The sequence below is a fragment of the Dama dama genome, chromosome X (genome assembly GCF_033118175.1).
Source record: "Dama dama isolate Ldn47 chromosome X, ASM3311817v1, whole genome shotgun sequence".
Taxonomy (NCBI): domain Eukaryota; kingdom Metazoa; phylum Chordata; class Mammalia; order Artiodactyla; family Cervidae; genus Dama; species Dama dama.
Window position 1 is genome coordinate 60,597,854 of NC_083714.1, and position 144,179 is coordinate 60,742,032.

At 40.7% G+C, this 144,179-nt stretch overlaps 1 protein-coding gene and 3 pseudogenes across 1 annotated transcript; 3 read left to right on the plus strand and 1 right to left on the minus strand.

Annotated features, from left to right (window-relative positions):
* Positions 1–18,539: 18,539 nt before the first annotated feature.
* On the minus strand, positions 18,540–89,345 carry SYTL4 (synaptotagmin like 4). Its single transcript, XM_061136259.1, has 17 exons — positions 89,219–89,345; positions 53,065–53,236; positions 52,606–52,821; positions 51,983–52,092; positions 51,640–51,742; positions 42,065–42,166; positions 41,520–41,595; positions 40,764–40,854; positions 40,548–40,651; positions 36,069–36,161; positions 34,270–34,448; positions 33,879–33,981; positions 33,200–33,361; positions 26,577–26,685; positions 24,612–24,711; positions 23,372–23,580; positions 18,540–21,201 (listed from the first exon to the last, which is right to left on the minus strand). The coding sequence occupies exons 2-17, from the start codon at positions 53,172–53,174 to the stop codon at positions 21,053–21,055; spliced, it is 2,016 nt and encodes a 671-aa protein (XP_060992242.1). The 5' UTR covers positions 53,175–53,236; positions 89,219–89,345; the 3' UTR covers positions 18,540–21,052.
* Positions 89,346–108,452: 19,107 nt separating this feature from the next.
* On the plus strand, positions 108,453–109,877 carry LOC133053153 (endogenous retrovirus group PABLB member 1 Env polyprotein-like; annotated as a pseudogene).
* Positions 109,878–117,019: 7,142 nt separating this feature from the next.
* On the plus strand, positions 117,020–136,245 carry LOC133052683 (large ribosomal subunit protein uL13-like; annotated as a pseudogene).
* An 832-nt stretch (positions 136,246–137,077) lies between these two features.
* Positions 137,078–138,185, plus strand: LOC133051720 (small ribosomal subunit protein uS2-like; annotated as a pseudogene).
* The last annotated feature ends 5,994 nt before the right edge of the window (positions 138,186–144,179 follow it).

Genomic DNA, 144,179 nt, shown 5'->3' on the forward strand with positions numbered 1-144,179 from the left:
CTTTTCCCATTTTGGAATGGACTTTCTCAGGTAGCAGGTAACCTCATGAAACAAGCCTAAGGCTTTTATGCTGCTGGTGAGCATTGGCCAGTGGGAATGAGTTAACATTCCTCTACCTGTGTAAGAAGGATTATGGCCTGTCATAGATGACTTAATGAAAGGATATGAATTCCCATCTTCAGTTCCCTGATATGGCCTGTGCTTAAAGCCACTACTAATGGATAGATGTTGTCTATAGTCTACAAAGAGGTAAACAAGTCTGCTCCCTGCATTAGAGCCCCTCTACTGGGTGTTAACATTATGAATGTCATATCTTAGTGAAGGATAATACTAGTGAATGGTTCGAAGTCCTAGAATGGGCTAACATGTTTCCTTTGCTAAATATGTCATAGGATGGTCAACTACAATTTGCCTTCCCCATTGTGGATCAATAGTACACCTTTTCTCAGTTGCCTATGGGGTACATGAATAGCTCTGTGATTGTACATAGGATTTGCCATCTGGAACTAGGTGCCTGCTCTGTACCAGAAACTCCCATAGAAACTCGGCTTTGGCACTGTATTGATGTCATCCTCATCACTGGACCTGGCCGTGACTCTGTGTCACACACCATCACAACTGTTAGCAAACACCTCACTGAGGGGCTGGCAATTTCCCTTCATAAAGCACAAGAGGATGCCTGCTTTAAAATATGAGTACTTTCTGGGATTAGGGAGGTGTGGGCACCTGTGTCAATCAGAGTCAGTCAGGGTCATTAATATTTTGGAGCCCACACAACAGTTCAAGTGGTAAATGGGTTACAGTCTGCTAAAAGAGGGCTGCTTTGAGAACACTGGGTCCTGATGTGAGGGCAGCATAATGTATGTGTGTGCAAGACACCCTTATTATGTGTAAGGGTGTCTACATGTGTGAAGGAGTTTGTAACCATATTTGTATGTGTGATTGAATGTACATGTTCGTTTGCAAACAACTTAAGGAGGAATATGCTCATGTATGTAACTAAATTTATGAATGACAGTGTACATGGGGAATATTCGAGTGTGTGAATGAATGCATAACTATTTTAACTTGAGAACATTTGTATGAATTTGTCCATGTGTCAGTGTGTCTATGAATAGGAGTAAATCTGTAAGCATGTTCAACTGATTGAATGTGTAATTTGTGGATGTATGTGAGCGTATTTGTGTGTAAGAGTGAATTGAGCCTGTTCATATGTCAGTGTTAATGTGCTTTTGTGTGTTTCTGTGTGTTCATGTGTATGAGTGAATTTGCAAGCAAGTGCATGATGGTAGCATGTTTACCTCTGAGTGAATGTGTAACCATGTTGATTCGTGTGAGTTGTTAATGTGTACATCTATTTCTGAATCGATGCATGCATGTATGTGTGAATGGTAATCATATACATGTACATGACTGTTGCAGAGTGTATTTGTGAGTCTGTGATCAGGTTCACTGTGTGTATATGTGCACATGTTCCTGTGTGTCTGCAAATGACTGTGTGAATATATACATCAGATGATGTTCCTGTGCTCAAATGAAAATGTAAGCATATCATATATGTTCATGACTATGAATGAATGTATCCTTTGCATTTGTGCTTTTCTACATTTGTGTTTGAGTAAATGTACAAACAGGACTGTCAATATACACACAGACATAACTATGTGTGTATATTATTGAAATGAAAGTTTAAATGATTTTAGGAACACATGTGTGTGTTAGTGAATATACAAGCGTGCTTGTGTGTGTAGGTACATGGTAAACTATGTGTTCTTTTCTGTGAGTGAATGTGATTATGTTTGTGTATGACCTAAAGTGTGCTCCTTATGTGGAAGTGATAATGTCAGTGTGCCTATGTGCAACTGTGAGTGAATGTGTATTTGTGTGTTTGTTTGTGAGAGATTGAGTGAATATGATCTTGGCTAAATGTGAATGTGTGATCATGCCCATGTATGTACATAAGTGTTTTTGGGGTGTGTATGAATGTGTAAATGCACATGTATGTGTGTTTATGAGCATGCAGACTATGTGAGTATGTCAGAGTGTTCATGTTTGTGAACTTGTCATGCATGACTTACTTGTGTTAGCATGTGGTTTTTAAAATAAATGTGAGAACATGTCCATGTCAGTGTGTGTGAATGGATGTAGGGACTGAGTATGGGTGAGTGTATAATTTTTCTGTATGTAAGTCCATGAGAAAGTGCATGTTTATGTGGGATGTGAGTGAAAGTGGAGGTCTACAGCTGTTAGTGACATAATGGCTGAGCACATTTGTGTGTCTGAGAATGTTCATGTTTAAATAGTTTCATGTGTGAGTGAATGTCTGAGTATGCTTGTGTGTGTGAGCATGAACCTATGAAAATGAAAGTGTTTTGAGCATTTTAATCTGCTAGTGTTATAGTTTGTATTTGTGAATACATGAATTTGTGTGTTCATTCATATCTTAGTGTGTGAGCAAGTATATAAATGTGAGCATGTTCATGTGTATAAATTATGGCATGAGCAAGTTGGTGTGTGTGAAGGTATTAATGTATAATTATTTTTCCTTTGTGCAACTGAATGTGTAAGCAAGGTCATGTATGTGAGCATGATGTAAATTTTAAGTGAAGTTGTGAGTATATGTGGGCGTGCCTTTGTGCTTGAATTAATTTGTGAACAAGCTCATTTGACTGAATATATCAATATATTTCTTTGATCTTGCTTATCTGTTTAAGTTATCCTCTGTTCATGAGTGTCTGAGCAGGTTTATATGTGTGACTGAATATAATTAGGTACACTTATGTGAAATTTTCCTTTGTGTAACTAAATTTGAGGTTTTCCTGTGTTTGATCATGTTAAAATATGACTATGTTCATTAAGTGAATGTGTGAATATGCAGATGTATGAATGAACATCTAAGTATATGTGTGATTGTACTGAAATATGTGATCATGTGTACGTTCATGTATGTGACTATGTGATGGCATTCACGTGTGGATTAACTTATGAACACTCATGTGTGAATGAATATAGAAGCAGTTTTATGTGAGCACGTTCATGCCAGTTTAATGTCAACATCTTAGTTTGCATGACTGTGTGAGTATCCTGTGATTGGTCATGAATGTACATATGTGTGAAGGAATGTGTGTGCATACTTGCACATCTAATCATGTTAATGTGATCATGCTCATTTGTGTGAATGAATGTAAGAGTGTGCTCCTATGTGTGATTAAATGCATGAGTGTTTTCCTGGGGAGTGATTGTCTGTCTGTAGGTGTACGTTCATGTGCAAGTGAGAATGAATGCATGATTTACTGTGTCTTTGTGTGTAAGAGAATATCATAGTGTTCATGTATGTGAATACATGTGTGAGTGTGAATGTATGTGAATGTGTCTGTGTGCAAATGATTGTGAGAGTAGGTCACTGTGTCTGCCAGTGTGTAAGCATGTTCTTGTATGTGACTGAATTAATATACATGTACATGTGTGCATGTTCATTCATGTGAATATGTGAACTTGATGTCTGAGTGATTTACAAGTGTATATATGAGCATATTTGTTTCAGTGAATATACAAGTATGTCAGTGTGCAAGCTTATTCATGTGTGAGTGAATGTGAGTGTATTAGATCTTTCGTGTGAATGTACCAGCATGTTTGTCTATGAAAAATGTGCAAGTGTGTCCATACATGTGAGCATGCTGAAAGGGAAATGAAAAGCATGTCTTAGTGTATTCAGGAGTCAATGTGCAAGAATGTGTGTGTTCACTTAAAAAACTGGAAATAGAACTGCCATATGACCCAGCAATCCCACTGCTGGGCATACACACCGAGGAAACCAGAATTGAAAGAGACACATGTACCCCAGTGTTCATCGCGGCACTGTTTATAATAGCCAGGACATGGAAGCAACCTAGATGTCCATCAGCAGACGAATGGATAAGAAAGCTGTGGTACATATACACAATGGAATATTACTCAGCCATTAAAAAGAATACATTTGAATCAGTTCTAATGAGGTGGATGAAACTGGAGCCTATTATACAGATTGAAGTAAGCGAGAAAGAAAAACACCAAAACAGTATACTAACACATATATATGGAATTTAGAAAGATGGTAACGATAACCCTGTATGCGAGACAGCAAAAGAGACACAGATGTATAGAACAGTCTTTTGGACTCTGTGGGAGAGGGTGAGGGTGGGATGGTTTGGGAGAATGGCATTGAAATATGTGTATTATCATATGTGAAGTGAATCGCCAGTCCAGTTTCAATGCATGAGACAGGGTGCTCAGGGCTGGTGCACTGGGATGACCCTGAGGGATGGGATGGGGAGGGAGGTGGGAGGGGGGTTCAGGATGGAGAACACATGTGCACCCATGGCGAATTCATGTCAATGTATGGCAAAACCAATACAATATTGTAAAGTAATTAGCCTCCAATTAAAATAAATAAATTTATATTAAAAAAATAAAGACCAAGGATGGCACAGACACACTGGAAATGAAAGCAAAACCAAGTTTATTAGAAATCTGATATTTTTGGAGAGGCAGAAGAGTTCTGTGATGAGACAAGCACACTGGCACAATAGTGAGACCGACTAGTAGTAAAAGCCAAGGAAGTAAGAGTGTCATTGAGGAATCAAAGATAGCATGATAACAAAATGGAACTGCTAATACTGTACATTTTCCCTTTATTTTTCACTCATGGAGTTGACCAACCAGGACTGCCCACCTCTGAAATCTTAAATTCAAGAATCCCTGCTTTTCAATTACAGCTTACCCCCACTATACCTATCTACAACCTTATGAAGACCACAGTCTTATCATATGTGAAACGAATCACCAGTCCAGGTTTGATGCATGATACAGGGTACTCGGGGCTGGTGCACTGGGAAGACCCAGAGGGATGGGATGGGGAGGGAGGTGGGAGGGGGGTTCAGGATGGGGAACACATGTATACCCGTGGTAGATTCATGTCAGTGTATGACAAAACCAATACAATATTGTAAAGTAATTAGCCTCCAAAAAATAGATAAATAGATTTAAAAAATAAAATAAAATTTAAAAAAATGAAGTACTAATGGGCCATGGTGGATGTACAATAGAAGTTTTCTTACTGCTTTTGATACTAGTAATTGGTCATTTGATTGGAAATAAGTTACAAGTGGCAAATTATCTTTTAAAATAAATATAAATTTAAATTTTTAAAAAATGTGTGTGTTCATGTGAGACATATGAGTGTGTCTTATATGTGACTAACTTTGTGAACATATTCATGTGAATGAGAGAATATATGCATTTGTGGTAGCATATATGTGTCTACATGTGTGTGAGAATTGAAGATGTTTCTGTTAGTAAATGTGTGAAAATGTCTTCATATGAGCATAAACTTGTTTTAGTGAATTTGTAAGCATGTGTATGAGTTGCAGCTGGTGTGTGTGTGTGAGAGAACATAGAGATGTTTGTACATGAGTATGTAAATATGGGAGTAAGACTGGACATGTGATTTGTATAAATCATTAAACATAAGAGTATATATGTGACTGACTTTATAAATATTTAAATGTGTTGATTCTCATATTTTCTGTATTCTGTTTTCAAGCTTTCCAGATCATCTTTACTATCACTACTTTGAATTATTTTTCAGGTAGTTTGCTTATTTCCTCTCTGTTTACTTGGTCTTGATATTTTCTACCTTGGCTCTTCATTTTCACAATATTTCTCTGCCTTTTTTTTTTTTTTGTAACTTACTGTGTTTGATGCCTCCTTTTCCCAGACTATAGGGTCGTGTTCCTTCTTCCTTTTGGTTTATGCCCTCAGTGCATAAGTTTGGTCAAGTGGTTTCTGTAGGCTTTGTGACTGGAGTAACTTGTTCCTGCATTCTGGTGGGAAGAGGTAAATTTTTTTCTTTCTTGATGGGCAGGGTTATGTGAGGTGGTATGTTTTAGGGTGTTTGTGACAATCCTGTCTGCCGATGACTGAGTTTTGTTTTGTTTTGTTTTGTTTTTTTGTCTTACTCTTTGCTTTGGTGAGGCATCCTGCACTGGGTGCTGCCAGCAGTTGGGTGATGCCAGGTCCTATACACAGGTGGAGGCATTCATGGGAGTTCTCACAAATTAATACTCCCTGATGATAGGAGTTCTCTGGCAGTCTAGGGTCCTGGACTCAGTGCTCCCATTCTAAAGTCTCGGGTCTGATCTCTGGCCAGGGAACTGAGATTCCACAAGTAATTTGTTATGGCATTAAAGGGGGTTAAAATAAACACACAAAACAAAAATCAAAACATAACAAGAAACAAAGGTGAACCCAGACAAACAGTAAATACAAAATCAAATAAAAAATCAAATAGACTAACAACAAAAACAATGGTACACAAACACACACACACATACACACAAACTGAACCACAGGAGGCCAAAGAAAAGAAAGTACAAAAGAGTGGTCTGGCCAGCAAAGTAAACCAAAGGTGATACTGACCGATTAAAAACAAAACTAACTTAAACACAAACTGGAAAACAAAACTGAAACACAGTGCCAACTGGGGAGTAAAGCAAAAAACAAAACAAACAAACATGCTGAAAAAAAAAAGAAAAGGAAGAAAAGAAAACAAAAAATAAAAAAGCAGTTGTATGTGTGTGTGAGTTGCTCAGTCATGTCCAACTCTTTGCACATGGACTGTAGCCCACCAGTCTCCTCTGTCCATAGAATTCTCCAGGCAAGAAGAGTGTTGCCATTTCTTTCTCCACAGTATCTTTCTGATCCAGGGATTGAACCCCGGTCTCCTGCGTTGCAGGTAGATTCTTTACCATCTGAGCCACCAGGAAACCCCAAGCAGTTTTACAAAGTATATAAAATTAATTATATACACGACTGAGCAACTTTACTTCACTTCGTGTGTGTGTGTGTGTGTGTGTGTGTGTATAAAAGAGTAGACACTGAGCTATCAAGACAAACACTGGACTGAGATCTGGTCCAAATGCATAATTCTCTTGACTTAGTGAAATTGTTTTCCCAGATTTCTCACATGATGGTCACTTCTTTCCAGGATTCCTCTTACACCTGACACCTTAATATGATCCCCTTCTTTCTCTCCTGCCCACAAATGTACAACCACAGGAAATTCCTCTATGAACTAGTACTCAAGAAAAATTTCCAAAAGATGACTTCAAATCCAGAAGCAATAAGGGAAAACCATGGGAATACTTGATTTCATTAAAAATTGCATGGCAAAAACATCCCATAAGCAAATTAAACAGAAATTTACAAATTTGGAAAAACATACAACTAATTTCCCTGGCAAAGTTTATCGATTTGTAATAGAAATGTTTACTGTCGTTCAGTCCCTCAGTCGTGTCCAACTATTTGTGACCCCTAAGACTGCAGCATGCCATGTTTCCCTGTCCTTCACTATCTTCTGGAGGTTCTTCAAACTCATGTCCATTAGTTGGTGATGACATCTAACCATCTCATACTGTGTTGTCTCCTCCTCCTGCCTTCAATCTTTCCCAGCATCAAGGTCTTTTCCAATGAGTCAGCACTATGCATCAGGTGGCCAAAGTATTGGAGCTTCAGCTTCAGCATGAGTCCTTCCAATGAATAGTCAGGGTTGATTTCCTTTAGGACTGATTGGTTTGTTGTCCTTACTGTCCAAGGGACTCTTAAAAGTCTCCAGCACCACCATTTGAAAGCATCGATTCTTTGGCTCTCAGCCTTCTGTATGGTCCAACTTTCACATCCATACATGACTAATGGAAAAAGCATAGCTTTGACCATATGGACCTTTGTCAACAAAATGATGGCTCTGCTTTTTAATACACTGCTTAGGTTTGTCATAGCTTTTCTTCCAAGGAGCAAGCTACTTTTAATTTCATTGCTGCAGTCACCATCTGCAGTGATTTTGGAGTCCAAGAAAATAAAGCTTGTCACTGTTACCATTATCCCCATCTGTTTGCCATGCAGTAATAGGACAGGGAAGTCTGGAATGCTAAAGTCCACGGGGTCTCAGAGTCGCACATGACTGAGTGACTCAAATTAACTGAACACAGCTCAGATATGGAAGCACAGAGAGTTCAGGCAACTTGCCTAGTATGACACAGATCAGAAGTGGAAGCACAGAGAGATTATGAGGTGGCCTAAGATCACACAGCTCAGAAGTAGAAGCATAGAGAGGTTAGGCAACTTGCCTAAGATCACAGACCTCTGAAACGGAAGCACAGAGAAGTCAGGCAACTTGCCTATAACCACACAGCTCAAAAGTGGAAACACAGAGAGGTCAGGCACATTTACTAAGGACACACAGCTCATATATGGAAGTACAGTGAGGTCAGGCAACTTGCCAGTATCACACAGCTCAGAAGTGTAAACATAGAGAGGTTATACAACTTGTGGAAGATCACAGAGCTCAGAAGTGGAAGCACAGGGAGGTTAGGCAACTTGCTTAAGATCACACAGTTCAGACATGGAAGCTCAGAGTTTTCACACAACTTGCCTAAGATAAAACAACAAAGATGTGGAAGTTCAGAGAGGTCAGGCAGCTTGCCTAAGATCACAGTGCTCAGAAGTGGAACCACAGAGAGGTTATGCAACTTGCCTAAGATGACACAACTCAGATATGGAAGTATAGAAAAGTTCAGCAACTTACTACAATCACAGAGCTCAGAAGTGGAAGCAAAGAGATGTTAGGCAACTTGCCTAAGATCACACAGCTTAGATGTGGAAGCACAGAGAGTTTAGGTAACTTGCCTAACATCATGTAGTACAGAAGTTGAAGCACAGAGAGGTAAGGCAACTTACCTAAGGTCACACAGCTCAAAGATGGAAGCACAGAGATGTCAGGCAGTTTACCTAAGATCACACAGCTCATAAATGGAAGCACAGACAGAATACACAACTTGCCTAAGATCTCACAGCTCAGATGTGAAAGCACAGAGAGGTCATGAACCTTTGATAAGATACATAGATCAGAAGTGGAAGCACAGAGATGTTGCAAAATTTGCCTAAGATCACACAGGTCACATATGGAAGCAGAGAGAGGGTATGCAACTTGCCTAAGGTTACACAACTGATATATGGAAGCACAGACAGGTTATGAAACTTCCCTAAGTTCACACAACTCACATGTGGAAGCACCGAGAGGTTCGGCAACATGCTTAAGATCATACAGTTCAGATGTGGAAGAACAGAGAGGTTAGGCAACATGCCTAAGATCACATAGCTCAGATATGGGAGCACAGAGAGGTTAGGCAACTTGCCTAAAATCACACAGCTCAAATACAGGGGCAAAGAGAGGTCAGGCAGCTTGCCTAAGATCACACAGCTCATACATGGAAGCACCAATACATTAGGGAATTTGCCTAAGATCACACATCTCAGACAGGGAGGCACTGAGAGGTTAGGCAACTTGCCTAATATCTCACAGCTCAGAAGTGGAAGCACAGAGAGGTCAGGCAACTTGACAAAATCACACAGTTCACTAGTGGAAGCACAGAGAGAATGGGCAACTTGTGAAACGTCACACAGCTCAGATATGAAGGCACAGGGAGTTCAGGCAGATTGCTTAGTTCCCACAGTGCCGAAGTGTAAGCACAGAGGTTAGGCAACTTGCCTAAAATCACACAGCTCAGAGGTGGAAGCACAGAGAGGTCAGGCTACATGCCTAAGGTCAAACAGCTCAGAGGTTAAAGCAAAGAGATGTCAGGCACCTTGCCAAGGTCACACAGCTCAGAATTGGAAGTGCAGAGAGATTACCCAACTTGCCTAAGAACACAGAGCACAGAAGTGGAAACAGAAAATTTAGGCAACTTGCCTAAGATTACACAGCTCATTAGTGCAAGCACAGAAAAGCCAGGAAACTTACCAAAGATCACACCTCAGAAGTGGAAGCACAGAGTGGTTAGGCAAGTTACCTGAGATCACGCAGCTCAGATATGGAAGCAAAGACATCAGGCAACTTGCCTAAGATCAAAGAGCTTCTGTGGAAGCACAGAGAGTTTAGGCAACTTGCCTAAAATTACACAGTTCACAAGAGGAAGCTCAGAGATGTTAGGCAGCTTACCTAATCACACAGCTCAGAAGTGGAAGCACAGAGGTCAGACATCCTGACTAAGATACAGCTCACATACAGAAGCACAGAGAGTTTTGGCAACTTGCCTAAAATCACACAGCTCAAATATGGAAGCACAGGGAGGTCAGGCAGCTTGCCTAAGATCAGACATCTCATATATGGAAGCACTGAGAGCTTAGGCAACTTGCCTAAGATCTCACAGCTCAGATTTGGAGGCACAGAGAGGTCAGACTTCTTGACTAAGATCATACAGTTCAGAAGTGGAAGCACAGAGAGGTTAGGCAACTTGCTGAAGTCACACAGCTCTTATTGGAAGCAAAGATAGATCAGGGAACTTGCCTAAGATCACACAGGTCAGAAAGAGAAGCATGGAGATGTTAGGGAACTTGCCTAATGTCACAGAGCTTAGATATGGAAGAACAGAGAGGTCAGGCAATTTACCAAATATCACACAGCTCAAAAGTGGAAGCACAGAGATTTCAGGCAACTTTCTTAAGATCATACAGCCACAAAATGAAGGACACAGAAGTCAAGCAACTTGCCTAAGATCACACAGCTTGAAGTGGAAGCACAGAGAGATTGGCAACTAGCCTAAGATCTCACAGCTCAGAAGTTCAGGCACAGAGCGGATATGCGACATTCCTAAGATGGGCACAATCTCAGAAATGACAGAATGATCTCTGTTCACTTCCATGGCAATCCACTTGATATCATAGTAATCCAAGTCTATGCCGCAACCACTAATGCTGAAGAAGCTGAGATTGAACAGTTCTATGATAACCTACAAGACCTTCTAGAGCTAATAGAAAAAAAAACAAAAACGTGTTTCTTTCATCACAGCAGACTGGAAAGCAAAAGTAGGAAGTCAAGAGATACCTGGTGTAACAGGCAACTTTGGCCATGGAGTACAAAGTGAAGTAGGACAAAGCCCGACAGTTTTGTCAAGAGAATGCACTGGTCGTAGCAAACATCCTCTTCAAGGCCCCCAAAACCTGACTCTACACATAGACATCACCAGATGGTCAATACTGAAATCAGATTGATTATATTCTTTGTAGCTGAAGATGTAAGCTCTATACAGTCAAAAAAAAAAAGCCCAGGATGTGACTGTTGCTCAAATAATGAACTCCTTATTGCCAAATTCAGACTAAAGTTGAAGAAAGTAGGGGAAACCACTAAACCATTCAGGTATGGCCTAAATCAAATCCCTTATGATAATACACTGGAAGTGACCAATAGATTCCAGGGATTAGATCTGATAGAGTGCCTAAAGAACTATGGACAGAGGTTCATGACATTGTACAGGAGGCAGTCATCAAGACATCCCCCAAAAAAATGAAATGCAAAAAGGCAAAATGGTTGTCTGAGGAGGCCTTACAAATAGATAAGAAATGAAGAGAAGTTAAAGGCAAAGAGAAAAGGAAAGATATACCCATCTGAATGCAGAATTCCAAAGAGAGCTAAGAAAGCCTTCCTCAGTGATCAATGCAAAGAAATAGAGGAAACCAATAGAATGGGAAAGACTAGAGATCTATTCAGTAAAATTAGAGATACAAAGGGAATATTTCATGCAAAGATGGGCAAAATTACGGACAGAAATGGTATGGACCTAACAGAAGCAGAAGATATTAAGAAGAGATGGCAAGAATACACAGAAGAACGATATAAAAAAGATTTTAATGACCCAGATAACCATGATGGTGTGATCACTCACCTAGAGCCAGACATCCTGGAATGTGAAGTTAAGCAGGCCTTGGGAAGCATCACTACGAACAACGCCAGCGGAGGTAATGAAATTCAAGCTGAGCTATTTCAAATTCTGAAATCGATGCTGTTGAAGTGTTGTATTCAATACGCCAGCAAATTTGGAAAACCCAGCAGTGGCCACAGGACTGGAAAAGGTCAGTTTTCATTCCAATCCCAAAGAAAGGCAATGCCAAAGAATGTCCAGACTATCACACATTTGCACTCATCTCACACGCTAGCAAAGTAATGCTCAAAATTCTCCAAGCTAGGCTTCAACAGTATGTGAACTGAGAACTTCCAGATGTTCAAGCTGGACTTACAAAAGGCAGAGAAACCATTGCAAGATGAAATTGCCAACATCTGTTGGATCATAGAAAAAGCAAGAGGGTTCCAGAAAAACACCTACTTCTGTGTTAATGACTACACCAAAGCCTTTGACTGTGTGGATCACAACAAACTTTGGAACATTCTTAAAGAGATGGGGATACAACAGCACCTTACCTGCCACCTGAGAAATCTATATGCAGGCCAAGAAGCAACAGTTAGAACCGGACATGGAACAACAGACTGACACCAAATTGGGAGAGGAGTACAACAAGGCTGTGTATTGTCACCCTGCTTATTTAACTTATATGCAGAGTACATCATGTGAAATGCAAGGCTGGATGAAGCACAAGCTAGAATCAGGATTACTGGGAGAAATATCAATAACCTCAGATATGCAGATGACACCACCCTTATGGCAGAAAGTGAAGAAGAACTAAAGAGCCTCTTGATGAAAGTGAAACAGGAGAGTGAAAAAGTTGGCTTAAAACTCAACATTCACAAAACTAAGATCATGGCATCCAGTCCCATCACTTCATGGCAAATAGATGGGGAAACAATGGAAACCGTGACAGACTTTATTTTCTTGTGCTCCAAAGTCACTGCAGATGGTGCATGCATCCATGAAATTAAAACACGCTTGCTCTTTGGAAGAAAAACTATGACAAAGCTAGACAGCTTATTAAAGAGGAGATACATTACTTTGCTGACAAAGTTCCATCTAGTCAAAGCTATGGTTTTTCCAGTAGTCATGTTTGGATGTGAGAATTGGACCATGAGCACTGAAGAACTGATGCTTTTGAACTGTGGTGTTGGAGAATACTCTTGAGACTCCCTTGGACTGCAAGGAGATCCAGCCAGTCCATCCTAAAGGAAATCAGTCCTGAATATTCATTGGAAGGACTGATGCTGAAGCTGAAGCTCCAATACTTAGGCCACCTGATGGGAAGAACTGACTCATTGGAAAAGACCCTGATGCTGGGAAAGTTTGAAGGCAGGAGGAGAAAGGGATGACAAAGGATGAGATGGCTGGATGGCATCACTGACTCAGTGGACATGATTTGAGCAAGCTCCAGGAGATGATGATGGATAGGGAAGCCTGGTGTGCTGCAGCCCACAGGGTCTCAAAGAGTGGAACAGGACTGAGTGACTGAACTGAACTGAACAGAGCTCAGATATGGAGCACAGAGAGGTCAGGCAACTTGCCTTGGAACACACAGCTCAAAATGGAAGCAGAGAGGTCAGGCAACTTTCCGAACATCACACAGCTCAGAAGTGGAAGCCCACACAGCTGAGATATGGAAGCAGAAGTTAAGCATAGAGAAGTCAGGGAACTTGCCTAAGATGACACAGCTCAGATGTAGAAGTCCAGAGAGGTCAGGCAACATGCCTAAGATCACACAGCTCTTAAGTGGAAGCACAGAGAGGTTAGGCAACTTGCCTAAGATCACACAGTTTTTAAGTGGAAGTCCAGGTAGGTTACGAAACTTGCCAAAGATCACATAGCTCAGATGTGGAAGCACAGAGAGGTTAGACAACTTGCCTAAGATCACACAGCTCATATTGGGAACACAGAGATGCCTGACAACTTGCCTACGATCACATGGCTCACATATGGAAGCACAGAGAGGTAAAGCAAGATGCCTAAGATGAAACAGCTCAGATATGGATGCACAGAGAGGTTAGGCAAATTTCCTAAGATCACACAGTTCACATATGGAAGCACAGGGAGGTTAGGCAACTTGCCTAAGATTGCACAGCTCAGTTGTGGAAGCACAGATAGGTGAGGCAACTTTACTTAAATCACACAGCTCAGAAGTTAAGCAATGAGTGCTCAGGAAATTTGTCTATCATCACACAATGCAAAAGTGGAAGCACAGAGAGGTCAGGCAACTTGCCTAAGATCACACAAGTCAGATGTGGAAGCAGAGAGGTCAGACAACATGACTAAGACAACACAGTTCAAAAATGGAAGCACAGAGCGGATAAGCAGCTTGCCTAAAATCATACAGCTCAGAGGTGGAAGCACAGAGATGTTAGGCAACTTGCCTAAGGTCACTCAGCTGAGATGTGGAAGCACAGAGAGGTTAGGCAACTTGCCAAACATCACTGAGCTCACAAGTGGCACAGCCGGGATTTAAACCGAAATGGCCTAGCTCCAGAGCTAAACAGGACATTATACTGTTTCTGCTTCTCTACTTTTCATTTAAAGACAGCTGAAAACTCTAAGCAAGGAGAAGTTTTGTAATTCCACTCAGATGGAAAACTCAGAGTTTCCCCAGGAGGAAAGAGGGAAAAGAAAAGCTCTCAACCCAAGAAAACTCACTGTCTCAAGCGGAATGATGGAATGGAAATTGAATGTCCAGGACCTATCGGTGCAGTGGTGAGTCATAGAGAAGCTATTCCACTGGGTCGGTTAGTGAAAATCATTTTAAAAAATGAAAAACTAAAAGGCATTTTCTAGGTGGAATTGGACAAATAGGGAATGATCAAACTTGGAGCACAAAGGTCCCTTTTCCCTACAGGGAAATACAGGAGCTCTGAAAGGCAGGAAGCGAGTTATGGGCAGAAGGCAAAATATAGTGAGTCAATGTGGGAAATCTCTGGTCAGACAGGGTCTGTGGCTGCAAAGGCAAAGATTGCACATCAGGTTAAAATGAATGCCTTCCTTGTCTTTTTCACTCATGCTCCATGTGGCAAGCCAGGGCATGCCAGAGGGTCAAAGGCCTGAGTAAAAACGCAAGGAGGCCTATGGCCTCTCAAGCAGAGTTTTCCACCTGGGCCTGACTCTCTCTATAAATGCTCCTCTAGCTTAAAAAAATTCAGGAGCTTTTGTTTTGTTTCATTTTATTGCATCAGTCAGTCAGTTCAGTCACTCAGTTGTGTCCCACTCTTTGCGACCCCATGAATCGCAGCACGCCAGGCCTCCCTATCCATCACAAACTCCCGGAGTTTACTCAAACTCATGCCCATCGAGTCAGTGATGCCATCCAGCCATCGCATCCTCTGTCTTCCCCTTCTCCTCCTGCCCCCAATCCCTCCCAGCATCAGGGTCTTTTCCAATGAGTCAACTCTTCGCATGAGGTGGCCAAAGTATTGGAGTTTCAGCTTCAGCATCAGTCCTTCCAGTGAACACCCAGGACTGATCTCCTTTAGGATGGACTGGTTGGATCTCCTTGCAGTCCAAGGGACTCTCAAGAGTCTTCTCCAACACCACAGTTCAAAAGCATCAATTTTTCGGTGCTCAGCTTTCTTCACAGTCCAACTCTCACATCCATACCTGACCACTGGAAAAACCATAGCCTTGACCAGACGGACCTTTGTTGGCAAAGTAATGTCTCTGCTTTTTAATATGCTATCTAGGTTGGTCATAACTTTCCTTCCAAGGAGTAAGCGTCTTTTAATTTCATGGCTGCAGTCACCACCTGCAGTGATTTTGGAGCCCCCAAAAATAAAGTCTGACAGTTTCCACTGTCTCCCCATCTATTTTCCATGAGGTGATGGGACCAGATGCCATGATCTTAGTTCTCTGAATGTTAAGCTTTAACCCAACTTTTTCACTCTCCTCTTTCACTTTCATCAAGAGGCTCTTTAGTTCTTCACTTTCTGCCATAAGAGTGATGTCATCTGCATATCTGAGGTTACTGATATTTCTCCCAGCAATCTTGATTCCAGCTTGTGCTTCTTCCAGCCAAGTGTTTCTCATGATGTACTCTGCATATAAGTTAAATAAGCAGGGTGACAATATACAGCCTTGACGTACTCCTTTTCCTATTTGGAACCAGTCTGTTGCTCCATGTTCAGTTCTAACTGTTGCTTCCTGACCTGCATACAGGTTTCTCAAGAGGCAGGTCAGGTGGTCTGGTATTCCCATCTCTTTCAGAATTTTATTGCATAGTCAAGACAAATTAATCTTGCTTTCTTTCACTGAAATTTTACTGTTACTTCCTTTGGATTATTAGTCAGGAAATTCTAACTCACTAAAATAGGGGAAGGAAACACAGTGGAGTCAGATTGCCAGCCAGACCCAAAGGGGTTACTAGACCCAACCCTCTAGGGCCTACACACAAACACACACACACACATAAGCTATTCCATCAGTCTGCTGACTAGGTAACATCAAAGCATTTGGTTGTTCTGCCCTGTGAGCATAACTCCTTTCTTTGAGATATTTCAGAAGAACCATCCCTTCCTTCAAATCTTGGCCCCTGACATGCATATCATCTTCACAGGAGGCAGCATGTTCCAGCAGAGTCAGACCTTGCTTCACATCCCCACTCTAATGCCTGAGAGTGGGCTGACTTTCCTCACCTGTGCAAAGGGAAGTTTTCCTACTTCATAATGAGAGTCTTAATAGCCTCAGTAGGGAGGCCAGAAGAGCCTCCAGTAGGGAGGCCAAGTGGCAGAGCTTTTTTTGTTTTCTCTTCTAATATGTTGTCATGGTGACACCTGGTTCCACTTGAACTTAACTTTATCTCAAACCTTGAGATAACCAATGCACTTTTCTCATGGAAATGTTTTCCTTAAGCTATGTTAATGAACTATGTATTTGCTTGGAAATCTAGTCAAGCTATGGATTTTCTAGTAATCACGTATGGATGTGAGAGTTGAACCGTAAAGAAGGCTGGGCACCAATGAATTGATGCTTTTGAACTGTGGTGTTGGAGAAGACTCTTGAGAATCCCTTGGACTGCAAGGAGATCCAACCAGTCAATACTAAAGGAAATCAGTCCTGAATATTCATTGGAAGGACTGAAGCTGAAGTTCCAATACTTTGGCCACCTGACGTGAAGAATGGGCTCATTGGAAAAGACCCTGATGCTGGGAAAGTTTGAAGGCAGGAGGAGAAGGGAACAACAGAGGATGAGATGGCTGGATGGCATCACCGACTCGATGGACAGGAGTTTGAGCAAGCTCTGGGAGTTGGTGATGGACAGGGAAGACTGGCAGGCTGCAGTCCATGGGGATGCAAAGAGGCAGACACTACTGAGCGACTGAACTGAACTGCCTTTCTTCAAGATTCCTGTCAACTGTTTTATGGTCGTGGATGACTCACCTTGTGCCAATGCTATCTCAAAATGCACATTGTGGGTGAGGGGCCTGGTGCAACTCTCTCGGTTTTGCAGCTTGCTAATAGGTTTTTCCAGTGGTCATGTATGGATCTGAGAGTTGGACTGTGAAGAAAGCTGAGTGTGGAAAAATTGATGCTTTTGAACTCTGGTGTTGGGGAAGACTCTTGAGAGCCCCTTGGACTGCAAGGAGATCCAACCAGTCCATCCTAAAGGAGATCAGTCCTGGGTGTTCATTGGAAGGATTGATGCTGAAGCTGAAACTCCAATACTTTGGCCACCTCGTGCAAAGAGTTGACTCATTGGAAAAGACCCTAATGCTGGGAGGGATTGGGGGCAGGAGGATAAGGGGAGGACAGAGGATGAGATGGCTGGATGGCATCACCGACTCGATGGGCATGAGTTTGAGTAAACTCCAGGAGTTTGTGATGGATAGGGAGGCCTGGCGTGCTGCGATTCATGGGGTCGCAAAGAGTCGGACATGACTGAGCGACTGAACTGAACTGAATTGGATAGGTATATAACTCCTTGTTAAAAACTAGCAAGGGGGTGCTCTTTCTGTCCCCTTCTGATGTCTATGTCAGAAGCTTTCTCTCTTTTATACTTTAATAAAACTTTATTACACAAAAATCTCTGAGCAATCAAGCCTCATCACTGGCCCCAGATCGAATTCCTCTCTTCCAGAGGCCAAAAATCGTAGCGTGGTTCATGGCTCATAGCAGCAACCTTTCAATAAGGACTTGGAGAAATTAAGGAAATAACATATGCCTAGCAGAAAGCTTTGTACCCAAGAGGCATTCAATATATTTTCATGCCCTTTTGTATAAGAGATCAATAATCACTTGGGCTTTACCTGGAAACCAAGAGCATTATTTTTGAGATGGGTCACTAGGCATCTGGGTTATTTATCTCCCAAAACTAAATAGTGGAAGTAGGAGTAATAGAAAAGGCCCTCCCTCCTAGAGAAAGTAAAAGATCCAGAAAGAAACAGCAGAGGATGTCTTTCCTACCCTGTGTACTCTTCTCTCCTTCCTGAAGCTGCAGAGATGGGGTGGGGGAGTGGCTACAAATCTAAAGGAGGAGTTCTTTTGATACTTTAGAGAAAGACAAGCATTGGCACTTCTAAGGTGGGTTCTCATTCTCTCCTTATATACCAAACATACAGATCAATGCATCAGACCTCAGAGGAGGTATCAGGCAGTAATGAAGGGAGAGGGAAATTTTCTTTGAGTCAGCAAATGATGCTTAGGGAAGGGCATTTGTCACTTTGGTTCTTATCCTTCAAACCATGTGAAGAGCAACAACAAAGTCAGGACATCAGAGACAAAAGTGTCTAGAGAAATAAGGAATGCAAACACTTGACAAGGAAGAAAGTTTTATTGAAGCACACAGACATTTCGAGGGGGTGGGGGTGGAGAACAAAGGAGCAAGTGACAGTCCAGGATCCCAAGTTATGCTTTGCAGTACAATATTAATCCACACCAATACTATTTTGTTCACTTCATACATACAACAGAAACCACAGTATCCACCCTGAATCCCTCAGCCTCATAGGGCAGGCAGCTGGCAGCTGACTCTACTGAAAGGAACTTCTTCTCCGGTATAGACTCCCTTTACAGATGACTTTGGGAAGGTACAACTGTGAGAATTAAAAGGTCAGTTTGGGACAGTGGGTTTCAGAAAATGAATCTTAGGTCAATAGACCCTTCTTAGGAAGGTTTCAACCCACCATACCCAGGCTACATCTAGGTCAACTTTGGGAAACAAGAGAAAAAATATAGGAACTGAAACCACTTCAAGAAGGAGGTCAGAAAAGCTGTGTTCTCTGAACACACTCTCTTGGACACTAACAGCGCCCAGCCTAGAGAAAACACTGGACTGGTTTAGACCATAGCTGGCAATTCAGGCTGATACGACAGTTCAGTTCAGTTGATCAGTTGTGTCTGACTCTTTGCAACACCATGGACTGCAGCATGCCAGGCTTCCCTGTCCATCACTAACTCCTGGAGCTTGTGCAAACTCATGTACATCGAGTCGGTGATGCCATCCAGCCATCTCATCCTCTGTTGTCCTCTCCTCCTCCTTTCCCAGCATCAGGGTCTTTTCCGATGAGTCTGTTCTTCGCATCATGTGGCCAAAGTATTGGAACTTTAGCTTCAGCATCAGTCCTTCCAATGAATATTCAGGACTGATTTCCTTTAGGATGGACTGGTTGGATCTCCTTGCAGTCCAAGGGACTCTCAAGAGTCTCCTCCAACACCACAGTTCAAAAGCATCAATTCTTCAGTGCTCAGTTTTCTTTACAGTCCAACTCTCACATCCATACAGGACTACTGGGAAAGCCATAGCTTTGACTATATAGACCTTTGTCATCAAAGTAATGTTTCTGCTTCTTAATATGCTGTCTAGGTTGGTCATAACTTTTCTTCCAAAGAGCAAGCGTCTTTTAATTTCATGGCTGCAGTCACCATCTGCAGTGATTTTGGAGCCCCCCAAAATATAAAGTTTGTCACTGTTCCCATTGTTTCCCCATCTATTTCCCATGAAGTGATGGGACCAGCTGCCATGAGCTTAGTTTTCTGAATGTTGAGTTTTAAGCCAACTTTTTCACTCTCCTCTTTCACTTTTATCAAGAGGCTCTTTAGTTCTTCTTTGCTTTCTGCCATAAGGGTGGTGTCATCTGCATATCTGAGGTTATTTATATTTATCCTGCCAATCTTGATTCCAGCTTGTGCTTCATCCAGCCCAGCATTTCTCATGATGTACTCCGCATAAATGTTAAATAAGCAGGGTGACAATATACAGCCTTGACGTACTCCTTTCCCAATTTGGAACCAGTCTGTTGTTGCACGTCTACTTCTAACTGTTGCTTCTTGACTTGCATACAGATTTCTCAAGAGGCAGGTCAGGTGGTCTGGTATTCCCATCTCTTTAAGAATTTTCCAGTTTGTTGTGATCCACACAGTCAAAGTGTGTAGACTGTAACACACAGCGGACACAAATGCTATGAAAGATGTGGGAGCAATATGTGGTATATGGTATGTCTTTTCTTTCATTATGAGCTTTCTAATGACTGCTATATCAGTTTAAAATGCAAAGAATCAGCACGGGCTGAGAGATGCTCCATTGCTGGTCCTCTGGGACCACTGAGAAGCCTGTACTGGGCATGCCTGTGACCTAGTCCAAAGGCCATTATCTAATTAAAGTGCTCTTCTAAAGCGACTCTATTATAAGGGTCCTGCAGAGGTCTAGGGAAGGTGTTCAAAACTGGAAGCAACTTAGACATCTTCTTAGCATTTCCAGGAAAACTATTAGACCCAAGCAAGGTGGAAACTGCTCCAACAAGAGTTAAAAGCCAAGTTTCAGAAATGTGTCAAGGTAGAAATGGAGTGAAAAGCATAAAGTGGAGGAGAAAGAAGGGACCAAGTCACCTCTCTCCAATCTTCTTCTGTCTTTAGTAAACCACCCCTGCTTCCCAGAGCCTTGGCCTTAGACCAGGCACACCCTGAAACACAGACCAGTACAAGTGCCAAAGGCAGCCAGGGCTTCCTATGGAAGGAGGAACCAGGATAGCAAGACAGGCGATTAAAAAGTTGTTTTAAAAGATAAATTAATTAAATCTCATAAAGATAGAAGAATCATGGACTCTGGAAATATATAGTAGTTAATGCACAAATAAAAATATTTTTAAGAGACCCTTATTCTTGAGCCTCCTTTAAAAAGGGGAAGTCTACATGGCTCTAGTATAATGAGATCTGTAGAAATACACATTTATACACACACACAAAAAAATTGTAAATCTTCGCCCTTGGTTTCTTCGCTTCCTCTGACTTGCCCTGGACAGGAATGGACCTGCAGAGAAGGACAGGGCTCACAAGCCCAGCTTCTGCTTGGCCATTGAGGAACGGAGTTGCAGAGTCCCTTCGGCCCAAGACCCTGGGTACTGTCGCATCTTCTGCCACAGGCTCACTTCTTCCCCAGTCGAGTCCATCCAGTCCACCACTTCCCCGTTACTGATCCCTGAGGAAAAACACCAGAGGAGGCTGAACAGAGACCCCACTCCTCAGCCCACCGGAGAAATTGGGTTATGCATTAAGGGCAACATCCCATAAAAGACAGTGTGCTATGAAGATGGGCTAATGGGGACAGTGTTCTGGGAACAGCTCCCTGTTGACTCTGCACTGCCATATTTCTCTGCTCCTGAGATTCCATCAAGAGACTTCAAGTTGATAAAACAGGGCTCCAAATGGCACACAGTAGCTCGAGACCTCTTATTCTAAGGCTATTACAGCTAGGGTCATTCTGTTACTGCCAAGTTGACTTATGATGGAAAGGGAGAGGAGGGGAATGCAAGGAAGGGAGGAAGAAAGGAAGAAAGAGGGAGAGAGGAAGGAAGGAGGGAGGAAAGCAGACAGAGAGGGTGAGAGGGAGGCAGAAAGAAAGAGGGCTGAACACTTTTATTTTCTAGCTGTAGACTCCAGGCTTGAAGTTTGGATTATATGGGGCCTCTTGTACATTTATTCATTCAGGAAACATTTATCAAGTGGCTACTGTGTACTAAGTACTCTTCCAGACTCTGGAGGTACAGTGTGAACAACACAGAAAATGTTCTGCCTTCAGGCAACTTATGTTTGAATAGAGAAGATAGAAAATACAGAAGTAAACCAACAAGAGTGAGGTAAGCATCATAAAGCAAATAAACAGAGTGATTTGTAGTGCCTAGATCAGGGTCTCAGATGAAGTGGTCTTTGGGCCCCTCTGAGAAGTAGATATTTGAGTCAGGAGCTGAAGGACAGAAAGGAAGCAGCCCTTCCAGACAGATGGAACACTAATTGCAGAGGTTATAAAGTGGGGAGAAGCTTGGTATATTTGGAGAACAGAAAGCTAGTCACCATGTTTAGAGCACAGTGAGCAAGCAGTGTTACAGGACAGATAATAAATGAACAGAGGGTCCAGATCACACAGGGGCCTCGTGGCATGATGAGAACTTTGGGTTGTTTTCTAAGGGCAGTAGGAGCCCCTGAAGGGTTTTAAGCAGGGGACTGACATGAACCAGCTTACATTTGTAAGAACATCATTCTAGATTCTTTGTGTTAAATACTTTGTATGAATTAACAATATACAAGTAATAGTCACAGCCACAGGAATGTAGACTGTAGAGATAGAAAAGAGTATTCAAGACTAAGCCTTGAGAACCACCAATATTCCAAGTTTGGCTAGAGAATGAGGATGCCCCAAAGAAAAGTGTGGTGTCAACAGAAGCTAAGTTATTTCAAGAAAAAGGGAGTGATCAGCTATGTTAAATAGCATGAAAATTCTAGAATGATGAAAACAAAATTTTGACACAAGCTGTTGCTCAGTGGAGTGGTGGGACAGAAGTGGGATCACAGTGGACTGAAGACTAAAGGAGACATGAGGACATGGGGACGACTCTTTTTCAGAGATTAGAGGGGGGACATGGACTCAAGAGAAGGTTTGTTTCTGTTTATTAAGACTAGAAATACCAGAGCATATCAACTTTCACCTCCAATAGAGAGGTAGAGAGAATAAAACTGATCAGACAGGAGAGACAGGAGATTCCAGAAGAAAGTTCATTGATAAGGTGAGGGTGTTGTGATCTAGAACACTTGGACAGAGGTTGGCCTTTGCTAGAAGGACCCCTTCTTTTATATAACAGGATGGAAGGTGGAAACCAGAGGAACAGATACAGGGACATTTGGGGATGTTTTTGGTGGGAAGCTGATGGCATTCCTGGGCATTCGGAGTACCATTTATCTGTACACCTGACAGTGCATGAGCTTGGCCTGCCTCCAGCCCTGCACATAGTAGGCACTCAGTAAATCCTGTCCGGATGTTCACTGAAAGGAAAGAAGACAACTCTTGACATAGAGGAGCTATGCAGCGAAAGTGGCTCAGTCATGTCCGACTCTTTGTGACCCCATGGACTATAGCCCACCAGGCTCCACTGTCCATGGGGATTCTCCAGGCAAGAATACTGGAGTGGGTTGCCATGCCCTCCTCCAGGGGATCTTCCCAACCCAGGAATTGAACTCATGTCTCCTGCCTTATGGGCAGATTCTTTACTATCTGAGCCACCAGGGAAGCCCATGCAGGGAGAGGGATGGGTCTATTCAGATTGAAATATATAAGAGCACCTGAAGACAGTGAGGGTGAGAGGAGAAGCTCTCACCTGTGCCGACACTCAGCCTGACCCCACCCAGGAAGTCATTGCTGGCCAGGGGCTCCCGGTCCCACACAGTCAGTTCCAGGCACATGTGTTGGAGATCTTCCAGCCTCACACCATTGTAGACAAATGTATGGTTATAGTGGGGATTCAGGGTCTTCTTCACCACAGGAGTTTTACGCTTACTGGCCTTGTTCCTCATGGGAAGGAGGTATCTGGCAGACAGTGTGGAGGAGTCAACAACCTACTCAAAGCTGGCAATATCTCTCTAAATTCCCCTTTCCTCTCCCACAGGCCTAGTCCAGGAAGGTGAGTCAAAACTCAGATCCAAGAACACATATTCCCTCCTTTGAATCTGAGGAAACACAGTTCCTACCACCTCCACTAGATCATTCACCTGATTCAATGCCTTTAACCTGGAGAGAAAATTAACACAATGTTATTAGGGAGCTGTTGTCTATACTCCACCAAAAATGGGTTTTGAATATCTTGTTCCACCTCAACTGGGCAAAGTCCTCTTTAGTAAAAAAAAAAAAAAAAAAAAAAAAAACAGTAATAAGCACTTCTTGTTGTTCAGTTGCCAAGTCATGTCCGACTCTGTGACCCCGTGGACTGCAGCATGACAGACTTCCCTGTCCTTCACTATCTCCCAGAGTTCACTCAAATTCATCTGCATTGAATCGGTGATGCTATCTAACCATCTCATCCTCTATCACCCTCTTCTCCTACCTTCAGTCTTTACCAGCATCAAGGTCTTTTCCAATGAGCTGGCTGTTCACATCAGGTGGCCAAAGTATTGGCATTGTAATAAACATAGGCATTGCCAAACATGATTTCAAATTTGCTAGAGAACTGAAGTCAGTGGGGGTGAACTGTAAGTTGGGGAAAGCTGGCACTGCTTAAATACTGTGGGTAACAAAGTCCTGAGTCCCCATCTTGACAGTCAAGGAATGCATATTTTTATTCAGGATTAAGAGCACAAATCTATAACAAAGGAAAAGTCGGATCTAACTGTCCACCACTCTCCTTTTTGGAAATCAGCACTGCAGCCCAGTCCAAACTGAGCTCTGATCAGTGCCAACACAGTACTGGAGTCTGGGCCATTACCTAATTTCAAGAACAAAGTTGGCTGCTGGAGGTGGCAGGACACACAGGGATAATATCCACAGAGAAAGGTTTAGCTGGATTCCTCTCTGAGCTCTCATGTCCTGAAACCGGTTAATTTGGTGCTGGTCCATGGACTCACCCCTTTACAAAGCTGTCTGAAGTCCCTCCTAATTTGGCAGCTGTCAGGTTCTTGGCTTCTTTGATCCACACCTGGAGCTCTCCCCCTTCCCCACCTTTACCTGGAAGGGATATCAGTCAAAGCAAATGAGTTCTGACACCTTCACATTTCTCTCGACCTTTATCTACATAGCACTTTCTCTCCTGGTTCCTGAAGACAGCCAGCTCCACAAAAAGTGGACCACACCTGCCTTGTATTTGCAGTACCCAGCACAGTGCCTGACAGTGAGCAACAGGCACTCAAGTCATAACAAAAATAGCAATAAAGACTTACTGAAAACTGGCTATGTGCCATATTCTACATTAAGCATTTATTCCTCAAAACAATTATATGAGATATAGACTACTGTCCTCATTTTACATGTGAGAAGATTGAGGCATAAAGAAATAAAGTTGCCTGATATTTGTTGAATGATTGAAAAAAGGGAACTCCTCCACTTCTGTTCCAGATTCCATCCCCATGGCAACAAGACTCATCAGGCATCATCAATTTCAACCCCCAGCTCGCATTTTAATATCTTGTTCTCTACTGGTTCTATTCCTTTCAGTCTAAATAGATGCTAATCTCACTTATGCTTTTAAAAAATTCTTTTGAAAGAATATTTCCCTTCATCCTATCTCCTTTTCAAGCTCTCCTCTGTTGTGCTCTTTTCTCTCACCATCAATTTTCCTAGAAAATAGAGTCCACATGCATCACTTCTACTTCTTTGCCTTATTCACTCAGCCTAGTTTCTAGTGAAATCTGGCTTCTGCTTCCACTGAGATCCACTGAAAATGTAATCTAATGCCAAGGAGTTGTGTCTTCTCATTGGGCCTGACAGGCCAGTGGTATTTCAATACTGTTGACAACCCTTGCTCCCTTCATCAAGCTCTCCCAGCATGGCTCTCTTCTGATAAGTCTCTACCTCACTGGCTTCTCTTCCCCCTCTTCATACTTTAAATTTTTCCCCACGGTTCTCTCCTTGCCTCTCTTCTCTAGTCATCCTGCACAGCCTCTTTGGAAATCTCATTGACTTCCCCAAATCCTACAGATTAGACCTTGCTGCAAGTAACTTTTTAAGAAATTTTTCTTAAAATTTCTTGATTTTCTTGTGTTGCCAAAGCATCAAGTTCAACTTCTTACCATTACGTGCATGGCCCTTTATAGCCAGGCTCCAACCCCATCAACAATTCCATCTCCACTCCCACATCTATATACCAGAACTCCAGCCCCACTTAACTAAGAAGTTAACTGCCTCACAGTCACACACCACCTCACATTTACCATGCTTTTTTCCAACCTTTGCACCTGCTAGCTCCTCTTCATAGAAAGTGCTCTTCTCACCCCATCCTCTTCCTTTTCTGCCTGGTAAAGTCTTAAGTAAAATACCATCATTACTTCCTCTTTAAAACTCTCCAAAATACAACCAGACAGAATTCATCACTCCTGTATCTATGTTCTTTGAGAAGATGACTGTCATTCTTTCTAAAATAAGCTGTTCAAGGGAGGGCAAAAATCATGTCTTATTCACCTACATATCCACAGTCACTAGTACAGTGCCTGGTGTGCTGACTTACTCTTCCTCAGCCTTCAACTTCCTGTCCCTTATACTTATACACCACCCTTTCCAACCACCTTCTCTCAGTCCTGAAGTTTCTGTCCTGTTCTGACTTCTTAGTAGCCTTCCAGAGCTGGACCAAGACCAAGTTAGTTTAATGGCATCAAAAAAAGACAAAACAAAAAAAAAATAATTTCAACTTGAAGGCATTCCCTTCTGGTTGAAAAACAGAAATGGCTTACTTACTACAGAAATCTCCCTTAGAAGACGATCCAGTGTGAATCATAATCTGGTCTCTCTAATAGTGCTAGCCACTAGCCAGCACCAACCTTGCACAGATCAAGTGCAGAAAACTAAGAGTTAAATCCAAGGCCCCAAAGAAAACTTACTCTTTTTCCGGTCACTTCCAATGGGGAGTTTGGAGGCTGGGATATATTTCAATGAAACCACCAACTCGCCTTTGTGTGTTGGCAAGCTAGTTGAGGACTCAGCACTGATCTGAAACACAGGGAAAACCAACAGGTCAGGCTGGGCTATTCAGACTGTTGAGACCTCTCACTGAGGCAATTCTAAAATTACCTGCAAGAAGAGCTTCACAGAATAAAAGTATCCTCCTCCTTATGAATACCATCCAGGATCCCTAGGCCATGGCAGCCACAGGATTCTAGGCAGTTTCTTCAGAAGGAGCTGCAGAAGAACTAACAAAGAGTCTTCTGTGATGCTGACTGTTTTCCTACTCTGGGGATACTGTTACTAGATTCCAAATACCCTTAAAGGTCTTCAAGCAAGGCTGCCATAAAAACTGACAGGGGACCGACACCATGATGAAGAATCTTGCTACCAACATTGTTAGTGATAGCCCCAAAGTGGAAACAATCTAAATGTCAATCAATATAGGAAAGGTTAAATGAGTGATTTTAATGCCCTCGTATGGCATATGGCATGTGATCCTCAAAAAGGATGCAGTGAATCTCTACATGCTAACAGGGAAATATATCTAAGATGTACTGTTAAGTCAACAAAGCAAGATGCAGAAAAAGTATGCCACTTATATTAAAACATATTCTTACTTGTATATGTGAATATATATATGTTAATAATGATTATTATAATTATCACTCATACAGTACTTACTATATCTGCCAGGTACTGTTATAGTATTTTAAGTATATCATTTTGTTTAATCCCTAAGATACTCCCTATGACATGAGTACAATTACCCCCACTTTACAGATTATGGAACAGAGGAACAGAGAAGTTAAGTAACTTGCCCAAGGTCACATAGTAATTGGCAGAGCCAGGATTCAAATTCAGACAGACTCCATTCAGACAGACTCCAATTCAGAATCCATGCTTTTAACCACTATGCTACACTGCATAGAAAAACCCAGAAAGATACTGACAAACTTAACACTTGTATCTTCTAAAGAGGGGAGTAGAATGGGAAAGGAAAAATGGTTTTCACTTTTTACTCTCTCTATATCTATAGTGTCTTTTTAATGAGAATGGCAAGTATCACTTGTATGATTTTCAAAGATCGGAAGTCTTTTTTTAAAAGAGAGCTTGCAGATATTTGAGGGCTCGGTGAAACTCTGTTACTAGGATTTGAATATGCCACAATTTTAACTTTATGTTACTTTTGGTTAATAACTCTCTCTACCACTAGAATCTAAATGCCAGGAGGACAGGAATCAAGTGTTTTTATCATTGTTCATCCTAGCATGCCAGACACTTAGCAATGTACCTGGCATATATAGGTGCTCTACAAATATTTCCTGAGAGAATGCAAGAGGGAATGAGTGGGTGTCAGGGATGAGCAGCAAGTGGCCATGAGCAGCAGGATGGTTTCACTCTGCTGGCTCTCTTGCCATGGCTATGTTCCTTATGCCTTAGAATCCAGAGCATGAGCTGGTGCAGATCAGAGGTGCTCTTTCACTGCCTGTGTTCATGGGGGCTCCTCTAACATAGGGCCTCAGCTCTGAGTATAGCAATACAAGGAAGGCATAATCCCCATCAATCTGGAAAAATGTACCATATACCAAGAATGCACGGCAGTGTAATGGACGAAAGAGACACAGAAGAATAGGGAGGTGGATGCCAGGAAGAGAAAACTGAATGGAAGCAAACGGATGACTAGGGCAAGGAAAAAAAAAAAAAAGAAAAATCAGAGACAATAAATGGAGAATGTTTTCAGTTAAAATAAATATGCAATACTAGAGTGGTCTTTTTGTTGTTTATAAAATATCTATACAATTTGTTAGTCTCTAGATTGTGGGCTTCACTGGACTCTTAAAAATTAGGGTTTAACCTTAGCTGGAAATTGGCATAATTGGCATATTTGTTTCAAGAGCATATTTTCATTCTGGCTCAAAATAATTTCAAAGAGCAAACAGTTCCATTTCAGTGCAGGTTTTTCTTTTGATGGAAGGCATTCTTTGTTGGCAGTAGTTCATGATGGTTTACAATGACATTTCCATTATAATTGTATCAACTGTAGGCCGTTGAGAGAATGACTTATATGTGAAATGCTTAAGAAATTCTAAATTTCTAATAATATGCTATAGTTTTATTATAATGGCTTTCCTATTTTTATTAGTACTTAAAGGGAGATTTTTAATGTTGTTACTATATTTTTGGAGGGCAGTAGCTTCAAAATACCAAATGCTCATTTCTTTGACTCAGCAATTCCACCACCAGAAATTTCTCCTACAGTTACACTCACAAAAGAAGGACTAGATATAGCATACCATAGTTTTAACAGAGAAAAAAGAGGCAAAAAAATTAAATGCCCATCAGTGGGGGAACTGAAAATATAATACAGGTACATGAAGAATGTGTTATGTGTGCTTAGTCATTCAGTTGTCTCTGACTCTTTAAAATCCCATGGACTGTAGCCCACCAGACTCATCTGTTCCTGCGATTCTGCAGGCAAGAATACTGGAGTAGGTAGCCATTCCCTTCTCCGGGGGATCTTCTGGACCCAGGGATTAAAATCAGGTATCCTGCACTGCAGGCACATTCTTTACCATCTGAGTCACCAAGGAAGCCCACATGAAGATACCATCCAGCAATTAAAATGAGATAAACCTGCAGTGATGGCATAAAAAAATGTCCATGATAAATGACAAAGTGTTAAATGAAAAAAATCAAGATATATATACACACAATGAGAAGAGCTCATTTGTGTAAAAAGGAAAAAATGTAAATCCATATTTATATATCTGTCCTGCTTAATACAAAATTTATATAAAGATATTCAAGCAGTCGATAACGCTGCTAACCTACTTTTCTTTTTATATACTTCTATATTGTTTTATGCAATCTCAAAAACAACAGAATGATCTCTGTTCGATTCCAAGGCAAACCATTCAATATCACAGTAATTCAAGTCTACGCCCTGACCAGTAACGCTGAAGAAGCTGAAGTTAAACAGTTCTGTGAAGACCTACAAGACCTTCTAGAACTAACACCCAAAAGAGATGTCCTTTTCATTAAAGGGGACTGGAATGCAAAAGTAGGAAGTCAAGAAACACCTGGAGTAACAGGCAAATTGGGCCTTGGAGTACAAAACGAAGCAGGGCAAAGGCTAATAGAGTTCTGCCAAGAGAATGCACTGGTCATAGCAAACACCCTCTTCCAACAACACAAGAGAGGACTCTACACATGGACATCACCAGATTGTCAACACCAAAATCAGATTGATTATATTCTTTGAAGCCAAAGATGGAGAAGCTCTATAGAGTCAGCAAAAACAAGACCGGGAGCTGACTATGGCTCAGATCATGAACTGCTTATTGCCAAATTCAGACTGAAATTAAATAAAGTGGAGAAAACTACTAGACCATTCAGGTACCACCTAAATCAAATCCCTTATGACTATACAGTGGAAGTGAGAAATAGATTTAAGGGACTAGATCTGATAGAGTGCCTGATGAACTATGGATGGAGGTTCATGACATTTTACAGGAGATAGGGATCAAGACCATCCCCATGGAAAAGAAATGTAAAAAACCAAAATGGCTGTCTGAGGAGGCCTTACAAATAGCTGTGAAAAGAAGGGAAGTGAAAAGCAAAGGAGAAAAGGAAAGATAACCCATTTGACTGCAGAGTTCCAAAGAATAGCAAGGAGAGATAAGAAAGCCTTCCTTAGCGATCAATGCAAAGAAATAGAGGAAAACAACAGAATGGGAAAGACTAGCAATCTCTTCAAGAAAAAGAGATACCATGGGAACATTTCATGCAAAGATGGGCTCAATAAAGGACAGAAATGGTATGGACCTAACAGAAGCAAAAGATATTAAGAAGAGGTGGCAAGAATACACAGAAGAACTAGCTTGTCTCCTAACAGTTAGGATCAGAGCTGTACAAAAAAAGATCTTCACGACCCAGATAATCACAATGGTGTGATCACTCACCTAGAGCCAGACACCCTGGAATGTGAAGTTAAGTGGGCCTTAGGAAGCATCACTATGAACAATCTAGTGGAGGTGATGGAATTCCAGTTGAGCTACTTCAAATCCTGAAAGATGATGCAGTGAAAGTGCTGCATTCAATATGCCAGCAAATTTGGAAAACTCAGCAGTGGCCACAGGACTGGAAAAGGTCAGTTTTCATTCCAATCTCTAAGAAAGGCAATCCCAAAGAATGCTCAAACTACTGCACAATTGCACTCATCTCACACGCTAGTAAAGTAATGCTTAAAATTTTCCAAGCCAGGCTTCAGCAATACGTGAACCATGAACTTCCAGATGTTCAAGCTGGCTTTAGAAAAGGCAGAGGAACCAGAGATCAAATTGCCAACATCTGCTGGATTATCGAAAAAGCAAGAGAGTTTCAGAAAAACATATACTTCTGCTTTATTGACTATGCCAAAGCCTTTGACTGTGGGATCACAATAAACTGTGGAAAATTCTGAAGGAGACGGACATATCAGACCACCTGACCTGCCTCTTGAGAAATCTGTATGCAGGTCAGGAAGCAACAGTTAGAACTGGACATGGAACAACAGACTGGTTCCAAATAAGAAAAGGAGTACATCAAGGCTGTATATTGTCATCCTACTTATTTAACTTATATGCACAGTACATCATGAGAAACGCTGGGCTGGAGGAAGCACAAGCTGGAATCAAGATTGCCAGGAGAAATATCAATAACCTCAGATATGCAGATGACACCACCCTTATAGCAGAAAGTGACAAACTAAAGAGCCTCTTGATGAAAGTGAAACAGGAGAGTGAAAAAGTTGGCTTAAAGCTCAATATTCAGAAAACTAAGATCATGGCATCTGGTCCATCACTTCATGGGAGATAGATGGGAAACAGTAGAAACAGTGGCTGACTTTATTTTGGGGGGCTCCAAAATCACTGCAGATGGTGACTGCAGCAATGAAATAAAGAGATGCTTATTTCTTGGAAGGAAAGTTATGAGCAACCTAGATAGCATATTAAAAAGCAGAGACATTACTTTGTCAACAAAGGTCCGTCTAGTCAAGGCTATGGTTTTTCCAGTGGTTATGTATGGATGTGAGAGTTGGACTATAAAGAAAGCTGAGCGCCAAAGAATTGATGCTTTTGAATTGTGGTGTTGGAGAAGACACTTGAGAGTCCCTTGGACTGCAAGAGGATCCAACCAGTCCATCCTAAAGGAGATCAGTCCTGGGTGTTCATTGGAAGGACTGATGTTGAAGCTGAAACTCCAATACTTTGGCCACCTGATGCGAAGAGCTGACTCATTGGAAAAGACCCTGATGCTGGGAAATATTGAGGGCAGGAGGAGAACGGGACAACAGAGGATGAGACGGTTGAATGGCATCACTGACTCAATGGACATGGGTTTGGGTGGACTCCGGGAGTTGGTGATGGACAGGGAGGCCTGGCGTGCTGCGGTTCATGGTGTCGTAAAGAGTTGGACACAACTGAGTGACTGAACTGAACTGATATTGTTTTAATTTTGAACCATGTACACATAAATCCTTTTATTCTTAATGTTCTTTATAAGCAATATATGTGTAGACATGGTAAAAATTTCAAATGTTATAAAAGGGCATATAGAGAAAACTAAGTCCTCCCACCTCAGTTTCTCTTTTTAGAAGCAGTCACTACTACTACTTCTGTGTCTATCTTTCCCGTTATTCTATCTACCATGAACTATTTTTAGCATTGAAAATGCTAATTTTAAAAAGTTTTACAGAAGAACCTTGCCACTGAAAATTTCTGATAATCAAGAATTCCTAACTCTGTTTTAGCAATTTCATCTTAACCAGAATGACAGTAACCTACTGAACATCTTTTATGTGCCAGGCACTGATTGGTACTCTGTATACGATCCTACTGAAGAGAATATTATTATCATTTCCACTTTATAGATGAAGAAACTAAGGCCCACTGAAGTTAGGTGACTTACCTAAGTTAGTTTTTAAGTTAGGTAATTTCCTTAGCTGTCAAATCACAGCGGCTGGATTCAAATCCAGGTCCACACTCAGATCCCAGGTAGTATTACACACTCTGCTACACTCTCCCCTGGGATTCTATCTCCAAAGTAATACTTTCCCTGGCTTGTATGACAAAGAGCATGGGAAGTGGTGCTACATGAATTGGTTTACTTCCCATTTCTGTAGTGAAAAGGGTAGTTTGGAAAACCAGCACAGACTAGGATACATTCAAAAGGTTAGCTTGGAGAAAAGGCACAAGTCAGGATGTTAGGATACACCCAGACTCTGGAAGATTAGGAGGCAAAGCTTAACACACATATATATGAAAGACTTCAAAGGGGAACCACAGCTTCATCGTTCACCTGGCTTGTTAACAACAAGCTTGTTAACAACAATGTAACAACAGATTACTGACACTTGTCATCCCAGAGCATCTGAAATTACTGTTAAACTAGGAAACCCCAGCAGGGGGCGGGAGAACTCCACAGACTACATTCAAAACTGTTCCTGAAGAAGTCACTGCAGACAATTCTACCTCAGATGCAAATGCAAACTCTGTAGGGAGTTGTTAAAGGAGACTACCTTTCCATGTAAAGGGAGACAATGATCTAGTTTCTTATCAAGCTTCCAGGAATCCATCTGGACCTCTGCCTCTCCAAGAAAAGTGTTTCTGCCAAAACGACCGTGATGCCACACCGAGAATTGCAAAGTCCTCTGGGCCAGGAGAGATTCTGGGATTTCATACTGTGAAAGGAAAGGAGACACCCAAGATGATTAGTTCACAGTACTTCCTCAGAAAAAGATTATTCCAAAATCTGAGCAAGCATACTCAAAGTCCATAGTCCTGATCAAATCACTTGTCCCTAAGCACTTTGAGTTTCATCCCTCAAAGCCTTTACTTATCCCATTTCACAAAAACCTACCATATTCCACAGGAAGACCTGGGATATAAAGTTTTCCTTCAGTGGGTGAAAGAACACTGCAATATGCAAAAGAACTGCCAGGGAAACTCCTGATCACAAATGACCCCTTAAAATGTGATTTGTGACCACGTGGCCCTCCAACTTCACCAGAATCCAAGAATATCAAATCAGCTTTGTTTGCTGAGAGGTCAGGATGTGAACAGATGCCCACAGTGTATCCTCAAACACAGACATGGCCGCTGAAAACCATGTTGACCGCCATATAGTAGAGGAATTGATACAGCTCAGCACACAAGACAGAACAAGTTCTCCTATCTTCTCAGACTCTAGATACTTACTCTGAGGATCTCATCATATAACGGATTAATAGTGTCCCGCTTGATGCTGGTTTTTCTTTTTCCTTGGCGGGATTTGTCTGGCAGAAGATAAGCCTTCACATATCTAGAAGCCAAGGAGAATACTGAGTCATTGGCTGTCTTTTTGGAAATCTGCTTCTCACTTACCTGCCCTCCATACACATATGCCATGATGAAATAAAAATATCACATCCTCTTATACACACCATTCTTGGATTTTCCCAATCCTGGCCCCTTTCCCACATCTCCCCTAACCACTCTCAATCACACCTCCCTGTCTGCCCAGGAAGTAAGAGCTTTGGTTCAAGGGTGCCCAAAGAGATGTTGGGGTCTAATCATCTCCAAGCACTGTGCAGGGTCCGGAAACACTCACGGGTTTGAGCGCTTCTTGGCTTCATCAGCATAGGCCAACTGTTGACACTCTTTCACGTGAATGACCAGAGCCTGTGTTTGCTGTTCGTACTTCAGAGAAAAGGCAATCTTTCCAGTCACAAAGATGTTCCCGAAATCACCAGCTTCACTATAGATGCTCATCATGCTGCCAATCGTACTCTGAAGATAAAAGCACCCACATAACAGGTGGTAACTAGACTTATCATGGTGAGCATTTTTAAATTTACAGAAATCATTATGTTGTGTAACAGGAACTAACATAGTGTTATAGGTCAATTATACTTCAAACACAAACAAAACTCATAGAAAAAGATAGCAGATTTGTTTTTATAAGAGGCAAGGGGTCAGGGGAGGGGGAATTATATGAAAGTAGTCAAAAGGTACAAACTCCCAGTTATAAGATAAATAAGTACTAGGGATATAATGCACAACATGATAAACACACACACACACATATATAATTAACACTGCTGTGTGTTATATATATTTAAGTGGTTAAGAGAGCAAATACTAAGAGTTCTCATCACAAGGAAAAAACTCTATTTCTTTAATTTTGTATCTATATAAGATGATGGATGTTCCCAAACTTATTGTGGTAACCATTTCATGATGTATATAAGTCAAATCATTATGCAGTAAATCTTACACAGTGCTGTATGTCAGTTATATCTCAATAAAACTGGAAGAAATAAACAAGATAAAGGACCTATAAACATCTGGTGAAGGCACACTCTCCCTGCCACATTGCTCACATTTTCACTCATGAGAAAGTCATAGTCACTAAACAAAACAAAAGCCCCTGCAACTAACCAGTACTGCCAATGGTCTTGTACCCAGAATGTAAGAGACAGCTAAGAGCACACTCACAACTGCTTACAACTGCTCAGGTTTATCAATCAGCTCACCTAGGCTCTGAGCTGCTCTTCTTATTCTCTTTTTAAACATTTTTATTGTTAATTTTCAACTGCCCCAGAAGGTGGGCAAGGAGTAGAGGTAGCGAGTCTGATTTTGGTGTATATTATGCATGTTACAATGTTGGTTAGAAGGGATCAGTTACCAATTAAAACAAGGGGCATTAATTATCTGTGGGTTTCTTTTATCCACCTTATCCCTCTCAAGGCCTATAGAGAAAAGTGATTGTGTCAGATTTGGGGGGAAAACCCCACCAGAGGTGAAAAGCCACGTTCCTCTCAGCTAATAATCAACTCTGCAAGCCTACCGTTCTCTTCCTGTGTGAGTGTGATCATCTAATCACCCTGCTTTCTGACTCTGTTTCCCCTAAACATCAATCTTCATACTTAATGGCAGAACTAGGCCTTAATTCTCAAATGTCCCTTTAACTTTATGATTCTGATTGGTATAGTTTTCCCTTAATCATATCCTGATGCCAGTTAACCCTGCCAAGACCCTTCTCATGGCATTCACTGCCCTTGAATGTGAGACTTGGGGTGTGCTCTGATGAGGACACCTGATCTTTCTCACTTTGTGGCCTGGGTACATTTTTAGGGTAGAAGTTATGGGTTACTGTTCACAAAGCTGTGATGAACATCTCTAGCCCTAACTACCTGAAATGAGAATTTCCAGGGCAGAGACAGAAAGTCACCTAACTGTGCACTAAGCAACTATGGTCTAACTTGAGAAAAGGAACAAACAAATGCATCTCACTTACCTAGAAAGAATAACCAGAACTTCCCCACACCCTGACTCTGCTCTAGAGAAGTACTTCCATCTTTCCTGGTACTCCAACATGTCCACAGCCACAGAACTAACAGAACTTACCATAGAGGAACCACTTCTCATGCTGCTTCTGGCTAGCTTCTGACGATGCAACTTCACCAGGTGGTCAATATCTTCTTCTTCTTCTTCCTCTTCCTGGAATGATAAATATAGATCAGAGTTAACAGAAATAAGAAAAAGTTCAAAAATGAATATCTTTCCTTTAGTAGGGCCATAATTGTTGCTAAGCTCTGAGGTGTCATGTGCACACATACATGCTTATCTCTATCTTTGTGTTTCCCTATTTCAGGCTCCCAAACTACTTCCCAACCATCCTTCTCAAATCACAAAATAGTAACAATATCTCTTTCTAATTTGAGTGCCCCAACCCAGCCATCTCTTTACATTTTATTAAGTGTGGCATAAATCCCTTGGAGGAGATTGCCATTAGCCCCACCATAGAGCCACTGAGAAGATGACCCACAAACTGGAGAACAATTATATCAAAGAGTGTCCAGGAGTCTCCAGTGGAGACGTGGGTCAACAGTGGCCTACTGCAGGGTCAGGGGCACTGAATACAACAGACCTGGGAGCCGCAGAACATGCTGGCATTAAGTCCTTTTGAAGGAGGTCACCATTACCGCCATTACCCCTACCATAGTTTGTCCTGAGGCCAAACTATAGGAAGGGAATACAGCCCCACTCATCAGCAGAAAACTGGATTAAAGATTTACTGAACATGACCCCCCCCATCAGAGAAAGACCCAGATTCCCCTCACAGCTAGTCCCACCAATTTGGAAGTTACCACAAGCCTTATCTTATCCTTATCCATCAGAGGGCAGACAGAATGAAAACCACAATCACAGAAAATTAACCAAACTGATCACATGGATCACAGACTTATGTAACTCAATGAAACTAGAGCCATGCAGTGTAGGGCCACCCAGGATGAACAGATCATGGTGGAGAGTTCTGACAAAATGTGATCCACTGGAGAAGGGAATGGCAAACCACTTCAGTATTCTTGCCTTGAGAATCCCGTGAACAGTACGAAAAGGCAAAAAGATATGACACTGAAAGATTAACTCCCCAGGTTTGTAGATGTCCAATATACTACTGGAGAAGAGGAGAGAAATAGCTCCAGAAAGAATGAAGAGGCTGAGCCAAAGAGAACACATCCAGTTGTGGATGTGACTGGTGATGAAAGTAAAGTTTGATGTTGTGAAGAACTATATTGCATAGAAACCTGGAATGTTAGGTCCATGAATCAAGGTAAATTGGAAGTAGTCTAACAGGAGATGGGAGTGAACATTGACATTTTAGGAATCAGGGAACTAAATTAACTGGAATGGGTGAATTTAATTCAGTTGACCATTATATCTACTACTGTGGGCAAGAATCCCTTAGAAGAAGTGGAGTAATCCTCACGTCAACAAGAGTCTGAAATGCAGTACTTGGGAGCAGTCTCAAAACAACAAAATGATCTCTGTTACAAAGGCAAACCATTCAATATCACAGTAATCCAAGTCTATGCCCCAACCACTAATGCCAAAGAAGCTGAAGTTGAATGGTTCTATGAAGACCTACAAGACCTTCTAGTACTAAAACCAAAAAAAGATGTTATTTTCTTCATAGTGGATTGGAATGCAAAAGTAGGAAGTCAAGAGATATCTAGAGTAACAGGCAACTTTGGCCTTGGAGTACAGAATGAAGCAGGGCAAGGCTAACATAATTTTTCCAAGAGAATGCAGTGGTCATAGCAAACACCTTCATCCAACAACAGAAGAAATGACACTACACATGGACATCACTGGATGGTCAACACTAAAATCAGATTCGTTATATTCTTTGCAGCCAAAGATGGAGAAGCTTTATAGAATCAGCAAAATCAAGACTGGGAACTGACTGTGGCTCAGATCATGAAGTCCTCATTGCAAAATGCAAACTTAAATTTAAGAAAGTAGGGAAAACCACTAGACCATTCAGGTTTGACCTAATACAAATCCCTTATGATTACACAGTGGAAGTGACAAATAGATTCAAGGAAATAGACCTGATAGACACACTGCCTGAAGGACTATGAACCGAGGTTCATGACACTGTACAGGGGGCTGTGATCAAAACCATCCCCAAGAAAAAGAAATGCAAAAAGGCAAAATGGTTGTCTCAGGAGGCCTTACAAATTGCTGAGAAAAGAAGAGAAGTGAAAGGCAAAGGAGTTAAGGAAAGATACCCAACTGAACGTAGAGTTCGAAAGAATAACAAGGAGAGATAAGAAAGTCTTCCTCCATGATCAATGCAAAGAAATAGAGGAAAACAATAGAATGAGCAAGACTAGAGATCTCTTCAACAAAATTAGACATATCAAAGGAACATTTCATGTAAAGATGGGCAAAATTAAGGACAGAAATGGTAGGGACCTAGCAAAAGAAGAAGATATTAAGAAGAGGTGGCAAGAATACACAGAAGAACTATACAAAAAAGACCTTAATGACCTAAATAACCATGATGGTGTGATCACCCACCTAGAGCCAGACATCCTGGAATGCGAAGTCAAGTGGGCTTTAGGAAGCATCAGTATGAACAAAGCTATGGAGGTGACATAATTCCAGGTGAGCTATTTCAAATCCTAAAAGATGATGCCATGAAAGTGCTGCTCTCAATATGCCAGCAAATTTGGAAAACTCAGAAGTCGTCACAGGACTGGAAAAGGTCAGCTTTCATTCCAATCCCTAAGAAAGGCAATGCCAAAGAATGTTCAAACTACTGCACACTTACACGCATGCCACACACTAGCAAAGTAATGCTCAAAATTCTCCAAGCCAGGCTTCAACAGTACATGAACCAAGAACTTCCAGATGTTCAAAGTGGATTTAGAAAAGGCAGAGGAACCGGAGATCAAATTGCCAACATCCATTGGATCACTTAAAAAGTAACGGCATTCCAGAAAAACATCTACGTCTGCTTCATTTACTATGCTAAAGCCTTTGACTGTGTGGATCACAACAAACTGTGGAGCATTCTGAAAGAGATGGGAATAACAGACCACCTGACCTGCCTCCTGAGAAACCTGTATGCATGTCAAGAAGCAACAGTTAGAAGAAGACATGGAACAACAGACTGGTTCCAAATTGGGAAAGGAGTACATCAAGGCTGTATATTGTAACTCTGCTTATTTAACTTAAATGCAGAGTACATCATGCGAAATGCCAGGCTGGATGAAGCACCAGCTGGAATCAAGATTCCTAGGAGAAGTATCAACAACCTCAGATATGCAGATGACACCACCCTTATGGCAGAAAGCGAAGAAAACCTAGAGCCTCTTGATGACAGTGAAATAGAGTGAAACAGCTGGCTTAAAATTCAACATTCAAAAAACTAAGATCGTGGCAACTGGTCCCATCACTTCATGGGAAATAGATGGGGAAACAGTAACAGACTTTACTTTCTTGGGATCCAAAATCACTGCAGATAATGACTACAGCCATGAAATTAAAAGATGCTTGCTCCTTGGAAGAAAAGCTATGACCAACCTAGACAGCATATTAAAAAGCAGAGACATAACTTTGCTGACAAAGGTCCGTCTAGTCAAAGCTATCGTTTTTCCAGTAGTCACGTATGGATATGAGAGTTGGACCATAAAGAAAGCTGAGCACCAAAGAATTTATGCTTTTGAACTGGAGTGTTAGAGAAGACTCTTGAGAGTCTCTTGGACTGCAAGGAGATCAAGCCAGTCCATCCTAAAGGAAATCAGTCCTGGATATTCATTGGAAGGACTGATGCTGAAGCTGAAACTCCAATACTTTGGCCACCTGATGCGAAGACCTGACTCATTTGAGAAGACCCTGATGCTTGGAAAAGATTGAAGGCAGGAGGAGAAGGGGATGACAGAGAATGAGATGATTGGACAGCATCACTGACTCGATGGACATGAGTTTGAGCAAGCTCCAGGAGTTGGTGATGGACAGGGAAGCCTGGCATGCAGAGTTGTACATGACTGAATGACTGAACTGACTGACTGAAGTATTTACTTGAGCCTCCAACCATATATTAAGCAATGTTTAAAAAACAAAAGAGATAATGAAATATAATCTCTTTCTTTAAGCAATTTAGCAACCAGATTTACTTTAGAATTGAGGGAGAAATCAAAATTCACGTTACCTTTTCCTAAGGAACTAAACAGGTAAATTGAGAGTATCAGGTAGTAAAGTCAACTTTGCTTGCATGCATGCTAAATTGCTTTAGTCATGTCTGACTCTTTGTGACCCTATGGACAGTAGCCCACCAGACTCCTCCCAGAATCCTCCATGGGATTCTCCAGGCAAGAATACTGCAGTGGGTTGCCATGCCCTCCTCCAGGGGATCTTCCCGATCTAGGGATTGAACCCATGTCTCTTACGTCTCCTGCATTAGCAGGCAGGTTCTTTACCACTAGTGCCACCTGGGAGGCCCAAAGTCAACGATATATATATATATATATATATATATATATATATATATATATATCATATGGTGACCAGGTGAAATACAAGGGTACTTACCATATCCACACTGAGGCCTGGGACAGATTTGCTCCTGTCTCCCAAGGCACCACTTTCATGCCCCACTTCTTCCGGGCGAAGATCAATCACAGACTTAGTATATTCTGAGTGAAAAATCAAAAACCAAAGCAAAAGAAACATACTCTTCTCCATACCAATAACCCACCAAGTACTCACAACTTCAATCTCAAAAGCCCATGAAGGAAAACCAGCTACCTGAAGGCCTGAGGACTTTTCTGTTGTTCTTCTTGAATATCATTTCACCCTCGTCCACAGATACCACATTTTGACCCCTAGGCTGAGTTTCCTAGGGACAGATAAGGGCAAAATAATGGAAAAAGACTGTTGGGTAGGTGAAAGAGTGGACTAGGGAAGAAGACTCAGATATTCACTAAATTATGACAAACCTAAAAGAAAGATTATTTAATCTTAGGGCTTTAACTTAATCCTAGGAAGTTGCACAAAATCTATTTTTTTGTTTGTGGTTTACACTAACTTTTTAAACTTTTTAAACTTTTATTTTGTATTGGGATATAGCTGATTAACAATGTTGTGGTAGTTTCAGGTGAACAATAAAGGGACTCAGCCATACATATATATGTATCCATTCTACCCCAAATTCCCGTCCCATCCAGGCTGCCACATAACATTGAGGAGAGTTCCACATGTTATACGGTAGGCCTTTGTTGGTTATCCATTTTAAATACAGCAGTGTCCATCCCAAACTCCCTAACTATCTCTTCTCTTCATCTTTCCTCCTGGCAACCATAAGTTCATTCTCTAAGTGTCTTTCTAAAACCTATTTTCTCACATTTCAACCAAAATCTTAGAAAATGCTACCACAGGAATCTGAACTAAAATTTGTTTGCTTCAATTCTTAATTTAAATTCTTCCTGAGAAAGGAAGAAGAAAGAGAGAGAGAGAGACAAAGACAGAAAGAGAGAGATCAACCAACCAATAACTAAAGCTTACCTTTTCTACTTGAGGTTTGGGGGCAGACATCTTCTTCCATTCTGGAAAGAGGCCAGATTTATCCAGAGAGTCTCTCCTGGGGGCAGATACAGAAACCGTAATAAAATCACCTTCTCCCCCCGTCCCTGTCCATCTAGGGACCCAAGCTCTATGGAAGGAAAGCCACTGGCTTAAGGTCAGTAACCAAATGCAGAAGGTAAACTTCACATCTGATTTACTTTGAAGGAATGCAGACAATCAGATAAGTAGCTTTGTACAAACACTCACACCCCCATGCCTAAGGGATAGCAGCATCCACTGATGCTGGTCCAAGGGTCCAAGAACACTCCTCCAAGATGCAGCAGCCTGTGGAAGTTAGTGTGTTCCAGAAGGCTGTGCTCAGAGAAGTGCTAGTGGGAGACTTGCAGCAACAGAGAAAATATTTCATTCACCTTACCAAGTACAGAAGTCAGGAACACCAAAGGCAGGGGAACCCCACACCCTGGCTCTAGAGAACAAAACGGGAGCTCAGTTGAGCAGAATGGCTGGGACTGGGGACATCTCACCTGGACATGGTATCCGAGTCAGCCATATAGCTATCCAGGCTCTCACTCTCGGCTTCCAGTGCACTCTTTCCACTTTTCAGCTTTGGCACTTCAAATGACATGCTACAATAAAAACCAAGAGCCAACACATAAAGAAAGTGGGCTCTCCTGCTGGGTGTTGGGCTTCCTTCCAACTCCTTCACAGTGGTAGCCTAAGTGATCTTTCTAAGAGCTGAGTAAACTTTTAAAACTGCTCAGAGGTTCTCTATTGCCCTTAGGATTGAGTTCAAACTCTTTAGCATGGCAAAAAAATCCTTATGAGTTGACCCCCTGCTCATATCTACAGACTCATTTTTCACCCTCCACCTCTCCTTATACTTTACATTATGGAATGATGAAGCTTTCTTGGTTCCCTGAATATGACAAAGCTACTTTTCTTTCCTCTTCTCTCTGCCTAGGATGGTCACAGTGGCCATTTTTCTTGTTTACTTGAAACTCCTGGCTAAATCTACTCCTTCTTCCTGTCTCTCTTTACATGTCAATTCCTCCACATCTCTGACCATGCCCCAACCCCAAGTATGGATTAGTAGCCTTCCTATGTTCTCCTAAAGCAACCTGATGTCTTTGTAGTAATCATATCCATAATTATTATGTCTTTTATACAAATTATTTAATTTGCCCGATAATTTAAACAAACGACTTGTTTAGTGTCTTTCTCTTCTGTTAGACTAAGTTCCAGAAGATCAGTGATCACATATTTTGTTCATTGCTATGTTCCCAATGCCTAGCAGAGAAACCAGCATAGACTGGGCACTCAATTATTTGTTGACTGAATTCTTGACTAAATGCCTTCAGTGGGGCTTAAAGTATGTACATAAATAAGCAGTATGCTTTGAAGATATTATTAAGAAGACCAGAATTTCTTTTCAGTTTAATGAAGGATGACCCTGAGCATTCAAAACGACAGTCCTCATCTCTAAAGGGAAGGACACAATTCCTGGACCCCTTACCTCAAGGAATGCTTGTAATCATCTCCTAACTGAACTCCCTACTTCTGTCCTTGTCCCCATACAATCTATTCTCAACACAACAGCTAAAATGAGCTTTAAAAATATAAACCCAGGGAATTCTCCGGTGGTCCTGTAGTTAGGACTCCACACTTCCACTGCCAGGGGCCCAGGTTCAATCCCTGGTTGTGGAACTAAGATCCTGCAAGCCTCGCAATGTGGAATAAATATACACACACACATATATATATATAGTTTAAATATTATATAATATAACTATATATATATATATATATATATATACATATATATCCAATACAGAATTACCACACAACCTAGCAATTCCACTGATAGGTATCTACCCAAGAGAACTGGGAGCACATGTACACACAAAAAATTGTATATAAATGTTCACAGCAGCATTATTCACAATAGCCAACAGGTGGAAACAGTCCAAATGTCTATCAACAGATGAACAAATAAAGGAAATGTGGTACAGCCATATAATGAAATATTATTGACAACAAAAAGGAATGAAGTTCTACACATGCTACAACATGGATGAACCTTGAAAATATTATGCTAAAGTGAAATGCCAGACACAAATGGCCACATTCTGTATGATTCCATTTATAGGAAATGTCCAGAATAGGCAAATCCATAAAAACAGAAAGCAGATTAGTTGTTACGGAAATAGGGAGTGACTGCTTAATGGGTACAGGGTTTCTTTTTGGAGTGATGAAAATGTTCTGAAATCTGACAGTGGTGATGGCTGCACAATATTCTGAAAGTACTAAAAGATACTGAATTGTATACTTTAAAACTGTTAAAATGATTAACCTTATATGAATTTTACCCCAATTAAAAAAATAATATCACATCATTCAGAGCCCTCCTTCTAACTCAGAATAAAGACAAAGTCCTTACAAGTGTCAAAATCTTACATGATCTGCTTCTCACCCAGCCTCTGTCTTTATCCCCTACCCTCTCCCCTTGCTTGCCAGTTCCAGATGACTCATACGTGCCAAACACAAACTCACTTTAGGGTTGTTATACCTGATACTTTCTCTGCCTAGAAAGTATCTCTTTCCCCCAGATGCTCTCAGGGTTTGTGTCCTCTTTGCTTGTCTCCTCTCAAATGTCATCTTATTATTAAGCCTTTCCTTGCACTGGCCTAGATAAAACTGCCTGCAAACATACACGCTTTCCTGGTACGCCCTTTTAGACTATTTTTCTCCATAGCACTTGTCAACATCTGACATGTATTTACTTGATCATTCACTTACTGTCTGTGTCCCCCACTCCCAAATCTACACTTCTCAAGCAAGGAACTTTGTTGTCTTCACCAGTATATCCTATTGCCTAAAACAGTGCCTGGAAAATAGTAGGCATTCATAGACAAACAAATGAAGGAATTAATAAGAAAAGAACACAGAATGAAATAGCCAAAATCTATAATGTCTTAGGCAGGAGAGAATAAACTTTCCAAGTTATCATAACATGATATTTGAGATAGCTCTATGAAAACAAACAGCAGGGGTTGAAATCCTAGGGCATGCCAGAGGTGAAACAGTGTCATTTCTTGAGAGAGATATTAGCTTTATAGTCAAAAACACAGCAGGGAGCTTGATTTCATTTTCACTTTAGAATCATTCTTTTTCCCTCTTTGCTCCAAAGAACAAAGAACCCAAAGCAGAACCTTTCCTCTAGAGAGACAGTTTAATAGTGGTCCATGGAGAGTGTTTTCTGCTTGTATTTTTTCCTAAAGATTAATACGTACTGATCCAAAGCTGATACAAACCACTCGAGGGCAAAAAAGCAATTATTTGACATCTGTGCAGTAGAAAAATTAACTTAGAGATGGGAGTCCTGGGCTCTAACTATCTGTATGATCTAAGGTAAATCACTTATCCTGCTTTCTTTTCTGCAAAAATAAGGGAGTTGAATTAGATTATTTGTGAGGCCCCATAATTTTATGAAAAAGATCATTTATGGCCACTTAATCTGTTTTCATGTTTAGGATAGATGAAAGTCTTCTGGGTTCAATGAGACAAGAAATCATAGACAGCCAGAAGCAGTGGGCTTCAGAAATTACATTCTGACCAGAGATGTCAGATGTGTTAATCAAGTTCAGGAAATAAAAGCCATTTTTATCCACAAAAGAAGGGGAGGGGCTCATCACCTAAAAACAGATAAGTCACCCAACCAAGGCTGTGTGGATAAAGTCATAGTACATATATTCAATGACACCATATGAGAACAAAAAAGAAGAAGATGCCAATGCTATATTTTTCTGTCATTTTTTTCCATTTGCACCTTGGGCTATAACTAACATTAATAAAATGCACGTGTTTAAGTGTTCGAGTTGATTAGTTTTTTTATTTATTTTAATTGGAGGCTAATTACTTTACAATACTGTGGTTTTTGCCATACATTGACATGAATCAACTATATGTATACATTTGTGAAACCATCACCACAATTAAGCTACTGAACATATCTATCACTCCCCAAAGTTTCCTCGTGCCCCTTCATAGTCCATCTCTCCCTCCTCAGACCTGTCTCCAAGTAATTGCTGATCTGCTGTCATTAACATTTAGCTTGATTCTTCTAGAATTTTATATAAACAGTCATACAGTAGGTCCTCTTTTTTGTTTGGCTTCTTTCACTCAGCATGATTATTTCGAGATTCATCCATGTTGTTGCATGTATCAGTAATCCATTCCTTTCCATTGCTGAGTAGTATTCCACTGTATAAACAAAGCAAACTTTATCCTTTCACCAGCTGATAGACACTGGGGTTATCTCTAGGTTTTGGCAATTACAAAGCCACTATGAACATTCATGCACAAGTCTCTGTATGGACGTATTCTTGTGTTTCTCTTGAGTAAATATCTAGAAATTTAAAGGCTGACTCACAAGGTAGGTGCACGTTTAACTGGTTAAGACATTACTAAACTGTTTTTCAAAGTGGCTTCACCATTGGACATTCCTAGCAGCACTGTATGAGAATGCCAGTTGCTCTACATCCTCATCAAAAATTGGTATGGTTGGGGATCGAGTCAAGATGGCAGAGGAGTAGAATGTAGAATTCACCTTCTCCCACAAATATATAAAAAATACATGTGAAACGAGTCTCACAGAATATCTACTGAATATTTTCACTGAATATCCTCACTGAATATCTACTGGAAGAAGACCTCAGACTTCCAAAAGGGCAAAAGAAAAATCTCCATATAACTGGACAGGACAAAGGAAAAAAGGAAGAGAGAAAGGAATCAGGACTGGGACCTATGCCCCTGGGAGGGATCTGGGAGGGAACTGTGAAAGAGAAAAGGGTTCCACACACAGGAAAGTTCCTTCACTGGAGAGAGATCAGCCAGGACAGAGGGGCAGCTTTAGAGCCTCAGAGCAGAGTGTAGTAACAGGTTTGCAGAGGGCAAAGCGAACAGGGACCTGAACAAACAGTGCCAATGGCATTCCCCAGCCTGAGATACTGGTCTGTTGGGGCAGGTGGGGGCTAGGTGCTGAGTCTCAGGTTATAGAGGCCAGAGCTGGGGAGAGGACCGGGGTTGCCTGCGTGAAGATAGCCTGAGGGGGCTAGGGTGTGGTGTGCCACATAACGGTACTAACAAGAAGCCTGGGCCTGCCAGACAGGCAAGGTGCCATTAGCGGGGGGTGAGCTAGGAGAGGGGTGGGCTCGCCATAGAAGCTTCTTTCCACAACCATATACTCTCATATTGGCAAAGCACTGCCTACAAAAGCTCCAGGGGTGTGTGAGAGCCACCACTGCCATCTCAGACCCCAGAAGAGGGCACAGTCTGCTGCTACCACTAAGGGCCCCACTACGGGGTGCCAACTGCCGTACCTGCCTTCCTGGGAGCACACTTGCACTCTCCCTGTCAAGGGGATAACAGCCAACATGCAATGAGGAAAGAGACGGCAAGCACCCGAACCAAAAACAGCCCTCATGCCAAAAAAATATTAAACACACTATGCTACGCAGGAACACTCCTGCAGATAAACAGCCCTCCAAGACTAAAGTAGATATTTGTTTCTCTTAAACTCACAGAGTAAAAGAAACATAAGCAAAATAAAGAAGCAGAGGAACCACTCCCAGTTAAAAGACCAAGAGAACTCCCCTGAAGGAACAAACAACGAAATAGATCTCTTCAGTCTAATAGACACCAAGTTCAAAAATGGGGTAATGAAAATACTGAAGGAATTAAGAAAGCATAGTAAGCATAGTGTTAGTCACTTAGTCGTGGCTGACTCTTTGTGACCCCATGGACTGTAGCCCACCGGACTCCTCTGTTCATAGAATGTTCTAGACAAGCATACTGGAGTGGGTTGCCATGCCCGTCTACAGGGGATCTTTCTGACCCAGGGATCAAACTCGGGTCTCCTGCAGTGCAGGCATATTCTTCACCATCTGAGCTACCAGAGAAGCCCAAAGAAAGGAATTAAGAAAGATGAGTATCAAAGAATTGATGATTTCAAATTATAGTGCTGGAGAAGACTCCTGAAGGTCCCTTGGACAGCAAGGAGATCAAACCAGTCAATCCTAAAGGAAATCAACCCTCAATATTCTTTGGAAGAACTGATGATGAAGTTCCAACACTTTGTCCACCTGATGTGAAGAGCTGACTCATTGGAAAAGACTCTAATTCTGGGAAAGATTGAAGGCAGGAAGAGGAAAGGATGACAGAGGATGAGATGGTTAGACAGCATCACTAACTCAATGGACATGAATTTGAGCAAACTCTGGGAGATAGTGAAGGACAGAGGAGACTGGCATGCTGCAGTCCACGGGGTCACAAAGAGTCAGACACGACTTAGCAACTGAACAACAACAATGATCCTTTTGTAAAAAGAAATTAAAATTTTAAGAATCCAACTCATATTTGTACATTGAGACAGTGTGGTAGTCTATACACCAGAATTATTAATAACAATAAGAACTGTCTGGGGCAGAAGAAGTAAACTTACTGGGGACTCATTTGATATATTTCTATATTGCTTTCCATCAATCATATAAAACATGATAAAATCTCATTTCTCTTTGGATGAGAGAAAGTTAGGGTGGGAAAACACAAATAAAAAGTCAAAACTTTGCCAGCAGCAACCAAATGAGGAAATGAATAAAGCCTCAAGACATGAAGTTTGAAAAGTGAAGGCTAATAAAACAGAAGAAAGATCTAGCTTGGCAAAACTTCTTCCAATGTGTACAGATTAAGTGAGTGAGTAGGCAATCCTGGGGTAAGATAAAGAAAACAAAAATCCTCAAGATTTATACCCCAGGTATCAATGGGGCACCCCAACCAAGGCAGACAAGCCTTGTGTGGGATGTCACCTCTCAGGGCACTGGTATAAACCAGAGGATGCATCTAGAGCTAGATTGAGTGAGACCAAACACTCAAGACTGAGTGAGCCAGACAGGGAAGCCTGGTATGCTGCAGTCCATGGGGTTGCAAGGAGTAGGACATGACTGAGAGACTGAACAACAACAAGACACTTATGATAATTTCAGGAGACTGAAACCCAGTATCCCCAAGTTATCTTTTGCCCCTCCCTTCAGTTCAGTTCAGTTGCTCAGTCATGTCCAACTCTTTGCTACCCCATGGATTGCAGCATTCCAGGATTCCCTAACACCAACTCCTAGAGCTTGCACAAATTCTGTGTCCATCGAGTCAGTGATGCCATCCAACCATCTCATCCTCTGTCGTCCCCTTCTCCTCCTGCCTTCAATCTTTCCCAGCAACAGGGGCTTTTCAAATGAGTCAGTTCTTCACATCAGGTGGCCAAAGTATTGGAGTTTAGCTTCAGCATCAGTCCTCCCAGTGAATAATCAGGACTGATTTCCTTTAGGATGGACTGGTTGGATCTCCTTGCAGTCCAAGGGACTCTCAAGAGTCTTCTCCAACACCATAGCTCAAAAAAAAACCAATTCTTCGCTGCTCAGCTATCTTTAAAATCCAGCTCTCACATCCATACATGACTACTGGAAAAACCATAGCTTTGACTAGATGGACCTTTGTCAGCAAAGTTATGTCTCTGCTTTTTAATATGCTGTCTAGGTTGGTCATAGCTTTTCTTCCAAGGAGCAAGCATCTTTTAATTTCATGGCTACAGTCACCACCTGCAGTGATTTTGGAGCCCCTCAAAATAGTCTCTCACTGTTTCCATTGTTTCCCCATCTACTTGCCTAAAGTGATGGGACCAGATGCCCTGATCTTAGTTTTCTGAATGTTGAGTTGTAAGCCAGCTTTTAAATTTTCCTCTTTCACTTTTAGTAAGAGGCTATTTAGTTCTTCTATCTCTGCCATAAGGGTGGTATCATCTGCATATCTGAGGTTATTGATATTTCTCCCAGCATTCTTGATTCCAGCTTGTGCTTCATCCAGCCTGGCATTTCGCATGATGCACTCTGCATATAAGTTAAATAGCAGGGTGACAATATACAGCCTTGACATACACCTTTACTGATTTGGAACCAGTCTGTTGTTGCATATCCAATTCTAACAGTTGCTTCTTAACCTGCATACAGATTTGTCAGGAGGCAGGTAAGGTGCTCTGGTATTCCCACCTCTTTAAGAATTTTCCACAGTTTGTTGTGATCCACACAGTCAAAGGCTTTGGCATAGTCAATAAAGCAGAAGTAGATAATTTTCTGGAACTTTCTTTTTCCATGATCCAACGGATGTTGGCAATTTGATCTCTGGCTCCTCTGCCTTTTCTAAATCCAGCTTGAACATCTGGAAGTTCTTCGTTCATGTACTGTTGAAGCCTAGTTTGGAGAATTGTGAGCATTACTTTGCTAGTGCAATTGTGCAGTAGTTTGAACATTCTTTGGCATTGCCTTTCTTTGGGATTGGAATGAAAACTGACCTTTTCCAGTCCTATGGCCACTGCTGAGCTTTCCAAATTTGCTGGCATCATCTTTTAGGATATGAAATAGTTCAACTGGAATTCCATCACCTCCACTAGCTTTGTTCATAGTGATGCTTCCCAAGGCCCACTTGACTTTGCATTCCAGGATGTCTGGCTCTAGGTGAGTGATCACACCATTGTGGTTATCTGGGTCATGAAGAACTTTTTTGTATAGTTCTTCTGTGTATTCTTGCCACCTCTTCTTAATATCTTCTGCTTCTGTTAGGTCCATACCATTTCTGTCCTTTATTGAGCCCATCTTTGCATGAAAGTTTCCCTTGGTATCTCTATCCCTTGGTAAGCCCTCCCTTGGGTTATAGAAAAGAAGTATATAAAAAGCAATTCCTTTTTTCCCTAAGTATTTTATTTCATTATTTTTCATTTTTTTATTAAAGTATAGTGACTCAGACAGTAAAGAATCTGCCTGCAGTTCAGAAGACCCAGATGCAATCTCTGGGGGAATGGCTACCCACTCCAATATTCTTGCCTGGAGAATTCTATGGACAGAGGAGCCTGGCAGGCTACAGTCCATGGGGTTGCAGAGTCAGACACGACTGAGGGACTAACATGTCCACATAAAAACTCATTACAAATGTTCATAATAGCATTGGTCCAAAAAGTAGAACAGACTGAAACATCTATCAACAGATGAATGGATAAACAAATGGGGGTATTTACATATAATGGAATATTATTTGGCAATAAAAAGAAATGAAGTACTGATACATGCTTCAACATGGATGAATCTTGAAAACATTATGTTAAGTGAGAAAAAACAGTCACAAAGGACCACATATTTCATGATTCTGCTTAAATAAAATGTCCAACATAGAAATTAAAAGTAGATCAGAGACTGTTTAGGGATGGGGAATGATATGGAGGTGGGTGAGAGGCAGTGATAGCTAAAGGGTACAAGAGTTTCTTTTTAAGGTAATAAAAAGTTCTAAAATCAATTGAGGTGATGGTTGCACAATTCTGTAAAATCTACTTCATTGTACACTAGTAATGGGTGAATTATATGGTCTGAATTATAGCTTGATAAGGCTATTACCAGAAAGATACTACACAAAAATGACTAACTGCTCAGTGGTTTTCATATTTTTTCTTAAGTTTAGATGGATATTAATGACTAATATCCTTTACAGTAAAGAAATATTCATCTGAAGATTAGTGATTCCTGTATTTTATTTCAGTGTTTATTCTATTAAATTCAAGTAAAATGAACCAAAGCTTTTAATATATTATGATCCAATATTATAAAAGTTTTTTGATCTATCCATCCACCTATTCCTCTATCTATATATATGCAAAAAACATAACTGAAATAACTTCATATAATATGAATACTGGGGTAGTAAGGTTTTGGGTGATTTGTTGTTTTCTTTATTGTTTTCTATACTGGTTAAATTTAATAATGAGTTTGTGTTATTTGCATTTTGTCTTCAAATTGTTCTTATAAAAAAAAAGTAAATATACCAAAATGTTGATGTTTATATGTGGGTTACAGGATTAGGAATTTTTTTTCTTCCTTGTTTACTCTTTTCTGTAATTTCCAAATTTTCCTACAATGAACATATATTATTTTATAAATAGAAGTTAAAAAACAAAACAATTAGAGGCATGTGCAGTCATTTCTTTAAATGATTGCTTGGTTCTTACCTGGGCTCCTTCTGTTGCTCCTGAATGATCTTTCTTCCTGGCCAGATATCACCCAATTGTGACTGATGAAGGAGAGACTGTTCCACTGTCTCTCTTTTATTCACTTCAAGACAAATAAAAGCATGGCATATGGGTGATGATGGGGGAGAGGATGTGGGGGGAGGGGAACACAGCATGCTTGCAGAAAGGATGGCAACACAGTCTTTGTGTTGCCCACAAATGGTTTGAGCCCATGGAATGAAGGAAGACACACAACCAGTAAGAATACACTAAGATTCCACACCAGAGGGTCTATGAATGAGGTCAAGCACCTCAAGGAACCATATCCCAACAGGTCTGGTACCTGCAGGTTTGCGGCGCAGAGACATTCTGATTATCTCACTGCCCGTGCGGTAAGCAAAGCGATTCACTTTCTGGTCATAAAACCAGTCTCCAGTTGCCTTCTTCAGCTCTCTGGGAAGGAATAAAAGAAAACGAGAGATGGATTTTTTAAAAATGGTCCTTGGTCCTCCCAGTGCACCTGGCCCGAGCACCTGTCTCATGCATCCCACCTGGGCCGGTGGTCTGTTTCACCATAGATAATAGGGGAATCGGGTGGGGGGGGGTGGGAGGGGGGATCGGGATGGGGAATACATGTAACTCCATGGCTGATTCATGTCAATATATGACAAAACCCACTGCAATGTTGCGAAGTAATTAGCCTCCAACTAATAAAAATAATTGAAAAAAAAATTAAAAAAAATAAAAATGGTCCTTGGTCAGAATGGGGAACATATGTAAATCCATGGCTGATTCATGTCAATGTATGGCAAAAACCACTACAATATTGTAAAGTAATTAGCCTCCAACTAATAAAAATAAATGAAAAAAAAATGGCCCTTGATATTGAACTAATAAAGGACAAGGGGAGAAATGCTAACCACAACTGGGGCCCCCTTTCTTCTCTCAACTCTAAGTAACACTCACATTTCCTTGGTGCACACCTTGCACTTCCAGGTACCATTGCTTTCCTGAATGCGGCAGTCCCGACACACCAGGTGATTACAACCCCAACAAGTGTTGGTCTTGGGAGTCAAACGGCCCAGGCTCTCCTGGCACCGGGCACAGGTCCGATCACTATAGCGCTGGCTGCCCCTTTTGGCTCCTTTCCGTTTTATCTCCAGTAACTCATTCTTCAGTCGCCTGCCAATACCCAAAAGAGAAGCACAAGTGATTTGGAGGCTGCATGGGCTGGATAGAGATGGGTTGAGGGGTGGAAACAGTAAGACTATTTAGTTCTGTGAAAGCAACAGAGCCCAACCTGACCCAGTGAGGAGCTGTAAACCTCATACACAAGTTCCTCTGAAAGTCAGATAAGAAGTATAAGGAAAAGTCCAGGTATCATTGGTTAAGGGCCTGGGAACATGATTTTTCTGGGACTCTTACCTAATCCTTTTCTCATCTGCCTTTCGGAGTTCCTCATCTCGTTGCAGAACACTGAGGATCAAATCCCTTTCCACCTCAGACAAAAAAGAGAGATCAAGTATCTCCGACATGACTTGTCCTAGTTTTTCCTTCTACTCTTCTTTCTTCAAAGCTACCAGGCCACCAGATTTGCCTGAAATAAGATAAAAACTAATTTTATACAGATCATTTACTATTTCCCCTTTGAGCTAGGCTAAAGAGACAACATAGAACTATGTGACCAATTTACCATTCCTACTTCCTGGTGAATTGTACCCTGAAAATGAAGATTCTAATTTTTCAAGAAGAAAAATTTATTCATGACTCTGGCAAACAATTGGGTCTTTCAACATGAGCATCTTAGTCTGGAAAGAGGACACAACAGCTCAGTCAAATTCTCCTTCCACCAAGTGGATCCTCAATTATCTAATTTTCAATACTTTTAATGTTCTCAAGTCACATATCTATTAAGCCAAATAATTAGACAGCTGATCTCTGTAGTGGAGAAAACCACACAGGGATCTCTGCCAGTTGAAGCCTATTTCCTTCCAAACCTTTCCTGACCAGAGTCCTGGATTCAGTCAGCTTTCTACTACACTTCAAAATGGCCATCACCTACTCTATCTCCCAAAGTTCTTATTGCTAACACTACCTCAAGAATATCTTCACCTATTTCACTCACATTTGTTCAGAACCCACTCTGACAGGCATTGTGCAAAGTGCTACAGATACAAAGATGAGTGAGGCACAGTTCCTGTGCTGAAGAAGATCACAGAGCAGTAGAGGAGAAATGTACACACAAACTAAGTACAGTGTACTAAGCACACTTAGAGGGATAATAAACTGTTATGGGAACTTAGAGAAGGGAGTAATTAGTTCTATCTTGCCTAGACAGAGAAGAGAGAGAACTATACACATGTGGAAGGTTTTATAGAACAGGTGGATTTTGCCTTATAGAACAGAGTATATGTTTGTTGGTTGGGGACAATGGTAGGAAATACAGCTGGAAACCTGATTATGTAATTTTCAAATACTCTTAAAAATTAAGAATTTTTAAGTTGATGACACAGAGAATAGAAATCCATCAAACACCTTTGTTGTTGCTTTGTTTTTGATATTGGGAAATCACGTACTCAAATTTGTTTTACAAAGATCACTCTAGCTATAGTATGAAAGGCTGGTTCAAAAGACAAATTGAAGTACAGTAACACATTGTTGTTCAGTTGCTCAATCAAGTCTGACTCTTTACAACCCCATGGGCTGCAGCACGCCAGGTTTCCCTATCCTTCACCAACTTTAGGAGTTTGCTCTAACTCATGTCCATCAAGTCAGTGATTCCATCCAAACATCTCATCCTCTGTCATCCCCTTCTCCTGCCTTCAATCTTTCCTAGCATCAGGGTCTTTCCCAATGAGTCAGTTCTTTGCATCAGGTGGCCAAATTATCGGAGCTTCAGATTCAATAACAGATAACACATTGTAAAATGTGCATACTCCAAAAGCAAGCAATACCACATCTAAGAATCTAGCTGATAGAAATATTCACATAAACGTGTATGCAAGGTGTATGTACAAGAAAGTTACTAAAATATTATTTGTAAGAGCAAAAACAAGTTCTTTAACAGAGAAATCATTAAACAAAACAGTATTTCCATATGATGGCATACTATGTATCCATTTTTAAAATGTGGTAGATCTGTATGAACATAGATCCTGAGTGAAAAATAAGAGTCATTTTAGGACTATACTTGAATGATCTGTTTGCTAAAGTATCTATCTATACATTTGTATATGCAAAGAAAAAAATCTAGAACAAAACCCATTATCATTGGTTCCTCTTGAGAAGCAGAACTGAGGGGGGTAACTTTTACTTTTTATTTTATATAGCTCTGATTTTTTTTTTTACAGATAAGTCTTACTTTTAAATTTCCGGAAAGAAAACATTCAAAGAAGACAGAGAGATTACTGGACAAAAAGACAACCTAAGTTTATTTAACTATGCTTTTAACCAACTGGGCAAAGTCACTGTATCTCTCTCATCCTCTGGGTTTTCAACTACAAAATGAACTACTTCTCAAAGGTATCAAGAAAATTGAATATTGTGTGCTAAAAGTCCCATCAGTGTTTGGAACACACATTTGGAATACATGTACTCACTGCATCTGCTGCAGGGCAGACCTAAACCAGAACAGGAAGACAAGAGAACACAAATAGGTTTGAGAAGTAGAATTGACAAAATGGAGTGACTGACTGAATGGAAAGAATGAAGGTGAAGGCAAAGATGCCTAGTATGCATGTCAAAGTTAAACACCTGGCTAGTAAGAGTTGTAACAGTGACAGGGGCTGTAAGAGAAGAAACAGGTATAGAAGTAAGCCAAGAAGTTTTGTTGTAGTCATATTGAGAGTCAAAGAGCCCAGGAAGGACTGAGTATGAGAAAGGAACTGAGGATCATACTTACCTTCGCTGCTCTCCCTTGAAGTTACACATGTGCTTTGACTTTTTAAAACTAATTACCAACAAGACAATAATAGAGAGTACAAACAAAGTAATGGCAACCCACTCCAGTATTCCTTTCTGGAGAATCCCACGGGCAGAGGAGCCTAATGGGCTACAGTCCATGGGGTCGCAAAGAGTCTGACATGACTGAGCACACTGAGCACAAACAACATACCAAAGCTACACAGGTTCTGGAAATATCAACACTTTCTTGATTTCATTATTTCTTGGTCTTTATTGAACTATAAAATGCTAAGCCTCTTTTATAGGCCCTTTGTTAGGAAGTCTTGAGGGAATATTCTTAATTTTTATCCCCAAGGAGAATATATACTCTCCATGAGAACAAGGACTTTTTTCAATATTCTTCTATGTATCTGGTCCAGCACCTAACACTGTATTTGGCACATTGTGTTGTTCCATATGCCACCACTACTGTTGATCATCATCACTGTCATCATCAACCCCAATAGTTCCATTCATTGAGAACTTATTACATGCCAGACAACAAGTACTTGACATACATTAATTTATTGCTCACAACAACCGCAAGAATGAGGTACTATTATTAATCACATTTTACAGATGAGCACTCAGGAGAGGTTAGGTTAACTCACCCAAGAATAAACAGAGAGTAATTGAAGTTGCTAGGATTCAAGCCCAGGCAACTGCATTCAAGTGCTAGTGCTCCACTGGCTCTATCCAGGCAGGACCATGGCCAAAACAATTATAAAATATTGAACATAGCAATCAAAAGCACTGTGGAAATGAATTCCCATATGTGTGATTATGGTTGAAGAACTGGCCAAAAAAATCAGCGGCTCCTGGATAAACTAGGTATCACCAACTGACTGGCAATTAAAGACCAAGAAAATCTTAACAGACCCATCACAAGCAAGGAAATTGAAACTGTAATCAGAAATCTTCCAACAAACAAAAGCCCAGGACCAGACGGCTTCACAGCTGAATTCTACCAAATATTTAGAGAAGAGCTAACACCTATCCTACTCAAACTCTTCCAGAAAATTGCAGAGGAAGGTAAACTGCCAAATTCATTCTATGAGGCCACCATCACGCTAATACCAAAACCTGAAAAAGATGCCACAAAAAAAGAAAACTACAGACCAATATCACTGATGAACATAGATGCAAAAACCCTTAACAAAACTGTAGCAAACAGAATCCAACAACATATTAAAAAAATCATACATCATGACCAAGTGGGCTTTATCCCAGGGATGCAAGGATTCTTCAATATTTGCAAATCAATCAACGTTAATACACCACATTAATAAATTGAAAGATAAAAACCATATGGTTATCTCAATAGATGCAGAGAAAGTCATTGACAAAATTCAACATCCATTTATGATTAAAAAAAAAAAACTTCCAGAAAGCAGGAAGAGAAGGAACATACTTCAACATAATAAAAGAGATATATGGCAAACCCACAGCAAACATTTTCCTCAATGGTGAAAAATTGAAAGCATTTCTCCTAAAGTCAGCAACAAGACAAGGGTGCCCACTCTAACCACTATTATTAAACATAGTTTTGGAAGTTTGGGGCACAGCAATCAGAGAAGAAAAAGAAATAAAAGGAATCCAGATTGGGAAAGAAGAAGTAAAACTCACTGTTTGCAGATGACATGATGCTATACATAGAAAACCCTAAAGACTCCACCAGAAAATTACTAGAGCTAATCAATGAATATAGTAAAGTTGCAGGATATAAAATCAACACACAGAAATCCCTTGCATTCCTATACACTAACAATGAGAAAACAGAAGGAGAAATTAAGGAAACAATTCCATTCACCATTGCAAAGAAAAGGATAAAATACTTAGGAATATATCTACCTAAAGAAACAAAAGACCTATATATAGAAAACTATAAAACACTGGTGAAAGAAATCAAAGAGGAATAAAAAAGAAGAAATCAAAGAGGACACAAATAGATGGAGAAATATACCGTGTTCATGGGTTGGAAGAATCAATATTGTGAAAATGAGTATACTAGGCAAAGCAATCTATAGATTCAATGCAATCCCTATCAAGCTACCAATGGTATTTTTCACAGAACTAGAACAAATAATTTCACCATTTGTATGGAAATACAAAAAAAACAAAAAAAAACAAAAAAAAAAAAAAACCTCAAATACCCAAAGCAATCTTGAGAAAGAAGAATGGAACTGGAGGCATCAACCTGCCTGACTTCAGGCTCTACTACAAAGCCACAGTCATCAAGACAGTATGGTACTGGCACAAAGACACAAATATAGATGAATGGAAAAAAATAGAAAGCCCAGAGATAAATCCACGCACCTATGGACACCTTATATTCGACAAAGGAGGCAAGAATATACAATGGAGAAAAGGCAATCTCTTTAACAAGTGGAGCTGGGAAAACTGGTCAACCACTTGTAAAAGAATGAAACTAGAACACTTTCTAACACCATACACAAAAATAAACTCAAAATGGATTAAAGATCTAAACATAAGACCAGAAACGATAAAACTCCTAGAGGAAAACATAGGCAAAACACTCTCTGACAGGATCCTCCATGACCCACCTCCAAGAATATTGAAAATAAAAGCAAAAATAAGCAAATGGGACCTAATGAAACTTAAAAGCTTTTGCACAATGAAGGAAACTATAAGCAAGGTGAAAAGACAGACTTCAGCATGGGAAAAAATAAGAGCAACTGAAGCAGCTGGCAAAGAATTAATCTCAAAAATATACAAGCAACTCCTGCAGCTCAATTCCAGAAAAATAAATGACTCAATCAAAAAATGGGCCAAAGAACTAAACAGACATTTCTCCAAAGAAGATATACAGATGGCTAACATATGCGTTAATATACTGTATTGGTGTTTTTCTTTCTGGCTTACTTCACTCTGTATAATAGGCTCCAGTTTCATCCACCCCATTAGAACTGATTCAAATGTTTATTTTTAATGGCTGAGTAATATTCCATTGTGTATATGTACCACAGCTTTCTTATCAATTCGTCTGCCAATGGGCATCTAGGTTGCTTCCATGTCCTGGCTATTATAAACAGTGCTGTGATGAACATTGTGGTACAAGTGTCTCTTTCAATTCTGGTTTCCTCGGTGTGTATGCCCAGCAGTGGGATTGCTGGGTCATATGGCAGTTCTATTTCCAGTTTTTTAAGGAATTTCCACACTGTTCTCCATAGTGGCTGTACTAGTTTGCATTCCCACCAAAAATGTAAGAGGATTCCCTTTTCTACACACCCTCTCCAGCATTTATTTTTTGTAGACTTTTGGATAGCAGCCATCTGACTGGCATGAAATGGTACCTCACTGTGTTTTTGATTTGCATTTCTCTAATAATGAGTGATGTTGAGCACCTTTTCATGTGTTTGTTAGCCATCTGTATGTCTTCTTTGGAGAAATGTCTGTTTAGTTCTTTGGCCCATTTTTTAATTGGGTCGTTTATTTCTCTGGAATTGAACAACAACACAAGAAAAGACTCTACACATGGACATCACCAGACGGTCAACACTGAAGTCAGATTGATTATATTCTTTACAGCCAAAGATGGAGAAGCTCTATACAGTCAGCAAAAACAAGACCTGGAGCTGACTGTGGCTCAAATCATGAACTGCTTATTGCCAAATCCAGACTTAAACTGAAGAAAGTAGGAAAAACCACTAGACCATTCAGGTATGACCTAAATCAAATCCCTTATGACTATACAGTGGAAGTGAGAAATAGATTTAAGGGACTAGATCTGATAGACAGAGAGCCTGATGAACTATGGACGAAGGTTCGTGACATTGTACAGGAGACAGGGATCAAGACCATCCCCATGGAGAAGAAATGCAAAAAGGCAAAATGGTTGTCTGAGGAGGCCTTACAAATAGCTGTGAAAAGAAGAGAAGCCAGAAGCAAAGGAGAAAAGGAAAGATATTCCCATTTGAATGCAGAGTTCCAAAGAATAGCAAGGAGAGATAAGAAAGCCTTCCTCAGCGATCAATGCAAGGAAATAGAGGAAAACAACAGAATGGGAAAGACTAGAGGTCTCTTCAAGAAAATTAGTAACACCAAGGGAACATTTCATGCAAAGATGAGTTCAATAAAGGACAGAAATGGTATGGACCTCACAGAAACAGAAGATATTAAGAAGAGGTGGCAAGAATACACAGAAGAACTGTACAAAAATGATCTTCACGACCCAGATAATCACGATGGTGTGATCACTCACCTAGAGCCAGACATCCTGGAATGTGAAGTCAAGTGGGCCTTAGAAAGCATCACTACGAGCAAAGCTAGTGGAGGTGATGAAATTCCAGTTGAGCTACTTCATATTCTAAAAGATGATGCTGAGAAAGTGCTGCACTCAATATGCCAGCAAATTTGGGAAACTTAGCAGTGGCCACAGGACTGGAAAAGGTCAGTTTTCATTCCAATTCCAAAGAAAGGCAATGCCAAAGAATGCTCAAACTACCACACAATTGCACTCATCTCACACGCTAGTAAAGTAATGCTCAAAATTTCCAAGCCAAGCTTCAGCAATATGTGAACCGTGAACTTCCAGATGTTCAAGCTGGCTTTAGAAAAGGCAGAGGAACCAGAGATCAAATTGCCAACATCCGCTGGATCATCGAAAAAGCAAGAGAGTTCCTGAAAAACATTTATTTCTGCTTTATTGACTATGCCAAAGCCTTTGACTGTGTGGATCACAATAAACTGTGGAAAATTCTTAAAGAGATGGGCATACCAGACCACCTGACCTGCCTCTTGAGAAACCTATATGCAGGTCAGGAAGCAATAGTTAGAACTGGACATGGACCAACAGACTGGTTCCCAATAGGAAAAGGAGTACGTCAAGGCTGTATATTGTCACACTGCTTATTTAACTTATGTGCAGAGTACATCATGAGAAACGCTGAGCTGGAAGAAGCACAAGCTGGCATCAAGATTGCCGGGAGAAATATCAATAACCTCAGATATGCAGATGACACCACCCTTATGGCAGAAAGTGAGGAAAGACTAAAGAGCCTCTTGATGAAAGTGAAAGAGGAGAGTGAAAAAGTTGGCTTAAAGCTCAACATTCAGAAAACTAAGATCATGGCATCTGGTCCCATCACTTCATGGGAAACAGATGGGGAAACAGTGGAAACAGTGGCTGACTTTATTTAGGGGGGCTCCAAAATCACTGCAGATAGTGATTGCAGCCATGAAATTAAAAGACCCTTACTGCTTGGAAGTAAAGTTACGACCAACCTAGACAGCATATTAAAAAGCAGAGACATTACTTTGCCAACAAAGGTCCATCTAGTCAAGGCTATGGTTTTGCCAGTGGTCATGTATGGATGTGAGAGTTGGACTGTGAAGAAAGCTGAGTGCCGAAAATTTAATGCTTTTGAACTGTGGTGTTGGAGAAGACTCTTGAGAGTCCCTTGGACTGCAAGGAGATCCAACCAGTCCATCCTAAAAGAGATCAGTCCTGGGTGTTCATTGGAAGGACTGACTTTGAAGCTGAAACTCCAATACTTTGGCCACCTCATGCGAAGAGTTGTCTCCCTGGAAAAGACCCTGATGCTGGGAGGGATTGGGGGCAGGAGGAGAAGGGGATGACAGAGGACGAGATGGCTGGATGGCCTCATCGACTCGATGGACATGAGTTTGAGTAAATTTTGGGAGTTGGTGATGGACAGGGAGGCCTGGCGTGCTGCGATTCATGGGGTCTCAAAGAGTCAGACACGACTGAGTGAATGAACTGAACTGAATGCATATATATGGAATTTAGAAAGATGGTAACGAGAACCCTGTATGCAAGACAGCAAAAGAGACACAGATGTATAGAACAGTCTTTTGGACTCTGTGGGAGAGGGTGAGGGTGGGATGGTTTGCGAGAATGGCATTGAAACATGTGTATTATCATATGTGAAACAAATCACCAGTCCAGGTTCAATGCATGATACAGGGTGCTCAGGGCTGGTGCACTGGGATGACCCAGAGGGATAGGATGGGGAGGGAGGTGGGAGGGAGGTTCAGGATGGGGAACACATGTACACCCATGGCGGATTCATGTCAATGTATGGCAAAACCAAAACAATATTTTAAAGTAATTAGCTTCCAATTAAAATAAATAAATTTTTATTAAAAAATAAAAACCAAGGATGGCACAGACACACTGGAAATGAAAGTAAAACCAAATTTATTAGAAATCTGATATTTATGGAGAGGCAGAAGAGTTCTGTGATGAGACAAGCACCTGGCACAATAATGAGGCCAACTAGTAGTAAAAGCCAAGGAAGTAAGAGTGTCATTGAGTAATCAGATAGCATGATAACAAAATGGAACTGCTAATACTGTACATCTTCCCTTTATTTTTCACTCATGGAGTTGACCAACCAGGACTGCCCACCTCTGAAATCTTAAATTCAGAATCCCTACTTTTCAATTACAGCTTACCCCCACTATACCTATCTATAGCCTTATCAAGACCACAGTCTCTTGAGCCCTCCCTCCATTTTCTCTTGGTCTACTCGCCTACCATTGATCTATCTTCCTTCCCTATCCATCCTGGACTCCAGATAGTGCAATATTTGAACCACTCTCACCAGTATCTTCCATATCCATGCACCTTCATCCCACTGCAGCAACTGTCCATCAAAATCCCAAACCTGTACCAAGGCTATAGTCTGCCTTGTCTGCTCCTTTACCCAGGTCCTAAATAATTCCTGGTCTCCAACCTCAGCTGTATCCTCACTGTCATCTATAAGTCTTTTTACTTGCATTTAGTTCAGTTGGTGGCTTCCTTGGTGGCTCAGATGGTAAAGAATCCATCTGCAATGCGGGAGGCCCAGGTTTGATCCCTAGGTCAGGAAGATCCCCTGGAGAAGGAAACGGCAACCCAATCCAGTATTCCTGCATTGATAGGTAGGTTCTTTACCACTAAGCCACCTGGGAAACCCCCCACTCCAGTGTTCTTGACTGGGAAATCCTATGGACAGAGGAGCTTGATGGGCTTTTAGAATCCATCAGCATGACAAAGGTAATAAAAAGTAATTAAACTAATTATTAACAAGATAATAGAGCATATAAACATCACAGCAAAGCTACACAGGTTCTGGAACTATCAACATTTTCTTGACTTCACTATTTCTTGTTCTTGACTGAATTATAAGATACTAAGCCTCTTTCACAGGCCCTCTCATCCCCAAGGAGAATATATAAGCCATGACCTCCATCAGCTTCTTGTCTTCTCTGCCCTATCACTTGCCAATCTGACTACTTTCGGTAAAGCTACATTCCATCCTCAACCTCACCTTAGATGATAGGTTGCTGTTTCCAGTGTTAACCCTGTTACTAGCCAGCTCACTTGAGATGTGATGTTGTAGAGTCAGTAATGGGAAAATAGAATAAGGGAAAAAAAGTTAAAGGCAAGGAGAAAAACCATAAAAAAATGAAATAAATAGAAAACAAAAGATGGTAAAAAAAAAAAGCTCCAATATATCAATTAACATTTTTAAATGTGTAAGTAAAACTCATACTTTAAAACACAGAGGTTAAAAGACTACATAAAATTTTAAAATGGTATGTGCCATTTCACAAGGGACACATCTAAAACATAAAGATCATGAAAGACTGAAAGTAAAAAGATGGAAAAAAGATATACCAGGTAAATGAAAACCAAAATAAAGTTGATACAATTCTATTAATATCTAAAAATAAAATTTCAAAATAATAAAATCATTATAAAAGATAATACTACACAGAGTTAAAAAAATCAAGTATATTTTATTAACATGCACTCAGAAAATCCCTCCAAATATATAACAGAAGATTATGTACAACTAGAGAGAGAATGAAAAATTACCATCAAAATGGGAGATCATATAAAACAAGCCAAAAGGATACAACACAGGGAATATAGCCAATATTTTATAATAACTATAAAAGAAGTCTGGGCTTCCCTGGTGGCTCAGATGATATTCTGCCTGCAATACAGGAGACCTGGGTTCAATCCTTGGGTCGGGAAGACACCCTTGAGAAAGGAATGGCTACCCACTCCAGTATTCTTGCCTGAAGAATTCCATGGACAGGGGAGCCTGGTGGTATAATAGTCTGTGGTGTTGCAAAGAGTCGGACATGACTGAATGACTAACTCTATCACTGTCACTTCTAAATGGAGTCTAACCTTTAATAATTGTAAATCACTATATTGTATACCTTACATATAACTATATGTAACATATAATAATGTATATTAACTATTATTGTTGTTGTTTAGTCACTGAAATGTGTCCAACTCTGTGCAATCCCCTGGACTGCAGCATACCAGGCTTCCCTGTCCTCCACTATCTCCCGGAGTTTGTTCAAATTCATGTCCATTGAGTCGATGATGCTATCTAACCATGTAACCGTCTGCCGTCCTCTTCTCCTTTTGTTTTCAGTCTTTCCCAGCATCAGGGTCTTTTCCAATGAGTTGGCTCTTTGCATCAGGTAGCCAAAGTACTGAAGCTTCAGCTTCAGCATCAGTCTTTCCAATGAATATTTAGGGTTCATTTCTTTTAATATTAACTATACTTCAATTTAAAAAGAAAATATGATGTAATCTATGTAAATTAGCACTATACTGATAGGTGTAGTCAAGAAATAAAATAGAATTTGTAAAAAAAAAAAAAAGAGGGGAAATAACATATTTCTTTCAATTATTAATAGTATAAGCAGATAAAAAAGTACTAAATATAAGACAAGTTGAACAAAATAGGTCTAATTTAATGAACATATGTAGAATTCTATATCCAATTGGAACATTTACTGCCCACCCCACCAAATGATCGTGTACCAGGTTATAATGCAAGTCTCAGTAGATTTCAAAGAAACCCATTCTCATACAGACCATAATCTCTGACCTCAAGGAAATTAAATATGAAGTCAACAACAAAAGATAATCTTTAATCCTGATACTTTTTGGAAATTTAAAGATACTACTTAATAACTCATATGCCAAAGAAGAAATCATAATTTCATAATTATACTAGACCTATCATTAACATCTTAAAGAAGAAACCTGCTCCCTGCCTCACCACCACCACCATGCCCATACCATAGGGTAGAATGTTTCCTAGAAATTCATAAATGAAAACAAGGCATTAAAAAATGCTTTTATATGCAATGACTTAAGTGATATATTTTTATGGCAGATGGCCTATCACATTTTGAAAAATATAATTCAAAAAAATACTGAGGCACAAATAAGAAAGCCAGATAGATTTGCATCACAGAAAACCTGTGACCTTTCATTTCCTCCCAATTGACAAACACAGTACTAGGATTTAAAGGAGAGACCAAAGCACAAGAAAACTTTAGTCCTTCACTGAAATTCAATTACAGGTATACTGGTGGCTACAGTGCACAGAGTCAAAAAGAGTCAAACACAACTGAGCAACTAACACTATCCAGTCAAAAGTGTAAGGACTATCCACTGAAAAGAACCATAGCTCAGACAATATGAGTGTCCAAACCCGAGCTCTGATGGACAGTTTGTTCCACGTTAGTCGTGGGGTGTCAAGACTCAGATGAAACGCCTTATGGGCTTCCTGCCCACAAGAAGATATTTTAGGAAAGATGGTTCATTGAGTTATAAAATTACAAATACTTATTACTCAAAATTCAGGAAAATATTGTAATGCAAATACCTACAAATCAAGTTGCTGTTGTTGTTTAGTCATTAAGTCATGTCTGACTTTTTTGCAACCCCATGGACTGTAGCCTGCCAGGTTTCTCTGTCCATGGGATTTTCCAGGTAAGAATACTGGAGTGGATTGCCATTTCTTTCTCTGGGGGGTCTTCTGAATCCAGGGATTGAACCCATGTCTCCTGCATTGGCAGGCAGATTCTTTACCACTGAGCTACCAGGAAGCAAGAGGGAACTGAAAAATCTACCATCAAAATGGGAAGTTAACCACAATATTGTAATTAGCCTCCAATTAAAATAAATAAATTAGTTTTTTTAAATGGGAGGTTAATATACATCTCTCAATTACTGATAGCACAGCAGATAAAAACTTAGTATGTGTGTGTAAACAAACAACACAATAATCTTGGTATAATGAACATATGAAGAATTATTTATCCAAAGAGATATATCTACTTTATACCCTATTCCTGTAGATTAAGAGAACATTAACCCAACGCTAACAGAGCTATTTTTCAAGAAGGGGTGGGAGAGCTCTCTTGAATTGTCTTAAATTCTGAAGACCAGCTAAATAGAGCAGAGATTTTTTTATTAGTTATATGATCTTGGGCAATGACAAAAATATAAAAAAAGACCATCAAAGACATAGAATTCCTTGTAAGAACAGTGCTTGATTTAAAATCTTAGTGGTATTCCCAAAACAGAAACTGATGTGAATTAGAAAAACATCAAATAATGTCCGTGTAGTGGCCAGCAAATAAAACAGATATTTTTGTGTTTAATTTGTTGGGCACATCGGTACCCCTCCCTCTCTCAAACATGCAATGCACATGGCACATGTAAATGGGAAGATGGTAATACTTATTCTCAAACTAGAAACTTCTACCAGATGTGGCCTTCTTGAAGGTAAGCACTGTATCTGGACTTAGTACCCCCAAGAACTTACTTGGCATGGTGTCTGATACACTATATGAGATCAATAAACTTTGCTGAATGTCTTCACCCAGAAATCTATTTGTATTTATATGCTTAAATTTAAACTCACAGAAACTAAAGAGTGGCACTAGACCTGAGAGCAAAGTGTTTTCATATTCCTGAGGCAGTCTGGTGTCAGGCCAAAAACATGGCCTTTGGACCCCAACTGCCTGAATATGAATCCCAAGTTCATTAATGACTATCTGTGTGACCTTGGGTAAGCTACTAAACTTCTCAGGGCTTCAATTTCTTCATTGGTCAAAGGAAGAAAACTGTGCATGCGTGCTAAGTCGCTTCAGTTGTGTCCGACTCTGTGTGAACCTATGGAATGTAGCCCTCCAGGCTCCTCTGTCCATGGGATTCTCTAGGCAAGAATACTGGAGTGGGTTGTCATGCCCTCCTCCAGGGGGTCTTCCCAACCCAGGGATCGACCTCATGTCTCTTATGTCTCCTGCACTGGCAGGCAGGTTCTTTACCTGGGAAGCTCCCAAATTCTTCACTGGTAAAAGGAAGAAAATGGTACCTACTGTCTTGGGTTTATAATAAAGCTTCATGAGTTTTTAAAATATGCAGTGTTTAAAGTAATGTGAACAGAGAGAGTGCTAAACTCTAAGGCTTAGCTATTCTTATTTTTGTCAGTTTTTATATGTGCATTTGTTCTTTAAGATGTAACTGGGTCTTACAAAGTGACATTGATTTTCTATTAAAGAATACAGATGAATTGTGAGTTAAACTGCATTTAAATTTAAAGTTTCAGGCCTTTTTTTCAGTGAGAAACTATGCTGACAACTTTAGAGATGACAGAGAATTCCAGGAAAATTGACCCATGCTTAAGGGCAAAAAGACTGAACCAGCATTAAATTATTCCTCTAAACCTATGGGTAATAATTATGTGGTGGTTTTGCATATAAATCCTATTCCATCATCAGTCATGTCCCACTTAAGTGATATGACAAAAGCATTTTGCTGTTTGGGCCAAGAGCAATGGACAATTTTGGTAAAGTTTATAACTCACTGAAAATGAAAAAGTGAACCAGTGTCTTTCAAAGGACATTAACTTAACCAAGAAATCCTGAATTAAACTGCTATCATTAAGCAAATGATAGTATGTTTCACAGAGAAACTGATGAGTGATATAGAAAGATTTGCATTGCTGCATGTCATTCTGTATACTTTTGAACACATATTTAGAACTGATATAGCTATGTCAAGAAACATGATGATGTATATATTTTTTGAAAAATTAGAACTGAAATGGGGCTACAAATTATAATTGCTCATGAAAATTGGGGATTATAAAATGTCAGTGGCCTTCTATTTCTGGCCAAGAATGGATTTTTACCCTGCCTGGACCCCCTCCACCTCCCCAAATGAATAAAATATATAAAACAATGGTAATTTTGAAGACAATGAGTATCAGGCAATGGAGGACTGTGATCCCTGGGAGACAGGAAGCAAACAGGGTGAGCCCTCTGACTTTCCAGGTTCATTGTCTTCAGAGAATTTCCAGGCCATGGTGCAGGGAGGACAAATACAGGCAGGGCCCAGTGAACTCCCTGAGTTGTGGTGACAGAGAGTCTGGCTGGAGTTCACAGGACAGACAGAGTATCTGAGAGAGTCACACAGAGAGAAGTGCAGAGGGTATACAGAGGATCTCCCTCATATATTCAGCAAAGGACTGGTCAACAAGTGGCATGCCTGTGAGGAAATTACACTAGGCCAGAGAAAGAACCCTAGCTGAAGGGATTCAAAAGAACAGTGCCTGTCACTCAAACATGACCAGAAATAGTGCCTGTTCCACCAGTCAAACTGGAAAACTTCATGATTCACAGGGCACTGGGCAGAGTACTCAGAAGGGTCTTGCCTACATAATGGGAAATAATTAATCCTAGATTGTGCACTGCCTAACAAATCTAAACAGAAGAGCCTGAAAGAATTAATCTGCTTCAAGTAACTCAAGTGCATCCAAGAACAGAGCTCAAGCATATCTGTACTAATATAAAAATATCAGCACCCAACAAGGTAAAATTTACAACATCTAGTACCCAATAAAAAATAAATAGGCAGGCAAAAAAGCAAGAAAATACAGTCCATGATAAGGGGAAAAATTAATCAAAAGCTGACAAAGAATGGACACAAATGTTAGAATTAGCAAAGTTATTAAAAGTTACTGCAACTGTATTCCATATTTTAAAAAGCTAAATAAAGACATGAAAGGTGTTTTTAAAAAGACTCAAATCAAACCTAGAGACAAAAAACAATGTCTTCATGTTGATGTATGGCAAAACCCACCACAATATTGTAAAGTAATTAGCCTCCAATTAAAATAAATTAATGAAAAAAATGTCAGATGAAAAATACACAGAATTGGATTAATAGCAGATTACACATTGTAATAGAAAAGATTACTGAAGTTGACAGCAATAGCAACTATTCAAATGAAACAGAAAAAACATGGAAGAAAACAGAACATTAATGAGCAGTGGAACAACTTCCAGCTGCCTAATATGCATGTCAATGGAGTCACCAAAAGAAATTGGGGCACTGAAAAAATATTTGAAAAAATACTGGCTCAAGTTTTTCCTAAAATTTGACGAACAGTACAAATTCACAGATCCAAGAAGCTCAATGAATTTCATAAGAAGCAGAAAGAAAACTGCACCACATGGGACAGCATAGTCAAATTTTTAAAAATCAGAGATAATGAGAAATTCTTTTTTTTCCATTTATTTTTATTAGTTGGAGGCTAATTACTTTACAATATTGTAGTGGTTTTTGTCATACATTGACATGAATCAGCCATGGATTTACATGTATTCCCCATCCCGATACCCCCTCCCACCTCCCTCTCCACCCGATTCCTCTGGGTCTTCCCAGTGCACCAGGCCCGAGCACTTGTCTCATGCATCCAGCCTGGGCTGGTGATCTGTTTCACCCTAGATAATATACATGTTTCGATGCTGTTCTCTCTAAACATCCCACCCTCGCCTTCTCCCACAGAGTCCAAAATTCTGTTCTGTACATCTGTGTCTCTTTTTCTGTTTTGCATATAGGGTTATCGTACACACTGAGGAAACCAGATCTGAAAGAGTCACGTGCACCCCAATGTTCATCAGAGCACTGTTTATAATAGCCAGGACATGGAAGCAACCTGATGCCCATCAGCAGATGAATGGATAAGGAAGCTGTGGTACATATACACCATGGAATATTACTCAGCCATTAAAAAGAATTCATTTGAATCAGTTCTAATGAGATGGATGAAACTGGAGCCCATTATACAGAGTGAAGTAAGCCAGAAAGATAAACACCAATACTGTATACTAACACATATATATGGAATTTAGAAAGATGGTAATGAGAAATTCTTAAGAGCAGCCAGCAGGTAGGAGGCAGGAGAGAAACAACATACCATACTCAGAAGAATAAAGATAATGATGAAAGTAAATTTACCATTGGAAACAATGCAAACGAGAAGACAGTGGAACATCTCTAAAACACTGAAAGGAAAATATCTGCCAACCTAAAATTCTAAACCCAGTGAAATGTCATTCAAAATCAGGTGAAATAAAGACCTTTTTTTAAAATGCAAAAATTTAAAGAATTAATCACAATCAGATTTGCAACTATAAAAAAAATGTTAAAGGAAGTCCTTCAGGCAGAAGTAACTAATACCAGATAGAAGTAACAGAAATATGGATCTATAAAAAGTAATGAAGAACATATGCTATAGTAAATATGTGGGTGTGTGTGTGTGTTAGTCACTCAGTTGTGTCCGACTCTTTGCAATCCCATGGACTGTAGCCCACCAGGCTCCTCTGCCCATGGAATTTTCCAGGCAAGAATACTGCAGTGGGTTGCCATTTCCTACTCCAAAATATGCAGGTAAAAAATATTATTTTCTTATTTGTTACCTTTAAAAATATAATTGACTCCTTAAAGCAAAACAATTTATAAAACATATTGTGAAGTTCAAGACATACACAGAACCAAATTAGAAGAGTTATACAATCTGTTTTCAAGACTTATTATAAATCTACAGTAATTAAGGGAGTGTTTTAGTAGCATACAGGTAGACACTGGAAGAGAACAGAGTCTAGAAATAAATCCTTATGTTTATAGTCCCTTAATTTCTGATAAAGATGTAAGGGAGGGGCTTCCTTGGTAATCCAGTGGTTAAGAATTTGCCTACCAATGCAGGGGACATGGGTTCAATCCCTAGTCCAGGAAGATCCCACATGCTGTGGAGCAACTAGGCCCATGTACTACAACTACTTAGCCAAAGCACCAAAATTACTAAAGCCCACCTGGCTAGAACTTGTGCACCACAATAAGAGCAGCCACCACAATGAGAAGCCTGCACACAGCAACGAAGAGTAGGCCTCACTCACCGCAACTAGAGAAAGCCTGCATGCAACAATGAAGACCCAGCACAGTCAAAAATAATTTTAAAAAAAATATGCAAGGGAATTCAGTGGAGAAGTGACAGTCTTTTCAACAAATGGTGCTGAGTAAACTGGGTAGACATATACAAAAAAAGCAGAGATTTCTTAGATATAATACCTAAAATGTGATCCAGAACTTGCTAAACCATAAACTAAAAACTCTGCTCTTTGAAAAATGCTAATAAGAAAATTTAAAAAAAAACTATATATACTGGAAGAAAATATTTGTAAACAGTATATCTGATAATGACTTGTATCCAGAACATGTAAGGTACTCTCAAAACTCTGCACTCTACAACGCGGTATCACCTCATACCAGTCAGAACGGCCATCATCAAAAAATCTATAAACAATAAATGCTGGAGAGGCTGTGGAGAAGAAGGTACCCTCTTGTACTGTTGGTAGAAATGTAAATTGATATAACCACTGTGGAGAACAGTGTGGAGGTTCCTTAAAAAACTAAAATTAAAACCATCATATGACCCAGCAATCCCACTACTGGGAATACACCCTGAAAAAACCATAATTCAAAAAGAAACATGTACCCTAATGTTCATGGCAGCACTATTTATAATAGCCAGGACATGAAAGCAGCCTAGATGTCCAACAACAGATGAACGGATAAAGAAGTGGTATGTATATACAATAGAATATTACTCAGTCATGAAAAGGAATGAAATGTGTCATTTGTAATGATATGGATGAACTTATCATCTGCCATACAGAGTGAAGTTAGTCATAAAGGGTAAAACAAATATCATATATTAATGCATATATATGGAATCTAGAAAACAGTACTGATGAACCTATTTGCAGGGCAGGAATAGAGATGTAGATGTAGAGAACAGACATGGTGTGGGGTAAGAGGATGAGACAAATTGAGAGAGTAGTATTGACACATATACACTACCCTGTGTAAAATAGATAGCTAGTGTGAGGTTTCTGTATAGCACAGGGAGCTCAGCTTGGTGCTCTGTGAGGACCTAGAGGGATGGGAGGCTCCAGTGGGAGGCTATATATGTATACTTATAGCTGATTCATGCTGTTGTACAGCAGAAACTAACACAACATTGTAAAGCAATTATACGCCAATTAAAAAAAAAAAAAACAAAAAGTAGTTCTTGCTAATCACCCCTACCAAAAAAAAGAAACACAGGATTGGGACACAAGAGCCAAGAAAAATCAATGCTTTCTGTGTGTTAATGTTTATCTTTATTTAAATAAAGATTTTTGAGACAAAAAAACTCTAAACCTTTTAAACGAACCAAAAATTTAGGCAAATGTATCACCAAAGACATATAAATAGCAAATAAGCATCTGAAAAGATGTTCAACATCATTAATTCTTAGTGAGATGCAAACTAAAATCACAACAAAATGCCACTACTCATTAGAATGACTAAAACTAAAAATGTAACAAATGTTGGCCAAAATTTGAAGCAACTGGAACTCTCACACACTGCAGTGGGAATGTATTAATAAAATGATGCAACCATGCTGGAAAACATTTTAGTAGTTTCTCAAAAAGTTAAACATATATCTCCCATATGACCCAGACTTTCCACTTCTAGGTATTAACCCAAGAAAAGCAAGAACATATGTCCATGCAAAGACTTGCATGTGAATGATAATAACAGCATTATTCATAATAGCCAAAAACTGGAAACAACCCAAATGCCCATGAAAAGGTGAATGGATTTTTCTTACTTGAGGTATATCCACATAATGGAACATTGCTCAACAATAGAACACACTGAACTACTGACACACACACAGCAATATGGATGAATGGCAAACTAATTAGGTTGACTGAAAAAAATCAGACAAAAAAGAACACACAGTAGTACATTATTTCATTTATATAAAACTGGTAGAAAATGAAAAATAATGTATAGTGACAGAAAACAGATCAGCGGTTGTGAGAAAACAGAGATATAATACAGAGATGAACAGGAAGGAATGATTGGTGTGGTTTGTTTAGTCACTAAGCAGTATCCAACTCTTATGACCCTATGGACTGTAGCCCACCAGGTTCCTCCAAGAAAGGATTACAAAATAGCAAAAGGAAAATTTCTGAAGGTAATAGATATGATTACTTTCTTGATTTTGGTAATGGTTTCATGGATATACAGAGATGTCAAATTTTATTAAATTGCATACTTTAAATATGCACAGCTTATTGTACGTAAATGATGACTCAAAAATGTACTTTTTAAAGTTTAAAGGTTAAATGTAAAATAAATAAATAAAGTTTAAAGGTTAAATGTAACTAAACGTTTTGTAACCAGCACCTTTATACTCCCAAAATACCTCTAAGGCAGTAGGAGACTTTAAATGCATTCAAACAGTAAAATATTTTTTTATCAAAGGGGCTTTTATAAAGAATACAGAGTAGATTTGAAATTTTTTTCTATTATTATTTAATTATTACCTAAAAGATGTATTTCATCTTCTAGCCTTCCAAATGAAGATATTCCATGAGCACTGAACCATATGTTAAAAAGACGAAAAGACAGCATTCTGAGAGCTGAGAAGATGGAACAACAACAAAACATTTGTATAACTGTTTCCTGAAATTAATATTTATACTGTTATTTAGTAAGTGCATCCAACAATGCACTTTTTAATTTTTAGATTTATATGTTTTGTGAGGTATCCTTTCTCAGCTACAACAGTCATTAAACTCAAGTATAGGGGCTTCCCTGGTGGCTCAGTGGTAAAGAATCTGCTTGCCAATGCAGGAGACATGGGTTTGACACCTGATCCGGGAAGATTCCACATGCTGTGCAGCAACTAAGCCCAAATTCTGCAGCTACTGAAGATCAGGCGACCTAGAGCCTGTGCTCCGCAACAAGAGAAGCTACCTCAATGAGAAGCCATGGATCGCAACGAACAGTAGCCCCACTTGATGCAACTAGAGAAAGAGCCTGCGTGGCAACAAACACCCAACACAACCAAAAATATTTTTTTTTTTTAAAATCAAGTATTAAGATAAACAACTTAGAATCAGACCTTCAGGTAGCTGTATCATAAACCAAGATTTTGTTCAAATGAAGCACCACAGTGTCACTGCTCTCAAACAGCAACGGTTGTTACACTATTAATAAATATTAAAATTAATCTTAAAGAGGGTTTGTTTCATCTCATACCCTTCTTTATTTTTGTAAATGCCTTATAAAATATTGGGACAGTGTGAAATATATAGTTTGTAAATAAATTTATGTGTATTTGTTGTTGTTGTGTAGTTGCTAAGTCATGTCCAACTCTTGTGACCCCATGGACTGTAGCCCACCAGGCTCCTCTGTCCTTCAGATTTCCCAGGCAGGAATACTGGAGTGGGTTGCCATTTCTTTTTCCAGGGAATCTTCTCCATCCAGGGATTGAACTCAGGTCTCCTCCTTGGCAGACAGATTCTTTACCACTGAGACACCAGGGAAGCCCTTGAGTATATTAGAGGTGATTAAAAATTTTGCTGGTAAGGGAGAGTGATCAAAAAGTTGGGAAACAATTTGCTTAAAGGAGGGTGAAGAGAAACAATTCCTACTAATTGCCATGTATTATCATGATTCTACTTACATATAGTTATATGTTAATTAGGAAAGAACAAATCATTCTGATGACTATAATGCAGTTGCCCAGACGCAAGTAGGGTAGTTTAATGAATGAAGTTCATGCTGCCATAAGGTACATTCCGCAGTGGACTCTATTAGCTAATTGTGATGAAGGCAATTACCGTACCTGAAGCAGACCAACCTAGCACAGTCAGAATTAATACCTATTATGTGTGCGGGTTTCCAAAACATGAGTGAAGCATACCTAGCAAAATCCAGCCCACTTTGGAGGAAAAGAACTAACTATTTTAAAATCTAAAGATAAAAGAGAGAGGATTTTAGAGCATGGAGAAATGAAGCCAAAGCATGTTATGTGGTGAGCCTGCCAAACTCACCCTCGCCCCCCAAAAAAGACTCCATGTAGAAAAGAAAGTTCCCAGGGATGCAGGGCTTCCCTAAATCCCCTTGTTTGGATCCAGCCATCTATACACAAAGGCACCAATTGAGAACATCCTCTTGGTTGGTAACAGCTGAGTGACATGCAACATTGCTTACAGTCAACAAAAAGTTTTACATTAGGACACTGTGTTGATTATTTTATCAATCGTCCCTTTCAATTTTAAGGTGATGTCTGTCCAAGAAAAGAAATCTAAATGTCCATGGCTGATTCATATCAATGTATGACAAAACCCACTGGGAAAAAAAAATAATAATAATAAAAATTAAAAAAGAAAAAAAGAAAAAAAAAAAAAGAAAAGAAATCTAAATGTTTATTAAACATTTAATAATGTGTTTGTCTTCTATATCTAGTCAAGGTTGCTCAGATAAATTTAAGGTAGATTCAAATTGCAAAGGTGCTAAGTCTAGATTCTCAGATCTTTCCAATTTTTCTTGGATACAGACTCCCACTCTCATCCCCTGAAGTCCCTTCTGGCTCCTAGATTAAATGATGTAAATGTATCTGGCCCCAAAGATTATTCTGTGAGATCTCCCTCTCCTGTACTGGTAGTTATCTCTGAATGTCTGTGTGGTTTTAGGCCTTCGAAATTCTACTTTTTCCCTGACCTGGAGCTCTGTATTCTGCACTGTTTAAAGAACTGCTAACTAGTTAGGAAGGCCAACTATGTGCTAAGTGCTGTGCTCACAAAACAATGCAGAGTATCTGCCCACAAAGAACACACAGTCTATCGAAGGAAATACTTACAGTCATAAAAGAACATGGTAATCAAAGAAATATACACACAGGGTATTATGAGAATGCCAAGTTGGGGCACCTATTCCAGCTTGGAGGAAGGGAACTAGAATGAAACAGCAGCAGCACATGAAATGGTTGTAAATATCTACCAGATGGTTAATGAGGTAGAGGGCACAGCATTTACAAAAGCAAAAACATAAGCATAGAGGCACAAAGCAATGTGGTACAGGCAAGAAGTGCAGTGATATTGTACAGCAAGTTGTAAGGAAGGATGTGGAAGAGGCAAATGGGGATCCAAGGAGGAGCTTGATATGCTATGCTCAGAGACATGGATAATTAGCCTTGGACAATGAGAACGACTGAAGACTTTTCAGGAAGGCAAGGACTCATTAGATCACTCTGACAGTTTTGCAGAATATAGATTTGAGGAGGATCTAGTATAAACCCAGGGGGAAGACAATGAGAGCCCAAAGTAGAGGGCAGTGATAGAAGAGATGGAAAGGGGCCATACTGAAGATTTAACACTGAGGTAAAATCTGCCAGACCTGTGAATGTTCTGTAACACAGAACAGCCACTTCTACTAGGACTTGGAGTTCCGATTTGCTAGATTTCTAATTAAAAGCAGTATGGCATAGAAAAGTACCTACAAGGACTGGATCTGGAGCTCGGTTCAAATCATAGCTTCACTACTTTTTAGCTGTGTAACCTTGGGCCAGTTATTCAACCTCCCTGAATCTGTTTCCCCATCTACAAAAAGTGATTAATAATAAGAGCCACTTAAAGCTATGAGGATTCAAGTACATTCACGAGTAAAGGGCACAGCATAGTGCCTGGTCTAGAATAAGCATTCAATTTTGGTAGCTGTTTAATTTTATTATTATTAACCATATGCTTTAGAAAATATATGAGCAAATTGCAGTTTTGACAGCTTACTATGAAATTTGAGAAATCAAATCAGCATTCTTGCCCAGATAGAAAATCACCATACCTCTCTGCAGGGAAGTAGCTGACAAGCATAAACATTATGCAAATGTTAATAATTAGAAATGATAAGTTTAAAAGATATTTATACACTGTCCCAGACTGCATTTAAAGTGACTCATAAAGATACATAGTGAAGTGAGTGAAGTCGCTCAGCCGTGTCTGACTCTTCGCGACCCCATGGACTGTAGCCTACCATGCTCCTCCTCTGTCCATGGAATTTTCCAGGCAAGAGTACTGGAGTGGGTTGCCATTTCCTTCTCCAGAAGATCTTCCCGACCCAGAGATTGAACCTAGGTCTCCCGCATTGCAGGCAGATGCTTTACCATCTGAGCCACCAGGGAATATAAAGATATATAGAACAAGATAGCAGAAATTTAAAAAACAGTATCACAAAGTAGAAAAGCAAGAGCAGAGACAAAATAGAGTAAAAATCAAGGCTCCAAAACAAAAGGGCAACTGAGGCTTCCCAGTGGTCAGCTAGAGTCCAGACCCCCACAAGACCACCAATGGAGCAAATCTACACATACAGTAATCTTGCCTGGAAAATTCCATGGACAGAGGAGTCTGGCGGGCTACAGTCCAAAGGGTCACAAAGAGTCAGACATGACTGAGCACACACGAAAAAGAACAGAATGCTTTAAAACCCAGGTCATTTATACACATAAAACACTTTTTAAGTTTAGAGAGAGTCGACACGTCATTTTTCAATAAGCTTTATCACCATCACGGTGTGAAACTCCATTATCTTTCCTCAGTCAACCAGCTTTGATAAACCAGCATGCCCCTCAGGGAAGACCCTCTTCTCATGCTTGGGTCAGAGATGGTGGGGATTTCTAAACTGAACTCTAGCTAGCATCTGATTCTTTCTTGCAGGACACATCACCTAAAAATCACCCACGAAGTCCCCTTAAATGAGAAATCATGATGGTTCATGACTAATCCAACCCATGTTCACACATAGCTGTGATTTCATGCATTTGGTTTCTTTTTTAATTTTAGGGATGCTGTGATCTAGCCATGGCCACAGAAACTTTAAACACAATGAAATAACCTGTAGTCGAACTTGAATTGAACTATATATGTGGCAGACAATTTTAAGGTGTTATTTAAGGCCTATAAGACATAAAATAAATGCTAATTTCCTTCAAATATAAAATTAATAATGTATATATGAGTATATATAAGCAGAAGAGTAGGTATAAATTGGAGAATATAAAATAAAAATACAATATTAACATACAAGCTCTCTTTGCCTCCTAAACCACTTAATCATAATTACACATTACATCAAATCCCTAGAACAAGATTAGTACATGTATTATCAACATCTGGTCAACAGCTAGAAGCAATATCCTAATATTAGAAAAAATACTAAAAAACTACTAAAGTATAAAAAAATTAAAACTGCCAAAATATTCAAATTTCATGTGTATATATTTATCTTCAATTGTGACAGAGCAAATAAAGTACCTTTAAAAGTTCCAAGGGGGGAAGATAATTTAATTTTCATTATTCAGTTAATGTAATTTACAATAAAGCAAGGCACTATGCCTAGATGGACTTTCCTAGCCCCACATACATAAACATTTGGCCTTGGTATTACTATTATTTCTAAACAGAACTACACAATCAGTAATCAGCATATCAATGAGAGTGCCCTTTACTTTATAAAAATGAATATTCTCCCTCACTAGATAATTAACTGTATGAGAGAGGGGATTTTGTTTTGTTCATCTCTGTGCCTTTCAGTGCCAAGAGTGCTGTCTGGTACATAATATGCACACAATAAATGTTTGTTGAATGACTGAGCTGGCATTAAAAATACCATAGATCATATTTAGCCACACCCAAAAGTTTATCACCCAGGACTTCTCTACATTTGATATCATTAATTCAAATACCCTACTCTAGCTACAGCTGCCTGTCCTTCTGGCCTGTTCATTCAATGACCTCTCCCAGCCCTACACCAGTTCTCAGACCTCATGGTGGGGAGGTAGTACTCAGAGACCTTTCACTTCCACTATGTCAGCTCCTTCCTGTCTTCACTTCTTTTCCTAGACAGTTTGGATTCTATTGTTTCAACTGCACTCTTGTCATCATCCTCAATAACCCATTTTCATTGCAAATATCTAATAAAAATGCAACCCTGGAAGAGCCCAACTGTTGTGCTTTATGCTGCACTGGGACTACTGAGATCTGCTAGAGAAAAAAAAAATCACAGTATGGTGGATTATGATCAATATGAATTCTTGGTTGCCAAGCTCACTTCAACACTGCCTGACACTCCAGCTATGCTTCTGTGGTCCTAGCTTGCTCTCCTGTTCATCACAGTATTTCAAACTTTCCACAAGCACCTCAATACTCCATCCCAAACCCTGCTCCACTTCAACCCCTTGCTCTAAAAGGATTACCTTTCCTCTTCCATCATAGGGAAAAATAAACACCTTCAGACAAGCTCCTGCCACCAAATCTATAAACTTATTGTTAACTATATCTATTCACTTTTTTTCCTTCAAAACTGTAATGTCCTTCCTCTTGTTTAAGGGTAATCTCTCCATTCCTTTCTGGGATCCTCTCCCATCTGGCATAAGGACTTTACTTGGTAAGGACTTTGCTCTATCAATTATCTCTTTCCATCAGCCTTTAAAGACATTTAAGTCTTCCTAAATTAAAAAGAAAAAGGAAAAAACTTCTCTGGATTTCAATTCTTCCCCTACTACCACCCTTTCTTTCCTCTTCAGAGACATATTTATCTAAGGAATTGTCCATATCCACTGCCTCCACTTCCTCATATCCCCAAATATTTCCCAACCCATCAAAGTCTAGCATTCCACCCCCCACTCTCCTGAAATTGCTCTAAGGTCACCAACAACCTCCTAAATCCAATGGATAGTAGTCAGTTTTTATTATCCTAGACATCTCTGAATCGTTAGCAACACTGACTATTTTTTAATGGAGCCATTCCATCTTGAAAAACTTATCCTCCTGATATTCAAGTATATGCACAAATATATATCATAAGAATGCTCAGTGTTTAAAACAGCAAAAAAATTATATAATTTAAACATCAATACGAAACTGATTAAATAAACTATGGCACATACATATAATGGAATGCAATCTCACTGTTAAAAAGAAAGAGATAAGGGACTTCCCTGATGGCCCAGTGGTTAAGATTCCATGCTTCCACTACAGGGGGCAAGGGTTCCATCCCTGGTCAAAGAACTAAGAACCCACATGACACACAGTGCAGCCAAGAAAAGAGACAGAGAGAGAGCTAGTTCTACATATACTAACCCTGAAAGCATGCCACAAATGTTAAGTAAAAAATACATTCCAGAACATAGGTATGCTAATTCCATTTGTATTTTGTAACATATAACTGCAGACAGGATGGATGAATAGATGAATGGGAGGGAGGAGAGAAATATTTCATATGGGCATGGAAAATGTCTGAAAGAGGATATGAATTTAATATTGTTACCTGTGGAAAATAGGATATGGAGAGGAGAATGGAATCTTTATGTTATCTTTTATTGGGTCAAGTAATAAAAATGTGGTCAGATCCCTAAGCACACCAACATTTCCAAAGCAGGCAAGAAAGAAGTTTAAAGCAATCAAAACGGAATGGTCAGAGAAACTGGGTAAAGTATATTTTAGTGTACCAGAGATAAGGGAGGAGAGGGAGAAAGGTAGCTAATGGTTTTAAACATGGAAAGAAAGATCTACTAAAAATAATAAGAGGGAGGTGTACAATAAATAAAGAGCATGAATTCTTGAAGAAGGCCAAATGACCAATAGATGTAAAAAAAAAGTTTCACTCTTACTGGTAATAAAGACTTTTTTATGTTTGCCTATCGATTAAGCAAAATTTTAAAGACAATATTCAATTTTAAAAGGGAAGATGTAAGAAGTACTCTCGCACTTCGTTAGCAAATGCAAAACAGTTTTGATCAAATAAGGACCTACTGTATAGCATAGGGAACTCTACCCAATACTCTGTAATGACCTCAATGGGAAAAGAAGCTTAAAAGAACTAGATATATGTATAACTGAGTCACTTTGCTGTAAAATAGAAACTAACACAGTAATTTAACTCTACTCCAATAAAAATTAAAATAAATAAATTTAAATTTGATTTATAAAAAACCAAACTTCATACAAACTTATCACAATTGCAATTAAATCATTGATTATAAAATATGTTCCTTTTTAAAACATTTACTCAAAAAAAAATTTACTCCCTGATTGAAATAAGTTCTACTCCCAAAAAAGGGCATCATCTACCTTCTTATATACTCCATCTCAAGCACTTAGTCTAAAAACTGGCACATTGTTGACTCTGAGTAAATAAACCCATGCATGCATGCATGCTCAGTTGCTTCAGTCATGTCTGACGCTTTGTGACCCTATGGGCTATAGCCCACCAGGCTCCTCTGTCCATGGGGTTCTCCAGGCAAGAATACTGGAGTGGGTTGCTGTGCCCTCCAGAGGGTCTTTCTGATCCAGGGTTCGAACCCAAGTCTCCTGCATCTCCTGCACTGCAGGCAGATTCTTTACACTGAACCACCAGGGAAGCCCAAATAAACCTATATTTTCTGAAAAGTGACAAGCAATAGTTTAAAGACACTGAAAACTAAAGCTATTAGAAAAAACATTTATTTATTTATTTGGCTGTTCTGGGTCTTAGTTGTGGCATGTGGGATCCAGTTTCTTCATCAGGGATCGAACCTGGACCCCCTTGCATTGGGAATGAGGAGTCTTAGCCACTGGACCACCAGGGAAGTCCCACTAAAGCTATTCTTATGCCTGAGTTGACAGAGGTACAAACAAGAAACAGTGCAGAAGTCAAGGAAATTTTCCATCTCTTACTGAATTGTGAAACATCAAGTTAGGTTTAGATAGACACAGATATGAAAGCCACAGTGGTCCGTCACTTCAACTATTCTGGCAGCACTGACCAATTTCCTACCCTCTTATATTTCTGCCACAGCCACCGAGAAATATCCCCCAAACTAGATAGTCTCCACTTTGTTCCTACACCTGGGCTGATGAGTACTTCTGGAGAGAATAGATACAGAGTTCTGTGACTTGGAAGGAGACAAATTCAAGTTATCCAAGCCTCTCTGGGCTCACTATGATGTGGCAATCTGGATGATTTGCCACTAAGGGGCTCCTCTATTCATCCTTCTCAAATGCTGTTCCAACCCATCACCACTCTCATCAGTTGGGATCTCCTCCAAAATCCTGTCCTTCCACAGCTCATTTCTTCTCCACAGCTCCAACAATCCTGCTCTCATTCCCTCCTGTCTCAATGGAAGAGCTACCTCTCTTTCTCCAAGACCCATCTTTTCACCTCTTTCATGCTGAAGCCCCCACCCTCCTGCACCCTCCAAATCAATCAACCTGGCATCAATCAAGCTCTGAAATGGGTTCATCTCTCTCCTACATTTAAAAAGAAACAAAATTAACATTCTCTTCTCCCCTGTGCTCCACTGTCTATGGGAAACACTCCTTCCCATCAGAGTCAAGCCTCTGCAAACATATGCCATATTCCTTATCAGTCCCTCTAAGTGCTACCCCCAATCCTCTACAATCTGCCTCTCTCCTCCTGCTGCATTAATATATCACTGACATCCTAATTACCAAATCTAATGAACATGTTTTTAAATGTTTTATAGTATGCTTTATCTGATTACAAGAGGGGTACACATCATGAACAAAGTTATGACTATGGCAGACTAAAGAGAAAAAAAGACTTGCACTGTATAACAGACAATGGGTAAATATCCCTTAAAAATAGTGTTCTTATAAATAAATGAAATATATAATCCAAAAGAGAAATGTGGGAAGGATATTGAGGAGCAAGTCTCAGGAAAAATACAAGTAGCTAACACACATGAAGATACTCAGCCTTACTAGTGACCAGATAAATGAAAGTTAAATCAGTTAGATACTATTTTTCATTGTCAGATTGGCAAAAATTAAAAAGACTGTCCATCCTCAGCAAGGGAATGAGGAAAAGCACTCTCAACGGTGAGAGTGTAAATCCTCTTGGATGCCACTTTTCTGATGCCTATTCACATTTTTTAAATGTGTATGTCCTTTGACCCAACAATTATCCTACTAGAAAGCTGTCCAGCAGAAATACCTGTGTGTTGACCTAGCTCTACATACATCATTGAGCACTGTGCAAAGATGCTTATTGCAGTATGTGGTGTCTTGGACTAGGGAGATAGGCAGAGGAGATGGAGATGTGGCAGAATATAATAACATGGTGGACAGGATTTGCTGATGAATTGGGTGTAGGGAGGGGGTGAGAGAATGAGAGGAATCAAGGGTGACTGTAGGTTCTTGGTTTGAATGAATGATGGTGTCATTTTACTGAGACAGGGGAGGGTTGAGGGAAGGAGCTAGGGATTTGAGAGGACTCAAGTCCTGTTTTGGAAATAGACTCAAGAGACATAGAGAACAGACTGGTGGCTGCCAAGAGGGAGGATGTTGGGGAAGGGATGGATTGGGAGTTTGGAAGTAGCGATGTAATCTAGTATATAGAGGATAGATAAACAACAAGGTCCTACTATATAGCAGAGAACTATATTCAATTATCCTATGATAAACCATAGCGGAAAGAATGTTTAAAAAAATGCATAGGGAATCCCCTGGTGGTCCAGTGGTTAGGACTGCACACTTTCAATACCAAGGGCATGGGTTCAATCTGTGGTCTGGGAACTAAGACCCCGTAAGCTGTGTGGCAGGGCAAAAAATAATGTGTGTGTGTGTGTGTGTGTGTGTGTGTGTGTGTGCACGCGCATATATATATATATATATATATATATATATATGCATGTATACATAACTATATATATATACACCTGAATTACTTTGTTGTACAGCAAAAATTAACACAACATTGTAAATCAGCTATATGTCAATAAAAAAATTTTTAAAGAGTGTTGTTTTGGCCATGTAATATTTGAGATGCCTATTTGATATCCAAGTAGGAATGCTTAATAGCTCATTAGATCTATGAGGCTGCAGCTTAGAAGAAAGGCTTGGGATAGAGACATAAATTTTGGAGCGACAGATGGTATTTAAAACCAATGGGCTGGATGAATGCTTCTAGAAAGATTCTGGATAGAGAAAAGCCTGAGCCCTGGGTCACTCCACTATATTGAGAAGTTGAAGAGATAAATTGAGTAGAAGAGGTTGGGCATAAGATTCTGCACAAACTTCAGTTTCAGGGAAGTTATCATTCATTAAATGGTGGAGAATCACATATTTACCAGTGTATCAAGAGCCCAACTCCTTCCAGGCTGTCTTTGGAAAGATTCTAGCCTTATTTTTTTTTCTGAATGTTTCAAAACATTTAAATAGAACAGTACTTTTTTTCTTTCCTGTTACATAGTGGTTTCCTCACATGGTATAATTCTCCTAGTATAAAACTTGTCAAGTACCACACAAGCAGTAATCAGCAATGGCTTTTTCATAAAGTTAATAATCCAATAAACACATCATGCCTCAAAGGCTAAGAGTGACTTGAGGCCAGAAGCTTAATTTGTTAGGCATCTTTTATTCTTTTGAGCTGTTCACTTCCCTATCACACAGCAACTTTCTCCAGCTTCTTACTGAGCTCACTGGATAAATGCCTTAAGACATCTGACAAGTCACACCCCTCTTCCTAGTGCGGACCACAAGAAACACAGCATCTTTACATTTCCACTTTAAATTTTAGAAGTTTCCATCCAGAGACTCATGCCTTAAAAAAAGAGAGAAGAAGTACTTCCAAGCAGGTCAAAGTTGTCATCAGGCATGCAATCTCAAAGCAGAATTGTGTGAGAACTGGGCCTGGGGCAGACTGGGGACACTTCAGTTTCTGGTCCAGGAGAACATAAAAGAGTGCCAATTCCTACAATGGTGATGTCATTCATTAATTCATTTAACAAATATTAACAAGCACCTACAATGTGCCAGGCTCTGTTATGGATGCTGGGGTCCACTGGTGAATGAAACAGACAGCAATCTCTGCCCACATAGAACTTACACTATGGAAGGAGAAGAAAAGAAAAATGAATAAGAAAGAAAACAAGAAAAGAAAAAGAAAAACAAGAAAGAAAAATGAATAAAATACACAAAATATTACATTAGAGTAATAAGTTAGTGGAGGGGCATATATCAACAAAATGTTCAAGGAAGGACTTAAACCTTTAAAATTTATTTAAATAAGTTTAATTAGGGTGGTTAGGGATGACCTCACTAAGGTGACATTTAAGTGCAAAGTCCTAGCTGTAGATTCAAGTGCCTCAAAAAGGTGTCTTCACAACCTCTTTAACAAGTGGTGCTGGGAAAACTGGTCAACCACTTGTAAAAGAATTAAACTAGAAAACTTTCTAACACCATACACAAAAATAAACTCAAAATGGATTAAAGACCTAAATGTAAGACCAGAAACTATAAAACTCCTAGAGGAGAACATAGGCAAAACACTCTCCGACATAAATCACAGCAGGATCCTCTATGACCCACCTCCCAGAATATTGGAAATAAAAGCAAAAATAAACAAATGGGACCTAATGAAACTTAAAAGCTTTTGCACAACAAAGGAAACTATAAGCAAGGTGAAAAGACAGCCCTCAGATTGGGAGAAAATAATAGCAAATGAAGCAACAGACAAAGGATTAATCTCAAAAATATACAAGCAACTCCTGCAGCTCAATTCCAGAAAAATAAACGACCCAATCAAAAAATGGGCCAAAGAACTAAACAGACATTTCTCCAAAGAAAACATACAGATGGCTAACAAACACATGAAAAGATGCTTAACATCACTCATTACCAGAGAAATGCAAATCAAAACCACAATGAGGTACCATTACACGCCAGTCAGGATGGCTGCTATCCAAAAGTCTACAAGCAATAAATGCCAGAGAGGGTGTGGAGAAAAGGGAACCCTCTTACACTGTTGGTGGGAATGCAAATTAATACAGCCGCTATGGAGAACAGTGTGGAGATTTCTTAAAAAACTGGAATGAGAACTGCCATATGACCAAGCAATCCCACTCCTGGGCATACACACTGAGGAAACCAGATCTGAAAGAGACACGTGCATCCCAATGTTCATCGCAGCACTATTTATAATTGCCAGGACATGGAAGCAACCTAGATGCCCATCAGCAGATGAATGGATAAGGAAGCTGTGGTACATATACACCATGGAATATTACTCAGCCATTAAAAAGAATTCATTTGAATCAGTTCTAATGAGATGGATGAAGCTGGAGCCCATTATACAGAGTGAAGTAAGCCAGAAAGATAAAGACCAATACAGTATACTAATGCATATATATGGAATTTAGAAAGATGGTAATGATAACCCTATATGCAAAACAGAAAAAGAGACACAGATGTACAGAACAGAATTTTGGACTTGGTGGGAGAAGGTGAGGGTGGGATGTTTAGAGAGAACAGCATCGAAACATGTATATTATCTAGGGTGAAACAGATCACCAGCCCAGGCTGGATGCATGAGACAAGTGCTCGGGCCTGGTGCACTGGGAAGACCCAGAGGAATCGGGTGGAGAGGGAGGTGGAGGGGGGATCGGGATGGGGAATACATGTAAATCCATGGCTGATTCATGTCAATGTATGGCAAAAACCACTACAATATTGTAAAGTAATTAGCCTCCAACTAATAAAAATAAATGAAAAAAAAAGGTGTCTTCTGTACTTCAATCTCATCATCACCTGGCCTCAGGCCCTTGAAGAGATGGTATCCCCAGGTCCTTGTACAAATATTTGTTAACCTCTTATGCTCAAAATAAAGGGAGCTCCAAGATCTAGACCTTGTCTTAGATTACAACCTTCGAGACGGAAAACCAACTGTGGTCAGCACATACTCAGTCACTTAGTCATGGTTTGACCCTATGGATTGTAGCTCGCCAGGCTCCTCTGTCCATGGGATTTTCCAGGCAAGAATACTATCATGGGTTGTTATTTCCTTTTCCAGGAAAATCAACAGAGAGAGGTTTTAAGGGATTTTCCTGAGGTGTTAACAAAGAGTTTTAGGACACAGAATAACTGGCAATTCTGCTTAGTGGAAGGAACTGTGTGTTCAGTAAGGTTGTCCCAAAGGAGGTGAATTTAGAGCTAAATCTTGATGAATAGGAATTAATGGCAGTGAAGTGAGTATGGGTGACAAAGTTATCACTTCAGGGAAAAAAAGAGAGAGAGAGAGAAGAGAGAGAAAAAAAAGGTAATTTAAGCAAAGACCCAGAGATGGGATAAGAGGGAAATTTTCTCACGGACTGTTCTTCCCTAAGGTAGTCCATCCATTCCATGATAAAACAAGTCCACACTCAGGCTCAGATGTTCTGGCGTGGCTGTTGGGAAATCCTTACCACTTTCCACACCCTCATTTCTCCCCTACTTAGCGGAAAAGAAAAAAATTGAGCCAGGCACACATCCCTAGAATCAAGGGTCACCTTCTCTAACTTCAGGACAATTCCTTCTGAGCTGACAGCCCTGGAGGTTCACTCACCTGGGTACACGGGGTGGGGTGGGGGGATGTGCTTATAGTGGCAATGTGGCAAGCATTCCCACAATGGAAGTGAAATGGGTGAGCCACCAGTGATGTAAGTGCTCCAAAGTCTCTGCAGTCCCTCTGAGGTGGAATCAAGGACCAAAACTTAGGCTTCAGCTTGGAAGGGAAATTTTTCATCCCTTAGTCCTCATTTGTGAGCTATTTAGTGTTCCTAAAATCTAAGACAGCAGAGTTGGTGTAATAGGGGAGAAGAATACAGCTCAGCTGCAGTCAGATGGCCCAGCTCTGGCCCTCATCAGTTGGGTGATTTGAGTCAAGGTACTTAAACTCTCAGAGTCCCCCTTTCATTATGTTGTTGTTGAGTCACTAAGTCATATCTGACTCTTTTGCCATTCCACGGACTATTAGACTGCCAGGCTCCTCTGTCCATGGGATTTCCCAGGCAAGAATACTAGAGTGGGTTGCCATTTCCTTCCCCCCAGAATCTTCCCGACCCAGGTATCGAACCTGTGTCTCCTGCATTGGCAGGCAGATTCTTTACTGCTGAGCCACCAGAGAAGCCTGAGCCTTCAGGCTTATAATTGTGGTACCTCACACATACAGTTATCATTAGGATTATGTGAGGTAATTACATAAAGAACTTCTCACAGTGCCTGGCTCAATGGATTCTAACAACCCTGATTAGTAGCAGCTTTAAGGGGGAAAGCGCAGAAAGCATCAGTCAGAAATGTCACATACACTCACAGACCAATTATCCCTGAACAGGCCTCCAAACTCCATTTCACTGCTCTGACCTAGTGAGAGGCACCTGAAATTGTGCTATCAGAAATGTTCATCCCCTGCCAGGAAAAGTCTCACAAGCCAAGTTGGTGGTCTTTTAATATTAGAATTCCCAACATATGCAAAAAAAAAAAAAAAAAAAACACCCAACAACTATAACTACAGCCAAAAACTTCATTAGGGCCTCAACTCTTTGCATTAACCATTGTTCTCTCCACAGACCATCAGGTAAACACATAAGACCATTAACACCTCAAAATTAATGGACTTATGAGGGGTGGGGAGCTGAAAGCAGAAAAGAAGCCAAGAGGTACAGTGTGTACTGAAGACTAATTTCTGGCACAAATGTACAAGGTCTAGGATCAACCCTGCCCAAAGCAGTATTATGGAATGCTAGGTCCTCTGATTCTTGGAGAAGCAGGCAGGATACTTCAGGAAGAAAAGTTTGGTTAATGAGAAACATCACCTGTTCCAGTCGCCAAAATTCTAACCCAATGATTTTAGCACCCAAAATTCCAACCATCTTTTACTCAACTCAACGTTAAGGGTTGGAGGGACATCTTTTTACCCCTTTACAAACCATCACAGATGGAAACGTTCTATGTCTCTTCTGAGGGCTCTGAGGACCCTCTTTCAGAAGCATATCTCGCTGACCGCTGTAAGTTGTCCTTTAGTGGCTAAGTCGTGTCAGACTCTTGTGCAACCCCATGGATTGTAGCCCATCAGGCTCCTCTGTCCGTGGGATTTCTCAGACAAGAATACTGGAGTGGGTTGCCATTCCCTTCTCCGGGGGATCTTCCCGACCCAGGGATCCTGCATTGGCAGGCGGATTCTTTACTGCTGAGCCACCAGGAAAGCCTAAGGGTGGCAAGATAAAGCGGTTCAGCTCCAGAGCCCTCAGCCCCAAGTGCAGAGGGTGCTCACTGAAGCAGGACTAGGGGCCAACCGGCCTCCAGCCTTTACCTGCGGTGGATCCGCGGAGGCCAGGGAAGTGGACGCCGTGAGGGCCGAGGTCCGGAAGCAATGCGGGGCCCAGACACCGCTGAAAAGGTGACTCTACGCCTTGGAGGGCGCAGTTCCCGCTAGAAGCTCTGCCCCACTCCCGCCCCTAGGGTCAGCTCCCGGGAGGGGCCCCGGCTCCCGAGGGCGGGAAAAGCCGTCCACACTGGAGGAAGCAGAGCCCCGAGGGGTACAGCCCTTGGCGGCGACGGATGGGCCGGGGAAAGGGCCGAGAGACTAAGGGAAAGCAAAGTGGTGGGGAAGGGACCGCCCAGCTGACGGGAGTTAAAGCGTGGGGGTGCGGTCCGCCCAGGCGGACGGGGACAAGGGACAGAGGGTCAGCTCCGGACAAGGCGAGACTGGGAGGCCGGGAGGGGGGAGGGAAGAGCGCAGGTCCCCTAGATGGGGATGGGGGCGCTGAGGCAGTGAAAAGGGGCTGGGGGCCCAGGAGGCGTCCCGGACCGAGTGCGGAGGGACGGTCGTGGGCCATGGACCTACCTGTCACCTGCAACAGGTGCCACGAGAGGGCGAGACGTCCCAGTGCCGGATTCAAGGAAGGGTCTCCCGCTCCGGGAAGACCGCAGCCCCGCTCCAGCAGCCGGCCCTTCTCACCCTCCCAGGAGGCGGAAAAAGCTGCAACTTTCCCTGGAGCGGGGAGGAGCTGGACTCTTAAAGGGGCCGCACAGCACTCCGGGCTCCATGGTAGGGGGCCGCGCCACCGGCCACCCGAAGGGGAGCTCTGAGGACCAAATCCTTAAGACACTGGAGGGATGCGGTCCCAGGTTAGCAAAGGGAGCTTGACGACTGACATAGGAGTCTGACTAGACCTGGGTTTCATAGGTGGTCCCTCTCTCAAATGATACATCATGTCTCTCTTCCGTTCAGCTGAGCGACAAGTTGTCAAGTTGTTGTGTACTTCTAAGAAGACGAAGACTCTTGACCATATAATTTGGGAAGAAAAAATACGATGCTATTCTGATCCTTTGACTTTCAGTTTTTTATGGCAAATAAAAGTGTCTGTCCAAAACAGAAACGTTTTGGGGAAAGGACATAGACTAAATTCACACACAGACAAAACTGGTTAAAATATTCAGCTCACTAGTAATCCAAATGGAGTAAATTAGAACCATAATGAAACTCTTCAACAACGGTTTTTGTTTGTTTGTTTGTTTTTGTTTGTTTGTTTTTATAACACTTAATGAAGACAAAGTGGCCACAAAACAAGCTCTCTCATAATTGCTAGGAGGAGTGTGTTTTGGCTTAAAACCCTTTTAGAAAGCATGTGAGCAGTATATATCAATAGACATTAAAATGTTTATATTTACCCAGTAATTATAGATTCCTCTCCCCAGTCTCCCTACTCCCCCTAATTCTTCTCATCAGCTATTAACCAGGCTCAAGTCCCTTCCATCTGTCATCAGCAATTAAACATGCTCAAGTCTCTGTCACCTTGAAAAAAAAATCCTCCCTACACACTAGGTACTCTCTAGCTCCTCTTTATGGGCAATTTCTATTCCCTTCTTACTCAGCAATTTGGCTTCCTTCCCCCCAACACTCCACTGAAACTGCTCAACAAGATACTCAACCAATGAACTCTGTGTCAGAAAAGCTATATTAAATAAATAAATGCGGTATTTTCCCTGCTTATCTTGCTTGACCTCCCCACTACATTTAACACTGTTAACCATTTCCTCCTTGAAAGTCTTCCTGTGGCATCTATGATGCCGCACCCTTGCTTTGCCTCCAAACCCTTTGCCCTCTCCTCGGTCTATTTTGCAGATTCCACTTCTGCTATCTAGCCTCTGAAAGCTGGACATTCTCAGGACTAGGCTACCTATACTCTTTCCCTGTATGATCTTTCACTCATTTGGCATGAATTACCATCTATATGACCACATCTGTAATTTTATACCTCTATCCAGACCTCTTCACTGAGCTCTCCTTTCTTGACATTTCCACTTGGATGTCTCAAACTCAACACATCCGAAGCTGAACCCACCACATTTTCTCTTAAATTTGCTCCTCCTCCTTATCTCAGGAGATGACAACATGTCACCCAAGGCAGAAACTTTGCACCAAGCACTAATATTTGCATATAATGAATGAATAAATGTTTCCTAAGGAAACAGAAACATACACAAATTTTTTGCAGAATGATGTTAATGCCAGTACTACTTAGAATAATAAAATACTAGAAAAAAATCCTTATGGTTCACAGTGATAAGAGAACAGACCCTCTATGATTTCAATTAGACCATGAAATCTTTGCATCTTGTTCTATGTCCCTGGATATATTCCAGTGTCTCCTGGTTTATAGTCTGTGAGAATTTGAATAGAACTTGTTTTCTGATGTGTGAAAATTGTTTAAAACTTAATTATGTTTGGTTCAAAGGTTAAGTAACATAGTATAGTCACAGAATATTATATAAACAATAAAAATTATATTTACACATAATTCCTAATGACAGGAAAATGTTTATACTCTAGGATTAATTGAAAGTATGTGCTGTGCTTACTTGCTCAGTGGTATCTGATTCTTTGCAACCCCATGGACTGTAGCCTGCTAGGCTCCTCTGTCTGTGGGATTCTCCGGGCAAGAATACTGGAGTGGGTTGCCATGCCCTCCTCCAGGGGATCTTCCCAACCCAGGGATCAAACCCAGGTCTCCCGCATTGCAAGCAGATTACCATCTGAGCCACCAGGGAAGCCCTGAAAGTATAATACAACTTTAATATAAGATATGATCACAAGAATTAGTGGAAATTAGTAGAAAAGGCTAAAAAAAAATGTGGAAAATAGTAATAGTGGCTGTCTCTAGGTGGTAGAACAAAATGAAGTTTTGGCTTTCCTCCTTTTTTCGTATTTTCAACTTTTTTTTTATTTCTATTGAAGTATAGTTGATTTACATTGTGTTAATTCCTGTTATACAGAAAAATGATTCAATTATACATATATATATATATATACATTCTTTTTTAAATATTCTTTTACACTATTTTTTCTGTGACTGTGGTTTTCAGTCTGTCTGCCCTCTGATGGAGAAGAATAAGAGGCTTATGGAAGCTTCCTGATAGGAGAAACTGACTGAGGGGGAAACTGGGTCTTGTTCTGATGGGCGGGACCGTGCTCAGTAAATCTTTAATCCAATAAGATTAAAAATCTTTAATCCACAGCCTTGTCTAACTCAATGAAACTATGAGCCATGCCATGTAGGGCCACACAAAATGGACGGGTCATGGTGGAGAGTTCTGACAAAACATGGTCCACTGGAGAAGGGAATGGCAAACCACGAACATGGTGGTCATGTTCATGGCATGGTCATGGCATACCATGAACAGTATGAAAAGGCAAAAAGATAGGATACTGAAAGATGAACTCCCCAGGTCGGTAGGTGCCCAATATGCTGCTAGAGATCAGTGGGGAAATAACTCCAGAAAGAATGAAGAAACAGAGCCAAAGCAAAAACAAAACCCAGTTGTGGATGTAACTGGTGATGGAAGTAAAGTCTGATGCTACAAAGAGCAATATTGCATAGGAACCTGGAATGTTAGGTTCATGAATCGAGGCAAATTGGAAGTAGTCAAACAAGAGATGGCAAGAGTGAACATCCACATTTTAGGAATCAGCAAACTAAAATGGACCAGAACAGGGGAATTTAACTCAGATGGCCATTATATCTACTACTGTGGGCAAGACTCCCTTAGAAAAAATGGAGTAGCCATCATAGTCAACAAATGAGTCTGGAATGCACTACTTGGATATAATATCAAAAATGACAGAATAATCTCTGTTCATTTCCAAGTCAAACCATTCAATATCACAGTAATCCAAGTCTATGCCCCAACCACTAATGCTGAAATTGAATGGTTCTATGAAGACCTACAAGACCTTCTATAACTAAAACCCCCAAAAGATGTCCTTTTCATTATAGGTAACTGGAACACAAAAGTAGGAAGTCAAGAAATACCTGGAGTAAGAGGCAAATTTGGCCTTGGAGTACAGAATGAAGCAGAGCAAAGGCTAACAGAGTTTTGCCAAGAGAACACACTGGTCATAGCAAACACCCTCTTCCAGCAACACAAGAGAAGACTCTACACATGGACATCACCAGATGGTCAATACCGAAATCAGATTGATTATATTCTTTGAAGCCAAAGATGGAGAAGCTCTACACAGTCAGCAAAAACAAGACTGGTAACTGACTGTGGCTCAGATCATGACCTTCTAATTGCCAAATTCAGACTTAAATTGAAGAAAGTAGGGAAAACCACTAGACCAATCAGGTGAGACCTAAATCAAATCCCTTTATGATTATTCAGTGGAAGTAACAAATAGATTCAAGGGATTAAATCTGATAGAGTGCCTGAAGAAATATGGACCTAGGTTCGTGACATTGTACAGGAGACAGGGATCAAGACCATCCCCCCAAAAAAAGAAATACAAAAAGGCACGATGGTTGTCTGAGGAGGCCTTACAAATAGCTATGAAAAGAAGAGAAGTGAAAGGCAAAGGAGAAAAGGAAAGATATACCTATCTGAATGCAGAGTTCCAAAGAATAGCAAGGAGAGATAAGAAAGCCTTCCTCAGTGATCAATGCAAAAAAATAGAGGAAAACAATAGAATGGGAAAGAGTAGAGATCTCGTCAAGAAAATCATAGATACCAAGGGAACTTTTCATGCAAAAATGGGTGGGCACAATAAAGGACAGAAATGGTATGGACCTAACAGAAGCAGAAGATATTAAGAAGAGGTGGCAAGAATACACAGAAGAACTATATACAAAAAAGATATTTATGACCCAGATAACCACAATGGTGTGATCACTCACCTAGAGCTAGACATCCTGGAATGTGAAGTCAAGTGGGCCTTAGGAAGCAGCACTATGAACAAAGCGAGTGGAAGTGATGGAATTCCAGTAGAGCTATTTCAAATCCTAAAAGATGATGCTGTGAAAGGGCTGCATTCAATACACCAGCAAATTGGGAAAACTCAGCAGTGGCCAAAGGAGTGGGAAAGGTCAGTTTTCATTCCAATCCCAAAGAAAGGCAATGCCAAAGAATGTTCAAACTACTGCACAATTGTACTCATCTCACACACTAGCAAAGTAATGCTCAAAATTCTCCAAGCTAGGCTTCAACAGTATATGAACCATGAACTTCTAGGTGTTCAAGCTGGATTTAGAAAAGGCAGAGGAACCAGAGATAAAATTGCCAACATCCATTGGATCATCAAAAAAGCAAGAGAGTTCCAGAAAAACATCTACTTCTGCTTTATTGACTATGGCAAAGCCTTTGACTGTGTGGATCACAACAAATTGTGGAAAATTCTTAAAAGAGATGGGAATACCAGACCACCTGACCTGCCTCGTGAGCAATCTGTATTCAGGTCAAGAAGCAACAGTTAGAACTGGATATGGAATAACAGACTGGTTCCAAATTGGGAAAGGAGTACATTAAGGCTGTATATTGTCACCATGCTTATTTAACTTATATGCAGAGCACAACATGGCAGAAAGGGAAGAAGAACTAAAGAGTCTCTTGATGAAAGTGAAAGAAGAAAGTGAAAAAGTTGGCTTAAAGCTCAACATTCAGAAAACCAAGATCATGGAATCTGGTCCCATCACTTCATGGCAAATAGATGGGGAAACAGTGCAAACTGTGACAGACTTTATTTTGCGGGGCTCCAAAATCATTGCAGATGGTGACTGCAGCCATGAAATTAAAAGACACTTGCTCCTTGGAAGAAAAGTTATGACCAACCTAGACAGCATATTAAAAAGCAGAGATGTTACTTTGCCAACAAAGTACATCAAGTCAAAGCTATGGTTTTTCCAGTAGTCATGTATGGATGTGAGAGCTGGACCATAAAAAAAGCTGAGCTCTGAAGAATTGATGCTTTTGAACTGTGGTGTTGGAGAAGATGCTTGAAAGTCCCTTGGACTGCAAGGAGATCCAACTAGTCCATCCTAAAGGAAATCAGTCATGAACATTCATTGGAAGGACTGATGCTGAAGCTGAAACTCCAATACTTTGGCCACCTGATGTGAAGAACTGACTCCTTGGAAAAGCCCCTGATGCTGGGAAAGATTGAATGCAGGAGCAGAAGGGGACAACAGAGGATGAGATGGTTGGATGGCATCACTGACTCAATGGACATAAGTTTGAGTAAACTCCGGGAGCTGGTGATGGCCAGGGAAGCCTGGCATACTGCAGTCCATGGGGTCGTAAAGAGTCGGACAAGAGTGTGTGACTGAACTGAACTATATTTTAATAAAAGTTTTAATTGTCAACTTTCTTATAATGAGCAAATATGGCATTGATGATATAAAATGTTTTGGAAAAACCTCAAAAGGGAAAGAAAAAAAATATTTTAATTCTAACAGACAAAACAGCAAAATTCAGCTTCCAGGCTCTACCCATATTTTTCTTCTATACTTTAGTCCTTCAGTATCCTGCCTACAGTCTGAAGTGTGAAGAAGTCATTTCAAAAAGGAAATCCTTTTGTTCTGTCTAGCTTTGCCAACTCAGCTCACAGGGCCTGTTGCTCAGCCCTGGGCTTTGAATGTGTTCACCTCCCTATCCTGGCCTGTGGGGAACTCAGACCAAGCACTTCTCTGCTTCTTCTTTGCAGGTGGTCTTTGGCAGAGCTGGAAATACCTTCATCCAGTAGAGAATTAAGAAAATATTTAGTCCAATCCTCTTATTCCTCAGTAATAGTATTTTGTGTTCTTACTTCTTTCTATATGTGCACTTTCTTACTCTCCAAGGGCCACTTCATTAAGGAGAATGTGAGGATCTGACTCCTTTACTCTAAGACAGTCTCATGAACTAGCTACAAATACACAGGGACAAATATAAATGATGAACCAAAACAGTTAGTCAGCAGCCTATTTACACAGATTCTATGCCTTACAAACTGCTGTCTATTTCTGTTTGAGCCTCCTTATTTGCCCCAAGGATACTGTGCTCTAATTCTTATACCAAATATTGTGAGGGGTCCAATGTAAGCAAACCCAGACACTCACAGTTCAGTTCAGTTCAGTCACTCAGTCGTGTCTGACTCTTTGCGACTCCATGGACTGCAGCACGCCAGGCCTCCCTGTCCATCACCAGCTCCCAGAGTTTATTCAAACTCATGTCCATTGAGTCAGCGATGCCTTCCAGCCATCTCATCTTCTGTCATCCCATTCTCCTCCTGCCTTCAATCTTTCCCAGTGTCAGGGTCTTTTCCAAGGAGTCAGTTCTTCGCATCAGGTGGCCAACGTATTGGAGTTTCAGCTTCAGCATCGGTCCTTCCAATGAATATTCAGGACTGATTTCCTTTAGGATGGACTGGTTGGATCTCCTTGCTGTCCAAGGGATTCTCAAGAGTCTTCTCCAGAACCACAGTTCAAATATAGCCAGACTGCTTTCCTAAGTGGCTACAGCATTTTACATTCCCACCAGCAATGTATGACAGTCCTAATTTATCCACATCCTTGGTAAGAGTGGTTTTTATTGGTTTTTTTATTAGACATTCCAGTGGATGTGAGGTGGATATATTATTGTAGATTTGATTTGCATTTACCTAATAACTAAAGATGTTGAGCACCTTTTCATGTATTTAATAGCTATTAGTATATCTTTTTTGAAGAATTGCTTATTTAAATCCTTTGTCCATTTCTAAATTAGATTATTTGTCTTTTATTATTAGTTGTAAGGGCTCTTTATATATACTACTTATACTCTTGAAAAGAAAGGATGGGTTGAGGGAAGGGAAAAGGGAGAAGGACATTCTTAGGAGAAGCGGCATGGAGTTGAATACAGATGTTAACAGCAGGTTTTGCTGTTTGATTCAAGAAGAGGTTCGATGTCAGGGTTAACTGTTCTGAATTTTATTGAGAATGGATCCTTTGTGATTATGGCCAAAATAAATAAATGCAGGACTGGTTTATTCTTTGAGGGTTTGTAACTTTTAAGAACTATCCAAAGATTTATTCTGAGTGGTCATTCATTCTAATAAAAGCATTTCTGAAGGAAGGAAATCCATTATTTACCAGGCTATGAAAGCAAAAGATAGGGGCACCTTGTTACAAAATGTAATGACCACATGTGTTTTATTTTCCTTTGCCACTCTAGCAATGTTTGATGCTATTGCCCGCTTCTTACTTATATAAGTCTCTTCTATGAAAGTGACAAAGTGTTAGTCACTCAGTCATGTCCGACTCTTTGCAACCCCATGGACTGTAGCCCATCAGGATCCTATGTCCATGGGATCCTCCAAGCAAGAATACTAGCCATGCCCTCCTCCAGGGAATCTTCCCAACTCGGGGATCAATCCCCGGTGTCCCACATTGTAGGCTGATTCTTTACCACCTGAGCAAGGGAAGCTCTCCTCCTCTCCTACCATTTCTGGAATATCATAGCTTCCTGGTTCTCCTCTCTCTTTCTTACTCTTCTCAGACCACACTTTGTCTGCCCACACTTTAACATTCAAGGCTTAACCATCACATTTACTCAGGAGAAATCCGAGGGCACTAACATTTACTAGTGCTTATTAAATGCACTGGTTTTAGGGGCTGGAAATGCAGCAGTAAACAAACATACAAAGATCTTGCACACATGGAGCTTACATTCTAAGTCAAAGAACAATAAATAGTAGCACAGTAGCAAACACACATAGCACTTACTATTATTCCAATTACTATTCTAAGATATTAATCTAAGACACACACATACACATTTAGTCCTCACAAAAAAGTCCTGTGATATAGATACCATTACTACTCCCACTTTACAAATAAAAAAAAACTGAGGCACAGAGAGGTCAAATGGTTAAGTTGGGATTTGAAACCAGACAGTATGGCTCCAGAGTTTATGTTCTTAACTAGTATTTTATATTGCTTCTCAGTTATAAATAATCACATCAAATAAGTACTAAGAGGTAGCTAAACTGGGATTTCAATTATTACTCACCAATTACCTCCCTTACATCCAGGAGGACTCTAGAAATTAATTGGAGGAAGAGAAAGAGAATGTTTAAGAGGATTCATGGGAGTAGAAGGCATTATGTTTCCCCTGTTAAGTATGTTAATCACTCAGTCCTGTCTGACTGTTTGTGACTCCATGGCCTGTAGCCCACCAGACTCCTCTGTCCATGAGATTCTCCAGACAAGAATACTGGACTGGATTGCCATTCCTTTCCCAGGGGATCTTCCCAAACCAGGGATGGAACCCACATTTCCCACATTGCTGGAAGATTCTTTACTACCTGAGCCAGGGAAGCTCTGTTCAAGTCAAGGAAAAATGTCTCAGTTAAACCTTTCAAGAGGTGAAACTGGTATCTTAATCTCAGGTTGAAGGCTTGCTGCACTACAGAAATGTTTAGGCCTGCCTATGTAGCCACTAAAGCAGGACGAGTTCGTGGGAGAATTTAACATATGTCCTGTGGTGTTTGAATAAGGCAAGCTTGTGCTTAACTTTCACCTGAAGAAAACTGAAGGCAGAAAACTGGTTGAAGTTGTTCACAATAGCAGGACAAAGAGAGAGGTCTAGACTTCCAAGGGACCATGTTTTCTATGGGCCAGGTAGTTTCCTTAGAGTGTATCTGGCAACTCCAGCAGAAGAATGAGGATCCCATGAGGAGAAAGTTGTGTGAGCAAGAGCCATAGGGGAAGACAGTCAGTGTACATTGTTCCCATCAGGAATGGCACAGGGAGGAGGTCCACTAGGGGAATGGGAAGTGAAGGACTCTCTGAAGAAACCACAAAAATACATTACAAGAAAAGGCAGTACTGGGGCACCAATAGCCAGATTACACCACAACCACTCAAAGATCCACTCAATTAAGCCTCACTGTCCCTTTAAGACTATCTCTTACTACCTACTGGGACTGTCAACACTGGAGGAATGTGAAGCAGCAGAGCAAGTAGGGCAGGAAGGAGCCAGGAGAGTGCAAGAACAGACTAAGTCACTTTTCTTCATTGAAGATCTGTGGGATCTCCAGTCAACTGCACTGGAGATTGGGGGCTGAAGAAGCTTTAAATTGTATAGGAGAAGAATTTTTAATTTTGAGTGGTTGAACTTTGTAATGCTTATTGATTATACTATTGTAAATATCTGAGAGTAGCCTAAAAACTAACGGGTCATGTATGTAACATAATGTGCAATTGTAATGTGTTACCAAATGAAAGCAGGGTAAAGGAATAGAGAGTGATGAGGTGATATTTTACATAAGTTAGTGAAAGAATGCTTCTCAGAGGATGTGATACAAATGAAGTGAAGAACCAGGCCCTAGTTATATCCTTAGCCCTCATCCCTTTTCAGTGTACACATTCTCCTTGGACTATTTCATCCATTTCCATGGCTTGTTTCTCCTGATGACTCTCAATCTTGAATCTTTACCCTAAATTTTCTCCTGATCTTCAGGCTCATATATTTAATGTCTACTAGATATCCCCATTTCAGTGATCACAACTATTTCAAACTCAACTTCTCCCAAATTAAACTTCATTTTCCTTCCAAACCTCTTCTGTCCCCAGTGTTGTCCATCCTAGTTAATAGCATACAAATAGCACAAATCAGAAATTGTCCCCATACCTAACTCATCCCCAGATCCTATTGTTCTCATCACATAAACAAATCTTGAAATCCTTCTCACTGCCACTACCCTAACTCAAGTCATAACCATCTCTCACTTGGACTACAATAATAACCTCCTGACTGGTCATCCTACTTTCAATCTATCTTCTACCCTGCAGCTAAAGTAATCTTCCTTAAAGTCAAACAGGATAATGGAGAAACTCAATGGCTCTTGATAGTTCTCAGAGTTGTCTTTCATGTGGCTTAGAGGGACTTTCATGATCTGCTTCCTATCTTTTTTTTTAAATTTTCAATTGGTTTTATTTTTATATTCTCAAAGTTTTTGTTAAAGGGTAGGCTCTCTTAGCTATTTCTAAATTTTTACTTATATTTTTAGTTGGTGGAAAATTGTTTTACAGTTTTGTGTTGGTTTCTGCTGTACAACAACATGAACCAATCAAAATTATATATATATATATATATATATATATATATATATATATATATATATATATATATATATATAGTATGTGCATGCTCAATCATGTCCGACTCTTTGCAACCCTCTGGACTGTAGCCCGCCAGGCTCCTCTCTCCATGGGATTCTCCAGGCAAGAATACTGGAGTGGGTTGCCATATCCTTCTCCAGGGGATCTTCAGTACCCAGGGATTGAACTGGGATTTCTTGCAACTCCAGCCTTCACAGGCAGATTCTTTTACCACTGAGCCATGTATATATCCCTTCCCTCCTGAACCTCCTGCTTCCTATTTCTTACATGCCATCTCTTCCGCCACTCCTTGTTCTTGAGTGCTCCTCTCGCAATCAACCTAAATGATCTGCACTTCCAACCAAACCCCAAATTCTCTTACATCCCTTCCATCTTCCCTTTATCTTTGCCAGGCTAATCCTTTCTCACTCTTCAGCTCACATATGATCTCTTCTGGAAAGCCTTTCCTGTACCCCACTAATATGGGTGCCTGTCCTCTGGGTTCCCACTGCCCCACAGCACCTTCTACATATCTTGGAAACAGCACTCACTCCATGGCATTCTCATTGTTCAAGTGGTGGACCTTCCCATTAAAATGTGAGCCCCTTGAGAGCAGAACCTATGTCTTATTAATCTCTGTATCAGTAAGACCTGAAATGTAACACAGGTTCTCTTTCAAAATTCAGAGTGTTCCTCTGCCTGAATTCTTCTTTTCTTTATTCTTCCTTGCCCTTTAAATTACCAATCATTCCTAAAGATTTCATTAGCTTATCCTATAGGATGTTTGTGTGCTAAACAGCTAGCAGATTCATTTCTCCTAGGTTCTCAAAGTTGCCCCTTGTCCCACAGGACATTTGGCAATATCTGGGGGTACTTTTGGCCAGCACAACTAGGGGAAGGAATGAGGTGCCACTGGCATCTAATAGGTAGAGGCCAGGGATGCTTCTAAACAACCTGTAGTATACACTGGAGTGGGTTGCCATTCCCTTCTCCGAGGGATCTTTCTAACCCAGGGATCAAACCCAGGTCTTCTGCATTGCAGGCAGGTTCTTTACTGTCTGAGCCAGCAGGAAAGCCCCCAGTATACAGCACAGCCCACACCTCCCCCCAACAACAAAGAAGTATCCAGGTGAAAACATCAATAGTGTGGAGGCTAAGAAACCCCACCCAAGGGCAAGCAAAGCCCTCATCTCTGATGGAATTTCTAGCCTTGTTTTTCTTATGCTGAATTACAGAGCTGCCTATGAAATCCAGTCCTGTCTTCTGGGGTCTAAGATAATAATGAGGAGGAAAAGGGAGTCATAAAGATGAAGTCCTTTTGGTCCTGGGTTTTCCTGGATGAGCAAAACCACATTTCAGTATGTGTTAAAACTCATATTTGGGAAAATACTTTCTCTACAGGGAGATATACCATTCTACACATGGCCCAAAGTGCTTTAACTAGATTCAGAGAACTCTTTAGAGCTACTATTTTTGGCTTTACATGCATTATCTCTTTTAATCCTCACAATAGCCCTATAAATTAGGCACTGTTACTATCTCTGCTTTACAGATGAAGAAACTGTGGCTCAGAGAAGTTAAGTAACACATTAATGATAAAGGAAGGAATAAATACTTATATCCAACACCTTTCTATTACACCATGCTAGGATGCTTCAGTACTGAAAGCATATAAAAATCAAGTTCTCAACACAGAAATATCTTCTAATTCTTCCAACAGTTTGTTTGCTTCTATCAAACTTAAAAAAGAAAAAGTAGCTTGGTATCCACTCTTAAGTCCAGTTAACCCTTTGCTTGACTCTTCACACTTGAGTAGGACCCATCTTCCTTTGGTACATTTCCATTAGGGGCACTGTAGTCCAAAAGGATCAGGCCTGGGCTGAGAATCAAAAAGATATAAGCTCAATTTGATTAATCATGTGTGCTTAAAAAATGACTCATGTACATCACTGTTCCTTGGTTTCTTACCTTCAAAATGATAAAGTTTGATTATGATAAAAATAGGATATGAGAGATGTGATATATCCCACATACAGTCTTTTCTAATATGCAACTTTAGTGTCATTTCTCAGGCTCAGGTCCAATCCCTAGCCTAAGGTCCCTAGGATTCCATCTGCTTTTCCTTCTTTGCAAAAGTGCTGCTGCCATTTCTATTCCCTTGAGGTTCTCATCAGTATTCCCATTCTACCATTCTGTAGAGTGGGAAACCATCTCAGTACTGAGAGAGTCATTTCCTAGGCAGGTTGATAAGAAGTCTAGGAGTCTCCAAGGAGAGAGGGGTCTGGAATTCTCAAGGAGGAAGAAAGGACAAACTTTTTTTGTCCTTCTACATTCCTTAAGATTATATAACAATAATGTATCCTGCTTGAGGACAGTCTCTGGAAAAAACCTTCTGGCTAATCCTGTTATCTTAAGGTGTAAATTATGGGAGTAGGTCTAGTGAGGTCTTTACAACCTCCAGACATTCTTTGGATTCACTGTAATAACTAATTAGAGTGTATAACTCCATGGCTAACACTAGCAACACTTTCTGCCCCCTTCCGATGCCTATGTCAGAAGCTTTCTCTATCTCCTTTATATTTTAATAAAACTGTATTACACAAAAGTTCTGAGTGATCAAGCCTCGTCTCTGGCCCCAGATTGAATTCTTCTCCTCCGGAGGCCAAGAATCCCAGCATCTTTGCATGTTCAACAACAACCTTTCATCTTGGGGGCTCATCCGGGATTCTTCAGGAGGAAGTAAGGATGCTTGGAGCTCTAGTTCTTTGTTCTCCTAGCGAACACGTTTTCTGCTGTACTTTACTAACTCTATGGTGTGCTTGCGTGAATGAATGAAACACCCTGCATGAAGCAAGTGAGGAGCCCTGCTCTGCGGTTCCATGGTGACCTCATACGGCTTATGGTAGAAACCTGTCGGGGGTTTATACCAACCTGCCAATGCCAAAAGGCACCCAATGTCTCCTTCGGGGACTAACCAGAAATGGGCAAAGCATGTGGACCGAACTCTCCTTTCTCGGTCAAACTTTTTGGTCTCTTTGACCAGTTCATAACTCCTTGGAATTAGAAGTACCAACCTAATCTGTCGGATCATTGATTTTCAAGGGACTTGTGATCTATGCTGTTACTGCGTACTATGACTTAGGTCCCAAACTTGGATTGGTAGTCAGGAAGCGCCTAGCCTCGCTAGGCAAGGAAAGTTTGGAAGCTAGATGGAGCTCTAGCTCCAAGAGCATCTCTGAGGTTAAAGGTTACTCAGATTGGAACTACAAGGGATTTTTTTTTTCCCTTTGGTAACACTGGCTCTTAGTGGACCAGAGGAGACTCTTATACTGATGTGGTGACGCTTAGGAGGCTCTTATATTGGTGTGGTGACACTTGGAAGGAACATCTCAGTTTTATGTTTTTTGTTTTTATGTTTATTGTGGTCAGGAATGTACTCAGGGTCATACACAGGCACTCAGGTGACGAATGTTTCCCCCAGCTGTTTAGCCTGGGAAGCATTCCGGAAGGTTACTCTGATTGCACCCCAGGTGGCATCAGAGGTAAACAAGGTTTTAATGGTGAGGAGCTGGATGTCAGTCAGGGATGCCATCAGGTCTACCCCTGGTGCATCTCCACCCCTACTTGGTGGTAGAACCAGAAGGGACGAGTATATCGCCTGCATTGGTAAGGGACAGACTAAGTCCGACCAGGAAAGAAATGCTTTGGTGTAAAGTCTGTCTACACCCCCATCTAGAGCAGGGAGGGATGCCTCCAGTAGAAAGAGGGTACTGGTTGCTTTTTTTTCTCTTACAGATGGGAGCTAACAATTCCAGCCTTACTCCTTTGAACTGTATCCTGAAAAACTGGGATAGATTTGATCCCCAGGGCTTAAAGAAGACACACCTGGTCTTCCTATGTGATACTGCATAGCCACGGTATCCATTGGAGGATGGCGAATGGTGACCGGTTGGAGGGTCTCTTAAGTATAATACTGTTTTACAATTAGACCGGTTTTGTAGAAAACAAGGAAAATGGGTAGAAGTAATATGTGTGTTGCCCTTTTTCTCCCTGTGAAATATGCCAGACTTATGTCCTAAGGGTATAGATTTGGGTGTGACACCTTCAGCTCCCTCCTGTCCTCCTACTTTGCTAGATGAGATGGAGGACAGGAGACCAAGAGATAAAGAAAAGCAGGTTTCTCCAATCTATCCCTGGGATCATATGCGCAGAGCAGCCAGAGAGACTAAGGAACAGCCACACAAGCTATTCCTTCTTCATGAAGCACCCACTGGGAGAAATAATCAGTCTATAAGAGTTAATAAGCCCTTTTCTTATCAAGAAATACAAAAAATCAAGGAGGATCTGGGAGACTATTTAGAGGACCTGGAAAAATATATTAGAGCTTTTGAAGGTGTTACTCTGCTTTATGACCTTACTTGGAAGGATGTGATGTATATCTTGGGACAAACGCTGACTCCCAACTCAAAGACTCGAGTTTTGGGGAAAGCAGTTGCTTATGGAGATGAATGGTTTGGTAATGAATCAGTAGGGAAGAGGGAGGACGAGATAACCGCCCTGGAAATCAGGCGGTCCCACCTACAGAACGAGACTGGGACTACAACACAGCTAAAGGAAGATAGGATCAGAGTCATTTTGTCAGATGTATTCTTGAAGGACTCAGGCAGGCACGTGCTAAGCCATTAAACTATGGCAAATTGGCAGACGTAGAACAGGAGGAGAAGGAAGCTCCTAGTAAATTCCTAGATAGACTGAGAAGCCCTTCGCAGATTCACTGAGATTGATCCCGAAAGTGAAGAGGGAAAAGTGATCTTAAAGGATAGATTTCTCACTCAGTCGGCTCCAGATATCCTCTGTAAGCTATTAAAATGGGCTTATGGACCAAATCAGTCTTTAGATACTCTGTTACAATTGGCTCAGACAGTCTATTATGGTAGGGAATATGAGGAAACGAAATAAAGGCAGAAAAGGACAAAGGAACAGGTCGAAGCCCTCGCAATAGCTATGAAAACAGCCTGAGAAAAATGCCCAGAGGGACCCACGTGAAAAGGGATGGGCTTGCTATTACTGTGGAAAGGCGGGGCACCTCAAGCAGGATTTCCCTCAGGCATCTAAGCCACCCCCAGCTCCATGTCCGGTCTGCAAAGGACCACACTGGAAGAGAGACTGCCCCCAGAGGCGTAGGTTTCAGGGGTCGGACTCTCAAGACAATCAGGACTGAAGGTGCCCGGGGGGTCCCCACACAAGCTCCTGTCCTAATTACACCTGAGGAACCTCGGGTATTAATAACTGTGCCGGGCCAATCCATCGATTTCCTTTTAGATACTGGGGTAACTTACTCCATGCTTACTGAAGCCCCTGGCCCACCTTCTTCCCAATCCGCTTCTATAATGGGACTGTCTGCACGAGCCAAAACATATTACTTCAGTGTTTCTGTCAGTTGTGATTGGGATTCGGTGCTATTTCCACACGAGTTTCTGATAGTGCCAGAGTCTCCCTCAGCCCTTTTGGGGAGGGATATACTGAGCAAGGTCCATGCCTCTGTTTTCATGAATATGGAGCCTTCCCTTTCTCTCCCTTTAATTGAATAAAATGTAAATCCTAGAGTATGGGCTGATGGAAAATCTGTGGGTCGAGCACAAAATGCTATTCCTGTAGTTGTCAAGCTCAAAGACCCACACTTATTTCCACATAAGAAGCAGTATCCACTGAAACCTGAGGTTAAGGAAGGGTTAAAACCCATCATTGAGAATTTAAAGGAGCAGGGACTATTAATTCCCTGTAACAGTCCATGCAACACTCCTATTTTGGGTATACAGAAATCAAATGGTAAATGGAGACTAGTTCAAGATTTATGAATAATAAATGAGGCTGTAGTTCCTTTACACCCCGTGGTGCCTAATCCTTATACTCTATTGTCTGAAATTCCTGAACGAGCCAAATATTTCTCGGCAATTGATTTGAAAGATGCATTTGGCAAAGGAAAGTCAATTTCTATTTGCCTTTGAGGACCCTACACAGCCAGCTTCTCATTTAACCTGGACGGTTTTGCCCCAGGGATTTCATGACAGTCCTCACTTATTTGGACAAAGTTTGTCACGGGATCTACAAATCTTTAATAGCTCCGAAGCCTTGGTGTTACAGTATGTAGATGATACTCTGCTCTGTGCTGAGACAGAGGAAGCTTGTTCACGAGCCTCAGAAGACTTCTTAAACTTTCTGGCAGGCTGCAGTTACAAGACATCAAGAGAAAAGGCTCAGCTTTGTCAACAATCTGTTAGATATCTGGGCCTAATCATATCAGAAGGGACTAGGGCCATAGGCCCAGAGAGAATTTAACCTATACTAAATCATCCCCTATCTATAACTTTAAGACAATTGAGAGGATTTTTGGGAATCACAGGCTACTGTCGCATTTGGATTCCAGGTTATGGGGAACTTGCCTGGCCTTTATATAAACTTATAGCTGAAACTCAGCAGGCCCAAACCGACAAACTGGTTTGGTCTCCAGATACTCAAAAGGCTTTTAAGGTTCTTCAGACTGCTCTCCTGCAAGCTCCTGCTCTGAGCTTACCCACAGGGTCAGAATTTAGTTTGTCTGTCACTGAAAGAAAAGGTGTGACCTTGGGAGTTTTGACACAACCCTGAGGGCCTCACCAGCAACCTATTGCTTATCTAAGCAGAGAATTAGATGTAATTTCACGTGGGTGGCCCCAGTGCCTAAGAGTAATTGGGGCAGCAGCTTTATTAGCACCTGAAGCTTTAAAATTAAGTAATGGATGAAACCTTACTGTACTGACTTCTCATGATGTGAGTGGAATCTTAAATTCTAAGGTTAATATTTGGGTGACAGACAGTAGGCTTCTTAAATATCAGTCATTGTTGTTAGAAGGACCAGTAACTAAGCTTAAAGTTTGTGGAAACTTAAATCCTGCCACTTTCCTTCCTGAGAAGGAAAATGAAACACCTGATCATGATTGTTCCCAATTCCTAACTTTAAATTATGCAGCTCGGGAAGATCTAATGGATACCCCATTAGACAATCCTGACATGCAAATATTTACTGATGGCAGTTCTTTTGTTCGGGATGGAAAGCGTAAAGCAGGTTACACCGTGGTGACTGCTGAACAGGTTTTAGAAGCAAAATCTCTCCCCCAGGGAACCAGTGCTCAGTTAGCGGAGCTTGTGGCTCTCACCCGAGCTCTAGAGTTAAGCAAAGGGCAGTGGGTAAATACCTACACTGATTCTAAGTATGCTTATTTGACTTTATATGCTCATGCTGCAATGTGGGGGAAAAAAAAGACAGTTTAAAACAGCAAGAGGAGAACCTATTAAACATTTCAGACAGATTGAGAGACTTTTAACTGCTGTATATTGTCCTAAAGAAGTAGCTGTTATGCATTGCAAAGGACACAACAAGGATGGGAGTAAAGTAGCTGAAGGTAATCAGCTGGCTGGCTGTCAAGCCAGAAAAGTGGCACTTTATGAAACCCTCTCACTACAGATGCCTTTGATCAGGACAGGTCCTGTGGAACAGGAAAAACCACAATATACTGAGGAAGAATTAGAAAGATATGAGAAAAGAGGAGCAAAGATTACTGATAAAGGATGGTTACAGTCTGGGATGGACAATTAATAACTCCTGAAAGTGCTCAATGGAAAATTCTTAAGGGTTTACACCAGAGTTTTCATTTGGGTGCAGAGAGTACTTACCAGATGGCTTCTCGTTTGCTTGAAGTTAAAAATGTAATGAAAACTTTAAAGAACATTATCAAAAGGTGTCATGTTTGTCAGAAAAACAACCCAAAGACTGAAAAGCTAGCAAAATCTGGATTACAACAAAGTGGAAAGTATCCTGGAGAGGACTGGGAAATTATTTTACTCATTTGCCAAAACCTAATGGATATTCTTGCTTACAATTTTGGATGGATACTTTTACTGGATGGATTGAGGCTTTTCTATGTCGTAGTGAAAAAGTTAAGGAGGTTATAAAGATTTTAATCCATGAAATTATCCCCAGGTCTGGACTGCCACAGAGCCTTCAGAGTGACAATGGCTCCACCTTTAAAGCTGCTGTAACCCAGGGGGTGTCTAAAGCTCTAGGAATAGAATATCACTTACACTGTCCCTGGAAACCCCAATCCTCAGGGAAGGTTGAAAAAGCTAATGACATTATCAAAAGACATCTGTGCAAATTAACTCAAGAGATGCAAGACAATTGGATTAAAATCCTACCCATAGCTTTAATGAGGGCTTGAACTGTCCCCAAAAAGGAGGGACTGTCCCCCTTTGAATGTATTTATGAAAGGCCTTTCTTATGCACAGAGATTGTTATAGACCTTGAAGCCTTGGAATTAACTAATTATGTAACTCAGCTCTCAGCTTTCCAACAGGCATTAACAGAACTCCAGGAGATGACTCCTGACCCAGCCTCTGAGTCAAGCAAGCCTCTATTTGAGCCAGGAACCGAGGTCCTCATAAAAACATTGGGGTCTGTGGGCCCATCCCTCGAGCCCCTCTGGGAAGGCCCTTACCAGGTTATTATTTCTTCTCCCACAGCTGTCAAAGTGCCAGGAATTGATTCATGGATACATCACACTCGAGTTAAGAGGTGGCACCCTGACCAGAATTAAGTGACTTCATTTTATGTCTTTACTTCCTATGCTCTGACTTTGTACTTTTCAGATGGGCCTGATAATCTATGTGAGTCTACTTATGCTGACTCCAAAAATCCTGAGTCTGCTGTTTGATCCTCAAGACAATGCCTTCCTGTCCTGGGTGCACTCCTATGCAGCATTTCACAATCAGTCTAACTGCTGGGTCTGTGGCACGCTCCCCTCTTCATCAGTGGAAGGTTTCCCGTGGTGGACATCTCCACTTCAAGGAAAAGACTTTCTCCTAGTCTGCAAATACCTTTGACAACAATCATATGCGGTGCCTGTTCTTCGTCTGATGACATCTAACAACCCTAAAATGGACTGGTGCAACACATTGTACTTTAACTATGGACATAATGTGACTTTTAATTTTGACTATACACTGTCTTGGTTCAATGACTATTTTGCTACACATAAGGCAAATAGGTCTAGATCTAATGGTTTTTTACCTGACGTTTATCAAATATGGGATGAGGCTATATGGTTAACTACTGAAAAAGGACGTCTAATATCTACTGCCCCTATATGCTGGGAACAAACAGAGCCATCCCCAGAAGTTAGTCAACAACTTAATTATAGTGATTGGAAACACCTGGGATTTTTGCCTCAGGAAATATACAATGTAATCATTCCCGTGTTTTTCAACCCCAATTCAGGTCCTCTCTTTGTCTGGCCAGGCACTGATTGGGACTGGATATCTCAGTCATGCTGGCTTGTTCCAAATGGGACTTATTGGACATGTGGCTCTTACCTATGGGCATGGCTCCCCCCCTCGTTGGATAGGGAGATGCACCCTAGGTCTAGCCTTTACTCACAACTTTATATTTTCAGAGCTTCCAGAAAAGCCTGCTAATTTACCCCACCTTAAAACTCGGTGGGCAAGGTCTGTATTTCCCTGGTATGATTATTTGGCTGCAGTGTTTGTTCCCTCTTTGGGAACTACAGATGTTATGCTACGAGTGGATGCTTGGACTAATTTTACTCAACAGGCATTACAAGATTCTCAAAAAGCTATTTCAGCTCTTAATGCTGAACAAGCACAAATTAGAAAGGTGGTTTTACAAAACAGATTAGCTTTAGATATTCTGACAGCTGCGCAAGGAGGAACTTGTGCCATTATTCATGCCCAGTGCTGTACTTATATACCTGATATGAGCACTAATGTTACTCATTTTACTAAACACATGACCAAGATGATTGGCGCTATGGATACTCAATTGCCTTACTTTGGGAGACGTTAACTACTTCCCCATGGTGGAAAACTATCTTAATTATGATAATTCTGATTGTTCTATTTTTGCTGTTTGCTCCCTGCATCTGTAACTGTGCGATTGGATTTGTTTCTAGTCGCATAAGGGCTTTTAAGTTACAAATGCTTGTCCGAGCTCCTATGAGTGCCACAGCCTCCTCCAGCTATTACCTGGGGCCCCTGGATCAGAGACCCTCAATATGAGGGTTAGGAGAATATGCTGCCTCAACAATTTAGGGACCATGCCCCTAAACAGCAGGAAGTAGTTATGGAACAAAAACAACACCCCTTTCCCTTGGCAACATAATTCTCCTAAAAGAAAAGGGGGGAATGAAAGAGTCATTTCCTAGGCAGGTTGATAAGAAGTCTAGGGGTCCCTAAGGAGAGAGGGGTCTGGAATTCTCAAGGAGGAAGAAAGGACAAACTTTTTTTGTCCTTCTACATTCCTTAGGATTATATAACAATAATGTATCCTGCTTGAGGACAGTCTCTGGAAAAAAACCTTCTGGCTAATCCTGTTATCTTAAAGTGTAAATTATGGGAGTAGGTCTAGTGAGATCTTTACAACCTCCAGACATTCTTTTGATTCACTGTAATAACTAATTAGAGAGTATATAACTCCATGGCTAACACTAGCAAGGGGGTACTCTTTCTGCCCCCTTCTGATGCCTATGTCAGAAGCTTTCTCTATCTCCTTTATACTTTAATAAAACTTTATTACACAAAAGCTCTGAGTGATCAAGCCTCGTCTCTGGCCCCGGATTGAATTCTTCTCCTCCAGAGGCCAAGAATCCCGGTGTCTTTGCGTGTTCAACAACAACCTTTCAATACTCTAGATGACAACCTCAGGAGTTCATTTTATGTAATTTGTTATATCATCACAAAACTAACCCTTCCCTTACAGGAAGTGACTATTACATGGGCAAGAATCAGAGGAAAGCATGGATTGTACAGCTTTTCTGTTGTTAATAAGAACACTGTTGAAGACTGTTCTAGCATCATATATAATGCTTCATAAGAATGGTAGTCATTGTAATAAGACTGTGCCAGCCTTATAAAGCCTCATTTAATTAAGCATCAACATGCCTCCATGCAAAGGAAAGTTTTTGCTGATGCAGTAGCCTATAGTCTAATTTCACACCACAACCTGCATTACTAACCTCTCTCCCATTCTGCTTATATCAATTCTAATATCACAGGCTTAATCTTCAAGGATCTGAAGGTCACATGTCCATCTGTCTTGCTGCTGCCATTCCTTTTTGATAAGGCAATTCAAATTTTCTCTCTTTAGATTTACAAGGAGGGGCTGTCGGCACATCTCTTCACTTAGGTTTAATCTCTGCTTTTTCTCTTTAAATTCTCTTTGTGGTTCTTCTTATACTCCTGCTTGACAATCTTGAGGCTGCTTCCAGTGTGTAGCCAAAGGTATGTGAGGATAAAACCTGACAAAAATAGACTGCAATTACATGTGCAACTAGTACCTGGGAAGCTTCACCAAATTTGCTGAGTCTTAGCACCAATTTTGAGTAAACAAACAAATTTACTGAGAGTCTACCCTTTCCTACCTTTCTATTTGAAGTTCAGTAAACTGACAATTAGGGGCTTCCCAGGTGGTGAAGTGGTAAAGAATCTGCCTGCCAATGCAGGAGCCACAGGAGACGTGGGTTTGATCCCTGGGTCAGGAAGATCCCCTGGAGAAGGGAATGGCAAGCCACTCCAGTATTCTTGCCTGGGAAATCCCATGCACAGAGAAGCCTGGTGAGCCACAGTCCATGGGGTCACAGAAAGCACACATGCAAACTGATAACTATCTCATCTCTGGATGAACTGAAAAGTTGCAACAGGATTTAGAAAAGAAAGATACTTATCTAGAGGACTTAAAGTGGTCTTGCTTAAAGAAGAAGATTGGTTCCTTCTGAGCTCTAAGTCCTATGACTGGCCTATGTCAAAGTTTTCAGATGGTATCGCTTTCTGTAGGTCTTCAAAATAACCACAACAGGAGTTTTTTAGAGTAAAACTAGGGCCTTGAAGAAAAACAACAGGAAAGAAAGAACAAGGATGATGTCAAAACTCCATCCTTCCATTGCTTCTGAGGAAGAAATTGGTAGAAAGTTGATGCTTCTGTTTCTCTGAAGCAGTGACAAATAGATAATCAGATAGGACACCCCCAGGGGGGGAAAAAACTGCACACTGGCATCAGCTAGCTCAGAGTAGCCTCCATTCTGTATACATCTGATAGCTTATGGTGAACGATGTCGGATTCATGATCTCCAAAGAAGAAGATATAGCTTCAGGACCAGGGACCAGGCTTGATCACTCCAGAGCTTTGGTGTAGCAGAGTTTTATTAAAGTACAAAACGGGACAGAGAAAGCTTCTGACATATACATCAGAAAGGGGATGGAGAGTGCCCTACTCACTAGTCTTATCAAGGCCTTTTATGCTTTTATCAGACCCACTCCCCCAACATACATCTTAAATTAACAAGATTAGAACTAACAATAGAATGGTCTTACCAGACTTTAGAACATGCCTCTTAAGATAAAAAGATTAGTCTTGTTAAGGAGAAACAAGGTTCTTGTTAAGGAAAAACATGTCCTCGAGCAAAATACATTGTTATACTAAGACAAAGCAATGTAGAAAAAAAAAAAAAAAAGTTTGTCCTTTTCTCCTCCTTGACAGCCCCAGACCCCTTTCTCCTCCTTGGGGACCCTGGACTTCTTATCAACCTACCTAAGAAGTATCTCTCATCCCACCCTTTTTTCTTTTATATCCAATGAATATTTTCTTCATATCCAATGAATATTTAGGACTGATTTCCTTTAGGATGGACTGGTTTGATCTCCTTGCAGTCCAAGGGACTCTCAAGAGTCTTCTCCAACACCACAGTAGTTCAAAAGCATCAATTCTTCATCATGCAGCTTTCTTTTATAGTCCAACTCTCACATCCATACATGATTACTGGAAAAACCATAGCTTTGACTAGACAGATCTTTGTTGGCAAAGTAACGTCTCTGCTTTTTAATATTCTGTCTAGCTTTGTCATAGCTTTTCTTACAAGCAGCAAGTGTCTTTTAATTTCATGGCTGCAGTCACCATCTGCAGTGATTTTGGAGCCCAAGAAAATAAAGTCTGACACTGTTTCCATTGTTTCCCCATCTATTTGCCATGAAGTGATGGGACCAGATGCCATGATCTTGTTATAAGTGTATATAAAGTTATAAACTTTATATATAACTATCTCAGTTGTAAGTTTCTATAAAGGCCTGGCAAGTTCCCCATAACTCAGAATCCAAACGTGCAGTAGCCTGTAATGCCTAAGAATCCTCTCAATAGTCTTAAAGTCATAGGTAGAGAATGATTTAGTATAGGTTTAATTCTAGAAAGCATCCTTCCAATCAATGACTGAAAAATATTTGGCTCAATCAGGAATTTCAGACAATAAAGTATAAGGGATTAGGCACCACAGGGTGTAAAGAACCACAGCCTCATTTATTATTTGTTAACCCTGAACTTGTTTCCATTTATCATTTGACCTTTTTAATACCCAAAACAGGAGTGTTGTATGGACTATTACAGAGAATTAATAGCCACTGTTCCTTTAAGTTTTCATTGATAGGCTTTAACCCTTCCTTAACCTTGGGCTTTAGTGGATACCGCTTTTGATGTGGAAATAGGTGAAGGTCTTTGAGCTTGATAACAGGAACAGCATTTTGTGCTCGACCCACAGTTTTTCCATCAGCCCACACTCTAGGATTTACATTTTGTTCAGTTAATGGGAGAGAAAGAGCAGGTTCCATATTCATGAAAACAGAGGCCTGGACCTTGGTCAGTATATCCCTCCCCAGAAGGGGTGAAGGAGACTCCAGAGGATAAGAGAATACAGCACAGAGTCCCAGTTGCAGCTTAAAGGATGATTGAAATAATAGCGTTTGGCTCATCCAGACAGTCCCATTACAGTAGTGGATCAGGAGGAAAGTGGACCAGGGGCTTCAGTGAGCACAGTGAAAATTGCCCCAGTGTCTAAAATGAAATCAACTGATTGGACCCCCACAGTTATTAATACCTGGGGTTCCTCAGATGTAATTAGGATGGGAGTTTGTGTGGGGACCCCCGGGCACCTTCAGTCCCGATTGCCTTGAGAGTCCAACCCCTAGGGCCTACGCCTCAGAGGGTAGTCTCTTCTCCAGCAGTGTGGTCCTTTGCAGATCCATGTGGAGCCGGGTGGGGGGGTGGGACTTAGACACCTGAGGGCAGTAATAACAAGCCCATCCCTTTTCACCTGGGTCCCTCTGGGCATTTTTCCTCAGGCTGTTTCAGAGCTGATCTGAAAGCCATTGTTAGGGCTTCAGTCTTTCCTGGTCTTTTTTGCCTTTTCACCTTTTTCCCTTGTATTCTCTGCCATAATAAACCATCTGAGCCAGCTGCAACAGTTTTTCTAAAGACTCATTTGGTCCAAACACCTGTTTTTGTAACTTATGCCGTTTATCTGGAGCTGACTGAGTGAGAAATCTTTCCTTCAAGATCATTCCTCCCTCTGCACTTTCAGGATCAACGTCAGTAAATTTGTGGAGAGCCTACAGTAGTCTATCTAGGAATTTACCAGGAGTTTCCTTCTCTCTTGGTTCTATGTCAGTCAACTTAGCATAGTTTGAAGTCTTAGCATGTGCTTACCTGAGTCCTTCAAAAATACATCTGACAAAGTGACTCTGATCCCACCTTCCTTTAGCCGTGTTAGAGTCCCAGTCTAGTTCTGTTATGGGGATTGCCTGATTTTTGTGGGAAGGAGAGCTATTTCATGTTCCCTCTTTCCTCTTGTCTCACAATCAAGCCATTTGTCTCCAAAAGTAGTAGCTTCCCTAAACCTCTAAAAGTTTCTGAGTCAGGGGTCAGCGTCTGTCCCAAGATATACATTACATTTGTCCAAGTAAGGTCATAAAGTTAATCCCATAAAGGCTTCTATGTAATTTTTGGATCCTCTAAATAGTCTTGAGTGCAATTGGGACTGTTTGAATTTCTACACTGAGACTGAGGCAACCCCTCCTGGAAGGGTGCCCTGATTCTTGGCCTGTTCAGTTGGGAGCCCCAGATACAAGGGCAAAGTAAGAGCATAGGAGGGAGCTGAAGGTTTCACACCCGAATCTGCACCCTTAAGACACAAGTCTGGCATGTCTCACAGAGAAATAAAGAGCAACACATGTGGCACTTCTCCCCATTTCTCTTGTTTTCTATAGGTCAAACTAAAAGGGGTGGTTCTTGGAACTGCTAACTCCCTTCTGTAAGAGAGAAAAAAAGCAGCATCTACGCTGTGGCTTTTTTCTACCAGAGGCATCCCTCCCTGCTCTAGATGGGGGTGGAGACAGACTTTTCACAGAAGCTTTCCTTCCCTGGTCAGACTTAGTCTCCTCACTCTACCATTGAGTCAGGTGGAGATGCACCAGGGATAGACCTGAAAGCATCCCAAGTTGATTTCCAGTTCCTTACAACCAAGACCTTTGTTTGATTTGCCCTTTTCCTCTGATGCCACCCAGAGTGTAACAGAGTAGCTTTGTGGGATATTTCCCAAGCTAGGACTACTAGGGGATGCATCCATCATTCATGTGCCTGTGTACATTCCTGAGTACAATCCTGACCACTATAGAAGCAGTGAGTCATCACCACATCAGTAAGCCACTGGAGAGCTTTATCTAATTCATTAAGAGCTAGCACTACCAAAGGAAAAGTCCTGCTGTACTTCCAATGAGGGATTCCTGACCTGTGTTCTTAGAAACCTCATGCTTGCAAGCAGCACTTCCATCTATATAGTTTGGAGGCAGAGGTCTGGCCCCGTATGGAAGCAGCCAAGAGAGAGATGCTGCTGAAGCTAGAGTTTCACCTAGTTCCCAAATGTGCTGCTGGAGCTAGAGTTCAACCTAGTTCCCAAATGTGCTCCTAGCAAGGTTGGGTGTCTCATGACTATCAAGCATGGGGTCTAAGTAAAAGTACACAATAATGGCATGGAACACAAGTCCCTTGAAAGTCTATGACCTGACAGATTAGGTTGGTAGTTCTAATTCCCCATGCAGTTACAAAATGGTCAAAGAGCCTGGAAATTCTGACCGAGAAAGGAGAGTTCAGTCCACACGCTTTGCCCATTTCTGACTGCTCCCCTCTCAGGAACGTTGAGTGCCTCTTGGCATTGGCAGGTTGTTATAAACCCCCAACAAGGTTCCCCTTTTGGGGGCTGCCTTCAGTCATTATGAAGCACACAAAACCATAGAGCAGGGCTCAATACTCACTTCATACTTGTGTCTGTACATCTCTTTCATTCTACATCCACACAGACAGGCACACCATTGGATTAGTAAAGGAAAAGAGAAAAGAGTATATACTAAAAGAACAGGTGAGCTAGAACTTTGAGTGTCCTTACGCTGTCCTGAAGATCCTGGACAAGCCCTCAAGATGATAATTTATGGTGAATGATGTCAGATTCTTGATCTCTGAAGAAGATTTAGCTTTGGGACCAGGGACCGGGCTTGATCATTCCAGAGCTTTGGTGTAGCAGAGTTTCATTAAAGTATAAAAAGGGACAGAGAAAAACTTCTGACATAGGGATCAGAAGGCAGACTGGAGAGTGCCCCATTAGGCAGTCTTATCAAGGCCTTATATATTTTTACCAGACCCACGCCCCCAACATACATCTTAAATTAACAAGTTTAGAACTAAAATAGAAAGGTCTTACAGACCCACTCCCACAACATATGTCTTAAGATAACAAGATTAGTCAGAAGGTTCTTGTTAAGGAGAAACATGTCCTCCAGCAAGACACATTGCTATACTGACTAAGACAAAGCAATGTAGAAAAAACATTTGTCCTTTTCTCCTCCTTGAAAGCCCCAGACCCCTTTCTCCTCCTCAGGGACCCCAGACATCTTATCTATCTACCTAAGAATTAGCTTTCTCACATCTCTGCTGGGGCAGATTCCACCCCTCTGGGGTGTACTTTAACAGCTTTGTCAATAAACTGATAAACATGATGACAAAAGGGTTGATTATTTCAGGTCAGGATAACAATGGGCAGTGGAAAAGCAAATACAGGAAATAAGGACAAGATGTTCTACACATGTCTACTAGTGTCATTTCTTTTGAGGAGATATAGGGGAAAAAAGCCTCATCCACAGAGTGGACTTGCTACCTGGGACCTTTTCCCAATTGGGACTCCAGATGTGCTGTGACACAGGACTTCCCAGTGCTGTTTAAGTCTAGATGTTGCTCAAAACCCAATTTGGTGGTGCAAGCAGTTCGTCTGGAGTTGGATGCTTTCCTAGTATGTCTCAACCACACTCAGAGCACTGAGAAGGAAGAGATGATGGGGCTGTGCATAGGGGAGTTGAATGATGACTTAAGGAATGACACCAAACTTACATATACTGGAACTGAAATCCGCACAGTTGCTGAAAAGGTTGACACCATCAGAATTGTTCACATAAAGTCCGTCATCATCTTGCAACATTCTGATAAGAGGAAGGATCTAGTGGAAATTTCTCCAGAGTAGCTGTCTGTGGCCTCAACAGAGGCAGAGAGATTGGCTGAACTAATGGATCACCCAATGAGAGTTGTGGGTTGGTAGCATTCCCATCTCTATATAACTGTTTGGCCTTCACATGTTGATGTCTGGGGAAGCTTCCATAAGCCTCTTATCCTTATCGCTCAGAGAGCAGAGATAATGGAAACCACAAGTACAGAAAACTAACCAAACTGATCACTTGGATCACAGCCATGTCTAACTCAATGAAACTATGACTCATGCCATGTAGGGCCACCCAAGATGGACCGGTCATGGTGGAAAGTTCTGACAAAATGTGATCCACTGGAGAAGGGAATGGCAAACCACTTCAGTATTTTTGCCTTGAGAACCCCATGAACAGTATGAAAAGGCAAAAAGATATAACACTGAAAGATTAACTCCCCAGGTTGGCAGGTGCCCAACATGCTACTGCAGAAGAGTGGAGAAATAGCTCCAGAAAGAATGAAGAGACAGAGCCAAAGAGAAAACAATGCCCAGTTGTGGATGTGACTGGTGATGGAAGTAAAGTTTAATGCTGTAAAGAACAATATTGCATAGGAACCTGGAACGTTAGGTCCATGAATCAAGGTGAACTGGAAGTGGTAAAATAAGAGATGGCAAGAGTGAACATCCACATTTTAGGAATCAGCAAACTAAAATGGACCAGAACAGGGGAATTTAACAGGCTTTCAATGGACTGGATGATGTCCACCCACATTAGTGAGGATGATCCTCTTTACTCAGTCTACCAATTCAAAATGTTAATCTCTTCTAGGAACACCTTGTTAAAAAAGAAACAACAGATCTCAAATGGAGTCACTTGTTCTAACGTCCACATCATCAAAGACTTAATACCTAGTCTACTTGCAGTTTCAGCCTCTCCCAACAATATGACCTTTAACAAGTCAATGTGGAATTACCTGGTCACCACTAGTGAGGTAATCCATAAGACAGACCCCTTCTATCCCCCATAAGAAGGTTACTTTGCCTGAGACAATCCACTTTTGGACAGAAACTTCCTTTTACTGCCCCCTTCTGTCCATAAAAGACTTCCATTTTCTGTAGCTCCTCAGAGCTCCTTTCTGTTTGCTAGATGAGATGCTGCTTGATTCATGAAATCATTGAATAACTACAATGAGATCTTCAGATTTACTCAGCTGAATTTTGTGTTTTTTAACAACCCTCACAGACACACCCAGAAATACTGTTTTATCAGCTTTCTGGACAGCTCGTAGCCCTATCACGTTAACACAAAATTAACCATAATTACTCCATCCTTTGTCAGCTTGGTATTCATACATATCACTGTAAACCATACTTAATCTCCAAATAAGACAATAACAAGGTCATAGTTCCACTGACATGATACAGCTATCCTACATACAACTGAAAATGCACTAATCCCTTCCCCAGAAGAGGAGGTAGAGTCCTTGAATGATGCTTACTCTTCTGATATTCTGTAACTTAAATACTATGATGTAAAATTAGCAATACTTAACTACTGACATAAAGTCAATACTATTTGTCTTGTATGATAAGAGTATAAGAAAGGGGAAAAAAGATGTTTGCTAATTTATGTATAGTCCATGGAATTCTCCAGGCCAGAATACTGGAGTGGGTAGCCTTTCCCTTCTCCAGGGGGTTTTCCTAACCCAGGGATCAAACCCAGGCCTCCTGCATTGCAGACAGATTCTTTACTAGCTGAGCCACAAGGGAAGCCCAAGAATACTGGAGTGGGTAGCCTATCCCTTCTCCAGCAGATCTTCCCGACCCAGGAATCAAACTGGGGTCTCCTGCATTGCAGGCAGATTCTTTACCAACTGAGCTTTGAGGGAAGCCTGATGTACATACACAAACATATGTATAACAAAATAAAGAGGAAATACTTATGACAGTTAAAGTCGTCATCTCTGCAACTGGTTGTCTGGTTGTAGGTGGCATTTATAACTGCCTTCTTTACTACCCATCCTGTATCCCCTTTGCCTTCAGCTAGCACTTCAGCTGGTCACTGCTCTTTAGCTGGCAGAGTAAGCTTAACTTTCAATCCTGAAGGGTCTGGATCATTAGTAGTCTTCCCTGGGTTGGTTTGTTGTAGTTTTCCATTAACTTTGACCACAAGGCATGGTAATACTAAGAGATGACCTAAGGTATCTCCTGTATTCCAGACATATTATTCCTCACTGCCACTATGTAGTAGTAGTTCAACTTCCCCTTGATAGTCAGGATCAATCACCCCAGGTAACACCATAACTCCTTTATTTGCCTGTTGATTCAGAGGCATGAGGAGACCAGACTGACTAGGTGGCAGTCTTAACTTCCACTCCAATGGAATCATTGTTGTGTCTCCTAATAGAGGCTTTCCTCACTCTGGCACTAAGACCTTTATGCCAGCAGAGCATAAAGTCATGAGAACAGGAAGCTAGTGGGTTATTATGGGTAACAGTGAGTGGTGCACTTTCATTTCTGCCCCTTGATTCCTGGACCTATAAATCCTGCCTACCGGAGAAACAGCACCATATATTGGATACTAATTCAGAGAATATACAGTTCTCTGGAGAACTTTGCCCCAGCCCTGCAAAACACTGCCCACCTAGCTGGTGTTGTAACTAATTCTTCAAAAGGTCATTCAACTGTTCTATTAAGCAAGCTGCTTTAGAATATAGTGGTGGATATGGTACATGCGTGCATCCTGTCGTTTCAGTTGCATCCAAATGTGTGCGACTCTATGGACTATAGCCTTCCAGGCTCCTTTGTCCATAAGATTCTCCAGGCAAGAATATTGGAGTGGGTTACCATGCCCTCTTCCAGGGGATCTTCCTGACCCAGGGATCGAACAGAACCTGTGCACTGGCAGGCAGGTTCTTTACCACTAGTGCCATTTGGGAAACTTGGGGGATACGGTAAGACCACTGAATTCCATGAGCTTGGGCCCATTGTCACACTTCTTTTATTGTAAACATTGTTCCTTGATCAGAAGCAATACTCTCTGAAATACCATGACAGAGGATAAAGCATTCTTTAAGTCCACAGATGGTAGTTTTGGAAAATGCATTGCATGCAGGGAAAGCAAATCTATACCCAGAGTAAGTGTTTATTCCAAATAAGACAAATGCTGCCCCTTCCATGTTGGGTGCAGTCCAACATAATCAACCTACCATCAGTAGCTAGCTAATCATGCTAGGGAATGGTGCTGTATCAGGGGCTCAATGTTGGTCTCCACTGCCAGTAGACTGGGGACTCAGCAGTGGCTGTAGCCAGGTCAACCTTAGTGAGTGGAAACCCATGTTGCTGAGCCCACATGTAACCACTATCCCTGTCACCAAGGCCACTTTGTTCATGAACCTATGACATGAACATAGGCATGGGCAATGACAAAGATGGGCTGGGGAAACATGCTGAATGGTAACCACAGAATGGGTCATTCAATCCACTTGATTATTAAAATCCTCCTCTTCTGAGGTAACATTTTGGTGAATATTCACATGCAACACAAATATTTTCACATCTTTTTCCCATTAAGAGAAGTCTATCTACATACCTCTTCCCTAAGTTTCTTTGTCACCAATTTTTCAACTATGTTCCTTCCAAGTCCCTGACCATCCATCCAAACCATTGGCTAACAGCCCATGAATTGGAGAAAAAGATCATTTACTAGATCAATAGTTGTGTACCAGGTTCCAGGTGATGTGTTAATTTGCTCAAGCAATGAAACTACATTTGGTACAGCACCTGCAACTGGGGTTACTGATTAAGCTTTTAAAAATCCACTGTCATTCTCCAAGATTCATCTGTCTTCTGCACAGGTCAAATAGAATGGAAGGGGGATGTGGTGGAAATCACAACCTCTGCATCTTTCAAGTCCATGATGGTAGCACTAATCTGCAGTTTCTCCAGAAATGTGGTATTATTTTTACTATTACTTTTGTAGGTAGAGGCAGTTCATTATAATGACTTCCACTTGGCCTTTACCACCACGAATAGCCCACACTCCACAGATCAAGGAACCAATGTACTGGTTGTTCCAGCTGCTATGTATGTCTATTCTAATTATGCATTCTGGAATGGAGGAACTATTAATAACCACAGGATGGATTTGGTAAGCTACTAAGCTCATTGTAAGATAGACCTAAACTAAAACATCATTGATCACCTGACCTCAATAAACCCCTACTCTGACTGGAGGGCCAGTGGTGCTTCAGGTCTCCTAGAATCAGTGTTAGCTCAGATCCAGTGGCCAGTAGCCCCTGAAAGGTCTGATTATTTCCCTTTTCTCAATGTACAGTTACTCTGATAAAAGGCTGCAGGTCTCTTTGGGAGAAATATTAACAGCATAAATTTTCAGTAGTGTACTGAGATCCTTCTTCAAGCTTCTTTTGTGAAGTTCCAGAGCTAATCCAGAATAAGATGTATTGTCATTTTCGAAAGATTACCATGCTAGTTTTCTATAACTTAAAACATCCAGTAAGACATGTGCCAAAGAAGTAAGACCACATGCATCTCAAGAAAGTCTTCATTTCTAATCGCAAACTTATTAAGATTCTACCAAGAGATAGCCATCAGGGCAAAGGAAATCTGTCTTCAATAACACAGTTAAGATTGCATATAAAAAGTTAAAAAAGCAAAAACAAGAAAACAACATTGTAAACAAACTATGAGCTGTGCTTAGTCGCTCAGTCATGCCCGACTATTTGAAACCCCATGGACTGCCGCACACCAGGCTCTTCTCTCCTCCACTGTCTCTCAGAGTTTGCTCAGATTCATGCCATTGAGTTGCCGATGCTCTCTATAGAGGAGGTAATTGAGAGGATGTGAGTGCTGGTTGACCCATGACCTGGCCCAGGCAATCAGAGGTTCCTGACCCACCTCTGCTATCACTGGGATGTACATTCTATTCATGTGTTGCTGAGACTATCTGGACTATGTATGTGACTGACCCCCCACTAAGGCCTCTATATAAATTTAAGAATCAGGTGGTAGATGCAGAGAACTACTCATCTTGCAACCACCCAAGACAAGCCTCGTATGTAAGTTCCTTTGCTTATTAAAACCACAATCTACCAATCTGGAGTGCTCCGCCTCTTTCTTTGGTCTCTCCTTGTCCTCTGTTATATGTGGACTGGTTTTGAATTCCAGCCAGAGAACACCTAAGAACTGCAAACTAACAGTTGGCAAGCCAGACAGAAGCCTGAAGGGTCTTGGGAAAGTAGTATACATAGGGGAAATCCCAAGTTAGCCAGTGGTGTCTCTGTGGACAGAGGTAGTGCAGAGTTAGATGCCTGTGGACTGCTACATGACTACAGGGACACCCCTACAGATGCTGGCTGTTTAATGTATTTGAGGAATCACATACAGGACACTGCAGCAAAGAAAGGAAACAAACAGCTGCAACAGTAGGCCGGTCTCTACTGTGGGCACTTCATCTGGCCACTGTTGTGCAACAAGAAGCTGAAGTTCATGTTATACAGTTGGAAGAAGAGCTGAGGGTGGAGGAGGATGTGTGATTGTTTACTCCTCTGCTAGCTTTGGGGCAGAGCAGGATAATAAGTCAGAGACAATAGCATGCCCATTTTGCAAAGCTAGGAGGGCACAAGCTGCTGCAGATTAAGTTCTGATACAAAGCCTGAGACACTAAGACGTGGAATCCTTGGGAAAGTGAGAACAAAGGGAGACGTGTTGTGGTGATTGACAAGGAAACAAACAAAACACCCTACACCATCAGACCCCTAATACAAATGAAAAATTCAGATAGTAATTACCAGATTTCTGATAATAGAGAAATATACCCCAAAACTCCTAAGAGAAAATCTTGCTTTCTTTCTCTGTCCGTTGTAATTGTAAATCTCATAATGTCTTTGAAATGTAAACACCCCAAGAGCTAACTAAAATACTGCCCACAACTGTTTGAGACTGAAGGGGGGGTGGGGCGGGGAAGGCGACAGAAAGAGGCTTTTTAAAAGAGACACTGCTATAAAAGCTCCCTTGCCCAAAATCTGGTCCACAGCCTCTATATGATTATTGTTGTTGTTGATCAGTAGCTAAGTTGTGTCCATCTTTGCAACCCCATAGACTGCAGCCACCAAGCTTCCCTTTCCTTCAACTATCTCCTGGAGTTTGCTCAAATTCCTGTCCATTGAGTCAGTGATGCCATCCAACCATCTCATCCGCTGTTGCCCCCTTTTCCTCCTGCCCTCAATCTTTCCCAGCATCAGGGTTTTTTCCAATGAATTGGCTCTTTGCATCAGGTGGGCAAAGTATTGGAGCTTCAGCTTCAGCATCAGTCCTTCCAATGAACATTCAGGGTTGATTTCCTTTAGGATTAACTAGCTTGATCTTTCAATCCAAGGGGCTCTCAAGTCTTCAACACCACAATTTGAAAGTGTCAATTCCTTGGCACTCAGCCCTATTTAGGGTCCAACTCTCACATCCATATATGACTACTGGGAAAACCATAGCTTTGACTATACGGACCTTTGTCGGCAAAGTGATGTCTTTGCTTTTTAATACACTGTCTAGGTTTATAGCTTTCTTTCGAAGGAGCAAGTGCCTTTTAATTTCATGGCTGCAGTTACCATCTGCAATGATAATGGAGCCCAAGAAAATAAAATCTGTCATGGCTTCCACTTTTTCCTCTATTTTCCATGAAGTGATGAGACTGGATGCCATGATCTCAGTTTTTTGAATGTTGAGTTTTAAGCCAGCTTTTTCACTCTCCTCTTTCACCCTCATCAAGAGGTTCTTTAGTTCCTTTTCACTTCCTGCCATTAGAGTGATATCATCTGCATATATGAGGTTGCTAATATTCCTCCCAGCAATCTAGATTCCAGCTTGTAATTCAGCCAGTCCAGCATTTCACATAATGTACTCTGCATATAAGTTAAATAAACAGGGTGAAAATATATAGCATTGACAAACTCCTTTCCCAATTTGGAACCAGTCAGTTGTTCCACATAAGGTTCAAACTCAGGTTTCTTGACCTGCATACAGGTTTCTCAGGAGACAGGTAAGGTGGTCTGGTATTCCCATCTCTAAGAATGTTCCCAGTTTGTTGTGATCCACACAATCAAAGGTTTTTGTGCAGCCAATGAACCAGAAGTAGATGTTTTTCTGGAAATCCCTTGCTTTCTCTATGATCCAACAAATGCTGGCAATTTGATCTCTGGTTCCTCTGCCTTTTCTAAACCCAGCTGGTACATCTGGAAGTTCTCAGTTCATGTACTGCTGAAACCTAGGTTGAAAGATTTTGAACATAGCTTACTAGACTTTGAAATGAGTGCAATTGTTGGATAGTTTGAACAATTTGCCTCATCTTCCATTGTCATATCTTTTTGCCTTTTCATACTGTTCATGGGGGTTCTTGTGGCAAGAATACTGGAACGGTTTGCCATTCCCTCCTCCAGTGGATCACATTTTGTCAGAACTCTCCATTATGACCCGTCCGTCTTGGGTGGCCCTGCACCAAGCTCATAGCTTCACTGAATTAAGTAAGCCCCTTCCACCGTGACAAGGTTGTGATCCATGAAAGGGACATGATTATTGGTCAAGGGAAAATACAAATCTTAAAAGCTCTCTCTACATATATTAGAAAAATGGCCATTTGAATGGCTAGTCTTAACTTGTTTTGTCTGCCAGAGACACATTTGAGTTCAACTATTATTTATAAGGTCTTCCCAGGTGGTACTAGAAGTAAAGAATCTGCCTGCCAATGCAGGAGAAATGGGTTCAATCCCTGGGTCAGGAAGATTCCCTGGAGTAGCAAATGACAACCAACTCAAGTATTCTTGCCTGGGAAATTCCATGGACAGAGGAGCCTGGTGGGCTATAGTCCATAGGGTTGCAAAGAGCCAGAAACAACTGAAGCAACTTAGCATGCATGCACTATTTGTAAATTAGTGAGTTTTCTACTGTTGTACCCGATTCATGGCTAAGATTTTGGAATGGTACCTATATGGTCTCTATTTGTATCTGTCTGCATGTTTTTATATGTCTATATTTACATATATATATTTCTACATCTGAATAGTATTGTCAAAATTAATTTATAAAAGAGCTCTATTTAATTGGCTTAAGGAAAAAAGCTTTAATACCAATAGTGTACGTAAGTAAAACTAAAACTTAATTTTCTTTTATCTTGAAGAAGAAAAAGTTTCCTTGAACTACTGCTTTGTTCTTGATAAGATTATGAAAGGTATTTTTTTTTTTACCTTTTAAGTAATCTGTCTAGAAAACAAGACTCTGTTCATCACAATAATTTTCTTTGCTTCATATAGGCTTTATCAGTTCTTTCATTACTTAAGAAAACTGTCTATTAAAAGAGCTAAGATTTTTTTTAAAAGTTTATTTATTTTGGCTGTGATGGGTCTTTATTGGTGTTTGTTTTGTTTTGTTTTGTTTTGTTTTGTTTGCATGGGCTTTCGCTAGTTTTGATGACTGAGTGCTCCTCTTCTTTGGGGTGCATGGGTTTCTCACTGTGGTGGCTTCTCTTGTTGCAGGGCACAGGCTCTAGGCCAAGGGCTCCAGTAATTGCAGCACGTGGGCTCAGTACTTGTGGTACACAGGCTTAGTTGCTTGGCAGCAGGTATAATCTTCCCAGACCAAGGATCAAACCTATATCTCCTGCATTGGCAGGCAGACTCTCATCCATTGTGTCACCAGGGAAATCCAAGAGCTAAGACTTTTGATAACAATGTAACTTGCTGATTTTGCCTTCAAAGTTCTTAATTGTCACTTTGGCTAAATAGATAAACTAAATACTGTTTCACAGTGACCTATAATTCATTTAATCAAGTCTTTTATAATCTTTTGATATTTTTGACAGACTTACCAATAATCAATTTCTAAATGAAGTATCTTTGACTTCAAACTAATTTTGAGGTTTTCTGGAGGGTCCCTGGAAAATATGAAAGCTTTGTCCTCTCTCCTGATAAGAGAGAGATATTAAACTAATTAGGCTTATTTTATATGTTAAATTACTCTACTGACCACAGTAGAGACCAGACCACTTATTTTCTTTGTTTACCACTGTAGACTACATACAGTTTCCAAACAAGCATGTCAAACCAGCTGGCATTTTTGGGAAGTCCCTGTACTCAAGCAGTGGTCCACTGCTATATATGTCACCTATATGACCAGGTCACCCTTGGTCATATAGAGGTTGTTACCAACTCAGGATACCTCTTTTCGCTCACAAATGCCTCTTTCCCAAGATCCATTTCTCAGGTCTCCTGGCTAGCTCACCAACTGTTGGCTTAAAAACTGGCCCCCATAAACAGAGGGCAAAGAAACATGGAAGAAAGAGCTAGATCACTTCAAATCGGTAGAAGTTCTAATAAGCAGTGAAACATTTATACAAGGCTTGTCTTGGGCAGCTGCAAGATCACTAAATCTCTGCATCAGTCCACCAGAATCTTAAAAGTTTACATAGAGGCATTAACTAGGTTCAGATACATACACAGTTCAGCTGGCCTCAACAACACATTGGTCTTTCAAGGCTGCATCCTTAAAAATGGTTCCAAGTGTGGGAACAGTGAACAGAATGTATATTTCAAGGATAGGGAAGAGGTGAGGAGTCTTGAATTGCCCAGGTTCAGCTCATAGGTCAACCAGTGGTCATGTCCTCTTGAAGACCTCCTTCAACAATAATTAGTTATTTTAAAACTGATGTTATCAAAATAGCCAAATTCCCTTGTCAATTGCATTATAATGAACTATCATTAGATGTTTAACCTTGGCATCTTTAAAGTCTTCTCCACTTAGAGACAGTTATTTTTTTCACTCTGATGCTTTTGTAAAGATATATCTGCAAAAGTGTTTCCTATAGAAGAAAATTCATGGAAAAAGGCTAACAAGTATGGGCTTCGGATAAACAAGATTATATCACTGAACTGAGTAAGAATTTACAGAACTCTAAGGAAAAAACTTCTATGAAGACCTACAAGAACTTTTAGAACTAACACCCAAAAAAGATGTCCGTTTCATTATAGGAGACTGGAATACAAAAGTAGAAAGTCAAGAAATACCTGGAGTAACAGGCAAATTGGGCCTTGGAGTACAGAACGAAGCAGGGCAAAGGCTAATAGAGTTTTGCCAAGAGAATGCACTGGTCATAGCAAACACCCTCTTCCAACAACACAAGAGAAGACTCTACACATGGACATCACCAGATGGTCAACACCTAAATCAGACTGATTATATTCTTTGCAGCCAAAGATGGAGAAGCTCTATACAGTCAGCAAAAACAAGACGGGGAGCTAACTGTGGCTCAGATCACGAACTAATTATTGCCAAATTCAGACTTAAATTGAAGAAAGTGGGGGAAACCACTAGACCATTCAGGTATGACCTAAATCAAATCCCTTATGACTATACAGTGGAAGTGAGAAATAGATTTAAGAGACTAGATCTGATAGAGTGCCTGATGAACTATGGAAAGAGGTTTGTGACATTGTACAGGAGACAGGGGTCAAGACCATCCCCCCAAAAAAAGAAATACAAAAAGGCAAAATGGCTGTCTGAGGAGGTCTTACAAATAGCTGTGAAAAGAAGAGAAGTGAAAAGCAAAGGAGAAAGGCAAAGATATTCACATCTGAATGCAGAGTTCCAAAGAAAAGCAAGGAGAGATAAGAAAGCCTTTCTCAGTGATCAATGCAAAGAAATAGAGGAAAGCAATACAATGGGAAAGACTAGAGATCTCTTCAAGAAAATTAGAGATACCAAGGGATGATTTCATGCAAAGATGGGCTCAATAAAGGACAAAAATGATATGGACCTAACAGAAGCAGAAGATATTGAGAAGAGGTGGCAAGAATACACAGAAGAACTGTACAAAAATGATCTTCACAACCCAGATAATCATGATGGTGTGATTACTCACCTAGAGCCAGACATCCTGGAATGTGAAGCTAAGTGGGCCTTAGGAAGCATCACTACAAACAAAGCTGGTGGAGGTGATGGAATTCCAGTTGAGCTATTTCAAATCCTAAAAGATGATGCTGTTAAAAGTGTTCACTCAATATGCCAGCAAATTTGGAAAACTCAGCAGTGGCCACAGGACTGGAAAAGGTCAGTTTTCATTGCAATCGCAAAGAAAGCCAATGCCAAAGAATGCTCAAACTACCTCACAACTGCATTCATTTCACACGCTAGTAAAATAATGCTCAAAATTCTCCAAGCCAGGCTTCAGCAATATGTGAACCATGATCTTCCAGGTGTTCAAACTGGATTTAGAAAAGGCAGAGGAACCAGAGATCAAAATGCCAACAGCCGTTGGATCATCAAAAAAGCAAGAGAGTTCCCGAAAAACATCTACTTCTGCTTTATTGACTATGCCAAAGCCTTTGACTGTGGGATCACTATAAACTGTGGAAAATTCTGAAAGAGATGGGAATACCAGAACACCTGACCTGCCTCTTGAGAAGCCTGTATGCAGGTCAGGAAGCAACAGTTAGAACTGGACATGGAACAACAGACTGGTTCCAAATAGGAGAAGGAGTACATCAAGGCTGTATATTGTCACCCTGCTTATTTAACTTACATGCAGAGTACATTATGAGAAATGCAGGGCTAGATGAAGCACAAGCTGGAATCAAGATTGCCGGGAGAAATATCAATAACCTCAGATATGCAGATGACACTACCCTTATGGCAGAAAGTGAGGAAAGACTAAAAAGCCTCTTGATGAAAGTGAAAGAGGAGAATGAAAAGGTTGGCTTAAAGCTCAACACTCAGAAAACTAAGATCATGGCATCTGGTCCCATCACTTCATGGCAAATAGATGGGGGGACAGTGGAAACAGCGGCTGACTTTATTTTGGGGGGCTCCAAAATCACTGCAGGTGGTGACTGCAGCCATGAAATTAAAAGACGCTTACTCCTTGGAAGGAAAGTTATGACCAACCTAGACAGCATATTAAAAATCAGAGACATTACTTTGCCAACAAAGGTCTGTCTAGTCAAGGCTATGGTTTTTCCAGTAGTCATGTATGGATGTGAGAGTTGGACTATAAAGAAAGCTGAGCACTGTAAGAATTGATGCTTTTAAACTGTGGTGTTGGAGAAGACTCTTGAGAGTCCCTTGGACTGCAAGGAGATCCAACCAGTTCATCCTTAAGATGGTGTTCTTTGGAAGGACTGATGTTGAAGCTGAAACTCCAATACTTTGGCCACCTTTTGTAAAGAGTTGACTCATTTGAAAAGACTTTGATGCTGGGAAGGAGGGCAGGAGGAGAAGGAGATGACAAAGGATAAGATGGTTGGATGACATGACCAACTCAATGGACATGAGTTTGGGTGAACTCCGGGAGTTGGTGATGGACAGGGAGGCCTGGCCTGCTGCAGTTCATGGAGTCACAAAGAGTTGGACATGACTGAACGACTGAACTGAACTGAAGGAAAAAACTGATGAATTTATAAAACTGCTAACCAAAGATCAAGATCAACAAGAATTAATTACACTGGATGATCTGGGAGTCTGACTTCAGTTCAGTTCAGTTGTTCAGTCATGTCTGACTCTTGGCAGAATTCTAACCATGGATGAAGATCTTGGACCAGGAGCTGAGCCTTGCAGGAGTACTAGAGCCCTAATCAAGAGAATCTGCAAGAATTAAAGGGTTAGGAACCAGATCTGAAGTCCAGATTGACAGGCTCATCATCTCCAGACAGTGGTCACTCTCCAAGAATGGATGGAACATATGTTGAGCATGAGGCCAAGACACTCCCTGGAGGAGATCAAGCCCTGAGCCTTAGGAGTGGGAACACTGACTCCAAGAACCTAGACTACCAGAGAACTAACCCTAGGGAGTATCAAATAGTGAGAACTCACACAAAGGAAACCACTTGCATACAAGACCCAGCACTACCCAAGGACCAGTAGCACCCTGAGCAGGACACCTCATCTAAACAACAAACAAAACAAAAATACAAACCCAATCATCAACAGACAGGATTACCACCTCACACAGCCTTGCCCATCAGAGGAAAAACAAACAAACAAACAAAAATTCAGCACAAATCTAAGTCTATGTGAAGCTTACACAAACAACTGGACCAACCTTACGAGGGCAGAAACCAAAAGGAAGAAAGAATTCAACCTTCTTCAAGGAACGAATTCAACTTTTCCTAGAAGCCTGGGGAAAGGACACCTCAAACACAATAAGTTAAAAAAATAATGAAAAGGCAGAGAAATACTATACAAATGAAGGAACAAACTAGAAATGAAGAAAGCCAAAAAAGAGGAAATAGGCAAACTCCTTGAAAAACAATTCAGAAGAGTGATTGTAAAGATGATCAAAAACCTCGAAAACAAAATGGAGAAAATGCAAAAATCAATTAATAAAGACTTAGAAGAATTAAAAATAAACATATAGAAACAAACAACACAATGACTGAAATTAACAACACTCTAGAAGGAATCAATAGCAGAATATCTGAAACAGAAGAATGAATCGGTGAGCTGGAAGATAAGACGGTGGAAATAACTGCTGAAGAGCAGGATAATGCAAAAAGAATGAAAAGAGCTGAGGATAGTGTCAGAGACCTCTGGGACAATATCAAATGCACCAACATTTAAAATATAGGGGTCCCAGAAGAAGAGGAGAAAAAGAAAAGGTATGAGAAAAATTTTGAAGAGATTATAGTTGAAAATTTCCCCAACATGGAAAAGGAAATTGTTGATCAAGTCCAAGAAGCACAAAGACTCCCATACAGGATAAACCCAAGGAGAAACACATTAAGACACATAATAATCAAACTAACAAAGACTAAACACAAAGAAAGAATATGAAAAGCAGCAAGGGAGAAATAAGTAACATACAAGGGAAACCTCATATACTTAACAGCTGATCTTGCAGCAGAAACTCTGCAGGCCAGAAGGGAATGACAGGATATATTTAAAGTACTGAAAGCGAAAAATCTACAACCAAAATTACTGTACCCAGCAAGGATCTCATTCAAAATTGATGGAGAAACAAAAAACTTTTCAGAAAAGCAAAAGTTAAGAGAATTCAGTACCACAAAACCAGCTTTACAACAAATGTTAAATGGAGTTATACACTCAAGAAATACAAGACAAGAAAAAGGATCTATAAAATCAACCCCAAACAATTAAGAAAATGGCAATAGGAATATATATATATATATATATATATATATATATGTATGTGTATGTGTATATATATGTCAATAATTAAAGGTAAATGGATTAAATGCTCCAACCAAAAGACACAGACTGGCTGAATGAATACAAAAACAAGACCCATATACATGCTGTCTATAAGAACTCTATTTCAGACATCAAGACACATATAGACTGAACGTGAGAGGATGGAAAACTATATTCCATGCAAATGGGAAGCCAAAGACAGCTGGAGAAGCAATCCTCATATCAGACAAAATAGACCTTAAAATAAAGATTACAAGAGATCAGGAAGGACACTACATAATGTTCAAGGGATCAATCCAAGAGGAAGACATACCAATTGTAAATATCTATGCACCCAACATAGGAGCACCTCAATACATAAGACAAATACTAACAGACATAAAAGGAGCAATTGACAGTAACACAGTAATAGTAGGAGACTTTAATACCCCACTCATACCAATGGACAGGTCATCAAAACAGAAAACTAATAAGGAAACACAAGTGTTAAATGACACATTAGATGAGATGGACCTCATTGATATCTTCAGGAAATTCCATCCAAATGCAGAAGAATACACCTTCTCAAGTGCACATGGAACATTCTTCAGGATAGACCACATCTTGGGTCACAAATTAAACCTCAGTAAATTTAAGAAAATTGAAATCATGTCAAGGTTCTACTCTGACCACAACACTATGAGACTAGATACCAATTACAAGAAAAAAACTGTAAGATACACAAACACATGGAGATTAAACAACACGTTTCTAAATAATCAACAGGTAAATCAAAAGGGAAATAAAAAAATGTCTAGAAACAAATGACAATGAAAACACGACAACTCAAAACCTATCGGATGCAGCAAAAGCAGTTCTAAGAGGGAAGTTTATAGCAATACAATCCTACTTCAAAAAACAAGAAAAACATTGAATAGACAATCTAACTTTACACCTAAAACAACTGGAAAAAGAAGAACAAAGAAATCCCAAAATTAGTAGAAGGAAAGAAATCATAAAGATCTGAGCAGAAATAAATGAAAAAGAAATGAAAGAAACAATAATAAAGATTAATAAAACTAAAAGCTGATTCTTTGAGAAGATAAAATTGACAAATCCTTAGCCAGACTCATCAAGAAAAAAAGAGAGAAGAATCAAATCAACAAAACTAGAAATGAAAAAGGAGAGGTTATGACAGACAATGCAGAAATACAAAGGATTATAAGAGACTACTATGAACAACTATATGGCAATAAAATAGATAACTTGGAAGAAATGGACAGATTCTCAGAAAAGTTCAATCTTTCAAGACTGAACCAGGAAGAAATAGTAATTATGAACAACCCAATTACAAGCACTGAAATTGAAGCTGTGGTCAAACATCTCCCAAAAAACAAAAGCCCAGGACCAGATGGCTTCACATGAGAATTCTATCAAACATTTAGACAAGAGCTAATGCCTATCCTTCTAAAACTCTTTCAAAAAATTGCAGAGGAGGGAACACTTCCAAATTCATTCTACAAGGTGACCACCACCCTGATACCAAAACCAGACAAAGAGAACACAAAAAAAGAAAACTACAGTCCAGTATCACTGATGAATATAGATGCAAAACTCCTCAATAAAATTTTAGCAAACAGAATTCAGCAAGACATCAAAAAGCTCATACACCATGATCAAGTTGATTTTATTCCAGGGATGCAACGATTCTTCAATATACACAAATCAGTCAATGTGACAGACCATATTAACAATTTGAAAGATAAAAACCATATTATCATCTCAATAGATGCAGAAAAAGCCTTTGAAAAAATTCAGCACTTATTAATGATTAAAACTCCTCAAAAAATGGGCATAGAAGGAACCTACCTCAACACAGTAAAGGCCATATATGATCAACCTAGAGCACACATTATTCTCAATGGTTAAAAACTGAAAGCATTCCCCCTAAGATCAGGAACAAGACAAGGGTGTCCACTTTCACCACTATTATTCAACCTAGTTCTGGAAGTCCTATCTATAGTAATCAGAGAAGAAAAAGAAATGAAAAAATCCAGATCGGAAAAGAAGAAGTAAAGCTCTGTTTGTAGATGACATGATACTGTACATAGAAAACCCTACAGATAGTACCAGAAAATTACTAGAGCTAATCAGTGAATTTTGCAAAGTTGCAGGATATAAAATCAATACACAGAAATCACCTGTATTTCTATATACTAAGAATGAAAATTCAGAAAGAGAAATTAAGGAATCAATCCCATTCACCACTGGAACAAAAAGAATTAAATATCTAGGAATAAACTTACCTAAAAAAGACAAAAGAACTGTACACAGAAAATTATAAGACACTAATGAAAGAATTCAATGACGACATAAACAGATGGAGAGCTATTCTATGTTCCTGGGTAGGAAGAATTGATATTGTGAAAATGACTATACTACCAAATGCAATCCTCAGATTCAATGTGATCCCTATCAAATTACCAATGGCCTTTTTCACAGAACTAGAACAAAAAAATTCACAATTCATATGGAAACACAAAAGAACCCGAATAGCCAAAGCAATCTTGAGAAAGAAGAATGGAGCTGGAGGAATCAACTTTCCTGACTTCTGATTATACTACAAAGCTACAGTCATCAGGACAGTATGGTACTGGCACAAAGACAGAAATATAGACCAATGGAACAAGGTAGAAAGTCCAGAAAGACACCCATGAACCTATGGGTACCATATTTTTGACAAAGGAGGCAAGAATATACAATGGGGCAAAGACAGCCTCTTCAATAAATGGTGCTGGGAAAACTGGACAGCTACATGTAAGAGAATGAAATTAGAGCACTTCCTAACACCATACATGAAGATAAACTCAAAATGGATTAAAGACATAAATGTAAAACCAGAAACTATAAAACTCTTAGAGGAAAACATAGGCAGAACACTCAACGAAATAAATCAAAGCAAGATCCTCTACAACCCAACTCCTAGAATAATGGAAATAAAAACAAAAGTAAACAAGTGGGACCTGATTAAACATAAAAGCTTTTGCACAGCAAAAGAAACTATAAGCAAGGTGAAAAGACAACCCTCAGAATGGGAGAAAATAATAGTAAATGAAACAACTGACAAAGGATTCATTTCCAAAATATTAAAGCAGCTCATACAATTCAATACCAGAAAAACAAACAACCCAATCAAAAAGTGGGAAAAAGACCTAAACAGACATTTCTCCAAAGAGGACATACAGATGATAACAAACATGGGAAAGGATACTCAACATCACTCATTATTAGAGAAATGCAAATTAAAACTACAATGGGATATGACTTCACACTGGTCAGAATGGCCATCATCAAACAGTAAATGCTGGAGAGGGTCTGGAGAAAAGGGAATGCTCTTGCACTGTTGGTGGGAGTGTAAATTGATACAGCCACTATGGAAGACGGCATGGAGATTCCTTAAAAAACTAGGAATAAAACCACTATATGACACAGCAATCCCACTCCTAGGCATATACTCTGAGGAAATCAAAATTGAAAGAGACACATATATCCCATTGTTCATTTCAGTACTATTTACAATAGCTAGAACATGGAAGCAACCTAGATGTCCGTCAACAGATGAATGGATAAAGAAGTTGTGGTACGTATACACAAGGCAATATTACTCAGCCACAAAAAGGAATGTATTTGAGCCAGTTCTAGTGAGGTGGATGAACCAAGGACCTATTATACATAGAAAAGTAAGTCAGAAACATTAAGATAAACATTATATTCTAACACATATATATGGAATCTAGAAAAATGGTACTCAAGAATTTATTTACAGGGCAGCAATGGAGAAACAGACATAGAGAATAGACTTATGGACATGGGGAGAAGGGAGGAGAGGGTGAGATGTATGGAAAGAGTAACAGGGAAACTTACATTACTTTATGTAAAATAGATAGCCAACGGGAATTTGCTGTATGGCTCAGGAAACTGAAACAGGGGCTCTGTATCAACCTAGAGGGGTGGGATGAGGAGGGAGATGGGGCAGAAGTTCAAAAGGGAGGGGATATATGTATACCTATGGCTGATTCATGTTGACATTTGACAGAAAACAGCAAAATTCTGTAATTATCCTTCAGTAAAAAATAAGTAAAATTTTAAAATTATCCTTAAAAAATAGAATTAATTACAGTGGACTAAATGAACTGATGAGGATGACTATAACTTCTATGAATTTTTGTTTGAAATGTTGTTGGTTCTATTGATTTGTTTTTCCATTTAATATAACTTTCCCAAGTGGCTGCCAAAGCTGGCAGAGGGGCAGGTCCTTGTGCTCAATGGCGAGGCCATCTCCTGGGCCACCTGGCAGCCACTGCAGTCAAGCAGGTGCTTCTGGGCCTGAAGGTTGTGGTCATGCATTGTAAGGGCACCAACATTTCTGGCAATTTCCACAGAAATAAGTTGAAGTATCTGGCCTTTCTCTGCAAACAGATGAACACCAACCCTTCCCATGATTCCTACCACTTTGGAGTGCCCAGTCATCTTCTGGCGGACAATGCAGAGCATCCTTCCCCACAAGACCAAGCGAAGCCAGGCCACTCTGGACTACTTCAAGATATTTGCTGGGATCCCACCACCCTATGACAAGAAAAAGTGAATGGTGGTTCTGCTGCCCTCAAGATTGTGTGTCTGAAGCCTACACGGAAGTCTGCCTACCTAGGGTGCCTGGCTCATGAGGGTGGCTGGAAGCACCAGGTGGTAACAGTCTCCCTGGTGGAGAAGAGAAATGCCAAGATCCATTATCGGAAAAAGAAGCAGCTCATGAGGCTACGGAAGCAAGCTGAAAAGAACATCAAGAAGAAAACAAAGTCACAGAGGTCCTCGAGATCCATGGATTTCTGGTGTGAGCCCAACAAAATTGACAGTTTATTCTTCATGCTTGGCCGGCCCTGCCCTTCCTCAATCACCACCCTAGGATATGGGGGCCCCCAGTGGCTGCCACACAGGTGCCACAGGCAGACTGAGTAGAGCCAAGGGGCGTTAGTCAGTGTAGGCAGTTCTAAGAGCTATGCAGGCATCATTTGTCTGCAACCTTATTTGTTCATAAGAGTTTTAGGACATGAACAGTTGGAACAGCCAATGTGATTGCAATACTGGCAGCAGTGAACTGGAAGACTTAATTGAAAGTGGACCCCCCCCCCCCCAATGCCATTGCTTACAGGGCCTCTGTTTACGCTTCCCATGTATTCGGGCACTATACTCTGCAGTGGTTAGGTTGTGAGAAAATGCTCAGGCAGCACGAGTCTGGGGTTATCAAAGGTGTTTATGGAAGAGAAGTTCAGCCAAGAGGTCACAGGCATTGCCCTTGCATCTTATATTTTGTCATTCAAAACCAGTAATTATTTTTAAAGAAAAAAAAAAGATAATGTTTATCTCTTTTCCCAAGTTATCAGCAATTTGCAAACATGTATCTTTATAAACAAAGATGAAACATTTATCTTATTCTCCCCACCTGATCTCTCCAGAATTCAGAAACTCTTGGTGAATAGTCTTATTTTATGGCAAGATACTTATTTGCATAAGTTCAGTAAGAATCTGTTTTTATTCTAACAGGACACAATTGGAAACTTGGTTATATTACCAAGGCTTTGCTTGGAATGTCATATTTTAAAATGTGCATAAGGGGTCCATAAGGCATTGTTCTGGATTCCCACCACAACTTAAAGGGAAACTTTCACAATGTCCAGAGCCCTTGATGTCCTGCAAATGAAAGAACAGGATGTCCTTAAATTCCTTGCAGCAGGAATCCACTTAGGCGGCACCAACTATGACTTCCAAATGGAACAGTACATCTATAAAAGGAATAGTGATGGCATCTACATCATAAATCTGAAGAGAACATGGGAGAAGCTTCTGTTGGCAGCTTCTGCCATTGCTGACATTGAAAACCCAGCTGATGTCAGTGTCACATTCTCCAGGAATACTGGCCAGTGAGCTGGGCTGAAGTCTGTTGCTGCCACTGGAGCCACTCCTACTGCTGGCCACTTTACTCCTGGAGCATTCACTAACCAGATGCAGGTAGCCTTCCAGAAACCGAGACTTCTGGTGGTTACTGACCCCAGGGCTGACCACCAGCTTCTACAGAGGCCTCTTATGTTAAGCTGCCTATCATTGCTGAAAGTGGAAGTTCCCAGGTGGCTTCCCAGGTGGCGCTCCTGGTACAGAACTCACCTGCCAATGCAAGAGACATAAGAGAAGTGAGTTTGATCCCTGGGTCAGGAAGATACTCTGGAGGAGGGGAGGGCAACCAACTCCAGTATTCTTGCCTGGGAAAACCCATGGATAGAGGAGCTTGGTGGGCTACAGTCCATAGGGTTGCAGAGTCAGACACAACTGAAGTGACCTAGCACACACACTCACCATTGCTCTGTGTAACAGAGACTCTCTTCTGCATTCTGTAGACACTGCCATTCTGTGCAAAAAGGGAGCTCACTCAGTAGGTCTGCTGTGGTAGATGCTCACCTGGGAAGTTCCGCACATATGTGGTACCATCTTCTGTGAACACCCATGGGAGGTCATGCCCGATCTCTACTTCTACAGAAATCCTGAAGAGATAGAAAAGGAAGAGCAGGAGGCAGCTGAGAAGGCTGTGACCAAGAGGGAATTTCAGGGTGAATGGTCTTCTCTAGTTCTGGAGTTCACTGCTATTGAACCTGAGGTGGCAGACTGGTCCAAAGGTGTGCAGGTGCCCTCTGTACCTATTCAGTAGTTCCCCACTGAAAACTGGTCTGTGGCTCCCACTGCTTGGACCACTGAATAGGTAGGAACAACCACTGAGTGGTCTTAAGCTGTTCTTCCACAAACTCTTACAATGGAAATTTGATTGGTGGAAAATAAATCTCTAAAAACTAAATAAATAAAATTTAAAAAATCAAACTGTGCATAGAATCAGATATGACAAGGCAGCTTTAATGAACAGGGTATTATGGTAAGAACTTCCCTTCCTATGAAGAGTTGAGTTGAGAATATGTTCCAACAACTCACCTCTATTATGGCTTAAACTCCTGTTTTGACCAAGTTGCATGCCTGTATGCAGCAGAGGAGCACCCTGTCTGTCAGCCCACTGTCTCTGGAAATGCAGGTGTTACCAGGCCTGTGGAATATGTAGATCCTCCAAATGCCCCTGCCCTTATTCCTATGGCAGCCCCTGGGGCCTGTAGAGAGGTAATAGAAGAAATTCCCCCTAATGCCTAGTGTACAGATGGGTCCAGTCAGGGTAACCCACCCACATGCATTTCAATGGCTCTTCAGTCCAACACTGACACCATCTGGATGGAAACAGGAATGAACCATAGGAACCTATGTGCTGAATTTGATTTCACTGGTGATCACTGATGAGCCCTGGCTATTAGTCCTTTGCACTGACAAGTCGTTGGGCTATTCTCAAGGGTTTAACCCTATGACTTGGATAATGGAAAGCCAAAGGATGAATAATCATAAATAAGTCCTCATTGAATCAGGATATGTAGAAAGACTTTGAGGTTCACCTGCAAGAAGCTCAGTTGGTAAAGAATCTGCCTGCAATGCAGGAGACCCTGGTTTGATTCCTATGTTGGGAAGATCCCCTGGAGAAGGGAAAGGCTACCCACTCCAGTATTCTGGCCTGGAGAATTCCATGGACTGTACACTCCATGGGTTCGCAGAGAGTCAGACACCACTGAGCGACTTTCACTTCCACTTTTTTACTTGCAAGAACCTGAGGCAGTCCTCATTGTCTGCCACAGTAGATCAGGTGCATAGAAAGACTGGCCACTCTAGCACCCAGGTGTATTACCCAAGGATGCCAGATTGCCCTTGTAAGACAGTGACTTGGTTAATGCAGTAACATGTCCTGTTTGTTCTAAAAACAGCCAAGGCAACTGCCAAAGGAGCCTGGGGCCATCCACCAGAGTCCCCCATCAGTGAGGCATTGGCAATTTAATTATATTAGCCCCCTCTATCTCAGTTAATGTGCTAAATACACTTTGGCTTGGGTAGACACTGCATTTGGCATAACCCAAGCTTTCCATTGTTGCCATGCAAGCTAGATTGCCACCATTAGGAGATCAGAGAAGCTGAGTACCATGTACAGATATCTTCATAGAACAGACAGTGACTGGGGGTTCACATTTCAAATATCATGGTAGCAAGGCTGGCAAAAGTATATGACATTAGTGGAGGTTCCATCTTTCCTATGGCCCACAAGCAGCAGGGTTGGTAGAAAGGAAAAAGTAAAGTGAAAGTCACCCAGTCATGTCTGACTTTTTGTGATCCCATGGACTATATAGTCCACTGGAGTGGGCAGCCAGAATGGCTTCTCCAGGAGATCTTCCCAATCCAGGGATTGAACTCAGGTCTCCCGCATTGCAGGCAGATTCTTTACCAGCTGAGCCACCAGGGAATCCCTGGTGGAAACTTCAGGAAGGAAAAATGGAATAGTAAACAGCAGATTAAATTACTAACAGGTAAAATGACCTTGGCTGAGTAGACTAAAGTAGTGTCACGGGCCTTACTCTATTTGAAAGATCAAACAGTAGGGCCTGTTGCCCCATATTGCTTCGACTCTCATTATGGATCAACATGCTATGTGCTGAGAACACTAAGCCCCATCACACCTAGGCAAAGTGTTATCTATTGAAATTTGCAGTGGTTGTAAAATCCAAATCATCTCACCAAGATGAAGGAGAACTACTCAATCACCACTGGGATCCCACCGTCCTACTGGAAGTCAGGCCTATTGATGCACAATGTAACTGGAATGGAACATGCACCATTGAGAAAGGGAAGAAGGTGGAAGTCCTAGTCAACTTACCCCACCCCCCATCTGACTCCTCATGCCTGACAGTACTATCTCCCCTAACAACAAGTACAGTATGTATAAGCAGGTCAGCTTTCAAAAGCTACAGTCATATTAATGTCTATATATCAGACATCAAGTATTATTCTACAGATGGGAAAGATCTTCCCATACAAATTCCTGCTAAATATCTGTCTTTTTAACCTTAGACTTCTGCTGACCCTGTCCCGTGGTGTCCAGTCACTGGATGGGCACATTTTCCACTGGTAGGATCATTCAGCCATTGTCTTTTATTCCATTGGCCTGGAGGACTTTATAGCACACAGAATCCCTTACTAGATTCACCCAACAAGACTTAAATGACAGGCAATAAGCCTTTCCTTACTGAACACTGACAAGTATCTAATGAGAAAAAAACATCCTCTAAAGTAGGACGGGTAGCCATTCCCTGCTCTAGGGGATCTTCCTGACTCAGGGATCTAACCCGGCTCTCTTGCACTGCAGGCAGATTCTTTACTGCTGAGCTACCAGGGAAGCTCTAAAGTAGGATGGTCTTGGACAGTATTATTGCCTCACAAGGATGCACCTATGCCACTGTCCAAACAGAATGCTATATGTTCATACCTGATGAGTCTACTAATGTATCAACTTTACTAAATCACATGAGGACACAAGTGAGTGAATGCTCTGAGTGATCCCACCTCTAGTCTTAGGAGACTTAGTAAATCAGTGGTTTAGATCATGGAGTTCTTGATGGAAAAAAACTGTTACTTATATTAAGAATCATTATCTTTATATGTGTTTTCTCTTGTATATGCTTATACTGTTGCTGTGGCATCTACCTCCAATGTAGCCAGACAGCTGCCAGTCAAGCCACCTCCATGGTAATAAAACTCCTTGCTGATTGCTCAGACACTGCAGAAGAGGGCAATGTATAGTTTTGTAAGAGCTGGTTACCAGGGATGGAGTATTAGAGGAGGTTATTAAACAGGATGTGATCTCCAGTTGACCTGCACGCTGGACCTGGACAATTGATGACTGCTAACATTTTCCCCTGTTCTTGGAATGTACATTCTTCCCACCATTTGCATACTAGGAGCTGTTTCAACAATGCAGCCTTAAGAGAGTGACATATTGTTGAGACAATCTGAACTGTGCACATGACTGAACCCTGTTAAGGCCTCTATATAAACTTTTAAGATGCTGGCTAGTAGGTGCAGTGATCTACTTGTCTTGCAACTACTCAAGACAAGCCTCATATGTAAGTTCCCTTGCTTATTAAAACTGCCCCTGGCGACTTCCCTGGCCATCCAGTGGTGAAGACTCCCCACTCCCAACACAGGGGTCACTGGTTTGATCTCTGTCCGGGAACTAAGATCCTGCATGCCACACAACACGAACTAAAAAAACAAAACAAAACCCCTGTCACCTACCAATCTGGAGTGCTCTCTTTCTGTAGTTTCTCCTTATCTTCCAAGTACGGAGGCCAGTTTCAAATTTCACCCAGGGACTCACAAGGTTGCAAACCAATATGAGCCCATATCAGTAAATTTAGCCTGATCCAACTTAATGTTCCTTCCATCATTATCTTACATTCTTAATATACATTCAATCTCTCCAGGTTTCTGCTTCTATAAATTAGAAAACTCAATTAGTTTCTTTGGAGTGTAATGCTCTCCCTCATGGACCATACTTTGTATCTCATCTTTAGAAGCCTGCTGGGACCTGAGTATAGTTATAGGTCTAGAAGCAGAGAAGAGTGATGGGAATGGATCCTGAGGGGTCTCACAATTATCCTCCATGGCAACTGCATGGAGGGAGGTAATTACCATTTCCTCAAGCAATGCTGTGCTAATCCCCCAGATGAGTAGAAAGGACCATACCGCTGGGGGTGGGTAAACTGGGAATGGAGATGCTGCTGACAATGGGGGTAAAGAGGCCACTTTTGCTATAGCTGGGGAAGACACTTTGCCTGGGGCTGAGGATGTCAATTTGGCTGGGGGTAAGGAAGTTGATTCCACTGAAAATGGGGATGCTGCTTCCACTTGGGGTGGAGAGACCTCTTCCACTGGCAAAGATTTTTCAGTATTTAGGGACTCAAAGTATCTAGCTTCATTAGAGTCTTTCCACACATTTCCATCAAAGTTTGCAGGATCTCATTATTTCCCAGTCAGCACCTTCACTTTTAACAGTAGACACTCTGCAAGGCTGAGAGTTAAATCTGTGTTGTAACTCAGTCAATTACAAGGTGAAGTTCTGTGTTTGATTTTCAGCAATTTTAGCTCTGCTTCTACAGGAGATAAGATTGTTCTCAAAGGTACACAGAGAAGCTCTTACGTGACATTTACATGACATTCAAACTCGGTATTCAAATCCCCGAGCTTATCCTTTTCTTACACCACTTTGTCCAGCAACATTAGGAACAACCAACATCATTTACTTCCTTAACTTTCAAAAAATGTTGAAAAGTATCATTCACTGAGTCACTTAGCCTCTTGCTTCTTATAAGTGCTTGGTTGTGTGCATGCATGCTAAGTCACTTCAGTCATATCTAACTCTTTGTGACTCTATGGACTGCAGTCTGCCAGGCTCCTCTGTTCATGGGATTCTCTAGGCAAGAATACTGGAGTGGGCTGCCTGTGTTAGCAAGCGGGTTCTTTACCACTAGAACCACCTAGGAACCCTAGTGCTTGATCACAAGTATATATTTTGTGTATCTCTACAAACAGTTCCCATCATGGACTATCAATGTTCTCTTTACTAGTGAAAATAGAGTCAACAGTGTCTTTAAATCTAATCAGATTAAAGAGTCAATTCCAGAAACAACAGAACCAAATTATTTAGGTCTATTACCCATTTTAATTTTTGTAAAGGATTTAAGTTCTATATCTACATTCATTACTTTGATAATTTTCTTCAGTGGCATGTGTTCCTTTTAGTTTTTATGTATCTATTGTAGGTTTGTTGTTGTTGTTTTTGTTTTTGGCTGTGCCAAGGCATGTGGGATCTTGGTTCCCTGGCCAGGGATTGAACTCATGCTCCCTGCAGTGGAAGCATGGAGTTTTAACCATCGGACCACCAGGGAATTCCCCTTATTGTAGGTTTTTAATTTGTGGTTACCATGGGGTTCATATATACTACTATACATACTTCTTTTAAACTGTTATTCATTTTAGTTCAAACACAGCCTAAAAGATCTACATTTTTTACTTCCCTCGCCAACATTCTGTGTTTCTGACATCATATTTTACATTTTCATGCTCATCCCTTTACTGTTTATTGTAGCTATAGCTGCTTTTACATTTCCTGGTATTATAATCTACATGCTGGCTTCTTTAAATGATCTTCAATTTTTACTATATATTTGCTTTCTGTAGTGGGACTTTCCCTTTCCTATAGATTCTTACTTATTTCCCATTTAGAGAAGACCCTTCAACATTTCTTTTAGGGTGCGTTTAGTATTGCTGAATTATTTTAGTTTTTGTGTGTCTGAGAAGTTCTTTCTCCTTCTATTCTAAATGAGTAGAGTATCTTAGGTTGCAGGTTTTTTTTCTCAGCACTACATTTTCAATTCCCTTCTCTCTCTTCTCTCTCCACCAGTAATGTGAGTGTTGTTATACTTAATGCTATCTCAAAAGATCTCTTAAAGTGTTCTCATTTTTTTAACTTGTTTTTCTGTTTGATGTTCTGGTTCAGTGATTTTCATTATTCTAACTTTCAGATCACCTACGTGCTCTTGTGTATCACTTAGTTTGCTATTCATTCCTTCTAGGGTATTTTTTTATTTCAGTTACTGAATTCTTCATTTCTAACTGGATCCTTAAATTCACACTGTGTTCATCTATTCTTTTTCATAATTCAGTTAACATTCTTATTACAATTGCTTTGAATTCTTTATCTGGTAAATTGTTTCATTATTTGCTTTTTCATGGGTATTTTCTCTTGCTCTTTCAATTGGAACCAGTTTCTCTGCCTTTTCCTTTTGCTTAACTTTCTCTGACTCTA

Excerpts from the sequence above, each read along its gene's own strand:
- SYTL4 (XM_061136259.1), bottom strand. The coding sequence starts at position 53,174 with ATGTCGGAGATACTTGATCTCTCTTTTTTGTCTGAGGTGGAAAGGGAT. Across the intron at positions 40,855-41,519 it reads CCAAACCTCAAGTAGAAAAG|GAAACTCAGCCTAGGGGTCA; the intron begins GTAAGCTTTAGT and ends ATCTGTCCCTAG. Across the intron at positions 21,202-23,371 it reads CAGGCTGAGTGTCGGCACAG|GGATCAGTAACGGGGAAGTG; the intron begins GTGAGAGCTTCT and ends GTTTTTCCTCAG.